At 43.1% G+C, this 112,218-nt stretch overlaps 2 protein-coding genes across 2 annotated transcripts; one reads left to right on the plus strand and one right to left on the minus strand.

Moving 5' to 3' along the window:
* Positions 1-12,783: 12,783 nt before the first annotated feature.
* dtnba (dystrobrevin, beta a) lies at positions 12,784-103,544 on the minus strand. The gene is given in 27 exon segments (XM_034161958.1): positions 12,784-16,563; positions 24,747-24,774; positions 36,293-36,340; positions 36,577-36,666; positions 39,101-39,254; positions 39,465-39,485; positions 39,733-39,829; positions 43,837-43,950; positions 45,045-45,130; positions 47,802-47,889; positions 50,699-50,776; positions 54,084-54,106; positions 54,108-54,156; positions 55,103-55,227; positions 61,133-61,299; positions 62,189-62,292; positions 62,492-62,531; positions 62,534-62,582; positions 62,584-62,631; positions 62,633-62,643; positions 64,505-64,590; positions 65,863-66,076; positions 66,383-66,463; positions 73,230-73,320; positions 73,915-74,028; positions 78,998-79,027; positions 103,232-103,544. Coding segments are annotated over 24 exon segments (1,908 nt in total). The 5' UTR covers positions 73,954-74,028; positions 78,998-79,027; positions 103,232-103,544; the 3' UTR covers positions 12,784-16,563; positions 24,747-24,769.
* A 4,153-nt stretch (positions 103,545-107,697) lies between these two features.
* LOC117503375 (toll-like receptor 5) lies at positions 107,698-110,089 on the plus strand. Its single transcript, XM_034162592.1, has 2 exons — positions 107,698-108,037; positions 108,162-110,089. Exons 1-2 carry the CDS (start codon positions 107,990-107,992, stop codon positions 110,055-110,057), a joined length of 1,944 nt encoding a protein of 647 aa, XP_034018483.1. The 5' UTR covers positions 107,698-107,989; the 3' UTR covers positions 110,058-110,089.
* Positions 110,090-112,218: the final 2,129 nt, after the last annotated feature.

A 112,218-nucleotide genomic window follows, 5' to 3' on the forward strand; every position in this document is an offset into this window, starting at 1 on the left:
CAACACCACCATCTTCACGATAGTGGACCGATTCTCCAAGGCGGCCCACTTCGTGGCCCTCCCGAAGCTCCCAACAGCCCCGGAGACAGCAGACCTCCTGGTCCACCACGTCGTCCGTCTGCATGGGATACCCTCCGACATCGTCTCTGATCGTGGTCCCCAGTTCTCCTCACATGTCTGGAGGAGCTTCTGCAGGAACTGGGGGCCACCGTGAGCCTCTCGTCCGTGGTACCATCCACAGACGACGGACAGATCAGAGCGGGGCCAACCAGTACTTGGAACAGGACCCTCCGCTGCGTCACATCCGCGCACCCGACGGCCTGGAGTAACCATCTGGCCTGGATCGAGTATGCGCATAACAGCCAGGTGTCTTCTGCCACCGGCCTCTCCCCATTTGAGGTGTGTTTGGGGTATCAGCCCCCGTTGTTTCCCGTGGTGGAGGGAGAGGTCGGTGTGCCCTCGGTCCAGGCCCACCTGCGGAAGTGCCGTCGGGTGTGGCGCTCTGCCTGTTCTGCCTTGTGAAGGCCCGGACGAGGGCGAAGACCCATAAGACCGCCGGCGATCCCCGGCCCCTGCTTACCAGCCCGGGCAGGAGGTGTGGCTTTCCACGAAGGACATCCCCCTCCAGGTGGACTCCCCAAAACTTCAGGACAGGTACATTGGCCCCTTCAGGATCCTCAAAGTCCTCAGTCCTGCCGCAGTGAAGCTCCAACTCCCGGCTTCACTGCGGATCCATCCGGTTTTCCACGTGTCCCGCATCAAACCTCACCACACCTCACCCCTCTGTGTTCCCGGACCGGCGCCGCCTCCTGCTCAGATCATCGACGGGGAGCCGGCTTGGACGGTGCGCCGGCTCCTGGACGTCCGTCGGATAGGTCGGGGGTTCCAGTACTTGGTGGACTGGGAGGGGTATGGACCCGAAGAACGCTCCTGGGTGAAGAGGAGCTTCATCCTGGATCCGGCCCTCCTGGCCGACTTCTACTGCCGACACCCCGACAAACCTGGTCGGGCGCCAGGAGGCGCCCGTTGAGGGGGGGGTCCTGTTGTGTGGGCCGCCAGAAGAGGAGGTACTGCTGGCCCACCACCAGAGGGCGCCCTGCCTGAAGTGCGGGCTTCAGGCATGAGAGGGCGCTGCCGCCATGGACACAGCCGTGGGTGACAGCTGTTGCTCATTACCTCTTGACAGCTGTCACCCATACTACTCAACATCATCTCACTCCATAAAGACCAGACGTCATCTCCACCTCGTTGCCGAGATATCATACTTCATAGGAGGTAATACTCTCAACCTTTTTGTGAGATTTGTAACTCTGTTATTGTGAGAATTTGCAGGAGAACCGGTCGTTGTGAGGGAGGCTGTGCAAGACGGCGCTCCTTTTCAGCTGAGACCGCTGCAACATATTGAATGAGAGGTGGAGGTGGCATTCCCACCGTTGTTGTTACTGGGTGTACACACCCCACACTTGACTGTCTTTGTTCTTCGCCAGCAGTACCAGATCCGACAGTCGGGGACGGTGATCACCCTGGGAATTCGGGACTTGGCGGCTCCAGTATTCACCAGGTTCTGGGGTGGCGGAAATCGTGTGGTTCCGCTCTTCTCAGGACAGACGTCTTCTATCCTCGAGCCTGCCCACCGTCACCTCTGTGTATTGACTGTATGATATTCTGTGATTGTATGTTCGTTGTGCACAATTCACAACATTAAATTGTTACTTTTTGGCTCATCTATTGACCGTTCATTTGCGCCCCCTGTTGTGGGTCCGTGTCACTACACTTCTCCCAACAGGAATCCTTGGTTCAAACCAGACAGACAATCACTAAAGGGCCCATTAACCCACAAGTTGCTCACGGCATGTAGTGAACACCTTGCATGGCAGCACCCTGGCATCGCTCTGTGTAAATGGGCAAATGTGAGGCATCATTGTACAGCGCTTTCAGCTTATGATTCAAATGGAAAAGGACTATATAAATGCAGTCCATTTACTTTATTTACAAGCTGGCTGGTTTGTGTTAAATAGAAGTTGCTGGATTGTGGCTAGATAGACTTTTTAAATTGCCGTAGGGAAGGACAAAAAGTCGCTAAATCACTCAACGGGTTGCTCAATTGGCAACGCTGCTGCTTACTGGTTAGTGTAGTAACACAGCAGTACTTCAGCGTTAATGACACAAGTAAGCTCTTTAAAAATTCAAACAAAAATAAGACTCACATATAAATATTATAAGACTTTTTTTAACCTTAAATGGAAAGTAACCTGAAGTCGCCAGAGGCCATGATGTCCAGGTGGCTGTCCAAAATGAGGTTCCACTGTCAAGAAAACACTCATCAGTTAAACAGCACACCTGGTCTGACCCAGGGCAAAACGTTCCCTCTGATGTGGGTCACCGGACTCGTGTTGATCTTTTCATATTGAGTGCTGACCCCGGTTTCTCTGGCATTACCGTGTCTGTGTGAAAGAGCTTTTGACACAACACTGTAATCTGATCTGCCCCTGATCGGTACGTACGTGTGCACACTTGCGTTTCCCACAAGTTGTATCAGACTCTTATTTTCTATCTTTTTTGTTAATATTTATTTGCCGTTTGTGTTCAGCACCGCCTGTTCAGGATGCACTGCCACCTTTCCAGGCTCCGCTCAACCTGCAGATCACATCATCATCCGCAAACATCATTTATTTATGTTTTTCATTATGTTTGCCAGGTAACATGGTATGTATTAATTTTAGGAAAAAGCACCAAATTGCATGTTGAAGTGGCATAAAATTTAGTAATTAACTTTTTGGAATTTCTTGCTGGAGATGCAACCGTTTATTAATTTTCTTTGGCATCGTTTCACAAAAGACGGCAAACTAAAGGCGACAACGTGATCGACATCTCAATACAAAAAATTGGTATATATCAGGATTTTCATGATGTTAAGAGCATTCAACATTGATGTGACATCAGATCCAGGCTGTTAAAAAGGAAGATGATGCAGACCTCGATCTGGCCAATGCTTTTGGATCTATCTCATGTATGTCCTCTGGAAACCTGTCAGGCCCCATTGTGCTCCAACGATTCTGGCAAAACTGGTTAGAAACTATTTTGAAAACTTGCAGCTTTGTCTCATAATCTCACAGTACAGCACACCTGGGCAATCTGTGGAAACAGTAAAAATGCCAGATGCATCTTCTCGCCAAGTCACCATTAACCTTAACCATGGACACAGAAATGATCATCAGATGATCCAAATGGGTGGTGAGAGTGGAATGCTTAAAGTTCAGATAATGACTGCCTCCCATCCTCGCTTGTATAGATTACATGACCATTTTGACAACAACCATCACATGAACAAGTAACTCCAGGAAAAATGTCATTCCAACATAGCACGGGCATGGATGAAACTCAGCAACCCCATGATCATCTCCATCATCAAAACACACCTCAAAGACCAGAGATTCCACATTGATGGAATACTCATAGCAAGACATGCCAGTCAAAGCTCGGGACAGTGGTACAATTCAAGCTTTAAGAACATAGGCCAGAGGAAGCAGGATCAGAATCCTTTTTAACAGAGAAGACCTAACCCTGGTGTCTACAGTTTGGATTGCTTGGAACTGTCGATCACCAGCCTTACTGAAGAATACAAATTTGCCAAGATAAGGCTGGACACAACCTGATAGAAACTAAGGACACCAAAATATTGGCAACAGCACATGACTATCCACGGCATGAAGTAGAACCCAACTGAGGTGGTGCAACAAACACAATCTGCCACCAGAAATGGAGATACTGTGCAGCTTTGGACAGTAGCATACTCAGCAGAGAGCAACACCCGCTGAGAAGAGGTGGCACGTGATAAAGATACTGCAATGGGAGAAGGCAAAACAGATGAGAAAAAGCAATCTCACAGGGCAAAACAGCATCAGTGGAGAGATGAGAAAAACCTTCACCTGGGAAGAGCTTTGGCAAATAGATGTAGACCGACTGAGCGTTATACTCAAGAGGTACCTTTGATGTTCCTGTCAGTCCCATGAACCTGAACTTGTGGAAGATGCATTATGTCCTTTGCCAAACACAGCAACTGATGTAGCACCTGAAGCAAAACAAAAAGGTTGGAGAAACACAGGAGCTGCCAGCGGAGGTCAGCTGCAGGTTTGTTTTTTAATCATGTCAACCACCAGACTCCTGAATGGAGTGGGAGTCCAAGGACAGGCCATCAAGTTACTGGAAGAGCAACTGACTGGCTGAAAATAAAGGACTAGAACATGCTGTCAAGATGACCATCACCTAGCTGGAGGGGTCACAGGTGTCACTGCTGAGCCCTCTGGAGGTGCTGTGAGTCTACCAACAAGGCGCCAAAGAAGAAAGGGTGTCCATCTGATGACCTCAGGGGAGCATGTACCCCAGCACCCACCCAAAGAATTACTCCCCATTACAGTTATGATTGTAAAACCATGTCCTATGAGCTCAGTTGAATCAAAGCATGAATGGACAGTAATGAAATCAGTGAAGTAGCTTTAGAGAAGGGAGAATCTGTGGTCTCTATTCTCTGCAGAGCTGCTGAAGGAAGCTTGCAGCCAGCAGCAGTTTCACTCATTGGGCAGAGCACTGAGAAGGATTCCATGCAGAACAAATTATACTATTAAAAAAATTCTCAATTTTTGCAAAATATCTCAACATTACAACCTTTTTTCTGTAACTACACATGATTTTTTTTTCAGTTCTGATGACATATTCCAGTTACATATAATGCATAACACCTCCAGCCTGTGGTTGGATCTTCGGCATGCCTTCGTGATACTATAACATTTCAATAAACTAACATTGACAGTTCAATTCCTGTGGTTTTCTTTCCATAAATCAAAATGTTTGCTGTGAAGTATTTTATAGTGATTGTGGAATAGAATGTTTGTGGGGCCGCTGAAGAGGAGGTACTGCTGGCCCACCACCAGAGGGCGCCCTGCCTGAAGTGCGGGCTTCAGGCACGAGAGGGCGCTGCCCGGCCTCAGGAACAAGCCGTGGTGACAGCTGTCACCCATCATCCGTGACAGCTGTCACTAATCATCCACATCTGGTATAAAAGCAGGAAGACACCTCCACCACACTGCCGAGATATCATCTTCTATCAGAGGTAATACTCTCAGCCTTTTTGTGAGATTTGTAAATCTGTTATTGTGAGTGTTTGCAGGAGTACCGGTCGTTTTTGTGGAGGCTGTGCAAGACGGCGCTCTTTTTCTTCTGAGACCGCTGCAACGTGCTGAGTGAGAGGTGGAGGTGGAATTCCCTCCAGGATTGTTACTGGGTGTTCACACACCCACCCTTTGACTGTCTTTTGCTTTTTGCCAGCAGTACCAGATCCGACACGCCGTGAAGGTGGCCACCTGGGGACTCCGGGACTTGGCGGCTCCTGTATTCCTCGGGTTCGGTGGCGGTGGAAATCGTGTGGTTCCGGTTCGTTTCCAGACGGGCGTCTCCTATCATCGAGACTGCCCACACGACACCTTTATTGATTGACTGTTGCACATTCTGAATCTGCTGTGTTTGGTTGTGTCTTTCACAACAGTAAAGTGTTATAATTTGACTCCTTCCATTTTCCGTTCATTTACGCCCCCTGTTGTGGGTCCGTGTCACTACACTTTCCCAACAGGATATCTCGGCCAGCGTCATGGACTCCGAGGGGCGTCACCAGGCTGTTGAACAGCCAATGGGAGAGCAAGGAGCGCAGGCGTCTGCAGGAGGCGTGATTGGTGAGCTAGAGCATATTCTCACCGCCTTTACGGCTCGAATGGATCAAATAGCCGAGCAAAACATCCTCCTGAACCGCAGGGTGGAGGCTCTCTCCGCGCAAGTGGCGGCAAGCGCTCAGGGCGCTGCTGCAGCTCCACCTCCTGCCGACCCTGTGCTGGATATAAATATCCCAGTGGTGGTTCAATAACCCCTCCCACCATCCCCTGAAGCTTACATAAGCCCTCCTGAGCTGTACGGAGGTTGTGTGGAGACGTGCGCGGACTTTCTTACGCAGTGTTCGCTCGTCTTCGCACAACGTCCCGTCATGTACGCGTCAGAATAGCTTATGTGATCACTCTGCTTCGGGGAGAGGCACGCACTTGGGCTACGGCGCTTTGGGAGCAAAATTCACGGCTCCTTCACACATACACTGGGTTTGTGAGGGAGTTCAGAACTGTGTTTGATCACCCTAACAGGGGAGAGACCGCTTCAACCGTGCTGCTGACGAAGCGCAGCTGCTTATGCAGTCGACTTCCGCATCGCGGCTGCGAGGTCCGGCTGGAATAACGCTGCGCTCCGCGCCGCCTTTGTAAACGGACTGTCGTCGGTCCTAAAGGAGCACCTAGTGGCCAAGGATGAACCGCGGGAATTAGATGGGCTTATTGATCTCGTTATACGGTTAGACAATCGGTTGGAGGAACGCCGTCGGGAACAAGACGAAGGACGTGGCCGGGCGCGCGCCATCCCTCTTCCTTCCGGGTCCGAGCAAGGTCCGCCCTTCCCACGCTCCCTGGCCTCTACGTCCCGTGGGGCGACAGCTCCCCCTGCTGACGAAGCTATGGACATGAGCAGGGCCACATTTAGACCACCTAATAGACAGAGGAGGCTTCCCCGCGGGGCGTGTTTTGTTTGTGGCTCAATGGAGCATCAATTGAGCAATTGCCCCGAACGGTTAAACACCAACGCCCGCCCCTAGAAACTGGGCTTAGGGTGGGCCAAAAAATTCACGTGGGACACACACATATTGCCACACGACTCCCGGTTACAATCCTTAGTGGGGATTTAACCCTTCAGGCCCCAGCACTGGTAGACACAGGGTCAGAAGGGAATCTGCTAGACAGCAGATGGGCCAGGGAGGTTGGGCTCCCTCTGGTGGCGCTACCTGCACCATTGCAGGTGCGAGCACTAGATGGCACCCTACTCCCTTTAATCACACACAAGACACCACCAGTAACTCTGGTAGTGTCAGGGAATCATAGGGAGGAGATTGAGTTTTTTGTGACTCCTTCTACCTCCCGTGTGATTCTGGGGTTCCCCTGGATGCTGAAACACAATCCCCGGATTGATTGGCCGTCCGGGGTGGTGGTACAGTGGAGCGAAACCTGCCATCGGATGTGTTTGGGATCCTCGGTTCCTCCCGGTTCCCAGGCTAAGGAGCAGGTCCAAGTTCCCCCCAATCTGTCGGCAGTGCCGGTTGAGTACCACGATCTTGCTGACGTTTTTAGCAAGGATCGGGCACTCACTCTTCCCCCGCACCGTCCATATGATTGTGCCATCGATTTGTTGCCAGGCGTGGAGTTCCCGTCCAACAGGCTGTACAACCTCTCCCGACCTGAGCGCGAATCAATGGAGACCTACATCCAGGACTCCTTAGCTGCCGGGCTGATCCGTAACTCCACCTCTCCGATGGGAGCAGGTTTCTTTTTTGTGGGCAAAAAAGATGGCGGTCTTCGTCCATGCATTGATTACCGGGGGCTGAACGAGATCACGGTTCGCAACTGATACCCGTTGCCTTTGTTGGATTCAGTGTTCACCCCCCTGCATGGAGCCAAAATCTTCACAAAGTTGGATCTTAGTAACGCATACCACCTAGTTCGGATCCGGAAGGGAGACGAATGGAAGACGGCATTTAACACCCCGTTAGGTCATTTTGAGTACCTGGTCATGCCGTTCGGCCTCACTAACGCCCCCGCGACGTTCCAAGCTTTGGTCAATGACGTCTTGCGGGACTTCCTGCACCGATTCGTCTTCGTGTATCTGGATGATATACTCATCTTTTCTCCGGACCCTGAGACCCATGTACGGCATGTACGTCAGGTCCTGCAGCGGTTGTTGGAGAACCGGCTGTTTGTGAAGGGCGAGAAGTGTGAGTTCCACCGCACTTCTTTGTCCTTCCTGGGGTTTATCATCTCCTCCAACTCCGTCGCTCCGGATCCCGCCAAGGTCGCAGCGGTGAGAGACTGGCCCCAACCTACAAGCCGTAGGAAGCTGCAACAGTTCCTCGGCTTCGCAAATTTCTACAGGAGGTTCATTAAGGGGTATAGTCAGGTAGTTAGCCCCCTGACGGCCCTGACCTCACCAAAAGTTCCCTTCACCTGGTCGGATCGGTGCGAAGCCGCGTTTAGGGAGTTGAAACGCCGGTTCTCGACTGCACCGGTCTTGGTGCAGCCCGATCCTGGTTGCCAGTTTGTGGTTGAAGTGGACGCCTCTGACTCAGGGATAGGAGCCGTGCTATCCCAGAGCGGAGAAACCGATAAGGTTCTTCACCCGTGTGCCTATTTTTCCCGCAGGTTGACCCCAGCAGAGCGGAATTATGACGTGGGCAATCGAGAGCTCCTTGCGGTGAAAGAGGCTCTTGAGGAGTGGAGACACCTGCTGGAGGGAGCGTCAGTGCCTTTCACGGTTTTCACTGACCACCGGAACCTGGAGTATATCAGGACCGCCAAGCGACTGAACCCCATGCAGGCAAGCCCGCTGGTCACTGTTTTTCGGCCGTTTTGACTTCCGGATCACCTACCGCCCCGGGACCAAAAACCAAAGATCGGATGCCCTGTCCCGGGTGCATGAACAGGAAGTCAAGACCGAGCTGTCGGATCCACCGGAATCGTGGCTGCTCTGACCTGGGACGTGGAGAAGACCGTCCGGGAGGCCCTGGCACGGAGCCCGGATCCCAGAACAGGACCAAAGAACAGACTATACATCCCACCAGAGGCCAGAGCTGCCGTGCTGGACTTCTGTCACGGGTCCAAGCTCTCCTGCCACCCAGGGGTGCGTAGGACCGTGGCAGTAGTCCGGCAGCGCTTCTGGTGGGCGTCCCTGGAGACTGATGTCCGGGCTTACATCCAGGCCTGCACCACCTGCGCCAGGGGCAAGGCGGACCACCAGAAGGCACAGGGACTTCTACAGCCACTTCCTGTGCCTCACCGCCCCTGGTCCCACATCGGTCTGGATTTTGTCATGGGCCTCCCGCCGTCCCGGGGACACACCACCATACTCACGATAGTGGACCGTTTTTCCAAGGCGGCCCACTTCGTGGCCCTCCCGAAGCTCCCGTCGGCCCAGGAGACGGCGGATCTCCTGGTCCACCACGTCGTCCGGCTGCATGGGATACCAACAGACATCGTTTCGGATCGCGGTCCCCAGTTCTCCTCGCAGGTGTGGAGAAGTTTCTGCCGGGAACTGGGGGCCACTGTAAGCCTCTCGTCTGGGTATCACCCGCAAACTAACGGACAGGTCGAACGGGCCAACCAGGAGTTGGAGCAGGCCCTCAGGTGCACGACCTCCGCACACCCGACGGCTTGGAGTGAACATCTGGCCTGGATCGAGTACGCTCATAACAGCCAGGTGTCCTCTGCCACCGGCCTCTCCCCGTTCGAGGTGTGTCTGGGGTACCAACCCCCTTTGTTTCCTTTGGTGGAGGGAGAGGTCGGTGTGCCCTCGGTCCAGGCCCACCTGCGGAGATGCCGTCGGGTGTGGCGCACCGCCCGTTCGGCCTTGTTGAGGGCCCGGACGAGGGCTAAAGCCCATGCAGACCGTCGACGGTCCCCGGCCCCCGCATACCAGCCCGGGCAGGAGGTATGGCTTTCCACCAAGGACATTCCACTCCAGGTCGAGTCCCCCAAATTAAAAGACCGATTCATTGGACCCTTCCCCATCCTCAAGGTCCTCAGTCCTACCGCAGTGAGGCTCCAACTCCCGGCCTCACTGCGGATCCATCCGGTCTTTCATGTCTCCAGGATTAAACCGCATCACACCTCACCCCTCTGTGCACCCGGTCCGGCGCCGCCTCCTGCCCGTATTATCGACAAGGAGCCGGCTTGGACAGTTCGCCGGCTCTTGGACGTCCGTCGAATGGGCCGGGTCTTTCAGTATTTGGTGGACTGGGAGGGATATGGACCTGAAGAACGCTCCTGGGTGAAGAGGAGCTTCATCCTGGACCCGGCCCTCCTGGCCGATTTCTATCGTTGCCACCCGGACAAGCCTGGTCAGGCGCCAGGAGGCACCCGTTGAGGGGGGGGGTCCTGTTGTGTGGGCCGCTGAAGAGGAGGTACTGCTGGCCCACCACCAGAGGGCGCCCTGCCTGAAGTGCGGGCTTCAGGCACGAGAGGGCGCTGCCGCCTCAGGAACAAGCCGTGGTGACAGCTGTCACCCATCATCCGTGACAGCTGTCACTAATCATCCACATCTGGTATAAAAGCAGGAAGACACCTCCACCACACTGCCGAGATATCATCTTCTATCAGAGGTAATACTCTCAGCCTTTTTGTGAGATTTGTAAATCTGTTATTGTGAGTGTTTGCAGGAGTACCGGCCGTTTTTGTGGAGGCTGTGCAAGACGGCGCTCTTTTTCTTCTGAGACCGCTGCAACGTGCTGAGTGAGAGGTGGAGGTGGAATTCCCTCTAGGATTGTTACTGGGTGTTCACACACCCACCCTTTGACTGTCTTTTGCTTTTTGCCAGCAGTACCAGATCCGACACGCCGTGAAGGTGGCCACCTGGGGACTCCGGGACTTGGCGGCTCCAGTATTCCTCGGGTTCGGTGGCGGTGGAAATCGTGTGGTTCCGGTTCGTTTCCAGACGGGCGTCTCCTATCGTCTAGCCTGCCCACACGACACCTTTATTGATTGACTGTTGCACATTCTGAATCTGCTGTGTTTGGTTGTGTCTTTCACAACAGTAAAGTGTTATAATTTGACTCCTTCCATTGTCCATTCATTTACGCCCCCTGTTGTGGGTCCGTGTCACTACACTTTCCCAACATAGAAGGCATAGCTGCACAATGTAATGCAATAAAAATGCCCAATAAACAACAACCAGCAGGTTCTTGTTTTTTGACACATTAACAATTGAGAGTTGTTAACATCTACTTGTCTCCGGACAACTGTTGGTTGTGCTCTCCCTGATGGATGTGAGGTTCCCTGGGGAGCGAAAAAAGGGCCATTCCTTGCGTTCATCTCTAACATTTGTCTTCTTGTCCTCAAAAGTCTATCCCTTGTATTTTTGATGAAGGGGAACTGCAGCATCCTTGATCCTTCTAGGCCGTGTGTTTGTGCCATGGCTCTTTAGCTTCCCCAACATAGAGGTCCAAGATCTCTTCAGCATCACTGCTGTAGTGTGTTAATGGCTTGGAGAAAAAGTTTTGTTGCTTTATCCAAAGATTCTCTTGAGCTTCTCTGACTCTCCAGCCACACAATTACAAAGTTCCTTCTCTTGTCTTGAGCTTATCTCACTGCCGACTTGTCTTTAATGCAGTGAGGGATCGAAGGTCACGGGCATTCAGTGTTGGTTTTCGGCCTTGCCACTTACGTGTTAGAAAGTTCTCCAGATTCTCTGAATCTTCTGATTATATTATGGACTGTAGATGATGGAATCCCGAAATTCCTTGCAATTGAACGTTGAGAAACATTGTTCTTAAACTGTTGGACTATTTTTCATGCAGTTGTTCACAAAGTGGTGATCCTCGCCCCATCTTTGTTTGTGAACGGCTGAGCCTTTTGGGGATGCTCCTTTTATACCCAATCATGACACTCACAATTAGTGTCCTCAGTTCCCAAACACTTATTGAGTGTTGTTAGAAGGAAAGGTGATGTAACACAGTGATAAACATACCACTGTCCCAGCTTTTTTGAAATGTGTTGCAGGCATCCATTTCAAAAATAAGCAAATCTTTGCACAAAAACAATAACGTTTATCAGGTTGAACATTAAATATCTTGTCTTTGTGGTGTATTCAATTGAATCTAGGTTGAAGAGGATTTGCAAATCATTGTATTGTTTTTATTTACATTTCGCACAACGTCCCAACTTAATTGGAATTGGGGTCGTACATTTCACACAGAAAACACAAAAGTTAACCTTTTTTCAACCCTTGTTATATTGAATTGGTCGTCTGCTCACTTCTAACGACTGCTTCATTTGACAGATAACTTTTTGAAATTCTACTTCAGGAAGTTGAGCTGTGAAATTTAGTGGGGCATCTGTGCTGGGAGGTTAAAACCCAAAGTATGTTCAATGTAGAAAAAACTAAACACCCCACTTTTTTAGTGAAATGAAAGATCTAAGATTTCTTCTACGCACACAAAATGCTTGACCTTTGCTAACCCCCCTTACACAGAGATCTTTGTGTGACCATTTAGTGATCAAAAATTGACCCGATCTCTCAACGTCCTAAAGCCTTAAAAAAGCGGTTTCTATGTAAATGTCTGGGAGATACTTGTGCACTCGTTATGTGATCAAAAATGCCACTTTTGGAGCCTCCTGTAAGGACCACTGAGAGTTTGCTGAGCACTTGTGTGTCCAAGAGAGATCACTGGGAGATCGTGGACAGTTCGATGAGAGATCCCTTCCACTGGAGATCATTGAGAGACCGTTTTGGACTGTGTCAAAACTTTGAAGAGACCATGGTGACCGTGAGATCACTGGAAGATCAATACAAGATCTTGGTGATCGCTGGGCACTTATTGAAAGATCGTTGAGGTATCTGGCCATTTCTTTATGTCTCAACGATCCCTGCCCTGTGATATATATATAATCAAGAACAGCGCATGTGACCTGGTTTCTAATGCAAACACTGCGCTAGAAATCTCCTTTTTCTGCTTCATACAGGTCAAATGTGGCATAAAAACAGGCACATAAACACAAAACTATTTGAGTTAGCTGATAACCCAACAATCTGCAGGAAAGTTCAACAAGTTGGCCCATTTTATTTGGTGGGTTTCTTCTACTTTCTTCACCTGCAGCAAGTGACATTTCAGTCGGAAAGTCAAAGCCAGGAACACATTTCACTGGACTCTGATGAGCTGTGTGGGTTTTTATTTTGCTACTTAGAGCTCTAGAAGAAAGGTTAAACTCAGTTTGACCTCTGAGAGGGTAATAATCTACGGAGTCGTCTAATAGCGGGTTATAATCGAGCTGGGTGTTGTGTTTGTGTGCGACTTATTTATGATCAGCAAGGTCGCAAACCACCGACAACCTCAATGAGCTTCATTCAGTTCATTGTTTACAGCCCCACGTACTTATATACTCCGCCCCGCGCATGTACACACACACACACACACACACACACACCTAAGGGAATCTCATGGGAAAAGTGAGAACCGCTCATCCATATAAATGAGGACACTAAATCAGGAGTGGCCCTTTAACTTTTTTGTAGGAGTCCACATGTTGATATTTATGGAAACTGGGTTAGGACCCCAACAGTGTGTCACAGGAAGATGAACATTTCTCATGTTTGCATCAGGCTACAGTTGTATATTGCTGCTGCATTCCTAAAATACTCGGATTTTAATCTTTTAGGTCAGCTGGTTAGTGATGTTTTAAACCTGTCACTCAGGCAGAGAGACGAAGGAATTTTACAACTCTGTCAGTTCGTATCAACAGAGCAGAATGTATTTTACGTCTCATCTGACGTGTTTATTGTAGCTGTTGTGGAAAGCAGACTGTCAGCGATGAGGTAACAGACGGCATTCCACATGGTTATTACAAAATAAGGAATTATTACTATTGTTACATGGCCGCCCGGACGTTTGCGCCCTCAGTGTTAATTTGTGCTGTGACCCGCAGTCAGGGAGGCACTGAGGTCGACATTAAATATTTATTGCAGATGAAATAGAGTCACACGTTTCATTTGCAGTCGGCGTGCTTACAGTTTACAACTTCTTCTCATGACTGATTTCTCGCGCCCTCTTGAGCTCACTGCTTTATTCCATAAATCAGTTAAAATCATTCAGTGTAATGAAAATGTAATTATGTCAGTCCAAAAAAAAACAAACGCTTCATGCTGAAAGTAGGGATGCACCAGTCCAACATTTTCTCTCTGATGTTTTCAAGCCAAAGCAGAGTTACTTTGCTGTTTATATGGCACAATATTCAGACACACTTTACACAGGCAGGTTCACATCCTCTGCTTGCACACACAGGGATGCACACGAGTACACCAGTGTACAACAAAACTAAATTAAAACAAAAATGAGAAATTTATTCAAAGTAATGGAAAAATACAAAACTTGTTGCTTCATCTCAGGGAGTTTTGGTGGCTGCCCCTGTAAATAACACGTTCACCCACTTTGGTGCTTTGTCCGCAATTTTGCCCCAGAAAAAAAAAAAATTACTTGTGAGGAGGATGCTATCTAAATTACAAGGCGCCAGGTTCCACAGCACAAGATCTTAAAGGGAATTAGAGATGACATCGTAATTACTTTAATTCAGGCGCAGTGTTTCCTCTAGAATTTTTTTCACGCCGGGTGGTACTAAAAAAAAAAAAAAAAAAAAACTCAAATTGCGAGGTGCATTGAGTGGAAAAACGCAAAAGGGGCATGCAAAAAAGAAAAACCACCAGCTGAAAACAATGTGCTCTGCTGATTCAAGCACCCCTTGTGTAGGGGTTGTCACGGGCCTGGCAGGCTGCCAGACCAGTACTGTTATAGGGGAAACACTGATGTTACTCCAAAAACACACCGGTGATTAAATGACTAAATACACCTCTTTATTCCCTAGGCCTTACTTTGCATTTAGGTGATGCCTCGTGTAATTACAAAAGTGGGCTCGGACGCGCCCTAACAGTCTCTCTAAACTCCAGCTGCTAAACACTAGCAGCCTTGGCATGCAAGCGAACAAACTGCCCCATCAGTCCACCCTTTTCCTTGTTTGTCACGCATGTGATCTGTTTTGGACTTGCAATGTTTCAAAATGACTTCCTGACAAATGGTGCTGATAACGCTTACGTAAACTTTACAAAGCGCTTTTCTCACACTGACATCTACACATTTGGGTATCAGCAGTGGTTTTATGCAAATTTTTACTCTGTGTCGCTCACCGGAATCGTTCACAGCTTTGCCACTGCTGTGCGAACATGTGTGTGCTGACATTGTTTGTACTGTTGTCACTAGTACTGGTGATAGTACTGCTCAGAGACCATTAGTGGCCCTGGTGCATCCCTATTTAAAACTGGTCAAAAAGAAACAGAACTTCATATGAGCACAAAAATCAAACTGCTAAGAAATGCTGGGAAAAAAAAGCACATTTGCTGATTGAAAAAACAAACACACAAAACAACTACAGTTCATTATACTGAAGTTCGGCATGGATGGACACAAGCTAAAGAAGGTATTTTGATGGTATTTCGAATACGTTACCTACAGATATCAGTCGGTGCTGGTTTGGGAGTCCTCAGTGTCAAAATCTGTGAGCAACACCCAAAGAAAAGTTCTACAATCCAATAAATGCTACAGGAAGCTCAGATTCTCTTGGAGGTATGAGCGTATTGGTTAAAATCAAAATCTTGTTGAGTATTAATCATTTTTAATGTACAGACTGTGAGTTTGATTTACAGTTTATGAAGCACAGACATGAAGTTATATACATACAAAATTTATGAAAGTCATCAAGTAAAACTCCCAAGGAGCACTGTGGCAAGAAATAATCAATCGTCAGCTTAAAAATCTACCTGTACTACTGAAAATATTCTTTTTATCAACATTAGTTTCTGTTAAAATTTCCTGATTGTAACAAATCTTTGATTGGCTTTTACCTTCTGTACCGCCAGCCACTGAAGCTCAGTCATATCTCTAAATTTAGAACCATTTTCCAAAACGGTACATTTACAATAATCATCATAACTGTTTTATGTTAAAAAAAAATCTTATCATTAAATCTTCAAGGCAAAATTAAATAACAATTTCGAGCTACCCCCACTTTTCTACAACGCCTTACCAAGGCAAAAGGTTTCAAATTTTCATCTGTACACACACACACACACACACACACACACACACACACACACACACACACACACACACACACACACACACACACACACACACACACACACACACACACACACACACACCACAGTACCGGGACACACAGAGGGCCTGGACAAACTGAGCCTGAGCCGTGGTACTAAAGCTGATCCAAGTTTATGACACCTGTCCAGTTTTCCCATCTGTGATGCTTCAGTCAGCGGAGTTGTGCAGGTTACATCAATAAAAAGTCCAATTAAAGCTCATAGTCTCAGCAGGGCCTGACCACACACACACACACACACACATACACACACATTTGGAATAAACAATAAAGCAAAGTCAAAGCAAACAATAAATACTGAGCACACAGTGCTGAAACATAAACGCTGCAACTTACATCTTTTCATTTTCAATCTCGACCCTCGTCTTCTTCCTCTGCACCGATATACTTCCACTTCACATTTTTATCTTTAACCCATTCTATAAAAACATCTGCCTCCATCTTTACAGCTTCCGGTTCACTTGCTTGACCTTCTCACCCTTTGAAACACAGAGCGCGTGCATACAGTACAAATCAGCAGGTTTCCGATTCTTCGTTTAGCTGCGTACGATTAAATCAAACATCAACACAAAACCACAGTGATGAGACACACTCAGTCATAGCTATACATCAGTAGGGACCCAGTGGGCATTTGGTGTCCAGCATCCTGATTGGTTTATTGGAAGTGGAGCTCTAATCCCATTTGGTGACAATAAAATAAAATAAAAAGAAACACTAGAAGATTTGGGTGTGTAATCTGAGCAAGGTTGGTCTTCTTCGGACATCGGCGAGCCTGAGGAGAGATTAACAGCTCAGTCATAAAGTGATGTCATGTCATTTTTCCATGTTTAGCTCACATCACACAGAACAGCGTAAATGATTTAAAAAAGAAAAGTCTAGCTGTAAACTACTCAGGAGTTTAGTTCAGTTTCAGCCACAAATACAATCATTATTACAACATCAGTTAACGCATTCAATATTGTAAAAAAAAAAAAAAAAACAAATGTCGGGATTTCCTTCACTCTTAAGTAGTTTCCAAATAACTATTACAATAGTGAGCTCAAATGATACATTTTACCGCACAGTTTCACCTGCTACCGAATAATTATTACAATAGTACTGAATGTTTTTGATTGATTTTTGTGGCATTTAATTCATAAAACTGTATAACAGAGTTTCTAAAAAAAGAATATGACATGAAATAAAATGCAGAGGACAAGACAAGAAAGTCAAACGCTTATTTACACTGTGGTCGTCACAAAGTCTGTTGTGCAATTTCACCGTTATTGTAATGATTCCTAAAATAGTGATAACAGACTGCTGTGTTATTGTGACGGGCAGAAATGCACGGGAAACTCATGGACTATTGTAACAATTATTACAATAGCAGGTGTGGCTGAGATGTTCACTTTTATTCACAACACCCTGTGATTTTTATCAGGATGCCAGTTTACACAGAGGTGCTGCCTCTGTATTAGGAATGTAATTGTCAGGCTTTGGGTCCTGTTTGCTGGTTTTGGTTTGCTTATATTGTTTTGTCTCTTGCTGGGGGGTTTTTCCTGTCTGGATCTATCTGTCGCTTTCTTTGTTGTCTGTCGTGTTTTCTGGTTGTGGGTGTGTCCTTCTCCCTGGCCACTCCTTCTTTCTGGGACGTTCCACACACACCTGCTCTCAATCTGTACCTCATCACCTGGGTGTACATAAGCGCCTTTGTTTGCCTCATTTCTTCACCAGATTGTTGCGCCTTGTGCCTACTCTCTAGCTCTGTATTGTATTCTTGTCCTGCCTGCTTCACGTGTATTACGACTACCTGCCTGTATCCTCGACCACGCCTACTGCCTGATGTTTCTGTTTGTATCACTCTTGTTGGACTGCCTTTCCGTGTACCGAACCTCATTTACTGTTTCAGTAAACTGCTGTGTCTTACAGAGCTTGTTATCAGAGTCCTGCATTTGTGTCCAGCCTATTCCGCCCTTCAGACCTGTCAGAACAATCTGGCCAACAATGGACGCAGCGGACTCTACGACTTTCCAGCTTGCAGTACATCACCACAGTAAGCAACTTGCCCAGCAAGAGGATCAGCTCACCGCTCTTAGCACCGGTCTTGGTGAGTTAGCTCAGCGACAGGATGCTTTCATGACGTCCGTGAGCTCCCAGTTGGAACAGCTCCTGTCAAAACTTCCTATTCAGGCCAGCCAGGACCCAGCAAGAAGCAACACCTGCTCCCCGGTGCCACTTCCGCCCGCCGCCATGACGACCATTGCACCGGAAGCAGCCATCTGTACTCATCTTTCCCGCCCTGAACGATTCTCCGGGGAAACTGGTGACGTCATGCCCTTTATCACGCAATGTGAGTTGCATTTTGAACTGATGCCCTGTATGTTCCTGTCCGATCGGACGAAGATAGCATACTTGATCTCCCATTTGTCGGGCCGGGCTGCGGCGTGGGCTACTGCAGAGTGGAGCCGTCAGTCGCCATCTTGCTCCTCCCTTCAAGCTTTCACCGCGGCGCTCGAGAAGATATTCCAGCACACACCGCCGGGACGCGAGGCGGCGCGCTCCCTACTGAGGCTCAAGCAGGGCACTCGCCGAGTGGCAGATTACGCTGTGGACTTCCGCATCCTGGCCACCAAGAGCGAGTGGAATCCAGCTGCACTTCAGGATGTGTTCTTCCAGGGACTGTCCGCCGAGATTCGTGATAAGATGATCGCCGCCGAATTACCCGAGGAGTTGGACGAGTTGATCGCACTGGCAATCCGGATCGACCGACGTTTGGCAGAACGATCTCACCGCGAGCCGCCTCATCTGCCCCGGCGCGCCTTCGCCTCGCACCCGAATCCCACCACGGCTCTTCACTCCAATGTCAAACGGCCTGGGACTAACGAGCCGACGCAGCACGGCCGCATGCATCTGTCGAAGGAGGAAGGACAGCGGAGACGTGACGAGGGACTGTGTTTCTATTGCGGTAAATCAGGTCATTTGAATGCTTGTTGTCCAGTCAGGGGTGCTTCTGCAAGACCTCAGGCCTTAGTACGGGTGAGTCACAGCTCTGTTTTTTCTTCTAATTCGCAAAACAATATTCCTGCTCAATTGCAATCTGATCACAATTCAGAAATGGTGCATGCCCTCGTAGATTCTGGGTCTGATGCCAATTTAATATTACTCTCCCTCGCCAAGTCCTTGCACCTTAAATTGTTTTCCATCTCACGACCTCTGGCAGTCAGGGCGGTGGACGGACATGAGCTTGGGAGAATCACTCATCGCACTCAGTCCGTCCGACTAATTATCAATGTGAACCATGTGGAAACAATCAGTTTTTTAGTGCTGGATAAAATGACTCACTCCATCATTCTGGGGCATCCCTGGCTGCAACGGCACAGTCCCAATTTCGAGTGGGCTAAGGGTACGATAACTGGATGGGGGCCTTCGTGCCCCGGAAAATGTTTAATCAGCCATAAGCTAATGCCTATGCTCGTTCAGACAGACCTGGCCGGGGTCCCACCTTGTTATCATGACCTTGCAACAGTGTTTAGTAAATCTAACGCTAAATCACTCCCACCTCATCGTATGTACGATTGCGCCATTGACTTGTTGCCTGGGGCCAGTCCGCCCCGAGGGAAATTATACTCGCTGTCCACCCCTGAACGTACCGCCATGCAGGCATACATACAGGAATCGTTGGACGCAGGATTAATACAGCCCTCATCGTCCCCTGCAGGGGCAGGATTTTTCTTTGTGGAGAAAAAGGATAAGACGCTTCGGCCTTGCATAGATTATCGAGGGTTAAACGACATAACTGTGAAGAACCGTTATCCCTTACCGTTGATGTCGTCCGCTTTTGAATCACTGGAGGGGGCTAAAGTATTCACCAAATTAGATCTCCGTAATGCTTATCATTTGGTCAGGATTAGAGAGGGGGACGAATGGAAGACGGCGTTTAACACCCCCTCCGGTCACTACGAGTACTTGGTGATGCCATTTCGGCTTACTAACGCGCCGGCTGTCTTCCAGAACCTAGTTAACGATGTACTACGGGAGTTCTTGAATAAGTTCGTGTTCGTATATCTGGATGATATACTGATTTTCTCCCCTGACCTAGAAACGCACACCCGGCATGTACGGACCGTGTTACAAACCCTTTTAAGGAACGGATTGTATGTCAAAGCGGAGAAATGTGAATTCCATAAGCCTACTGTATCCTTTCTGGGTTTTGTTATTTCAGAGGGCAAGATTCAGATGGATCCTGAAAAGGTGGCTGCAGTACGTGATTTGGCGGTGCCCAGTTGCCGTAAAGAAGTTCAGAGGTTTTTGGGATTTGCAAATTTCTATCGCAAGTTCATCCGAAATTTCAGTTCAGTCGCTGCGCCACTTCATAATGTAACGTCATCGCTATGTGTGTTCAAGTGGACACCGGAATGTGACGAGGCCTTTAAGATCCTAAGGCAACGGTTCACTACCGCCCCAGTGCTACTCCTTCCTGACCCCGCACGGCAGTTCGTTGTTGAGGCTGATGCATCCGATGTAGGCCTGGGAGCAATTCTGTCTCAGATGTGTCCCACAGACAAACGATTACATCCGTGTGCCTTTCTTTCCCTTAAGTTGTCTGCCGCAGAATGTATTTATTGCATCGGCGATGAGGCTGCTTGCGGTCAAGGTGGCCTTGGAGGAGTGGCGACACTGGCTTGAGGGGGCACAGATACCATTCTTAGTCTACACTGATCATAAGAATTTGGCTTATTTACGTTCCGCAAAGCGACTAAACACTCGCCAGGCTCGCTGGGCAATATTTTTCAGCCGATTCAACTTCGTGATCACTTACCGGCCCGGGTCAAAGAATGGTAAACCTGACGCCTTGCCCAGACAGTTTGATGACCCCAATGCTCCAACAGATCCCGGTAATATTTTGCCATCCACATGCTTTGTTTCTGCGATCACTTGGGACATTGAATCACGCATAAAGGCCTCACTTGAGAATGAAACCATACCTACCGAATGTCCTGCCGATCGATTGTTTGTTCCGGTTCCTCTTAGGGGGGCAGTTATCGAGTGGGGCCATAGCAGTCGCTTTTCCTGCCATCCAGGTATTAAAAAGACTATGTTTATTCTCCAACAGCGGTTCTGGTGGCCTTGTATGAGTAGGGATGTTACTGAATTTGTTAATGCCTGTCAGGCTTGTGCCATGCACAAGTCCTCCACTCGTCCTCCTTCTGGGTCATTACTGCCTCTGTCAATTCCTAGACAGCCCTGGACTCATATCTCCCTGGACTTTGTTACTGGACTACCCCCTTCAAGGGGACACACAGTAATTCTCACTGTTGTTGATAGGTTTTCCAAAATGTGTCATTTTGTGCCTTTGCCAAAATTGCCTTCTGCCAAGGAGTTAGCAGAACTAATGCTCCAACATGTTTTTCGTCTCCATGGGTTTCCACAGGACCTAGTCTCCGACCGGGGTCCACAGTTCATCTCGGGATTTTGGAGGGAATTCTGCCGTCTCCTAGGGGCCACCTCTAGTCTCACTTCCGGGTACCATCTGCAGGCAAACGGTCAGTCAGAACGGTGTAATCAGGAATTGGAGAAAGGTCTGCGTATTCTGTGCTCACAACATCCGTCCACTTGGTCCTTACAATTGTCATGGATTGAATTAGCACATAACAGTTTACCGTCGGTTTCTTCTGGGTATTCGCCTTTTCACGTGGTTTTCGGTCATCAACCTTCTTTGTTTACCCCCGCTGATCTGCAATCTCCGGTTCCGTCTGCCCTCAGTTTGATCGTTCGGTGCCAATGGACCTGGGAACGGGCTCGGCGGGTGCTCATCCGTTCTTCGGCTCTTTATAAAGCGGCTGCCGATTGCAGGCGGACAGACGCTCCGGCCTATACTGTTGGTCAGAAGGTGTGGTTGTCGAATGTTCACCTCCCGCTCCGTGGGGTTCCTCGTAAATTAGCGCCCAGGTTCGTTGTTCCCTTCCCCATAACTAAAGTCATCAATCCTGTTTCCGTTCGTCTTCAGTTACCTGCTGCCATGCACATCCACCCCACGTTTCATGTTAGCCAGGTTAAGCCTTATCAGTCCAGTCCGCTGTGCCCTCCGGCCGTTCCCCCTCCTCCCGCCCGGTGGGTGGACGGGGGTCCGGTTTTTACGGTTCGCCGGTTGCTTGCTTCGCACCGCCGGGGTCGCGGTCTCCAGTATTTGGTGGACTGGGAGGGTTACGGTCCCGAGGAGCGGTCCTGGATTCCCTCCCGTTTTGTGTTGGACCCCGGTCTTATTCGTGCCTGTCATGCGGCTCATCCTGCGGCCCCTGGGCCGTCTGGGGTCGGCCCTTGGGTGGGGGGGGGGGGGGGGGGTACTGTCAGGCTTTGGGTCCTGTGTGCTGGCTTTGGTTTGCTTATATTGTTTTGTCTCTTGCTGGGGGGTTTTTCCTGTCTGGATCTATCTGTCGCTTTCTCTGTTGTCTGTCTGTGTTTTCTGGTTGTGGGTGTGTCCTTCTCCCTGGCCACTCCTTCTTTCTGGGGCGTTCCACACACACCTGCTCTCAATCTGTACCTCATCACCTGGGTGTACACAAGCTCCTTTGTTTGCCTCATTTCTTCGCCAGATTGTTGCGCCTTGTGCCTACTCTCCAGCTCTGTATTGTATTCTTGTCCTGCCTGCTTCACGTGTGTTACGACTACCTGCCTGTATCCTCGACCACGCCTACTGCCTGATGTTTCTGTTTGTATCACTCTTGTTGGACTGCCTTTCCGTGTACCGAACCTCGTTTACTGTTTCAGTAAACTGCTGTGTCTTACAGAGCTTGTTGTCAGAGTCCTGCATTTGCGTCCAGCCTATTCCTCCCTTCAGACCTGTCAGTAATAATGTATCACATGTTGTGATAATCATATCGTCAAGTCTGCGGTGAATCATGCTGCATTTTGTAAAGGTTATTGTGATACTGTGGTGGCTTAGTGGTTAGCACTGTTGCCTTATATTAAAATTGCATAATGACTACATGGAAGAAATGATCCCTAAATAAATTCTAAATTGTTTATATTCTTTTAAAAAAAGTGCAAATCGTAAACAGATAATACTGTGTTACAAACTGTAGTTTTTTTTTTTTTTTACAGATTTGTTTGTTGGATTTTCAAATAAATCAGTATTTACAAAACTACTGTAAGAGTAAATTATTTGCTATATACTATACTATACTACTGTAAGTACTATATATAGATATATCTACATAGATATAGCTATCTATCGATCGATCGATCGGACTGAAAGTTATCGGAAATAAATTTATCGGAAGATAATTGGCCCAATAATGGTTTTAAAGCTGATCTTAAAAGCTAATCCGCTAGCAAAACCATTGGCTTTGATAATTATCTACTACTGGATTAGCTGAACTGTCGATCTATCTATCTATCTATCTATCTATTTATCTATCTATCGATCGTCGATCGATCTATCTATCAGCTATATTAGCTGAACTGTCGATCTATAATTGATCAATAGATAGATCGACAGTCTATCTATCTATCTATCTAGCTAGCTAGCTGGCTAGATAGATAGATAGATGTGCGTGTGCATGCATATATAATGAGAAAATTAGAAAAATACACACATGCATAAATGTTTAATGTTACATCTTTGACACAGTTTGTGATATGTACTATATCATGGAAGTAGTGTATCTTTGCAACTCCACTCTGCAGGAACTAAAAGTAGCAGGTGTGTGACAAATTACTCACATAGTTTGTGCACCAGTCACGTGACACAATACAGTGGTCATAAAGCCGGTGCCACTAAAAGATGGCCCACTTAAGGGCCCCTTCACACATAACACAACTGAAGCCAACTGGCGCACAAAGGAGGAATTGCATGCCACTCTTGAAAAATCGGAGCCGCCCCAAACGCTTTGTACAGCTGTCGCCACAACCACTGGCGGGCACAAGCAGCCGAAAGACAGCAAGTGCACATTCGTCCCCCCTCTCAGCAGGTGTCAGCCAAATTCCAGGTGTCACACACGAACGTCCAACACCACTCGCTGGACACATAGAAAAGGGGTGGCTATTCACACTCCCAGCACGAGAGTAGACAGCAGCTGACCACATTTGAGCTGTCTGTGAAAATTCACACTGGGGCTGCTCCCAGTTGCTCCCTGTTGCGTCATGACGATGCAGGAATTTCTGCATCAAGTGCGTGCAGCAGGTGGCAGAGAGGAGGTGAGGACGCAGCCTGCAGGTTCTCTGCACAGAGAAATCAGAGTGCACAGTTTGGCTGCAGACAGACTGTGCACTCTGACTTCTCTTCTAGTTTATATTTGTTCTTGTGCTCAGCACAAGAACACTGCAGCCGAACTGTGCACTCTGATTTCTCTGTGCAGAGAACCTGCAGGCTGCGTCCTCACCTCAGATATCGCTTCAGCTGACCGCCGTGTCAGCGCACTGCAACGCAGCGAGGCGTGTGAATCTGCGGGATTTCCCCACATTGTAATGACGCAGTGTCAGCTGATATGTTCACAACGCGAGAGCCCGGCTCTTCATGAGACGGGAGCCGACTCTTCATGAGACGGGAGCCGACTCTTCATGAGACGAGCGCATCAGGTAATTCATGTAAAACATAAAAGGGAGAACAGCAACCCACGTCATTTCATTACTTCCTGGTGTACGTCTAGGGTGAGGCTAAATCCGCTCTTTATAACAGGAATTATTTTATTTTTTTGCTCCACTGCTGTGTGCGCGACTTTACACGTCCTCGCACTGTGTTCGTGCGCACGAACACGAGCGTGCACAAACCCGTCGCCGCTGTATCGTGCATGCCTGACTGACTGTGTGTCCCTCCCGACAGCAGGTGGAATGTTTTGCAGTCCCCCATTACGTTTTTTGTTTCTATTCTTTCGTCCAACTTCGTGTTATGTGTGAAGGAGCCCTTAAATATGTAATTATTGTGCTTTATAGTAAAGTTAGCTTCTATCGTGACCATAAAACAAAAACATCACTTACTGTTTGTTTGTCCTGTATTTTCTTTAACCTGCTAAAAAGACAAGATTTGTTAGTAGAGTACAACACAGTTTGAAAATTAAAACAAGCTGCATCAAATCTGATTCCTATCTCTCACTGAGCACCTCAAGTCCATTTAATTCAATTTTTTATGCATATCTGATATAGCCATTCTATCCAGACAAAATACAATAAAAGATGGACAGGACATGCAGCACCACAACAGAAATGGTGAAACTTAGTGTTTGGCAACATTTGCTTTGGAGGAAAATCACAATATCTGAAGTAAAACATTGAACAATTGAACAAACAAACATCAATGATGTTTTTCAGGGTTTGCCTGGCATGTGTGCATAACTCCAGGCAGACAAAGGTTTTTTTTTACATCTATATTCTGTGTGTGGCATTAAAACTGGACACTTTGTTGATATCATAAAAACTGTTTCTGCTTTCTGTTAAAACTGATGGTCCTGCTGGGGGATACCGTGGCCACTGGGCCACTCCAAGCCAACAAGCTGGACACAGTACTGATTCACATTCATCTAACCTCCTCAATTCAAGTTGCACATAGTCTATCTCAGCTGTTTCACATCCAAACAAATACTCATTTGAGTGCTCTGTGGCTGACCCACCTTAAAGTAATATTCATCAACACTCAATTTAATCTTTGGTGATATCTCTGGTGCGAACAAATAAATATATATTGACATTATAGTAATGATTATGGAGTTAGTGGTTGTGTGGTAATTTGGTGGTGGCAATGATGTTGGTCAGCCACTGGCAAGACCAACATCCAACTGCCCAATCTGAGCGCAACTGAGACAACCAAATGTAAATTACTGTTCACAATTGCAAGATAGAGGAATAGACAACAAAGTTTAGACCAGAGTCTCAGAGAAACAGAGTGCACAGAGTTAGTGAGTATGTTGATGCCGGTGATTTCCAGGAGCTAACTCGGAACCTGATGGACTTCAAATTAATTTTGACATTTTGCCACTGAGGTAATGAGTTCCTTGATTCCAAAAAAATTCTTGTGTCATCTCAAACAACCAGTATGGGCTGCTAAATATCACGGTCTTCATAAAACCAGTAGAGGGCAGTAAATGCCCACATCAAAATTTAGTCCAATCTTGATAATCTATAGCGCACAGTCTAAGTGCATGTGGGGCCTGTCAATCTCCACTTTGTCATTTACACATCTTATACTCTGAGGGCAAAGTGAGACGTAGATCACAAAGGGAAGGTGTCACTTAATAAATCATGGGTGTGTTTTGACCATAACGCAAAATAATCCACTCAGAATGTGATTCCCTGTTTAGAAGGTGGACTCAGAGGTGAGAGGTTTTCGGGTGAGAACATCATACTGCATACAGTGTGAAAGTGTGCACAGATCTTTTACAGGAGGAACAGTCATTCACCAAAGCTCCCTGCGGTGACGCATTTAAGCGCGTCAATCTACAATACTTCCTCCGACCACCTGATCTCCTCCATATCCCATTCCATCCCCACTGCACCTGGACACTGAAGCTAACTCTGTCTTGGTGCTACACACTAGTCAGCCCCAGGAAAAAGAAAAACAGCGTATACGTAAATATGTTGTTAATTTTTGTTTTCAAATCAGGTTTGGGCTAGTATGATGCATGAATGCACAGCCTTGATTTTGCGGTGCAACAACAGTGCTCAGGCACCATTAGCCATCATTCTACATTAGCACTGACACTTACATTGTGCTGTGTGCTGCTTTTTGACGCCCATCAAGGCAACAATAGGTCCAAACACAGTTCTACACATGAATACAGTTCACCAAGTAATTAGCCAAAGAGATGAAAGTCATAGTTTTATGTCCATAAAATTGATAAAATAGAAGGTATCAAAATGTTGATGTGGTAGGTATTGGGTTTTGTAAAAACATCATATAAAATACGAAGGAAATTCACTGAGTGCTTAGTGAAATCTCGAGAGACTAACACACTTGAGCAGTTTTAATAAACTTCATCTGGGCCTGTTGCCTCATTTACAGCGAACAAGTTTTAAAGTTATCGGCTTCAAACTAATAAGAAGCAGATGAACGTTTAGCACAGTGAACCTAAAACAAGAGTGCAGGCAGAATTATTTCTGAAGGCTCATGAGATGGCTGCTAATAAGCTTTGTGCAGTGCAGATGAGATTATCTGGACAGTGTACTCCCAGATGGTCATGGTGTCTGAAGATCACAGTTGGTTTGATGATGTGTGTAACATTAACCTCGTGGAAATCCACGAGGTTCTTTCCCAAGTCTTACCTTGTGTGTGCTTTTTATATGTGTTCATGTACCGGGCCGGCTTATGTGTGTTGTTTGTGTGTGTCGTCTGTCGTCATGAGGCCGGTCATGGTTTGCTCAGCCCTGCTGTTGTCCTAAGGCAGGACATACATCTGGAGCTGGTCCCCGGGCGCCTAAAGGCGACTTCTGCTCCTAACTGGCAATTAGGATGGGTAAAATGCAGTAAACACATTTTATTGTGCAGGGAACATGTTCCTTTATGCATATGACAATAAAATTCTTTTGAATCCTTTGAATCCTTGTGTAACCTACACAGCACCAATGTAACCTGTGTTGTTTCGTCCCACGCTGAGTTTGAACCTACAGACCCAAAGATGGGAGGCAGGCCCTCTAACCACGAGGCTAACCCATGGGCTCTAGCATCTGTCGCGCCTTTAGGCAGTTTACTTAACTTCTTCTGCACAGCACCACCTGCTGGCCACTGTTGCACTTGCACACCAGTAGTGTCACTTAAGGCTGGGCATACACTGTACGATATTTTCAATCGTTGTACGTGGCTCCAGCTCAAACTGTGCGACAAAACCGCAGGGGTTAAAAGTTCAGAGCGCACGATTCATGTTCTCACACTGTACGGCCCGATGCTCTGATGCGATCTGACTGCTCACATTGTACGTTCAAAAACCACACATCGGAAGCTTTTTTTTCTTTAAAAAAAAAAAGATTTCATGCCAATCAGTGCGCACAGTGAGTGAAATCAGGTGGGGGGAGACTGAACGTATATGCGCGCACGCACACAGCAGACTGCAACATGATTCATGAGAGGACGGTAAAAAGAAAACATAAACATAACAGGTGCTGCTACTTACCTTTGTATAAATAAACTATATTTCATACGGAGTCATACAGCTGTGCAAGGTGTAGCAAGTTACTCCATCTGTCGTAAATCCTGTTGTTGTCTGCTGTGTGTGTGTGTGTGTGTGCGCGCATATACGTTCAGTTTCCCCCCCACCTGATTCCACTCACTGTGCGCGCTGATAGGCATGAACTTTAATATGATATTAGGTTATTGCGAGGGAACGCAAAAAAAAAACAAAAAAAAAAAAACACAAGACTTTACATGAGATCACTGTTTGAATTGTTCTGTGAATTGTTTCTGTAATTTATGTTTGTAGCATGGCCCAAGCGGAGGGTCACCCCTTTGAGTCTGGTCTGCTTGAGGTTTCTTCCTCAGACGGAGTTTTTCCTTACCACTGTTGCTCTGGGGGTTCACTGAAAAAAATGCTACTTTGGATCAACTTAAAAAAATTGATGTAATTTGTTACAGCTAATTTTTTTAGTTTCTCACAATGTATATTTATGATTTTGGCTTGCCTCTACTGGTGGTTGGCTCTCACTGCGGTATTGTATCACTTCCTGTTCCGGAGCACAGCGGTGTTTTTCTGTATCTGTTAGCTGTTTAATCTGCACAGTTAGATTGATCTAGTTATCTAGATTACGATTTGTTTCCCAGTGTAATCTTTACGTGCCTTAACTAAAGCACTCCTTCTGCTGAATCACCTCTAAATTATTTACACATTATTCACTTTGCGTGTTTTTAGGAATCCGCTAGCTTAGCGTAGCTACTAGCTCTTAGCCGATTTAGCATGGCGGCTTCTCCTGTCTCTCCCGCACTTTTCTGCTCTGGGTGTGAAATGTTTAGTTATTCCTCGGCCTCCTTTAACAGTAACGGTACTTGTAATAAGTGTAGCTTATTCGTAGCTTTGGAGGCCAGGCTGGGCGAATTGGAGACTCGGCTCCGCACCGTGGAAAATTCTACAGCTAGCCAGGCCCCTGTAGTCGGTGCGGACCAAGGTAGCTTAGCCGCCGTTAGTTCCCCCCTAGCAGATCCCGAGCAGCCGGGAAAGCAGGCTGACTGGGTGACTGTGAGGAGGAAGCGTAGCCCTAAACAGAAGCCCCGTGTACACCGCCAACCCGTTCACATCTCTAACCGTTTTTCCCCACTCGACGACACACCCGCCGAGGATCAAACTCTGGTTATTGGCGACTCTGTTTTGAGAAATGTGAAGTTAGCGACACCAGCAACCATAGTCAATTGTCTTCCGGGGGCCAGAGCAGGCGACACTGAAGGAAATTTGAAACTGCTGGCTAAGGCTAAGCGTAAATTTGGTAAGATTGTAATTCACGTCGGCAGTAATGACACCCGCTTACGCCAATCGGAGGTCACTAAAATTAACATTAAATCAGTGTGTAACTTTGCAAAAACAATGTCGGACTCTGTTGTTTTCTCTGGGCCCCTCCCCAATCGGACCGGGAGTGACATGTTTAGCCGCATGTTCTCCTTGAATTGCTGGCTGTCTGAGTGGTGTCCAAAAAATGAGGTGGGCTTCATAGATAATTGGCAAAGCTTCTGGGGAAAACCTGGTCTTGTTAGGAGAGACGGCATCCATCCCACTTTGGATGGAGCAGCTCTCATTTCTAGAAATCTGGCCAATTTTCTTAAATCCTCCAAACCGTGACTATCCAGGGTTGGGACCAGGAAGCAGAGTTGTAGTCTTACACACCTCTCTGCAGCTTCTCTCCCCCTGCCATCCCCTCATTACCCCATCCCCGTAGAGACGGTGCCTGCTCCCAGACTACCAATAACCAGCAAAAATCTATTTAAGCATAAAAATTCAAAAAGAAAAAATAATATAGCACCTTCAACTGCACCACAGACTAAAACAGTTAAATGTGGTCTATTAAACATTAGGTCTCTCTCTTCTAAGTCCCTGTTGGTAAATGATATAATAATTGATCAACATATTGATTTATTCTGCCTAACAGAAACCTGGTTACAGCAGGATGAATATGTTAGTTTAAATGAGTCAACACCCCCGAGTCACACTAACTGTCAGAATGCTCGTAGCACGGGCCGGGGCGGAGGATTAGCAGCAATCTTCCATTCCAGCTTATTAATTAATCAAAAACCCAGACAGAGCTTTAATTCATTTGAAAGCTTGTCTCTTAGTCTTGTCCATCCAAATTGGAAGTCCCAAAAACCAGTTTTATTTGTTATTATCTATCGTCCTCCTGGTCGTTACTGTGAGTTTCTCTGTGAATTTTCAGACCTTTTGTCTGACTTAGTGCTTAGCTCAGATAAGATAATTATAGTGGGCGATTTTAACATCCACACAGATGCTGAGAATGACAGCCTCAACACTGCATTTAATCTATTATTAGACTCTATTGGCTTTGCTCAAAAAGTAAATGAGTCCACCCACCACTTTAATCATATCTTAGATCTTGTTCTGACTTATGGTATGGAAATAGAAGACTTAACAGTATTCCCTGAAAACTCCCTTCTGTCTGATCATTTCTTAATAACATTTACATTTACTCTGATGGACTACCCAGCAGTAGGGAATAAGTTTCATTACACAAGTCTTTCAGAAAGCGCTGTAACTAGGTTTAAGGATATGATTCCTTCTTTATGTTCTCTAATGCCATATACCAACACAGTGCAGAGTAGTTACCTAAACTCTGTAAGGGAGATAGAGTATCTCGTCAATAGTTTTACATCCTCATTGAAGACAACTTTGGATGCTGTAGCTCCTCTGAAAAAGAGAGCTTTAAATCAGAGGTGTCTGACTCCGTGGTATAACTCGCAAACTCGTAGCTTAAAGCAGATAACCCGTAAGTTGGAGAGGAAATGGCGTCTCACTAATTTAGAAGATCTTCACTTAGCCTGGAAAAAGAGTCTGTTGCTCTATAAAAAAAGCCCTCCGTAAAGCTAGGACATCTTTCTACTCATCACTAATTGAAGAAAATAAGAACAACCCCAGGTTTCTTTTCAGCACTGTAGCCAGGCTGACAAAGAGTCAGAGCTCTATTGAGCTGAGTATTCCATTAACTTTAACTAGTAATGACTTCATGACTTTCTTTGCTAACAAAATTTTAACTATTAGAGAAAAAATTACTCATAACCATCCCAAAGACGTATCGTTATCTTTGGCTGCTTTCAGTGATGCCGGTATTTGGTTAGACTCTTTCTCTCCGATTGTTCTGTCTGAGTTATTTTCATTAGTTACTTCACACAAACCATCAACATGTTTATTAGACCCCATTCCTACCAGGCTGCTCAAGGAAGCCCTACCATTATTTAATGCTTCGATCTTAAATATGATCAATCTATCTTTGTTAGTTGGCTATGTACCACAGGCTTTTAAGGTGGCAGTAATTAAACCATTACTTAAAAAGCCATCACTTGACCCAGCTATCTTAGCTAATTATAGGCCAATCTCCAACCTTCCTTTTCTCTCAAAAATTCTTGAAAGGGTAGTTGTAAAACAGCTAACTGATCATCTGCAGAGGAATGGTCTATTTGAAGAGTTTCAGTCAGGTTTTAGAATTCATCATAGTACAGAAACAGCATTAGTGAAGGTTACAAATGATCTTCTTATGGCCTCGGACAGTGGACTCATCTCTGTGCTTGTTCTGTTAGACCTCAGTGCTGCTTTTGATACTGTTGACCATAAAATTTTATTACAGAGATTAGAGCATGCCATAGGTATTAAAGGCACTGCGCTGCGGTGGTTTGAATCATATTTGTCTAATAGATTACAATTTGTTCATGTAAATGGGGAATCTTCTTCACAGACTAAAGTTAATTATGGAGTTCCACAAGGTTCTGTGCTAGGACCAATTTTATTCACTTTATACATGCTTCCCTTAGGCAGTATTATTAGACGGTATTGCTTAAATTTTCATTGTTACGCAGATGATACCCAGCTTTATCTATCCATGAAGCCAGAGGACACACACCAATTAGCTAAACTGCAGGATTGTCTTACAGACATAAAGACATGGATGACCTCTAATTTCCTGCTTTTAAACTCAGATAAAACTGAAGTTATTATACTTGGCCCCACAAATCTTAGAAACATGGTGTCTAACCAGATCCTTACTCTGGATGGCATTACCCTGACCTCTAGTAATACTGTGAGAAATCTTGGAGTCATTTTTGATCAGGATATGTCATTCAAAGCGCATATTAAACAAATATGTAGGACTGCTTTTTTGCATTTACGCAATATCTCTAAAATCAGAAAGGTCTTGTCTCAGAGTGATGCTGAAAAACTAATTCATGCATTTATTTCCTCTAGGCTGGACTATTGTAATTCATTATTATCAGGTTGTCCTAAAAGTTCCCTAAAAAGCCTTCAGTTAATTCAAAATGCTGCAGCTAGAGTACTGATGGGGACTAGAAGGAGAGAGCATATCTCACCCATATTGGCCTCTCTTCATTGGCTTCCTGTTAATTCTAGAATAGAATTTAAAATTCTTCTTCTTACTTATAAGGTTTTGAATAATCAGGTCCCATCTTATCTTAGGGACCTCGTAGTACCATATCACCCCAATAGAGCGCTTCGCTCTCAGACTGCAGGCTTACTTGTAGTTCCTAGGGTTTGTAAGAGTAGAATGGGAGGCAGAGCCTTCAGCTTTCAGGCTCCTCTCCTGTGGAACCAGCTCCCAATTCAGATCAGGGAGACAGACACCCTCTCTACTTTTAAGATTAGGCTTAAAACTTTCCTTTTTGCTAAAGCTTATAGTTAGGGCTGGATCAGGTGACCCTGAACCATCCCTTAGTTATGCTGCTATAGACGTAGACTGCTGGGGGGTTCCCATGATGCACTATTTCTTTCTCTTTTTGCTCTGTATGCACCACTCTGCATTTAATCATTAGTGATCGATCTCTGCTCCCCTCCACAGCATGTCTTTTTCCTGGTTCTCTCCCTCAGCCCCAACCAGTCCCAGCAGAAGACTGCCCCTCCCTGAGCCTGGTTCTGCTGGAGGTTTCTTCCTGTTAAAAGGGAGTTTTTCCTTCCCACTGTAGCCAAGTGCTTGCTCACAGGGGGTCGTTTTGACCGTTGGGGTTTTACATAATTATTGTATGGCCTTGCCTTACAATATAAAGCGCCTTGGGGCAACTGTTTGTTGTGATTTGGCGCTATATAAAAAAATTGATTGATTGATTGATTTTGTAAAGTGATTCCAGCAGATTTAAACTGGAAACCACAATTTTCCATTAGACCAATGTAAATAAGTACTTTGAATGAAGTGCACTGTTTCACTTTTTTCAGTGTTGGTAAGGTTAGACCTTACCAGTGTGAAGCGCTTTGAGGCAACTCTGTTGTGATTTGGCGCTATATAAATGAAAATAAATTGAAAAATTGAAAAAAAATTGAACATCTTGATAATCTTGTCACAATGACCACAATGACATAATAGCACAGTTCATCACTGAGACTCTCACAGACCCACTGGGGGTTGACCTAAGTAGGGACAAGGTTTCAAACCGCAGATCAGTTAAAGTGAAAACGGGGTTTTCCAGTGATTCACAAACAGAGAATCGTGAGCAACGACTGTTAGTGAAACCACATTGATGGTCTCGGTTGACACTTCTGAGTGTCTGTTAATCCAGAGCGACTTTCACCGAGTGAAAAAGTGAAATAATATTCAGCGACAGCATCAAAATAAGAACCAGCAAGAGGATTCAAGCAGATTTGACTGACAGAGGATAAAAACAGAATAGAACAGAATGTCTTTACTGCCATTACATTGAAAACAATACAACCAGCCTTTCCACCTGGATACAGACTCCTCTGTGACAAGCAAATCGCTAGGGGGAGGAGTTTGTCTTAATGTCAATAAAAACTGGTGTAACACGGTGACTGTTAGGGAGACACTGTGTACACCCGACACTGAACTCCACGCGGTGTCTCTTCGACCCTTTTATTTACCTCGGGAATTCCCACAGTTATTTGTAACAGTTGTTTACATTCACCCAAGGGATAATGCTGAGACAGCTACCCAGGCTATAGTGAGGGGAGGCGACAGATCCGTCTCTCCAGCCCCGCTCCGCTTGTCAGATCACAATGTTGTGTATTTACTTTCGTCCTATAAACCGGTCCTGAGGAAACACAAACTGGTGCGTTTGGTTCCGGTTTGGTTGGAGGAGGCAATTCTCAGTCTGCAGGACTGTTTTAGTTGCACAAATTGGGATTTATTTAAAGGCGTATGCAGCAATCTAGATGATCTCACAGAGACAGTCACTGCATACATAACGTTTGTGAGGACTTGGTTATCCCCTGTAAATATATCTCCATCTATCCTAATAATAAACCCTGGGTGTCCAAATCTTTTAAAAATATAATTAATCAGCGCAATATCTGTTATAACCAAGTTGACACCACTAGGTACAGAGGGATACACAAACAAGTTAAGAGGGAACTTAAACTTGCTAAACGTAACTATAAAGAGAAAGTGGAGTCATTTCTCTGCAATAATAATTCCTGCCCAGCCTGGGATGGGGTAAAGGCAATGATGGGAAATGCTGTCCAGGAGAGCCCCAATCTCCTTTGGGAATAAGTCCGACTATAAACTATCCAATGAACTGAATGGTTTTTATAATTGTTTTAACATTCGTGATTTTAGTAAAGAACAGTCCCTCTTCAAGGTTGCAGCTCCTGGACAGAACTCCATCCATGTCACTAAGGATGTGGTTCAGAGGTTTTTCAGGACCACAAAGGAGAGGAAAAGTCCAGGCCCCGATGGCATTGGTGGCCGTATTCTTAGGAACTGTGCTGATCAGCTGGCAGAGATCTTCTCTTTCATCTCTGAATGTTCTCTTTATCTCCACAAGGTCCCCAGTTTATGGAAAGACTCCTTAACTGTTCCTGTGCCAAAAATCAGTGCACCTAAGCAGCTTAACAGTTACAGGCCTGTTGCACTTACCTCCTTAGTGATGAAGACATTTGAATAAATTGTGAAAAATGCTCTTTTAGACTTTGTCAAAGATGATTTGGATTCGCTTCAATTTGCATGCAGGTCAGGTAGGGGAACTGATGATGCACTATGCACTTTACTGAATACAGTAATTGCATATTTAGAGGGGGCTAAAACCTTTGTACGTCTTTTATTCATTGATTTTTCTTCTGCTTTTAACTGCATACAGACACACATTCTAGCAGAGAGGTTAAAAATGAGCACAACATTGACCCAGGAATTTTATTTTGGCTTATGGATTTTTTAAATAACAGATCTCAACGGGTTTGAGTCAATGACGTTTTATCTGATGCTCTTATTTCTTCCACTGGTTCACCACAGGGTTGTGTCCTTTCACCTCTTTTATTTGTTCTATATACTAACGTGTGTCAAAGTCAACATCAAGGATGACATATTTTTAAATTTGCTGATGATTCTGTCATTGTGTCTCTTTTAAATTCAGATGATTTGCACAAAAACAATAAAGTTTATCAGTTTGAACATTAAATATCTTGTCTTTGTTATTTATTATTGTCTAAATTCAGATGATTCAGATGAAGCGCCTTGGGGCAACTGTTTGTTGTGATTTGGTGCTATATAAATAAAATTGATTTGATTTGATTTGATGATCAAGATCATGGCCCTGTGGTGTCAGATTTTATCAGCTGGTGTAAATCGTCCTTTTTAGATATCAACATGAACAAAACTAAAGAGATGATCATTGATTTTAGGAAAAAGCAGGATGACATTTCTCCTGTACTTATTAATGGACTGGCTGTGGAAGTTGTACAGAAATATAAATACCTTGGAACCTTTATTGACAGTAGATTAACCTTTGAGCATCAGCTTGACCAGGTATGTAAGAAAGCTCACCAACGCATGCATTTTTACCGTAAACTCAGGCATTTTAATGTGGACAGCACATTTATGAAGATGTTTTATTGAATCTGTTCTTACCTTTTTTTATCTGCTGGTATGGGTTTTTAACTTTGAAAAACAAAAACAGTCTGCATTGTATTGTAAATAAGTGCAACAAGATTTCATTAAACGACCTGCCATCTATATATAAAAACAGATCTATTAAGAAGGCAAAGTCGATCTTGGACAATCCCAGTCACCCCCTGTACCCTGAGTTCACAATGCTCCCCTCTGGTCGTAGATTTATGTCCAATAGATGTAAGACCAATAGGTATAAGAACTCTTTTATTCCCACTGTTACTAGATTTTTAAACACTATCACATGAGTGTTTTTTTTAAACTAGGTTTTCTTATTATTGTGTTATTACGTTTACTGTTTGATGAGTTTTCATGCCATATTTAAGATCATGTTATGTTTATGTATGTATGAATGTGTTCTACTGCTGGCTGCACAACAAATTGCTCCTGAGGGGCTAATAAAGACAACTTGATACAACAACATTTAAAATTTAAATTACTTATCAAAGATCACGTGAGACGCTTATAGAAAGAATTATTGAGATTTTTACCTCTGTCCTTCCCATTCAGTAATCTCTCTTCTTCTTCGTGACCATCATCTACTCAGCAGGAAGAGCAACAACAACAACAAAAAAAAACATGTCAGTACGTGTTCCAAACCAAAACACAGGTTTGGAAAACTGATTTTTTTTTTTCTATTTTATTTACATTCCCAACTAAGCTGGCTATCAAAAACTTTATTTCAACTCATGAGAAGTCACTGTAACTACAAAGACATAAAAATGTGTATGATACTGAAGGAGTCTGTTTGGTGTGTTTGTGTGTCTGTGTGTACCAGAATGGAGCTCTTTGACCAATGATGACACAGTGTTTGTGATGGAGTCAGCTGCAACCAGAAGGTCATTCCTCAGGTTCCTCCTCGAGCCTTAAAACACAAGAGAAAAAAAACCAATATCTATAAAAACAACATTTTACTGATCTCAACATGTTGATCCTAACAAGAACTTTGTGGGTTTTTTCTCCTCAAAATGATGTAAACCATCTGACGGAAATGATCACTTTAAGGTTAATTACATCACATAATTTGAGCAAAAAAATGGCTTTAATTTGGTTAATCATTTAAAAAAACATAAAATAATGTTGGCTCAATTAAATAAAAGTAAAGTATTTTGCACTTGTTTCACTGTTTCTGCACCAGTATTGCACCAGTACTATGCCACGTATTAATTCATTTGGATGTCAATCATTTCAGTGCACCTGCAGTAATATGACTATGGCTTACTGGCAAACCACAATGTTGTGTGGAATAATGCTTTTGGCACTGATTTCACACGGTGTTAATCGGTTTATTTGAATGGAATGGCCCCTCAATACATCACTGACCTCCTACAAATTTACTCTCCGGCACGTGCTCTGAGGTCTGAGGGCCATTTCCAGCTTGTGGTACCCAAGACGAGACTTAAAAACCAGGGGGGACAGGGCTTTCTCTGTGGCTGACTCCAGACTTTGGAACGCTCTGCCCCTCCATGTCCGAACAGCCCCCACAGTGGAGTGTTTTAAGTCTCGTCTGAAGACCCACTTTTATTCTCTGGTTTTTAACACTGCGTGAGTTGTGTGGTCCTCTGTTTTATTGGTTTTGTTTTTATTTTGGTACATTTTATTGGTTTTATCTTTTGTATGCTGTATGTATTTATTTATTTATCTTGCACATTTTAGTTATTGTTAATTTTCTTATTTTTAATTTATTTTTTGACTATTGGAGTTTTATCTATCATGACTCTACTGTATGTGCAGCACTTTGGAACGTTTTTGTTGTTAAATGTGCTATATAAATAAAGTGGATTGGATTTATTATTTTATATTACTGGAGGTGACGCCACATTACAACCTCCTGTCAGCATCAATTAAAGGTAGGATTTATGAATCCCCTATTTAAAAGGGGATTCATAAAATGACACTGTCAATGTCACTGTCAAACCCTCTAAAACAGCTTATTTCTGTAAAAAACTCTAATACATTTCTCATATATTTTGTAAAGGTTAACAACAAATAAACACTTTTAAATATAACAATGCTGTTTTTGATACCAGATTAACACCTCTGAAGGGATTTACAAGACATCTTACAGATGTTAGCGTGCACGCCCAGGGAATGCACATCATGCATGGTCAAAGGTAATTTCCAGTAACTACAACACGCCATACATGCACACGCGTGCCTCCTCCTGCAGGTAGCATTAAAAAGAAGAGAGAACATTTGTTACGAAATTCTCCCCAAATAAATATGTTCTCTTTATTGAAATGAGCTGTAATTTTGCAATATGTTTCAAAAAATAAACCGACATTATACTGCTTGGATTTCAGCAGAACCTAAATTTTGTCAGGTTTGTGAAATTTCAAAGGCTGTACAGCTTTAACAGCAGGGAATACTGAATTTACTCTACATTAAATTCAGTTTGCCATAAAAAACATCGCACTGAGCTGAGTGCTAATGGTTTATTTTATATTTGCAAAAAAAAAAAAAAAAAAAAAGAAAGGAAAAAGATCCAGTAGCGGCCCACTCAGCTAACAGTACATACTTGTGGTATAATTTGTTGGCTTGTGCTGTTTCAAACATTTGATAATCTTTGTTTGACAGTTTAAACAAATTCCTTTGAGCATCTTAAAAATACCCTCAATTTTTTGTTTTCAGACATGACTAATGCTCAGATGCCACCTGTAGTAACTAATTAATTAAAAACATTTACATGCAATAAATAAACAAAATTCAAAATGCATAATAATAACAATAGTAATAATAATAATAATAATAATAATAATAATAAAGGATTATTAACCAAGTAAAAGAGGTTAATAATTCATTTATTATATGGCTATTATATATCTAAACACGCAAACTTAAGGTATCACACGAATATGAAAGCTGCTGACAGCACTGGGCTCGTAATCAGACCCGTTGGGCTCGTAATCAGACCCATTGGCTTTCTTCACCTCCATGAAGAACTTACTAACAGATGGTCCGGTCGTTAGCTGGTAAGCTTCCAGTCGGTGTGTTTTTTCTGATGCTGTTTAGATATTTATGGAGTATGTTTCATGTCCGATTTTTTCTAATCGTGTTTTTAGCTTTCTGGTTGTTTTGTTTTATTTTGCACCGTAAAAATTGTAAACAAGGTCGCAAATCTGTCCCACCCAGGAATATCACCCCCACGTGAACCTGAATTAAGGACAGTTCTTTATTATTTTAGCTAAAGTCGAGTGCTGAACCTAACAGGTCTTCATCAAAGACCAATATTCCAGTGATTTGCTCCAATCAAACCCTTTTTGGGGTTGTGGATTCACCTCAAAGCTCCTCCATCTTACCTTGGGCAAAGGCCTCTTGTACATCGCCGCCCACCCCGGCAAGTGAGTCCTGAGCAGAGTACATGTGTCCCTGTGGAGGACCAGCACTCACAGAGCGAGCGTTTGATGGGCTCGGTCGAGAAGGAGAGGCATGGGACGAGCCAGCCGCCTGCGCCTAAGACAGGGGATTTGTCACTGTCAGTTCTAACCGACACAAACCTCTAAACTAACATTTTTTCTTCTTTTTTTTAACCAATGTCATCATGTCCAAAAATTCAAGCTATGACTGGTCCAAAATATATCCTCATTACTCAGAAACTTATTTTAAGACAACGCTGTATGTCACTGGCTGGATAATGATACCAGCATTGGGGGGGAAACTTACTGCCTGTCGCTGCTCTTCATCCTACAGGTTCACAACACGGACAGATGGAAACAAACGGGAGGAAAAGCATGGAAAAGAAGAGGTCAGACACAGCCGTACTGAGAACATGGTGAAGGAAGAAAGAGCAGACTGGGAGTGCACAGTGGGGAAAAGTCAGTCACTGCAGAGAAAGAGAGAGAGAGAGAGAGAGAGAGAGAGAGAGAGAGAGAGAGAGAGAGAGAGAGGGTTGTGCGGAAAGAGGAAAATTGTAAATTAATTGGAGTGACACCTTGAGGAGCTTCATCAGTCCCTCCAGCTGCACCATCAGTTCCCTCCGGCTCTCTTGTAGAGATGACATCCGCTGTTCCAGCTCATCTTTCCTCTGTCTGCAAAACACATCAACCCTCCATTAGTGTCGTACCACTGAGTGTCGGTGGGGGGAGATCAAGGAATGCAAGAGCAAATCTACACACACAGTACGCGATGAAGTTACAGACAGACACAGTTACATGATCGGCTTCAATCTTCTCTCATGTCTCTCAACGAGCACACATGGACGGACGACATTTGTCTCGTCCACAAATTCCTCGTATCGGCAGGGTGGTGGCACTGATACGACCATGTGACCCTGACAGCAATGTGAGATCTCAAGGTCCAACCCCGTCTCACGGCAAGTCGTGATTCAGCAGCACGAAATATACATTAATCTATTGGTTTGTGATATTGTGACGAAAAGCGCATTTTTGTCACGGCAGCACGAATTCATTCTAATTCATTCCGTGATGGCTGCACAAAATTAAAAGTGAAGCGGGGGGTCGGGGTGGTTATGGTTAGGGTGGGGGGAAGGAGTAGGATTAGGTTATGGTTAAGGTTAGGGTTGGGGGTAGGAGCAGGATTAGTAATAGTGAGTTTAAAAAAACCCCGTCATGAAAATTTGACTCATTTCATCGTGGGAGCATGAAAAAAAAAAAACGGGGCTGCAAGGTAACACAGTCTTGTATTAATTAGGTGCAAGTGGATTGATGGTAGAGGAGTTGAACTTCCAAAAGATAGACCTGGGTTCGATTCCAGGTGTGTGCATCCTGACGTTTTCAGGACGTCTGTTCGGCAGAACCACTGACCTGAATTCATTCAGACCCGTGGGTAGGACAAATGTATTTATCCTCAAAGAGTTATAAATGAAGTTATCACTGTTACCAGACATCTTCATGATTCTGAAAAAGAATCTGAAATAAAAAAATCAGCTTTGCTCCATGTCTTTGATTAAAGCTGTTTTTATTCACTGATATTAGGGAGGGGTGTTATTTCAAAAAAATTGGAAATCTATCAATGTTTGCGTGGAATATGGAAATATACACGGAATAAAGCATAGCAGGATAAATTTTGGGTCATTTGGTTCCAAAAACCCATATGGACGGAGCAAATGAAGATATCGGCTTCAAAAATGGCCAAAAATATCGACGAAAATGTCATATTTTGAGAACTGCTGCACCTACAGACTTAAAATTTGGCTCCAAATGTTGCTTGACGCCACGTTTATATTCAACTTCTATAGTAACAATAAGCCTATCTGGTGTTTTTTAAGAGTAATTAACAAAAAACCTCATTTCAGTACATATGTTACGATCAATTGTAACAAACAAAATCTATGTAGTTTTTATTTCAGGAAAATCAGTTGAGTATAATCATCACATGTAAAGAATGACATGGCCACAATGAACTAATTATAAGCAACAGAGTGGTTTTCTACGTCAACAGCACATATACGACACATGCGTTACTTGACATTTCCAAACGCTCCGTCCATATGGGTTTTTGGAACAAAATGACCCAAAATTATACTGTTATGGTTTATTCCATGTATATTTCTATATTCCATGCAAAACTTTGTAGATTTCAAAAAGTTTTGATATAACACCCCTCCCTACTGATACTGTTCATACTGCAGTTTTAATATAACCATTAATTAATCATTTTAAAATATGTGAAACGTTGGACACCTTGTTTTCATTTAGAAACACGAGTCATGTTACTGAATGCTGCTGAGAGTAAACGTGACGTCTCGCTAACAGGCACCGCGGTCGTCCCCTCCGGTGAGGCCTATTTGGCGAGTTGCGTCCGCTACGTCTCACTCCACCAGTATTATTACGAGTCGTCATCATCATCATCAAAACCGCTTTAACGCCATTGTTTCTAATGGCTCCTCATTAAAATTTTGTTTTTGTGAAGAGGATTAACATGTTGGAATGGATTTTTTTTTTTTTTTAATTCTTTATTTTCAATTTTTGCAGAAAGATAAACATTTTCCAAGTAACATGTAACCTAGAGGGTGTGCCGGTGATATAAACACAAATTTGCCATAAATACAAAAAATGAAATACAAACTCTGAGAAGTTAAATAAAATCTGGTCTAGTGGTTGTAATAAACTCAATCCACCGCTTCCATCGCTCTTCAAACTTATCTCGTTGTAATCTAATATTGAATGTTATTGTCTCTAGTTTAAGAATGTCGTATATGATATCAAACCATTCATTTATTGATGGTATTTGTGGGTTTAACCACTTTCTAGTAATTGCTTTCCTAGCAGCTGCACTTAAAATTTGGAATAAGTATTTACATTTATATGATATATTGTCATCTAGCAAGGAACCTAGGTACAATGATGTAAATTGAAACGGTATGTCCATGTGAAACACTTTTTCAAAGATTTTATGAACATCAGTCCAAAATGGAACAATCAGAGGGCATGTCCAGAAGATGTGGCAGTGATGTGCTTCTTGTTCTCCACACTGCCTCCAACAGGTTGCTGATTTGGTGAAATGTTTTCCTTGTGCCGGTATCTTGAAGAACCTAATCAAGTTTTTCCAACAAAACTCTCTCCAGATTGTTGAGTTGGTAGTTTTCCATTGTACCTCACAGATTGTTGTCCATTCCTCATCAGAGATACATAAATTCCCCTCTTTTCCCATTTTTGTTTCACATGACACTCAAGTCCTTTTGATTGACATAGTCCTTTGTAGAGCCTTGAAATTGTCTTATGATCATTATGTGAAGTGTAGGCATCAACAAGCACTTTGATTAAAAGATTATTTTGGAGTTTTTCTTTAGTATTCTTTAATATTTTTCCAATGTAGTTTCGAATTTGGAGAAATCTAAAAAAATCACTATTGTTTAAACCATAGCTCGTTTTCAATGTGTGGAAATTGTTCACTTTCCCTTGATTTAATAAGGTACAATAAGCAGTTAACCCTTGTGAGGTCCATTCTTTAAATCGTGCATCTAACCTACTGGGTGCAAAATCTTTATCATATCCACACCATTTCAATATTCCCACCACATCATTTAAATTATTGCATTGTACGGTCTTATTCCATAATTTAATGGGTAAGGTAATAAATGGATTTTTCAAATAGTCTAATCTGTCCAATCTAATTTTTTCTCCTATTAGCTCTTGAATTGGATATGCATTTGTTGATGCCTCTTCAATTTCTTTCCATTTAGCAAAGTAGTCAGAATTACATAAGCACACAAGTGGTCTAAGTTGTTCAGCCACACAATAATCTTTAAGGGAAGGGAGCGCCACTCCCCCCCTACTCTTAGATAATTTTAAGTTTTTGTATTTGATTCTTGGTCTTTTACCTTGCCAGACGTAACATGAAATTAGTCTGTCCCACTCCTGGAATTGTTGGTCTTGTATCTCCACAGGAAGGGATTGGAACAAGTAAAGTAGTCTAGGTAGAATATTCATTTGAACTCATTGTACTCTGGATCCAACACCAAGAAGGGGAATGGCGCTCCACCTCTGAACATCATCCTTGAGTTTTTTATTTAATGGTAGGTAGTTATCAGAATATAAATTTGTTAAATCTTTGGACATTTCAACCCTGAGGTATTTCATTTTAGTAGCTCCCCAATTTAGTGGGTATTTTTCAGACATGTTTTTTGTGGGATTATACCTAAAGCACATAACTTGTGTTTTTGATAAATTTAACTTGTAGCCAGAGAATGTTCCATAGTCTTCTAATAGTGTAATTAAATGTATAAAAGAAGTCTCTGGATTGGATGGAAGGGATTTTTAAAGCGGGCCTTCCACTTCTTCCACCATCTGTTGCTGCCATCTGAATTAAGGAACCTCCCTCTGTGCTGCAAAACAACACAGCAAATTTCTCACCAAATATGATACTGTGCCCTGCAAAAACAAACAAACAAACAAAAACAAGCAGTGTGGAGGCTGATGTCATACGAACAAAAAGATTTGTGCAGGTTCATGTTGTGTAAATGTGGTGAAATTGGATGTATTTATCCAGTGAAGGGCCTGAGCCAAAATACCAATAAAACCCTGCTGCTCGTCCTGCTAGTTTGGATATGGACCCCACGCACGAGTCCGATTACCTGAGCAGGCGAAGTTCAGCCAGCAGAGTTGGGTTGGACGTGCCTTTTTCTGGGCTGAACTGGCACGCCGCGTCGTGCTCTGTGCGAAGACGCCTGATCTCTGCCAAGATTTCTCTGGAAAACGAAAAATACGGTGGTCAGCTCTGGTCGACAAACACGGAACACACAGCCACAGGAGCCTGCAGCTATAACTTCAAAGGTGTGTCTTGGTGGCTTCCCTCACGAGTCTACTCTAGTCACTCAGTTTTTGACAACTGCCGACTCCCAACAGATTCACCACACAGGACCTTAACATTTGTACATTGTAAATGAAGTCCAAGATGCATTCAATGACATGAAAATGTTCATGTATCCATCTCCTGGCCTGTCTAAAGAAAACTGGCTGTGAAATATTTACTTGTATTATATTAAAGGGAGTCATTACTTATGCAACTAATTCGTTTCACTTCAATATTTTTATTTAAATTATATCTTGTAGAGATTTGTTTTCAGTTTGAGTTTAATGGGGATATTTTTGAAATTTTAATATAGAGAAACAGATTTTTTTTTTCCCATTATAGCATCAAGAAATTATAATTTGCTAAATCCCAAGGGTGTGTAGGCTTTTCATCACTGTGGGGATTACAGACATTTTTATACACAGATCCTTCATTTTCAGAGTGCATAAGTAACTTGAATACAAGAATCATTTTAAGTACACAGGAGACAAGTGAGGGAAGCTACCAAGATTTAGTTTTGTTATACTAAAGTGTATGCAAATCACACTTGAGCATTATTTTAGTTTTGATATTTGTACACATTTTATGTAATCTTGCAGAGATTTATTTTCACCATGAAATTAAAGGGCACACTTTGACAAATTATCATATAGTAAAGATGAAATGTTTTCTGCCCAATCTGACGTAATTTTTGCTTTTTTTTAATAAAACAGGGGTGCTTAAACTTTTTCATGTCACTCTATAATATGACTACAGTCTTTAAGACTCACAAATCCTCAAAAATTCTGAGTTTATTTTCACTTTAGGGTTTTTATTTATTTATTTATTTATTTGTTATAGAATTATGGATTCCTCAACACATGGAGATCCAGCCAAATTAGTTCCTGGATAAAGTTGAAAGAAAAAAAAAAACCCAGACTCACAATTTCATTCACATTCACATGTGAATAAAATAAAAATTAACAACATCCAGTTTTCATACATTTCTACCTGTTTTTGCTCTCCAGCTGAGCAATGAGTTCCCTCTTCTGCTTGTTCACATCAAAGTTGATGCTCCGAGTTGGTATCACACTGTCCTGAAACATACAAACAGAACCCAGACGTGCACAACGTAAACATCAGAGACACAATTACAAGTGTTCATACTCTGTACTGTACTAGCAGCACACGGAATTAACTAAATGTATTCTGCTGCATAGAAAATAGATGTAATCGTGGATGATGACCTGCACGCGTACATATCGCTCTCTGGAATGTGGCTGCAGCCAGAGAGTCATTTGCCTGCAGGCTGTAAGAGCAGCACAGAAAACTACATGCAAATGGCTGCGTGCAATCCGCACTTTGTTCCCCTCGTTTCTGCTGATTCCCAGCTGCTAGCGTTATGTTTGCACGTTGCTGCGAGGGGGCACACCCCGCATACAGCAAGATGTCATAACGGTTCTACATCAAGGTGTTCATGCATCTGTATTTATTGATTTATAGTATCAGCTTTTTTTTGTCTGAAAAGACAAACTGGGTAGGATAAAGTTAGTCCATGAGCCAAGCAGGTTTTCTGTACCACTTAAGGGGAATAAACAACACTCTGAATCCAGCCTCAGTGTATCACGGCCTACACAAAAATGTATGATAACCATCCCAGGGTGGTAGCTGTAGCCAGGTAGGGGTCAATGAAGAATTACACGGAGGTCAAACTTTAAAAATGCTCCAATCATGTTGAAAAATATATCACATTACTTGTTTGGTCATAACAATTCCAAAAAGGTATAGTTTGGACTATCTGTGATGGAATGTTTTGGAGTTTTGGGGTAAAAACAGCAAAAATGGTGACAAAGGTCAGTTTCAGTTTGTACAGGGGTCAAAAGTTAAAGTTGCTCCAATTTCAGTACCAAATGATGCAAATTATTGGTTGAAATAAAAGGTTTAATAAATGGAATAGTTTTGACTGTGTTGAATGTTTGGTCTCCAAAGTAAAGTTCAAACAAGGTCAACATCTATTGGATTCTATGACATGTGACATATGTTACCCTGTAACATGATAACTAAGCATGACAGATGGTGCAAACTATTCCTTTTTAGAACCATATTAACCCAAACAATAATTTGCATCTTTTTTTTTTTACTTAATTTTAGCAACTTTAACTTTTGACCCTTATACAAACTGAAACTGACCTTTGTCACCATTTTTGCTGTTTTTACCCCATAACTCCAGACCAGTCCATCACAGATAGTCCAAACTATACCTTTTTGGAATTGTTATGATCAGACAAGTAATGTGATATAGTTTTCAACATGATTGGAGCATTTTTAAAGTTTGACCTCTGTGTAATTCTTCACTGACCCCTACCTGGCTACAGCTACCACACTAGGATGGCTATCATGCATTTTTGCGTAGTCCATGACACACTGAGGCGGGATTGGAAGTGTTGTTTATTCCCCTTAAATGGTACCAATTTGGTCAAAACTGATGAGTGGCTCATGGATTAAGTGGGGAAAGACGCCACAGAGCTCGCTCAAGCCGGGATTCAAAAACGAGGATGGTGCAGGTTTGCACAATGCAAAGTAAGAATTTTATTTAACATACAGTCATTTCACACCTTTTCCACCAGATCTCCATAAACACATGACTCTGGCTGAGCTGCTTTACTCCACATGATCCTAAATGTGGAAAACATTCTTGATCAGTAACCAGAAATTTTCTGATTTTTTTCTCAGATTCACATACATTTTCTTGTAAGACCATCTCATAATGAGAATGTTTGGGGTATTTCAAGAATTCAAGGATTCATCATCATCATCATTTTCTGCCATGGTTCCGGGTGCAGTTCGCGGTGGCAGCAGACCAACACCTCAGTCTGCACTTCCAGGGAGGGAAATGGTGGCGTAATGATTTGCATGTTGCACTGGGATGCCAGCGAGCTGAGTTTGCTTCCTGATTGCAGCCAAGCTCCCAACTGGCAATCTGAACAGATTCCAGAAATAAGCTAAGTGCTTTTGTTGGGTACCCATGTCAAATAAGAACCTCTTCTTCTTCCCCATCTTCAGCCAAGTCCTCTAACTCTTCCTTGGGGGATTCTGAGGTATTCCCAAATCAGCTGGGAGATATAATCCCCTTTTTTACGTGCCAGGAAGACCTTCCCAGGTAGATGACCAGGCACCAGACGCCCGAACCACTTCACCTGGTGCCTTTCAATGCAACGAAGGAGCCACTCTTTCCTGAGTCTGTCCTGGATATTTGAGCTTCTCAACCTGTGCCAGAATTTAAGCCCAGATACCCGACGGAGGAATTTTACTTCTGCTGGTTGTTCTTTCAGAATAGAATAGAATCCTTTTATTGTCATTGTACAGGAACAAAGAAACACGAGTACAATGAAACTGCAATGGTTGCTTTGAGGTGCTGGGCAAAAAAATAAAGAAAGATTAAAAAATAAAAGCTTTGGGACATTACCCATTGCCCCAAAATGAATGTACCTTGGACAACTTTGAATTTGAGCATGATGGGGATTCACAGAGACCCTCTAAGGAGCGCCCACTTTACCTAACAGAGTACTGACTACTGTACGTTATCATTCTTCGGATCCATAGGATCCACAGGTTTTTGCTTTTTGTTGTACATTCATTTCTTCCACTGATGGAGGAGAGACACTGGGAACAAAGCTGTCTGTCTGTCTAAAGGACTGTGTGTCACTGTGTGTGTGTATTTATTGACACTGTATCTCTTTAAGGACCAGCCTGAAGCTGTGGACTCACTTCTGCGCCGTCCGTCTCAGCTAGTCGGGAGGCGTAGCGAGCGATCAGTTTGTGCTCCTCGTCTTGTCTGCTGGGACTGTCCACAGCACTGACACACACACACACACACACACACACACACACACACACACACACACACACACACACACACACACACACACACACACACACACACACACACACACACACACACACAAAGCAACAAAATCAAAAATCTAAATAGCTAACATTCATTTCTGTGGCCAAAATCCAACATGAAACACATTGAAAATGATAACATTTAGTTTATAACAAAGTATTCTGTCAAATTTAAGAGCGCAGTCCTTACTTTTTTAGTCTTAACAGTTTGATGTTTTAGGACTATATTTATAAAGTTACTGAATGTGAAACAAAATTCAGGTTCTGACTATTTTTCAAGTTGATGGTTATGTTTGAATTACTGTCTTGTGTTAACCCACAGCTTGTCAGAGGGGTATCTGGGTCCAATTTGTTTTGTGTTGCAGTGGAGGGGGCTTGCATCTGTAGCCAGGAAAATCCATTTAAAAGGAATCAAAAAATACCTTGGAAGATTACAAAATGTCAGTGAAAAAGAAAACTGGGTGACCCATATCTTATCCATCTTATATCTCAATTTTCAAAACATTTTTTGCAGAGCTCTCCAACACTCCTATGTGAATGTTAAACTAAAGCGCTTTGCAAAACCCTACTGCACCCACATTAATGGTAAATGTCCATCAGGTGGAGATATTGCTCCATGTCAAGAACCTTGAGTATGGGCTGCTGTGGGACACCACCAATGATAATCAACCTGTTGCTTATATTAGTAGATGGACACAGCTGTTGGTGACCAGAAGGTGCCACTAAATACTACTGAATGAATGAATAAATAAAATGAACAATTAAAAAAGAAAACCCAAACAAAAATAAATTTACAACACAAGGAGTTTTTTTCCTTTGGCTGCTCATATTTTTGCTCGGGGTCACCAGAGTGGATCTGACATGGATCTGCATGTTGATTTGGCACACGTTTTACTCCAGATGCCCATCCTGACCCAAATTCACATGTAGTAGAATGCAGAGGTGGGACGAAGTCACCATCAAGTCACTCTCAAGTCATGAATCAGCAAGTCCCAAGCCAAGTCTCAAGTCATAATGACCACCAATTGTTTGCAAGCTGACCTGAGACTTGACTTGGGACTTGCAGACTGATGACTTAAGAATGACTTGACAGTGCCTTCGTCCCACGTCTGGTAGAATGGGACATGAGTGACCTTCCCTAATTCTGGTACTTTATGTTTTGGAGGCAAGCGCCCCTTGTGTCTAATTGATTAATTATTATTAATAACTGTCTAATATAAAATATAATTCTGCTGTCATACCATCCTTAAAATGTACCAAATAACCTCAGAATCTAATCAGAGAGATAAAATATTAATGTAAACACTTGATTCAGTGGTATGTTTGATTTATTACACTGCATTACTATATTACATCATTACTATATTTTGGGAATGCCGCTGCCTGAAATGAAGTTTACCACACAAAACATGAAGTATATTTGGTTCAAACTGTCTGCAATGAAATAAAGGTAAATGTAAGGATCACTGCATTTTTATTTATTTCGTTTTTTACTTTCCTGACCTGCTTCATGTCTCCCTTAAGTGCAGTTTGTATAAATACTCCCTGGTGTGACACACAAACGGCCTTTCGTGACGTGATACCTACTATCACTATAAGCAAACTCCCTCCCAAAAACTATTTAAAGCAGAGTCAAGAGCTGTCAGGATGGAGATGATGTTGAAGGTTTTGGGCAGACTATAGCAAAGCTGCACAGCAGTGCAGTCTTGTATGCAGGCAGATAAGTATCTCCCCACCTTCCTAGTTCTACATTACCACTGTGGTGAGTGGGATACATTACCATACAGCACAGTGTAGAAGAACCACAGAGTGTAAACAGATTTCAGCCTTTTGGTATTGTTTAACATCTGATTTCTCCCTGGGAGAAAAAAAAAATACATAAAAAGGAAAAGGATTTCCTCTGTGCAGAAATTCATCTGTGTTTCTTGATGTTTTTTTTACAATCAATTTATTCCATTATTTTGTTGTGGTTTAACTGAGCGAAATGGTAAATTTTTTAATTTTTTTGCTTGCTGTGGGGGAGGCATTCAGTCAAAAAAATCTGATTACGCAGAATTCTTTTCATTGTGTCTGACAAAAGAGCTGTTGGTGTGCAGGACCTTTATCTACTGGCTACTAAACGCAACTGCCCCCCAAGAGCTACCTCTAGAAACCTGCAACAGCTGTTTCTACAATTCTCCCTGTCGAATATAGGGGAAAATGGACCCAGAATGCATTGCGTTGACAACAGCCGGAGTTTTTTTTCCCCTCAGCTGAATGTCTGGTCCCATTCACACAGTGTATGGCAACTGTTTTATTTCCACGTGTCTACGCAGGTTTTTCCAATTTTGCAAGCGTATGACCAGGAAGTGACATCGGGTTAGCAATCTATGATAGTGACACGGTTGTGATGTATTTATTATTTACTACTTAGTTTGTCCCATCTGGTTTACACTTATTGTATATATTTTTAAAGCTTGCTTTATGAAAACTGCACCAGTTACAATGCAACTGGAGGTACGGGTGACTAGTCTAAATACGGCAATAACAATAGTGCGCCCCCTATGGTGGTTCACAGGTCACTATATTCAATAAAGACAATTCAAATATATTTTTGTAGAGAGCACAGCCACCAAACATTTGTTGTATACATCCGCTACGATTAATTAATGATTAATCTACACTCAAATATATACAATGCAGTTGTTTTTACTTAAATTACAATTATTATATATGATTAAAAATATCAAAATGGAAACAAAAAAATTCTTATTTCTCACCGTGGGCTACTTTGAAGGCGATTCACGTAAGCAGCGATCAAAGCGTGTTCTTCATTCATACGCTGAGCAGCTGCCAAACTGAATCACAAACACATAATATAGTTAGTCAGCAGCATCATAAAAACTGTGAATAATGACTTAACAGGCTTAATATGCCTTTTTTCATTTTTCATTTCATTTATTTATTTCATTCATTTAAAAGACAAATGCAACCGCAGCATTCATCATGAATGAAAAGGAGCAGAAAGAAGCAACAGCTTATCATATCTGCCCCCTTTAAGACACAAATTCAACAGCTCCAATTCAGAGCTGCTCACACACACCTCTGATCAGTTTCAGAATATTACAACATAACAAATAAAATGACAAGTAATCATAGCAATAATAACAACAACAACAAAACAATACATAATAATAAGCAACAGTACTACTCTACAGAGTTATAGTTTTGCAACAAAGAAGACTTTCAATTTAAAAAAAAAAAACATAAAAGGACTTGGAAGTTTTAATTTTACAATCGAGACTGTTCCATAAACTGACACCTTTGATTGAAATAATTCATTCCTTTAAAGTTGTTCTAAATCTGGGTTTGGTAAAAACCTCTGTTCCTTTTTAGCTGATATTTACTTTCTCTTTTAACAAATTTATTTTGCAAATTGCCCGGCAATTTTTCTTTACCAGCTTTATACGTAACTTTAAAAGGTTGTATTCAACCAATTCATTAAATTTCAAAGTCTAGTTCTTTAAATAATGAATTTGTTGGGTCTCTAGGTCCACTTCCACTGACAACTCTAATGGCTCTTTTCTGTAAAAGGAAAAGTGGATTAACATAGGTTTTACATGCACGTCCCCACACTCCAATACACTAGGGCAGATATGGAACAATCAATGAGTTATACAATAGAAACAGTGCACTTTTATTTAGAGAATCTTTAACTTTATGTAACACCGCTATAATTTGGGATATCTTTACTTTGACATCATCAATGTGGAGTTTCCATGACAAGTGTTCATTGATCATAACACCTAAAAACTTTATCTCATGTACTCTTTCGATCTCTGATCCTTGAACCAGTAATGATGCATCGATTTCTTTCTTTTTATTACAAAAAAAATCATAAACTTAGTTTTACTAATATTTAAAGACACTCTATTAGCATTAAACCATTTCACAGTTTTCTGAGATTCTTTCTCTACTATTTGCATGTGCCTTCTATCCACCAATTATTAAACTGCAACACAGAGTCGCTGAAAGTAGAGATAATGAGACAAAACAACAGATAATCAGTAAGACGGGTGAAATAAAAATAAGTAGCAGCACGATTAAATATTTTTTGAAGGGTGGACAATGAGATGGAAGGTGCAGGATAATATGGTTGTACATATTATGGAAGGAAGGAAAGTCCTGTACAATTTGAAGAGAAGGTGTGCACGGTGGGTGTGGTCTCCAAGGACTGACAGAAGATCAGAAGAAGTCCCAGAAGAAGGCTCCTCAGAAAGTAGAAGAGCTGGCATACTTTCCTGATGACCATTCATTCATGTGTAATGTTGGATGTAGGAATTTAAAACTGGTGACTCTCTCTGTAGACAAAGTCAGCTCTCACAATCCCCTTTGGTCTTCCATGTGCTGAGGATGAGAATGTTTGTGGATCTCCCAGCTGTTAGGGTAGATGTGCATTTTCCTAACCAGATATTCTGGGAGATGAGACCCCAGGCTGGCAGTGACAGTACTCAAGACAGAACTCAAGTCAACAAAGACCATGTTGACATACCTCTTCGGTTATGTTACCTGTTCCAGGTGCTCCAAAGCTGTGTGGAGAGTGAGGCTGATTTCATCCACAGTCCACTGATGCTGTCCAAACGTAGCAAAACTAAAATTCTCAATACGCGCCAGGACCAGCTGAGTACTGGAAAGCTGCTATTAAGCAGTAGCCCTGAAGACAACTCAGAATTTTCTGGTTGGGGAAGGGTGTAACAACCACTGTGCGGGTAAAACCTGCCAAGTTCCTGAGACACCTTCACCTCTAGTTGCTTTCTGTCTAGGCTGCCGATGTGCGATCAACATCCAGCAATTCAATTAGATTTAAATTAGAATTTCTCTTGACAGTAAAAATAAAAAATTTTCATTGTCAAAGTGGGTAAATAACCTGTTGAAGTCCCTTGCTTGGATTTAGTTGCTGCTCATCAACAGGTGGCCAAGTCTCCAGTCATCTTTGATAGCTTGACAGCCTTCTCCATTATGTTGGAGGGTAATGTTCTTGCTCATGGACTCGTAATGCTTGTACATAATTTTACACCTGATTTTAGCATTGTTGAAAGGCCACACATTATGGATGTGTACATGTGTACACTAAAACAGCACTATTCCATACAAGAAAACAGATCAAACAGAGGACTGAGTCACCCATACTTGTTCCTATGAACTGTAGAAAAATTCACACCTTCTTTTCAAGAAATCTTCTACTATGAAGCTGTATAACTGATACTAAGAGACAAATCTTGGACTGTGCCGTTTCTACAACTGAGTTCAGATGTAAAGCCCAGTAAGTTCTTTTTTTTTTAAATGGAGAAAAATGCTGTTGTAAATGGAGATTTAAAGGAAACCCTATGCGGAAATGCACAGATTTTCATCAATAACATCAAAACAGTTTGTTCAAATTCTTTCATATTTTGCACAGTGATGGTCCCCTTGACAGCCAAGTAGATGTTGGTGTCAACAAATTTTATGGTTTTGGAGATACTGGGTTTTGCATCTGAACTCTTCAATTACAGCCATAGAAGCCTACATTCATTCAGAGTTGCCAAAGGTGTCTTAGTGGCTTCCCTCTATGGTCTCCTTCTTGCAAGGTCACTAGGTTTATGAGAACTGCCTACTCCAGACAGATTCCCAAACAGCATCATAGCATTTTTGTATTTCTTAATGACTTATATAAATCATGAAATCCGGTGAGTTGGAAATGTTCATGTATCCATCTCCTGACTTGTCTTTAACAGTGATGACATGTATCAACTAATCCTTGTATTTATTTTGTCCAATTAATTATGGGCTATGAAAACCGTAGGAACCAATTAAAAAAAAATAGCAATAATTCCTAAAAGATTAATATGATATTTTTGTTGAAGCTCTTGAATTAAAGCTGAGAATTTAATGTAAATGCATTATTATTATTTTTTACATTTCAACATGGGATGTTTTGCGAGATGGGAATATATATATAAATGAGTTTCTGTATATACTTCTGCTGAAAAAAAAAGAGAGACATTTTTATTTATTTTTTTTAAATCCTATTTAACTGCCTCAATTTACAGGAAATAATTTCCAAATCGAAAAACAACCTAAAAAAAAAAAAAAGTAAAAAATCCCACTGTGCATGTTAGACTTTACCTCTGGAGGGACTCTGGAGCTGATCGAGGACAGCAACATGGTCTCACTGGTGCTGCCAACGGGCTGAGAGGGGCTGCACACACACACACACACACACACACACACACACACACACACACCACACCACACACACCCACACACACCACCACACACACACACACACAAACACACACACACACACAAGTGTATAGCAAATATAAAATGAATTGACTCCTCAAACAACCAACGAGTTTAAAAACACTGGATCATTACAACATGAAGGACTGTCAACCAGATATTTCCACAGACATGCCCATGCGTGCACGCGTGCACACACACAGACACACACACACACAGGCATTTGAGTGCATTCATGCAATATTGAATTGTACTGAGCAAACACAGACAGAGCAAAGATCACCGGAGGGAACAAAACAATGAGGCAGACAGATTGAATGCATACCCAGGAGCAAAAAAAGACAAAACTCACAAATGAGCATAAGTGGAAGTAGAATCATCTCACACGGCATCGTGGGAAACAAACATACTCACATGTGCGCTCAGTGCAGTTTCTGTGAGATGGCCAGAGTTTTAGTGTGGTGCCTGTCAGATTGTAAGGACCCAGTCTGCTTTAGTGCGGAAAAATCAAACTGTGTGGTTTGCACCACAGGGGGCGGAGCCAACAAAAATGGTTGGCTGCAGGGCTGGATTTTTTTTTTTTTTTTTGCTCTCATGCTACCTGTGCTTACTGTGCTTGTGTTACCCTACACTGCTGATAAAATGTATAGAACCAGGCACAGATTGTAAATAATTCATAAAGTGTGTAATATTCTGTTGTTTGGAGCACCGCTAACATTTTTCACAGGTAACATTTGATATGAAGTGAGTGTCAGATCACGCCCACATGACCCTTTGCGCTCTCCTAGTGAGAATTCAATCTGAATTATATGCATTTGCACAAACAGTGAGTGGGACATCCAGAATGATGGAAACATCACTGAGCCACTCTCATGGTGTTAGCGTGTGCTGTCCGGTCTTACACTATGTTGGCGAGGTTCAGGGTTCTCTCGGGTTCCTCTGGGTAAATGGGGTGGGGGGGCTCTCGGGATGACACACAGCCCAGAGTCCTGCCCAGGGCTCGGCCCAGCTTCCCTGCTGGAGACTTCTACGCATGGACAAAGACAAACACTGTTACTCTGCAGAAATAGTTTCTGTATTCACACGTGGATAAGACCAGCAATGCATGAGAATAGGTTGAAAACTAGAAGAGCTCATTAGAATGCACGCGTGTATCTAACAGGTCCCTCAAAATCCAACCTTCCTCTGGAAAGAATCTAACAAAAACAGTCTACATATTTTTTGTTGTGCCTATTTTTAGTCCATTAATCAAGTTTTGCAGCAGTGGGTTCAACAAACAGCATGTAGTTTGCAACTTATAAAATGACACTGAGCTTATTATTAACCCCTTAACGCCTGAATTTATATAGCTGTATATAAAAAAATGTTTTGTGTGTGTTTTTGCCTTTAAGTAGATGGTAAATAATGTTGAGATTATTAATTTCCAATTTGTACAAAAAATAATAGTAATTTTGATATTTGGTAATGACTTTATGTTATAATGTTATAATAATAATAATGGTATGTTGCAAATTTGCGACAACAGGCATACTGGTCAATTTGGTATCTTGCATATTTGAGTCAAATATTGTAGCATATATGCGACAATAGGCATTAAGGGGTTAAGCAAAGCATCCCTAAAAATCAATGTGCAAACTGCACCGCAAACGCGACCTTTTCTTCAGGTTTTGTGCAAAAAATTTGGTTTTATCAAAGCACATTACAGTTATTTATAAAGTGTTTTAAAGTTGGGCATTCAATGTTCTTTAAGATTTAAAACACATATTAATGCAGAAGAATAATTAAAACAAATGCAACAGGAACACAACAAAAATATGAACCCATAACTTCAACCAAAAGGTCAGGTTACGTGTGGGAGCGTGCAGGTCGCTCCACCCACCACACTACAGAACTATCTTGGGTTCTGGAGAGAAACCACCCAGGCAGACACCCAGTCCATCTCCACGTCTCAAAAGTAACCATCTATTTGCTGTAGCCAGGTGACATGTGGGCATCCCCTTGGCGTTTTCCAGTTACTGGGGCCCTCTTGACTAAGGATTCTACATGCTGGTTTATGCCCAGTGACGTGCACCGCATACAATCTAAAGAGGCAGATCAAACTGAAATTAAAATTAAACCCCATTTACAATTATATATACTAGAAAGTAAATACAATTTAAGTCTAGATTTAACGGCTTAAATAAAAGGATTTAATAAATTTAATAAAGGCTGCGAGAACTTTGCAACCTTTATTGATTTTCATGAAGCACCTCACAAATTGGGAATTTTTACAGAACATTCAGAGAATTCATGGATAGCATAGTTCCTGGACAGTCTGATGGCTGTGTAGAGTGAAGACAAAGTGTCTACATATGTGCTTTTACACTGCAGGGAAACTACTTTTAGAAAGCAACAGTTTAACATAAGAATTTTTCCACCCAATTATCTTGTCATTAGCAACAATGTCTATTGTGTATTTCCCCTCCAGTCTAATGATTGAGATGTCCTTTTTCAGAAGAAGGTCCACATATGCACCCTGTGGACAGCCACGTTAGATGTGTGCTTGAATGACCAAGTGCATAACAGGTTGTTCGGAAGAGACTCAACAGATAAGTCAGAGTGATGCTGAAAAACTAATTCATGCATTTATTTCCTCTAGGCTGGACTATTGTAATTCATTATTATCAGGTTGTCCTAAAAGTTCCCTAAAAAGCCTTCAGTTAATTCAAAATGCTGCAGCTAGAGTACTGACGGGGACTAGAAGGAGAGAGCATATCTCACCCATATTGGCCTCTCTTCATTGGCTTCCTGTTAATTCTAGAATAGAATTTAAAATTCTTCTTCTTATATAAGGTTTTGAATAATCAGGTCCCCTCTTATCTTAGGGACCTCGTAGTACCATATCACCCCAATAGAGCGCTTCGCTCTCAGACTGCAGGCTACTTGTAGTTCCTAGGGTTTGTAAGAGTAGAATGGGAGGCAGAGCCTTCAGCTTTCAGGCTCCTCTCCTCTGGAACCAGCTCCCAATTCAGATCAGGGCGACAGACACCCTCTCTACTTTTTAGATTAGGCTTTAAAACTTTCCTTTTGCTAAAGCTTATAGTTAGTGTTGTGTGGGCCGCTGAAGAGGAGGTACTGCTGGCCCACCACCACCAGAGGGCGCCCTGCCTGGAGTGCGGGCTCCAGGCACCAGAGGGCGCTGCCGCCTCACAGGAGCAGCCGAGGTGACAGCTGTCACTTATCACCGACGACAGCTCAATCATTCTGATCTTCAGTGGTATATCAGCAAGACGGCCTCTCCACCTCATTGCCCGAGATATCGCTTACGAAGAGGTAATTCTCAGCTGACTGTATGTGGAATAAACTGTGCTTGTGTGACTTGGACAGCATTTACTCTGTTCCTTTTTTTTGACGAGAGGTGGAGGTGATTTCCCACCATACGTGTTGCTGGGTGCACACGCACCCACTTCTAACTGTGTTTGCTCCTCGCCAGCAGCACCAGATCCGACACGCGTAGGCAGTGGCCACCTGGGAGTTCGGGACTTGGCGGCTCCAGTATTCCGGGGTCGGTGGCGGTGGAAATCATGTGGTTCCGGTTCGACTGGACTGCGTCTCCTATCTTCGAGACCTGCCCACATAACACTGTGTATATTGGAGTTCATATGTAATCTGCTGTTGTTGTTGTGCAATTTCACACAGTAAGTGTTGTATTGGCCTATCCATTGTCCGTTCATTGCGCCACCTGTTGTGGGTCCGTGCTCTTACACTTTCACAACAGTTAGGGCTGGCTCAGGTGACCCTGAACCATCCCTTAGTTATGCTGCTATAGACTTAGACTGCTGGGGGTGTCCCATGATGCACTGTTTCTTTCTCTTTTTGCTCTGTATGCCACCACTCTGCATTTAATCATTAGTGATCGATCTCTGCTCCCCTCCACAGCATGTCTTTTTCCTGGTTCTCTCCCTCAGCCCCAACCAGTCCCAGCAGAAGACTGCCCCTCCCTGAGCCTGGTTCTGCTGGAGGTTTCTTCCTGTTAAAGGGAGTTTTTTCCTTCACACTGTAGCCAAGTGCTTGCTCACAGGGGGTCGTTTTGACCGTTGGGGTTGTACATAATTATTGTATGGCCTTGCCTTACAATATAAAGCGCCTTGGGGCAACTGTTTGTTGTAATTTGGCGCTATATAAAAAAATTGATTGATTGATGTAAATATTTTTCTTTTCTTTACTGCTGTACGGCTTTGCTGCTGCCACAAGTGATTACCCACTGTGAGATCAATAAAGTTTGTCTTATCTTATCTTATTTCATCATAATAATAATCCCATTGTACCTTACCTGTGCTATGGGTGCTGAGGCATGTGAAAAAAATTGGGCTATGTAAGGCACAGGGAAAGGGTATAGGCAGATGAGAAGGGCAGCAAGGGTGACTATAAGGTCAAGGATGCTGCCACAATAGTGAGTTTAATTTATGATACCCTGAGTAAGGTGCTACTTATCACAAAGTGCAGTAACAGAATGGTCTGGTGGCATGTTGAGGTCACCTCCAAGAACAAGACGTCCACACAATGCGTAAATGGTGTAAACTTTGTGGCCCTGCACTCGGCCTCTGGAAAACTATTGCGCAGTTTTCCCATATTTTTAAGTTTGTTTTGTTTTTTTGCTGTGACCTCAGAATGTAGGTCAAGATCTTTCATCATCAAACTTGACAAAGACCCTCAAGAGGTGTAAATTTTGTGCCCCTACAATCAACCTGTAGAAAGTTACTGTGAGTACTGCCTATTTCAGGTTTTTTTTGTTCCGTGACTTTGAAAATGAGATCAAGGTCACTCATCACTGAACTCAACAAAGACCCTCAAGAGGTGCATATATGGTGCAAATTTGGGGTCCCTGCACTCAACCTGTGGTAAGTTATTCCAAGCACTTTGTTGGCCTGGATGCATGCACACAAGCACAGACGGATGAATGGGGGGACAAATGAATGGACAAACACTTCTATGGGCAACGGGTGGCAACAACAACAACTTATGTCCATTCATCTGTCAATGAAGACGCTCGACCAGACTTATTTTCCTTCATGCACAGCTTCATATTAGTTTACAACACTGATGGACAGACATACAGAGTGATGGACAGACATATAGAGTGATGGACAGACATGCAGAGTGATGGACAGACATGCAGAGTGATGGCAATACGCCCCACATTCTTGTCAGCAGGACATACAATTATTAAATCCAACAAGGTAGTGAAATATTAGAGAGCTCTGATTTGACACATTAAGTGGATCTTCATATGATTTGTGGAGAATTCCTGAGTGCAGCAAACACTCACAACAGAGACTAATCAGTCGCGTAACCCAGTTTCAGTATGACTCATGCGTTTAACATGGAAACCAAAGGTTAAACTATTCAAGTGGCAGCATGCACAGCAAGTCAGAAAAATGGGAGAAAAACTGAATCTTGGTGGGGAAAAAAATACATCTACGTCATGTGTTCTGCAGAGCAGCAAGTTGTTCCCTAACAAGACATTCTAATGATGAGGCAGGAAGTGAACTGATGAAGTTTAATCCCTGCAAGCGAAGCATCAACAGGAGAAATTATGCAAAGCTTTAAGGATGAATACATCAACCTCAGTTCTGCTTAAACTGAATGCAGTTATGTTAAAAGAAATAAATGTTTAATCTTTTCTTCTACTTCTGTTCGGGCGATGCTGTGATCTTCGTCGAATCGAAACACTGGAGAACCTGAGTGAAGACTCTTGCAACAAACTAAGATCCAGGGTTTCTTTGAGGTTCCTGGAGTCAGCCATGTAAATGTAACTAACGTCTGCGCGACCTTGGGCTTTGATGATTTATACTCCTATTCCGCAGAGCTCAGTTCCTTCCCGTGTCATCCCAAATAGCAAATGGTGGTGAGTTTTCAAGCTCAGAGTAACTCCTGATCCATCTTTTGTCAATCTGAACAAATTCGATATATGCAGTAGTTACGGTCTCCATCGGCACCAGTTTTGAATTGAGGTGAAATTTTCAAGCTGTTTAAAAATTTCATCACGATTCAACAAATTGGCACCATTACGCGGTCACTTCCGGGTGTTCGTAGTCTTAACAGCGTCAATCCTGTTCAAACATCTTAAAACAGGGTAGTCATAGTGAGTACAGCTTGATCCTTGCTTGATTGTGCTCCATCGGGGTAAAATTATGAAGCAAAAGCAGCATTTGTTGCAGTTCTGGCTGAGAACTTAGCCGGGTGCAACTTTACTTTCGTCTTTGAGTGGATTGCCAGTTATGCAGTTTATAAGCCAGCCTCGCGTTGTTGTACTTTTTCTGGATCGTGAGGGATCAAAATAGAACAGTGTCCTGTGGAACAGTGGTGTAAGAGACGCCTGGAAATAAGTAATGAGGTTGTTGTACAGAAATGTTTGATGGAGCCTATATCTTTGCAGGAGAACAATGGTCCAAGTCTTTAGCGGCCTTGTTCTTCCTGTCTCATTGTACTGCTACCAGGTCACTTCGGAAGATTCTTAGTTGCCGCTGGAATGACTTTGTGTCAATCGCATGGTTACTTGGGTAGACTCCAGTGAGGAACATTTTGGACCCGTGCCGCTCTTCCCTGAGCACGATCCAGCACCCAGGTGCCTCAGTGCTGAGAACCCTAGCGACAGGAAACGTCCAAGAGGACAGCAACTTAGTAACTGCCTGGAACAGACAGACTGCTGCTTCCAGGAGATGGGAAAGGACAACTGGGTGGTTGCCCATCAATTGTCGGTTGGTGGAAGTAACAATATATACTTGGACGGACATATGGCTATACCCAACGTGTACAGTTGTGCTTTTCATATACAGTATCTTTAGAATGTCTGTTTACAATTAAAAAAAAACATATCTTCTAAAGAATATCAACAGGAGCACGTCTAAAACACACACTCTGCCCCCTGCTGTGAACGCACGGTGACTCACCCAGGATGAGTGCTCCTTCATCTGATGCTGGTTGCTATGCGAGCCGTTGGTATTCCCACGCCAGAAGCAGTTCTGGCAGAGCTGGTATCCACGGCAACGGAGACACCGATAGCGAAAACCTGACATACCGTTGCTACGACAGTAGGAGCAGGCCACTGGATGACAGACTGAGAGAGAAAGGGAGAGTTGAAAGAAAGATTGTTATCAATGCTTTCCAACTCTGAGGAAACAAACTGGCCAGAGTGAATAAGATCTGGTCTCCGAAAAATTTCCTCACGAATTTAGATATATTAAAGGAGATGTTACTTGTTCTGACTTTTGCTGTTCCACTCTGGAGACTGAATTTTCAACAAGTATTTAATTGTAACTCCTACTGAGTTAGCAGCTCTTGGAAGCTTCCCTCACTAGATTCCATGTGTCAAAGAGTCTGGTTACTTGTACTGACTTTTTCTGCATTGAATTTCTACTTTGGGGTGTGTATTTTCCATATAGTCTTGCAAAAGTACTGTATGTATAACTCCAGAGTTGTCATTGGGCTCTTGTGAGCTTCCATCACTCCTCTACTTCATTTACTATCACAGTGAGCTTGAAGTAAGCAAAATTAAGATACTGATCTGTTTATGACTGGCTGAATTGAATGAACTCCAAGAAATATTCAATGAGTTGGAAATGTTCTTGTATCCACCGTGTCAAAAAAAAGGGTTGTAACTTTAAGTTTCTACTTCGGAGCATGTATTTTAAAAATTTATTTGAAATTTATTATAAATTTATTTTAAATTTTAATTTAAATTTATTTTTTAATTTTTTAAAAATTTAATTTATTTTTAAAAATTCGTTTTTGGTTGTTCCTAAGAAGAAGGTCTACTTATCAACTTAAGACACCATGCAGTTATTGAGAGGTGATCCAAATTTAGAGACTGTACAGTTGTATACATTGAGTGTGTGTGTGTGTGTGTGTGTGTGTGTGTGTGTGTGTGTGTGTGTGTGTGTGTGTGTGTGTGTGTGTGTGTGTGTGTGTGTGTGTGTGTGTGTGTGTGTGTGTGTGTGTAATTATACCGTGTTCCACATTGGCCAGGCGATGCATCAGAGGCAGCCAGACGAGACACTGAGGGGGGGCAGCTATAATATCCAGGAACATGTTTAGCATCACCCTCTTCTGGACAGCAAAAAAAAAAAAGAAGACATCAAATGAAACATTTCACAAACACATATCAGGTCCCAAACAAAAACATGCACACCTGCAATCAAAGTCAGTTCAAATCAAGTTAATGAAAATGACTGGAGAAACAAGTGATAAAAGATGGTAATCATTCAACTGTAAAATAAGGTAGACGGGGGGAGGTAAGGGACGTCCCCCTGTTTTGGAAGCAGGATCGTGCCGAGGTGCAAGTGTAGCCAAGGACGGTCCTTCATGCACAGCTGTGGGCAGTTTGAGAGCTTCCCTCAGAAAAACTGTCAAACTTTGAAAGTACCAGAACTCCACTGGAATCAGATACCTGAGGAAAACACATCTGGAGGACACACACACAGACAAGACACAGGTTTTCTGGTGCTTTCTACAAAGTGGCATAATCTCTTAAACTAAAACTAATAGAAGATATGTGCAGTCTCCTCTGAAAGAACTGCAACAGCAAATCCGACTGTACCTGGTTAAAATACATAAAACACAGAAATGTGGTACAAATTCATTTTAATAATGTCAAAGTGTCTAACTGTACATAAGTCAAATCATAGCTCCTTTTTATGTTATCAGTGGAGGTCCACACTACATGGATGCTCATGTTGCTGTCAGCACTAGACATGGGCCAATAACCAGTTTCACGTATTACTGCGATATCAAAAATCCATTAAAATTTTCCGTTATACCGTCCCTACAGTATAAGCGGGGTTATGAGAATTCTTGACAGGCAGAGCAGAGGCGGCCGCTGCCGCCCTTCCGCCCTGGCGCACACCTCTGTCTCTGTTTACAAACAGGCAGCTAACGTTAGCTAGCTCTGCATCATGGCTGAAGGAGGCGAAGCCTGCACTGAACTTTTCCCTCCGTCTAAAAGGACAAAGTCAGCTTTTTCATTTTATTTTCTGCGGAATAGCCCTTCAAGCCAAAAACGGTGGCAACAAAGCAACGTAGCTATGGCCTGTGTCGGACTCGGAGCGATTCAAGATATCCACAGAGGATTACGTGGAAGGAGTAAATTTTATCCCGTCTTTGAAACCACTGAGTAGTACAAGTGGTGGACTCAAGTCTTGCTTGTGATCAACAAAATTTCTCCCACAAACATGTCAAAAAGGACAAATACATCTGTTCCAAGCACTTTGTTGGTGAAGCTGGGCCAATATTGAGCATCCGGAGTTCCGGACGTCATTCCAGCCATGTTTCTCCCTAAACAAGTAAGTCATGTTTCACACGGGGCAGATGCTACATGTCTAAAAGAGTGACTATCATTTTGGCATTTTTTTCTAAATTTATCAGTGGTATAGTGCTCGTAGCGTAGACATCGTGTCAATTAGTGCGCCTGACTCACGCGCGCTTCATATGCAAATAGCTATAATGTTGTTAAAGCACATTTTAAAGCTATACATAATACCGTGAAACCATAAAAAGCCTGAAAAAAAAGTACTGATTTCACAAAGAATGGAAAAATATGGAAAGGGGACTCCAATTTTAAAAACCTGAGTAGGTGCAGTTACAGGTTGTTCTAGTACAGCTACTAACCTGTACGCTCACACCTTCACCTGGTCATTCATACAGACATCTAATCAGCCGTGGCAGAAACTTATGTAGGTACACAAACACGGTCAACAGGATCTGCTGAGGTTCAGACCAAGAATCCAGAAGCGTGAGCGGCGGTTCTTTGGGTAAAAACGTTTTGTTGTTGGCAGAGTGGAACAACCAGACTGGTTCGAGCTGACAGAAAGGCACCAGTAACTCAAATAACCACCAAGATCTAGAGAAGAGCATCTCTGAACGCGCAAGCAGATGGGTTACATGAGCAGAAGAACACAGTAGGTGCCACTTCCTGTCAGATGACTGTAGCAAACCGAGGCTCGAGTGAGCCTGGCCTCAATAAAACCGTTCCCATGCAAAACTGTAACACCCTGTCTGATCTGACGAGTCTCAATTTCCGCTTGCATCAAGTCAGGCAAACTGTGTGACGTTTTCATGTAAACACTGAGCTTGAAGGGATGCCTCCAGCAACCTGTTGGACCTTTACCACGAAGAATTAATGCAGGAGAAAAGGATCCAACTCGGCACTCACGTGGCGCACCTAATGAAGTTTTTATTTACAATTCTAATCAGATGATGACATGTCTCTGGCAGGCTTAATTTTGAGGAGAACCGCAGCAGTGTTGGCGGTGTGAGTTGGTACTCACAGCGGAGTTTATCGACGAGCTTTCCTCCACACAGTGTGGACAGCATCGCCTTCACAGAGAGCACTGTCAGACGGCTGTCAGCATCACTGGAACACAAACACACCGAGCATCAATCAGCCTCCATCCACAAAAGTCAAGCATGAAAAGTTTGTTTTTGAATTGGGAAACTAATATAATTTCAATGCATAGCACAAAAATTAAATAGAAGGCTAAATTAATTGAATAATGCTCAAAATAGAAGGCTAAATTAATATAATAATGCTCAGACTTCTTTTTAATTTAAAGTGTTTGATTTTTACTGAATCTGTGTTTGAGAACTACACTCAACATTAATACTGCATGTGTTCAAAAAATGTATTATGATTGTGAATATTTTGCATGAAATTGTCATTTATGTTTTGTACTTGTAGAGTACGAAGGAGGCGGAAATAACAAAAACAAAATGACAAAAAATACAGGTGATGAAAATGCATGTAATAATGGTGACTCAAAAATGTATAACAAAAAACTGACAAATTATTAATTAATTCCAAGAATCGTGACATAGTGAAACCGTATCATCATTTTCTCCAACATACTCCACAACAAAAACAGCTATTATCATTACAGGAAAGTGTCTTGAAGGCTGGGATTAAAAAATAATTTGGGAAAATAATGATAGTGAAATGAAAAATGGAGTGATAATTATTGATACATTCATTATTCACAATACACAACTTCCATTTGTCATTTACAGCAAGCAGTGATTGTTGACAAAATGTAAATCAAAAACGATGCTCCCTGCTAACAGAGCGAGTTTTTGGCCCTCAACTTGTGGGCCTGGTTTGCTCGTGAGGAAAGCAAGACTGAATTTTACCGTACAAAATCAGAGATTTCCTACAAACTCAGAGAGTTGACTAAACAATGTGGCAGGTTGACAAAGGCAAAAAAAAAAAAAAAAAGCCAACAACAACACCAACAAAAGCCCGTAAGCTTCTGCTTGCTTACATTTACTGAGGCAAATATGCACACCTTTTTCCTCTGAACAGACTGTTTAGTGTTGACAAAAAGCAGTTTACTCGAGTTCTTTGTGGCTCGTACAAAAACATAAATCAGCCCATGAGCTTCTGCTCACTAATATGGTTTTTGCATGATAAAAAACGCAGAGAGTTTTAAAATGATTGATTACATTTAGTGAGGTAAACAAGTGCACATTTAGCTGTGAAGAGATGTTTTTGTCTCTTCAGCGCTAAATGTGTTTATGTTCTGAAACAGTTGCCACAAACCTACTCTATCCTGAACAAGAAACCCTACACTCAATGAATAAAAGTCTGAACTGTGGGAATTAACTCCAAACATAATCACGTCTCTGTAGTCACCTTTCAATGGCAGCCAGTATGAAGTCAACCAACAAGTTGGTGCTTTCACGAGGCTCAATGATGTGTGTGGTGGGTAGACGCTTGCTGAGCTGGTTAAACAGTGAAGACACCAGGTTCTCCAGCCGAGTTACAGAGATGCCAGCATTCAGGTCCACAGCGTTCAGACCTGCATCCCGCACCGCTTCAATCACATTGTATATGTCTATCAGATGCACTGGAACGAGAAGAGCCATGACTGTGATGAGGAGTGGGTAGATTGATTGCAAAAACAAATATTTACCATTTGTTAAAAAAAAGTCCTTCCATACTAAAATAATGCACTTGACCTCAGTTAACAACAACAAAAAAGCTTTTCTACTGCGCATTCTGCACCGGTACATATAGTTTTAAACATGATGAGCTAATTTCAGATATACTGCTCATACAAAAAAACAGACTACAATTCAATCTATCACATAAATCTTGTAATTGTTGATCATGCAAAGCTCCTGTATAAAGAATAAGAAGTGTAGTTACTCACAGTTGCATCTCTTCTGTATAAATCTCAGCTTGCAGGCTGTCCGATATGTAGAAAGACAAATAGCATCAAGGTCCTGCTCTCCTGTGACAAAAAGGAACATAGTAAGAGCTTCTGTGAGATCATTAAGCTTCAGTAATAAAAAATAAAGAGTCTCATGACATCAATCTCAAACCAGAACCCCTTGAATGGGACGGTAGTCCATCGCAGATTACTTCAAGTAAGTAAGTACTTCATGGGTACGTCATGGGTTTCGTAGTGTAAAGTGCATGAGAGCCTACAACTCTCATGCACATCTGGCATCACATCCTGAGATGTGACGCCAGTCTGGTGCAGACTATTTCCCCAGCCAAGGTCACAAACAGGCAGCATTACCACAAAAAACAACAACAAAAAGCCCAGGTTTACAGCTCCTTATCCCACTAAGCTACCCGCTCTGCACAGGTTGCCAGATTTGGGTGAAGTGAAACGATGTAGATTCAGTGTTTTGTCCAAAAACACAGGTAGCCTGAAGCGCCTGCTTGGACTCAAACCCTGGTCTACAGGCTGTTAATCCAACTCCTATTCCACAGATCCATCACAACTCTTCACTCTGGCTATCCTGCTTTTGTTCCTGGTTTGCTCCTGTGCTGTTATTTTCTCGCTTATCTCCTGCGTTTGATCCCCAGCGGCTCATCTGTGTATTTACTCCTGCGTATCTCTGGACTCAACCATGGTGTGTTCTTGGACTCATCTGCATTCAGCTGGTAAATAAATCACTTGATTATTTCACATCGTGCTTCTCTGTGTCTTTGTGTTCCTGTAAACGGGTTCTGTCCTGATGGACACACACAGGCCGATGCAACCATGACGACATAACATCCTGTAAACTGTGTTCATAGCAGCATGACATAAAACAAATATTTAACTGTACTCTTCAAAAAAAAATCCACAAACTGCAACCAAATACTGTTGATATCTACTGTATGTATTAGGGCTGCTTAATTAATGGCATAATAATAATAATTACTATAGCAGCCTGTGATTTCAATAAATCATCATGGACTGCACCGAGTGTGCACAGCTGTGGTTTGGGTGTGCATCATCATTAAAATGCATATTTTATTACCCCACCCCCAATTCTGCTCTTGCCATGTGCATCTAAATCAAAGCCTGCTTATGTACTTTTCTCAAGCACACACATTGGTATAAACAGGGGTGCACATAACTGGTACTCATGGTGCTCGTGTGTGCTCAACATCATTGATGCACAGCAGAGGGAAACACTTTTCCTACAATCTGTCATTGCTTTCCTCTTATGAAGCTCTTTCCTTGTGTTTTCTCCTGCGCATCATTTATTTTTAGCACGCACAAGCACTATGAGCACCAGTTATGTGCATGCCTGAATAAAAAAGAAAAACAATTTCATGTGGAGCCAAGAGTTAAGTGTGACTGAAATAAAGTCTAAAATGTGATCCTGTTGTGCGAGTTACAGCGTTTTTGTGCTGAAACGGCATGCTAGTTGAAAGTTGTTGACAGTCAGTAAATACAGTCATGTATTTGTTAAAAAATGTAAACTTGATTCACTGACATATTTTGCACATTAAGCTTTGATAACTAGAGAAATCCAAACAGGTCCACTAGTATTTAGACATTGTCTTCATTTTTGTAATTTTGTCTGTCACCACCACAGAGTTGAAATGATGCAATGACAATATTCTTGCGTGTCTAGTGATCATTTACCAATTAGGAATTAGGTTGTACAGCCATTCACAACACAATGCACAGTTTCTCCAGTCATAGGTAAAAAATATTCAGTGACTTAGAAATGTTCATGTTTCCATCTCTTGACTTACCTAAAGAAACATGGCTGTAAAAGATTATTTCTCAGCTCTAAAAAAAAAGGGGGGAGACTGTGTATAAAAGGGACTGCAGTTCCTAAATGGTTAATACAATATTTTTGTTAAACACTGAATTATAGCTAAAAGCACATACATATGTTGTCACTGTCCAAGTACTTGTGTAACTGACTGCAGCACAGGCAGACTGTACATTTACCATATTGCAATACTTCTTACAGTAATTGCAACATGATGTTTCCTTCAAATTGAGCAGCCCTACAAAAGTATATCATGAGGTCACTGGACAAATGTGTTTTGTGACACATATCTTTTTATAACCAGAGTCACAGGACATGACATATACACCCCCCCCCACCCCCCCACCACCCGTCACATCAGATCAGTAATACAAAGTGTCGGGGGGTTCACCCAAATACACACTTATGCTAAATATGAATTAAATTGGTCAACTGGTTCTTGAGATATCGTACTAACAAGGTTGGAAATGAATAAATGAATAGAGCCTTTACTGTCATTGTACAAATACATACATACAATGAAATTTGTCCTTTACATTTAACCCATCCTAGTTACAGTTAGACGCAATCCAACCATGAGGAGCACTGGGCAGCCATAGTCCGAGGCCCGGGGAATGATGACAAAGACAATATCTTGAATATGTCACGGTGACCTTAAAATCGACCTCAAGGCCACCGTAATCAACTGGTATTGGGATCACCCAAGTAGACCCCTAAAACTGGTCAACTGGTTCTTGAGATATCTCACTAACAAGTGAAAACAGACAGATGGACAGATGAACATGCTGACTGCCCCCGTATTTCATACCGGGGGATAAAAATAAAGGTCAGAGTCTGTAGGGTCCCGGGGCCTCATTTATATATATGCATATAGAACCCATACTAAAAGTAGATGTATGAATTAATAGCAAAACAAAAAAAAACTAAAGACATTTGCCACGAAATGCCCCGCGTGCAGTACTATTTTCCATGTAGTGCAGTAATATGTATATGTGTGGAGTAGGTATTTGGTTGAACCCTTATGTGTTTGATGTAAACTGGGATACACAGTGGAAAAATTGGAGATTGACATTATATTTATTTAGAGGATGTGGCAAACAGTGACCATAAAAAGTCGTTAGCCTTCGAGCAAATGCAACTATTGGTAATTTTTTAAAAGTAGGTCAAGGTCACCACCCCTCGAACCCATGCAAAGTACTCCTCCAAGGCATGTACCCATCAAATATGAAGTTTCTGTGAGCAACAGGTGCCAAGCTACGTTGCGGTGAAGAATTAGACAACTGTGACCATTGGTGACCTTGAAAAGTAGGTCTAGGTCAACGGCCTTCGAACCCATGCAAAGTACTCCTCCAGGCATGTACCCACCAAATATGACATTTCTGCGAGCAATAGGTGCCGAGGTACATTGTGGCAAACAAATTTCAGGTGAAGGATTTGACAGCTGTGACCACTGGTGACCTTGAAAAGTAAGTCAAGGTCACCGGTCTTTGAACCCATGCGAAGTACTCCTCCAAGGCATGTACCCACCAAATATGAAGTTTCTGCGAGCAATAGGTGCCGAGCTACGTTGCGGTGAACAAATTTCGGACGGACGGATGGACAACCCGGATGCTATATGCCCCGCCTCACAGCAAAAGTGCCGTGAGGCGGGGCGTAAAAAAAAAAATCATTGTAAAACGATCCGTACGCATACCTGCACGCAAAAGCTTTATTATAAATCTCACACGATGCTGAATTGTCCGCCTTATATCCCACTCTCTACACGCCCACATTCAACCACAAATGGTCAATGCAAAACACCTCATGAATATTCAGACACACATGAAGCCTGAAGTGTGTCATTAGTACGACTACCAAGCGGAAGAGCAGGAAAAAACATTTCTGGAATAGAAATTGAGGCGCTTGTGTGTGATCACAAATGTGACATGACAAAACAACAAATAAAGTAGTAACACTAATTAGCAGCAGCATCATTACACGTGCTTTTAACAGCTTCTTAATGAGTTTTCACCTATGGTGCTATAAGCTAACTTAATTTTGACATTGCAATCACTTGCGGGCATAACTTTAACCAGTTTTAAGAAGCTGAAACAAACTAGAAAAATCTTACAGCAAGAACTAACCTCAGTTCTCCTACAATCCTTTGTGCTGCTGTAATGTTTATCAAAATAAAATCTCTCATAACAATATATAATAATATTGGACCAGTGAAAATAAAGGGGGCCCATTTTATTATAAATTTGCAGGAAGGAAAATATTTGTATTTGTTTCATGCCAGAAGCAGCAGGCAGGACTTTTGTCCAAATGATGTGGACAATCCAGTCATGTCCAATAATATATTTACATTTCAGTGCGTTGATTAATTATTAAACGTGTGATTTAGATCTGAGTCAATTCTTATACTCTGGATGAATTATGGCTCATGATCACATCTAACAACTGCAATTTATTTTTTTATTAATGATAGGACGTATCTGTGTGACACGGGTTATTAAGTGAGTTACGACTCACTTGCACATGGCATCATTATGTGCTTAATGCTGATACTCACATATGAACCCTCAAGAAGACGTTTGCATGCATGGGTCCCAGTTTGCATACATATACAAACATTTTGTCATCTAGTTTGTTTTGATAAATCACAGTGCATTAGTTAAATTTGTCCTGTGCATCTTTGCGGTCCCATTTTTGTGCATGTGCAGTGATTAAAAATGAGGTCTGGTGCTTCCTGTCTTACTGCATCATTGTGATCTGTCTTTTGTGTTTGGTTTCTTGGGAGGATTCTTGGGTACTGTCATAGTGGGACAGCATAGATAAACAATTGTTCATTTTGTGATAAAAGCATGGAATATGGCACACATATTCTAAATTAACTCCTTTATTTTCAGCTATGGAGCAATCCTGGAGCTGACCTCTAATGAGCTACAGGGGTCAATAAAGAATTACACAGAGGTCAAAAATTAAAAATGCTCCAATCATGTTGAAAACTACACCACATTATTTATCTGATCATAACGATTCAAAAAAGGTATAGCTTAGACTATCTGTGACTGAATGTTCTGGAGTTATGGGGTAAAAACAAATGGTGACAAAGTGTTGTGGGCTGGGGTGTTTGGCTGGTTTGGTTTTTGTTTTCTGTTTCTCCCACCAGGTGGTATGCATTCAGGACTGAGTGGCTGAGCATCAGGACTCACAGCTGTGGTTTATTTTGTCTTAATCAGAGATTGCTGCATTTAAATCTTGAATGCACAGTGTGTGATTGCCAGAGACTCGACCTTGTGAGCAGACGTGTGAGATCGACGTCAGGAGAACAATCTCACCATCACGGACGCAGAGACCGCTCCAGGTTTGACGCCACAGTCTGTGAAGGAGGATTGGGTGAGGTCTCACGCTCTTCAGCACACTTCCTGAGGTAATTTGGTTTTGGTGACTTTTGTGAAGTAATGACAGTGGATTTGGTGTCCCTCACACCTTGTGTTAGTGAGCTGTCACGTTATGCTAATTGTCTAATCAGCTTCTGCTGCAGTGGAGATTTGAACTGAGTTGTTCCGTGCCTGCAGGGTAAGAAGCTGATGTATAGATTTAAGCCAGGAAGTGTTTGCTGATTGCGTGCACCTTTGAGTTGTGTCTCTCTGTGTGGAGTTGGACTCACCTCATGTTTTCTTTCTTCACAGACTCGGTTTGTCGCGGCCACCTGCGGGGTGTCGGCGGGGTCCCTGGGTCCGAACTGCTGTGGCTCCGGACCGTTTGCGCTGTTAAGAGCGCGCCGTGTTTCCACCTCACCAGACCGCGGACGTTTTAGTTGTTTGGCACTACTCACTGTTATGTTTATTAAATTCTGTTATCCTTTTGAACCGTGCTCTGCTTATTTTATGCTTGGTCCATCAAACGCTGGGTCGGTGCTCCGACCGCGTCCGAAACATAACACAAAGATCAATTTGCAGTTTGAACAGGGGTCAAAAGTTAAAGTTGCTCCAATTTTGGTTAAAAATAAAAGTGATGCAAATTATTGGTTGAAATAAAAGGATTAATAAATGCAATAGTTTTGACTGTGTTGAATGCTTGGTTTCCAAAGTAAAGGTCAAACAAGGTCGACGTCCATTGAATTCTATGACGTATGAAATATGTTACCTCGTAACATGATAACTAAGCATGACAGATGGTGCAAACCGTTCCATTTTAAATTCCTATTAAATCAACCAATAATTTGCATAATTATTACCCAAAATTTAACTTTTGACCCCTGTAAAACTGAAACTGACCTTTGTCACCATTCTTGCTGTTTTTACCCCATAACTCCATGGAATTCACTCATAGATAGTCCAAACTATACCTTTTTGGAATTATGATCAGATGAATAATGTGGTATAGTTTTCAACATGACTGGAGGTCAGCTCCAGGATGGCTCCATATATGGAGCCATCCTGGAGCTGAGCTTTCAGATATATCTGAAAATAAACATGAGTTAATTTAGAATATGTGTGCCAAATTCTATGCTTTTATCACAAAATGAACAATTCGTATGGAAATTTTAGCTAAGCTGCAACACTATCAGAATTGTGTTAAATGAGCGGTTACTTAGGGAGACGCAGATTTGGAGTACCATTTGCATTGTGAGGGAATGTCAGCTATGACATTTTGAACATGTAGCACGCTCCCCTAGGAGTGAACCGGCATGCAGGTGCTTCAGCACTGAGGACGCCAATTGGTGGAGAAAGTCAAGGAAACATCCATGTTTCATGCGGCTGTGGCAGACAGATGGTTAATTTTGAGAGGTGGGGATCAACTGGTAGTTTGCCTGGATGTTTGCCATCCAGGACCCAAGGTGTTTACCCGGTGTAGCGGATGGAGCAACGCACGGCACCAATGCATGTTCCCAGACTTGACGGATGCCTGTATCCTAATGAACAGAATGACAGCGGAAGTAAAACTCCTTCCTTGGTGCCATCCAGACCACAAGTAAGATTTATTTTAAGGATAAATATTACTCACCAAGCTCCTGGAGGATCTGTCTCCTCTCTCCTCTGGCTGTTACTGGTGCCCCCCTCCATCTGTCTCTGTGGCTGCCTTCCTCCATCACCATCTTGCACAATCATAGAATCAATCAGCACACAATCAGCACTCAAACTAAAGGTCACAGCACATTTCATCAGGGAGCCTGTTTAGCTTTAAATTAATGTACGTTGTAAGTTGCACCTGCTAAAAAATGCCTCTTGAAGAGTACAAAACCATGTATGTTGCACTTTTTTTTTCTTTATGTTAGCGCTTCAATTTGGGATCTTTGTGCACTGTTGGTAGTTGACACCACCAAATGAGACAGTGTAGCTAAATTTCTACACCATAAGATATAAACATCACATGCAAGTGTAACTGCAAGTGAAACACACACAAAAATCAAAATCAAAACTGCTAAAAAATTACAAATGTTTAGCAAATGAACACATTAAAGGGAGCAGCTGATGAAATCTGATCATTATAGTCTCAAATTTAGATAATTAACAAAGGTACAAAAAGGAGGACAGCAGACAAAGAAAGAGGTTATCAAGTTTAATTTGTCAAGAAAGATGAAAAACATTGAAGAAAAAGCAGGAAGTTAAACATTTTCATTCCCAGTGTGTAAAAGTGGTGTCTTCACACACATTATAAAGAAATGTTGTAAAGTTTTACACACACACACATTCCAAAGAGGATTTAATCGCCTCCCTGGAGATTTCATGCTTCATCCAGACAAAAAGATTCCTCCTTTCACTCTCTCCTCCTCTCACAAACTCGGCCCACGCTGCCTGATTATCTGTGTGGCACACAGGAAATAATCCTTGACATCATGGAAGAGAAACACTAAATCAAAGTCAGAGAAAATGCAAAGATTAATGTCAGCAATGCATTGCTGAGGCACTGACGCCATCTCATGTTTCATGTACGTACTGCTTACATAACGTGCAGAAGTCAAGCAGGTGCAGAGTGTGTAACAAAATTATAAACAAGCGGCGTCAAGCAGCAGGCGTTGGCAGAAAGAATACAGTAAAACTCACATATAATGGATTCAGGTGGACCAGCAAATTTTGTCCCGTTAAAATCGAAATGCACTATAAGCATAAAACGGACAAACTCCACTCTATATAAAAAATGGATTAGTTATGTCAGGAGGCGCCAAACGATCTGTGGAGAATCCTCAGCACTAATTAGGCTTACACATTTCCTTGATTAAACCCCTGACCTTGAATCAGGCGGGACCTGCCTCAAAACTACGTCTGACAAAAAAAAACAAAAAAAAAAACGACCCCCTTAAAAAATTATGTGCAATAAAAAGATTACATTTGGTCAAGTCACGCTTTTTTCCAAGTCCACTGCAGAGTGGTACCTTAAAGTTCTCCACACTGGCGGGTGTCTTACTGCGATTTACTGCAGGAACGGTGGCTTTTTCTGGATCAATTTGTCCCTCGACGAGTTCCACTTCTTTATAAAATCATCAACCTCCAAACCAACGTTACTGTACGTGCAATTTCCTTCCATAAATTGCGGGTCATCTGAGCATCTTTGTTCTTTTTAGACTCCTTGTTGTAAAGTTGGTCATATTTGCAGAGTTTTCTGCCAAGTGTTCTTCTTTTTGATCCATGAGTGACATGTCACTGCCGTGCCCACTGCAAAAACTTTTACAATATGACAGGAGAGGAAAGAGTGAAACCATAAAAGTGACCAATCACAGCCCTTACAGTGCCAGTTCTTTTGACCGGGCTACGGAGAGGGTTTACAACCATGCGGAGGGCTCTGATCTAAAGCGGTTGTCTTTGGTTCGTCAAACCCAGAGATATGTGTGAAACTTAACACCATATTACAGTGCCAGCAGCAAGCAGTAGTAAGTAAGTAAGTAAGTACGTCCCTTCGGCTGCTCCCTTGTTTTGTACTCGGGGTCGCCACAGCAAATCCAAGGTGGATCTGCATGTTGAATTGGCACAAATTTTATGGCGGATGCCCTTCCCGACGCAACTCCACATTACATGGAGAAATGTGGTAGTGGTGGGATTCGAACCGGGAGCCTTCCGCACTGAAACCAAGTGCATTATCCACTTGGCCACCACCGCTACACCAGGAGCAAGCAGCATTACGTAAATAATCGCCAGCCTTGAACTATGGCCTGCCTTGTTTAGGCACAGGGTCTGAGCACGGTTTGAAAAAAAATTGACGCAGAGGCTTTCCTTAAATCAGTAAGCATCAGTGCTGAACTTCATTTCTTACCTCTGTTGCAACTAGACACGTCCAGATTGCTCTGTCTGGTACACACAAGGGGTTTTTAATGGAAATACATTGCGATCGGACGGGACGTTTCATCCGATGTGAGTGAAAATCCGTTACACAAAATCCGGTATATACAGTGTTTATTACATGGAAAACCATACAAAAGCATTGGGACTTTTGCTTTTGTCCGGTAAGTGCAAATATCAGGTTTAAATGATGACAATTTAGGTGAGTTTTACCGTACTGGGAAACACGAAGAAACAAATTTAATGTAATACAAGAAGGGGCAATTAGGGAATGCCCCCTTCAAAGCACTTTGTACTTGTATGTATTTGTCAGTGTCATTTCTGCTTCCTTTATACGTTGAACAAGATGCCAACAGAATTTCTTCACAGCCCAAACCCAAAGTCCTATTCTGAGGATTCATTCCAAACAGCCACAGAAAATATTTATGACTCTCATCAGTCTTTACTGGAGAAGGTGCTTCAAACACACGCAACAATCAGCTGTCAAAAGTCAAATACACAGTTACACACATTAACCAATCCCAGCGCTGGACTCCCACGCTGAGCAAACTGTTATTTGCAGCCTGGCCTTGGTGAGAACTGCACCCTGTCTGTCTGTCTGTCTGTCTGTCTGTATCAAGCTGACACGGAGGAATATTTGGCGTGTGAGAGCTGCTTCCCATTTTAACTATGAACATTTCAAACCATCTTAGCTATAATTACCCTTCAAGTAATTGCCCCAGAGGGCCGGGAAGAGCTTCCTAATCATCAAATGTGGATCTCAAGAAACTAGAATTCTTACATTCACTGCACCAAACACCAACAGACACCAGTTAGTTAGTTAGGCAGTAAACCAAGATGTAAACCATTAGTGTTACTTGTAACTTGGTTCCAGCCATCAAAGAAGTAAATCATTACTGTGCCTGTGTAATTCTAACCCTGTACCACCGACACTATTGTAGCTCCGCTGATGATTAGAAAACGCTCAGTTTGACTGACATGTGACGTTTGATGAATAAAGTGTGTTTTTAGTGAAGAAGAGACTGAACAGCAGAGAAGAAGACAACAGAGAGGAAGTGGGGGGTTGACAGTATTTACAGTAGCATGCACGTGTGCTGTTTCTGTTTGTGTGGGTGGAGGTGCACGTCACTGTTGCACCACTATTAAGACTGTCATTTGCAGAGCTTTACAGAAACAGAAACACACACACACACACACACACACACACACTGCTCTGAATACAGTGACACACTTCGGGTTTTCTGTTTTTCCACTAATGGTAGTTTTAGAAAGAACAGGGTGAAATGCTTAATTGTACTAAATAGATGTACTGTGTATGCTTTCAATTAGTACTGTAATTAGCTCCCCATTAAACTGGTGTGTGTGTGTGTGTGTGTGTGAGAAAGAGAGAGAAAACACACTTGTATTCAACATGCTGTGGGGACAAAAATCTTGAGTCACACTAACCTGCTGATCACCACAAGGCTAATCATTAAATTTTGGGGTGACAGTTATGACAAGAGTAAAGGTTATTAGTTAACTCAACAGTTAGTTTAATGGCAGGTCTGGAAAAGTAAGTATAATTATGTCAAGGAATCAAAGTACAGTCAGGTCTGTAAGTATGTGGACAGTGACCATTTTTGTAACTGTCACTGAACACCATCAAAATGCTGTTTCATTTTTTTTTTACCCTAACCCAAAGAACAGACTAAAGTTGCCCTGTTCTCAATTTCCTATGACTCTCGAAACCTCCCCTCACAAGTTGGTTCTGTTTTTAATCAACATTACTATACAGTACTAAACTGTTTGAATTTGTTACAGATTGATTTAAATGAACTTCAACGGATATTCAGTCACACGGGAATGTTCTTGTATCCATTATGATAAACTGTGTCTACCAAAGCGATGCTTTAGATGTGTCGTATTAAAGGATATGCATATTTGAACAAACCTCTGTTACACTGACTTTCCATTTTGCGGCCTGTATTTGTGTCAGGAAGAGCATCCAATGTAAAACAAGCCAAATTAGATATGGAGAGTACAAATCAAATTTCTGTACTGGATCGGTCGAGGCCTGGGTTAGCAACAACCGCCACCAGTGCTGTTGCCCAACAGGGTGCCGGTGGAAATTTGGCTATCTGCTGGGCAAAGAAAAGGAAGAGGAGTAGAATGTGTGCAGAGACAGCAGGAGAACAGGAAAACCAGAAAGGTGTAAATGTGAGTCGGGACTTTGAATGCTGGCAGTATGACTGGTAAAGGGAGAGAGCTGGCTGATATGATGGAGAGGAAAAAGGTAGACATATTGTGTGTGCAAGAAACCAAGTGGAAAGTGAGGAGAGTGTGTTCTGAAGGTGGAGGGAATATTTTGAGGAACTGATGAATGAAGAGAGAGAGAAAAGGCTAGATGATGTGGAGAGAGTAAATCAGGAAGTGCAAGAGATTAGTAAGGATGAAGTGAGGGCAGCTATGAAGAGGATGAAGAGTGGAAAGGCAGTTGGTCCAGATAATATTCCAGTGAAGGCATGGAAATGTCTAGGAGAGTTAGCAGTGGAGCTTCTAACCAGGTTGTTGAATAAAATCTTGGAAAGTGAGAGGATGCCTGAGGAGTAGAGATAAAGTGTGCTGGTTTCTATTTTTAAAAATAAGGGTGATGTGCAGAGCTGCAGTAACTACAGAGGCATTAAGCTGATCAGCCACAGCATGAAGTTATGGGAAAGAATAGTAGAAGCAAGGGTTAGAAAACTGGTGAAGATCTGGGAGCAGCAATATGGTTTCATACTGCGAAAAAGCACTACAGATGCAATGTTTGCACTGACATTACTAATGGGGAAGTACAGTGAAGGCCAGAAGGAGTTACACTGTGTGATTGTGGATCTAGAGAAAGCTTATGACAGGGTGCCAAGAGAAGAGCTGTGGTATTGTCTGGAGTGGCAGACACGTATGTGAGGGTAGTGCAGGACATGTAAGAAAAGTGTGTGACAGTAGGAATGACAGACTTATTCAAGGTGGAGGTGGGATTATTGAAGAAGATGCTGAAGATGTTGCAACTCTCCTTGGGAGTGATGAGGACAGGATTAGGAATGAACATATCAGAGAGACAGCTCAGGTGGGAGGGATTGGAGACAAAGTCAGAGAGGTGAGATTGAGATGGTTTGGACATGTGCAGAAGTGGGACCCAGGGTATATAGGGAGAAGGATGCTGAGGATGGAGCCACCAGGCAGGAGGACAAAAAGGGAGGCCAAAGAGTAGGTTTATGAATGTGATGAGGGAGGACATGCAGGTGGTTGGTGTGACAGAGGAGGATTCAGAGGACAGGGTGAGATGGAAACCATTGATCTGCTGTGCCGACCCCCAACGGGAGCAGCCGAATAAACAAGGAGGAAACAATATGAAACACTGTGTTTGTCAACTTAGACATAATGCAATTATTGCGAGATTATTCAATTTTAATCAATATTAATTACATGAGTGTACATACTCTTGTTTTATGTGTGTATGTGTGTAGTCATACGTCATACCTCTCTCTGTCAGGGGGTCACGCAGGTCGTCTGTAGAGTGAAAAAGAAAAAAGGAACAGAAAAACACACTAAGTCAATAAAAAGTACATTAAACACAATTTAAGTAAGGTCTAACCTTACCAACCTGCAGAGCAAGCACACAGGCGATAGTGGTAAAGAAAAACTCCCTCTGATGATTTGAGGAAGAAACCTCAAGCAGACCAGACTCAAAGGGGTAACCCACTGTTTGGGCCATGCTACAGACACAATTATATTGTGCAACTGTTGAATACCTTCAACAATTGCACATTTTCTGATAAAAGCACCTAATGTTGCACATGTGTAGGCACTTTATAAACCATTTTAAAAAAAGTTTCATTTTCAGTGGAGATGCTGCTCTCTTGGCACTGTAAACAATCTGTTCTGTCTGGGAGACGGGTATCATCTCTATGAACTGGACAAAAGGAGGAGTTGTCCCATTTTGGAATGTAACGTGTGATCACTTGGATTAAAATTACTAGAGGTATTACAATGCTCTGTGTGTCGGGAAAGGTGTGTCTAGCAAATACTCTGAACAGGATTCAGTTCCAGTTACTTGATGCTCAGCGACTGGAACAGTCTGGCTTCATGTCCAAGACATCTACCAGCAACCAATCGATTCAATCAGTTGTTTTGTACCAGCTTGTTGTGGTCTTGTGTAGTTTGGATTCACTCTAGTTATCAGGTTTGTCTCAGATTCTTAGTTGACATGACCGCCCAGCTAAGACAACATAGATAATACAGCTAGAGCAACAGCAAAGGAATGATTTCATGGTGCTAGTACAGTGGAGAAAAGAATACGTTTTACCACCTACAAAGAATGTAGAGGTCTGTAATTTTTATCGTAGGTACACTTCAGCCGTGAGAGACAGAATCTAAAAAAAAAAATAATAATATTAATCCAGAAATCACACTGTATGATTTTTAAATAATTAATTTGCTTTTTATTGCATGAAATATGCATTTGATCACCAACCAATCAGCAAGAATTCTGGCTCACACAGACCTGTTAGCTTTTCTTTAAGAAGCCCTCTTATTCTGCACTCTTTACATGTATTAACTGCATCTGTTTGAACTTGTTACCTTTATAAAAGACACCTGAGCCTACAATACCATGAACTTTATTATAAATAACTATAAATACAACCAACACCCAACCAACAGACATCATGCTGCCTTCACTTGGACTGACAGTCACCATGTTGCATTACTCAGGATTTGCACGAACTAGACTTCTAGACTATTTTGGCTCCGTTTAGCTGGCAGCATAGCGACGACTTGTCTTCTGTCGCTGTAAAACGCTCACTCTGACTGAAAATGAATGACAGCTGGTCGGTATGCCTCTGTTATTTGTAGCTAATGTAGCCAAGGAGTGATGGGGGTCCCAGCCATGCTCACTGTAAACAATGCTTTCAGAGCACCCTCTGCTGAACAAACTACATAATGACACCATTTCCAACAGCCAAAGTGTTTTTTTTTCTGCGTTGTTTACTTGGTAAAGTAAAAGATTTCATATTTGCAAAAATTAAGCTGATACCAACATGTTCGGGAAAAGCTCATATCAGCTGATATTATCGGGCAAATTATATACTGACCAGGCACTAATGTCAAGGTCATTCTCTATGTACACCTGGAGATGCGCCAGAAAAACCATGTGCATAAAGCTTGTGCCAAATTAATATGGGATCCACGCCAGATCCACCATGGCTACTCAAAGCAGACAAACACATATATCTCCGCATTTGCACAATTTCATTTTGTCTTGTTGAATGAGTGGAATCCAGCACCAGGATTTGATGCACAAACTCCATCAAGCCTCATTTACCGCCCACCGTCGTGGACTTGCTGGTGGCCACTCTTCAAACTGGAATCTTCCCTCGACCTTAGCACCATGGTTGATCTCATTATGAGTATATCCTCAAGACAGAATTGCTCTCATAATCACTCAAACACACAAGGTCTCCCCACATGGCAAGATGGCGGCCTATCACCGAGGACTGTTAGACATATGTTGAGCAAATTTGTCGACCATAAAGAGAAACGCAACAAATCTCTTCCATCACTTAAAGGACAAGTTCACTTTTTACAGACTTACTCATATTGAAACATTCTCACTCTTTACAGGTCTCTCACTCACATTCACACGTTACTTTATACTGCTCACAATTTCACAGAGGGTATCTGAAACACATGGAATACGGAAATCCAACACGAAGAATACTCTTGGAAATGTTAAAATGCTAATTTTCCACAAATATAACTCAGCTTTATGTTGAAACGATGCTTTGAACTCTCACTTCTACTCTTTTTTGTGACTTTAGGAAGTTTGTACCATTGACAACCACCCAATCAGAGTAGTACTGCCCACACACCAATGGTTACACTTATTCAGGCCCAACAGCTGGCAAAATGGTCATAAACCAAACTAACCTCACAAAAACTCATTTATTGCCCATTGACTAAAACTAAACTACAATAAATCAAATAGCCGCACATCTAAACACACAATGGACTCACCGTTTGTGATCTGTGGGGGTCTCGAACACCTAAATGTTGGTGGGAAAGACACAAGTGGCAAAGACACCAATACAGAGAGGAGGCGTCAGGCGTTGGGGTACTAAACAGGGGTAAAAGGGTGTTTAACACCCTCTGTACACAACACACACACACACACACCATGTATTCCACATAACCACATTACCACTTGCAGCTGCTCTCTAATCTCACTGTCTGTCCTGACAGGACCTCACTCGTGTTTGTGTGTGTGTGTGAGTGAGTGTGTTATATAAGGTATATACAGTGTGCTGCAACTTTAGACACCGGCGTTGTTAAAATACCAACAGCATGAGCTTCATTTGTCCTCTGAACAGCCCCTTACTGTAACATGCAAAACGGATCTTCTCCAAAACCTTAGTAGTAAATGAATGTTTTTACTTCACACCAGGCTCAAAGTCATTTACTGATTATCTGTTGTTATAGACGTTTTTGTCATGAGTCAAATTTCTCAAGATGGCATCAACAAATTACAATTTGAACACAATGTCGCTGTTTGCGATACTGTAGCAAGGTTAGGGCCCCTTCACACATAGTACAAAGAAGTACAACTCAGGGCGACACAACAGAACAGCTCGTATGAGCGAACCGCAAAAACATTGCGCCATCGGGCAGGTGTGCACGATGCTGCTGCGACGGCTCGTGCACACGGGAACACAATGCGAATAGCTGCTCAACTGATGTGATCGATGTGTAACCACATTGCACAGCTGCTGTGAAAATAAAAAAATTAAAAATACATACCATCCATGGGATTCGAACCTGCACTTTCCAAAAGCTCTGATTGCCAGCCAGAAACTTTACCACTGCGCGACCATCGCTGGCGTGTAATCAGTGTGGAAAAATGCCTGAAATCTAGAAGGACATAGAGGAGGTGTGCTGTGTCCGGCCGCTGCAGCCCGGCGCAAAGGTGAAAGATGTTTTATGTATTTCCACATGAGGACAGCAGTCACAGGCATGCACCTCACGGAGGACTGTTGTAAGTTCATGTCCTTCCAAACACGGAATGTGTCCTCCAGCTGGGACAAGCAGGAGCAGGGATCTTTACAGCCGCAGCTGTGAGCAGACACCCCCCCGATCAGTGCCCAGACCACTCACTCTGTGTGTTATGTGGTCATTCATTTTCGTTATTTGTTATGTAATTGCGTATGTGGGTATTGTCATTATTTATATACTTGTCCTGCCGCTGGATTCTGTGTTTGCAATGTGTGCACTGAGCCATCATCCAGCTGTCAGTGTGTTGCAATCAGCTGACAGGCCCCTCCCCCTGCTGTGTGCGATCAGACCTCACCGTCCAGCCCCAATGTGATCAGATCTGTCATACATATCAGCATTTTCTGCAAGTGTGCCCCCGCAGCACACCAGATCTGTTGGAGGGAGCATGCAAAGCCACACTTAGACAAATTTCACATCCAGCTCAACAGTGACAACATTAAAGTATTCATGATTGCAAGTCTATCCACGCACATGCGTGGATAGACTGGCCGCTGAAGTATTTCATCGCTAATTATCCCTCTTGCTTGGCGAGTCAGCGGGTGCATTTCCAGAAAACGTCTTACTCGGCATTCTTCGCCATTTCTCAGTGTGACGTACATTTTAGCAAATGCAGAAACATCCCGATGAACAACAGAGAGTGAAATGAACACTGCTCGTACGATAACGAAGCTTCATTGCTTTCATTCAAAACTGATGGCTCGGATTTACAGAGGATGTACAGAAAGGAGACAACATACTTCACCCCGAAATGCTTAATTTTTTGAAAGGCTGTAGGATGTTGGATGCTAAAATGTGCTGACTCTACTGTGTTGCAGGACTCTATTTCCAACAGCCAAAGCCAAAAATGAGGTGGGCTTCATAGATAATTGGCAAAGCTTCTGGGGAAAACCTGGTCTTGTTAGGAGAGACGGCATCCATCCGACTTTGGATGGAGCAGCTCTCATTTCTAGAAATCTGGCCAATTTTCTTAAATCCTCCAAACCGTGACTATCCAGGGTTGGGACCAGGAAGCAGAGTTGTAGTCTTACACACCTCTCTGCAGCTTCTCTCCCCCTGCCATCCCCTCATTACCCCATCCCCGTAGAGACGGTGCCTGCTCCCAGACCACCAACAACCAGTAAAAATCTATTTAAGCATAAAAATTCAAAAAGAAAAAATAATATAGCACCTTCAACTGCACCACAGACTAAAACAGTTAAATGTGGTCTATTAAACATTAGATCTCTCTCTTCTAAGTCCCTGTTAGTAAATGATATAATAATGGATCAACATATTGATTTATTCTGCCTTACAGAAACCTGGTTACAGCAGGATGAATAGGTTAGTTTAAATGAGTCAACACCCCCGAGTCACACTAACTGCCAGAATGCTCGTAGCACGGGCCAAGGCGGAGGATTAGCAGCAATCTTCCACTCCAGCTTATTAATTAATCAAAAACCCAGAGAGAGCTTTAATTTATTTGAAAGCTTGACTTTTAGTCTTGTCCATCCAAATTGAAGTCCCAAAAACCAGTTTTATTTGTTGTTATCTATTGTCCTCCTGGTCGTTACTGTGAGTTTCTCTGTGAATTTTTGGACCTTTTGTCTGACTTAGTGCTTAGCTCAGATAAGATAATTATAGTGGGCGATTTTAACATCCACACAGATGCTGAGAATGACAGCCTCAACACTGCATTTAATCTATTGTTAGACTCGATTGGCTTTGCTCAAAATGTAAATGAGTCCACCCATTTAATGCTTCGATCTTAAATATGATCAATCTGTCTTTATTAGTTGGCTATGTACCACAGGCTTTTAAGGTGGCAGTAATTAAACCATTACTTAAAAAGCCATCACTTGACCCAGCTATCTTAGCTAATTATAGGCCAATCTCCAACCTTCCTTTTCTCTCAAAAATTCTTGAAAGGGTAGTTGTAAAACAGCTAACTGATCATCTGCAGAGGAATGGTCTATTTGAAGAGTTTCAGTCAGGGTTTAGAATTCATCATAGTACAGAAACAGCATTAGTGAAGGTTACAAATGATCTTCTTATGGCCTCAAACAGTGGACTCATCTCTGTGCTTGTTCTGTTAGACCTCAGTGCTGCTTTTGATACTGTTGACCATAAAATTTTATTACAGAGATTAGAGCATGCCATATGTATTAAAGGCACTGCACTGCGGTGGTTTGAATCATATTTATCTAATAGATTACAATTTGTTCATGTGAATGGGGAATATTCTTCACAGACTAAGGTTAATTATGGAGTTCCACAAGGTTCTGTGCTAGGACCAATTTTATTCACTTTATACATGCTTCCCTTAGGCAGTATTATTAGACAGCATTGCTTAAATTTTCGTTGTTACGCAGATGATACTCAGCGTTATCTATCCATGAAGCCAGAGGACACACACCAATTAGCTAAACTGCAGGATTGTCTTACAGATATAAAGACATGGATGACCTCTAATTTCCTGCTTTTAAATTCAGATAAAACTGAAGTTATTGTACTTGGCCCCACAAATCTTAGAAACATGGTGTCTAACCAGATCCTTACTCTGGATGGCATTACCCTGACCTCTAGTAATACTAATATTAAACAAATATGTAGGACTGCTTTTTTGCATTTGCGCAATATCTCTAAAATTAGAAAGGTCTTGTCTCAGAGTGATGCTGAAAAACTAATTCATGCATTTATTTCCTCTAGGCTGGACTACTGTAATTCATTATTATCAGGTTGTCCTAAAGTTCCCTGAAAAGCCTTCAGTTAATTCAAAATGCTGCAGCTAGAGTACTGACAGGGACTAGAAGGAGAGAGCATATCTCACCCATATTGGCCTCTCTTCATTGGCTTCCTGTTAATTCTAGAATAGAATTTAAAATTCTTCTTCTTACTTATAAGGTTTTGAATAATCAGGTCCCATCTTATCTTAGGGACCTCGTAGTACCATATCACCCCAATAGAGCGCTTCGCTCTCAGACTGCAGGTTTACGTGTAGTTCCTAGGGTTTGTAAGAGTAGAATGGGAGGCAGAGCCTTCAGCTTTCAGGCTCCTCTCCTCTGGAACCAGCTCCCAATTCGGATCAGGGAGACAGACACCCTCTCTACTTTTAAGATTAGGCTTAAAACTTTCCTTTTTGCTAAAGCTTATAGTTAGGGCTGGATCAGGTGACCCTGAACCATCCCTTAGTTATGCTGCTATAGACTTAGACTGCTGGGGGGTTCCCATGATGCACTGAGTGTTTCTTTCTCTTTTTGCTCTGTATGCACCACTCTGCATTTAATCATTAGTGATTGTTCTCTGCTCCCCTCCACAGCATGTCTTTTTCCTGGTTCTCTCCCTCAGCCCCAACCAGTCCCAGCAGAAGACTGCCCCTCCCTGAGCCTGGTTCTGCTGGAGGTTTCTTCCTGTTAAAAGGGAGTTTTTCCTTCCCACTGTCGCCAAGTGCTTGCTCACAGGGGGTCGTTTTGACAGTTGGGGTTTTCTGTAATTATTGTATGGCTTTGCCTTGCAATATGAAGCGCCTTGGGGCAACTGTTTGTTGTGATTTGGCGCTATATAAATGAAATTGATTTGATTTGATTTATTTAACTGCTGCCGTGAACATGCACGTTACAGGCTGGCTGAACATGCACATGTATTTCTTACACTGGAAAAGTTGGAATATGTTGGAAGTGGCCGAGAGAGTCCAGCAGCCGTGGCTCATGGTCAGTGGTCTGGACACACCTCTCTTTTCTTCTTCTTCTTCTTCTTGTAAATCAGGACCACAATGGGGAAACATCTCATGCAGGTGGCCGTGGTCAGCCATGCACACAGAGGTGGACTTAAACACAGTGGAACCGTGGATGACATCTGCCCACAACAGGATGGTGTGAACCTGGACATCATTCTCGGCTGGCAACTGATCGTGATCCATGCGCGACGACTTCTTTGATGGCGTGGACTTCACATATTTAATCTTGGAAAAAGTGGGTGAGTGCCCTGTTCATTTTGTTTTTACTTTGAGAGGGTCTGTCAGATTTTGGATCTCATTGTGCAGAGTATGCTGACTATACCAGAGCTCCATGCTGTTTTAACTCTGTTATAGCTACTGCCATGGACGTGCACGCAGAACACTCCACTGTTTTTCAGGCTGTCTGATCACACAGTTGTATTCCTTAGATTTTTCACAATAATATTAATGACAACACTTATAAGCTTGCACAAAGCTGAGCCTCTAGCAGACTTTTTTAACAGACTAATGGACGTGCACGCACACTACATCTTCTCACAGTGGAGAGCGGCTGCTGGTTTTACGGTGACTGCATCAAAATTAAGTTAGCACTTTTAAAAACAAGCCACCATAACACAACTGCGGCTCCGTTCTTGACCTTAGTAGCTACATTCCATTCAACAGCATGCTCAAAGCTACGTAAAACCTGTCAGAAATATTTGGAAAAACAAGTACTGGTGAGTACTTTGTTTTCGGTAGTCTCCATAGCTGTTTGTTGCGAATGCCGTATGCTTTGACAACAATCATGGAAGTGCACAAAGTAATCCTGGTGCATCTTTGGATGGTCACTAAGAACCTAAATCTAAATTGTTATGTGCGACATGTCCTTTAGGGCCCCTTCACACATAGTGTGAAGTTTGGACAAAGTGCGTACTTAATGCGCATGATGCAGGAATCATGTGCAAACCATGTGAAATCGTCCCTGCCTCCAACGCCTCATACACCTGTTGTTACAACTATTTGCGCACACCAGTGGCTGAAAGACAAAGTGTGTGCTGTGCGAACACATTGCACCCTCTCCCAGCAGGTGCCAGCCAAATTGCAGGTGACACGTATAAACATCTAACATCGCTCGTTTGACACTTAGAAAATGTGTGGCCAGTTGCACTTTTCACACAACAGCAGACTGAAGGCAACCACAGTCATACTCACAGAGAAATTAGTTTAAGTTCCACACGAGTGTGGCTTTGGCATGTGCACTGAGAACTGACAGGAGGTGTGAGGTGGTGATCTGTCATTCTGGACATCCCAGCTTGACAACACCTACTGTGTTTGGACGGACATGGACTAACACCTGCCCATTGTGAAGCATGTATGTCTGATTGCTGTACTTACGTGGATATAAATCCAATCAATTTCAAATCAATTTTATTTATATAGCGCCAAATCACAACAAACAGTTGCCCCAAGGCGCTTTATATTGTAAGGCAAAAGCTGTACAATAATTACAGAAATACCACAACGATCAAAACGACCCCCTATGAGCAAGCACTTGGCGACAGTGGGAAGGAAAAACTCCATTTTAACAGGAAGAAACCTCCAGCAGAACCAGGCTCAGGGAGGGGCAGTCTTCTGCTGGGACTGGTTGGGGCTAAGGGGAGAGAATCAGGAAAAAGACATGCTGTGGAAGAGAGCAGAGATCAATCACTAATGATTAAATGCAGAGTGGTGCATACAGAGCAAAAAGAGGTGAATAAAAAGAAACAGTGCAGTGAGCGAGCGTGCACACGGAGCAGACAATGACAGCCTGCCAGGTTGAAATGGACCGTCAGATCAGAAAACGTAGCGGCGATCTGACCATCACATCACCCATGTGAGCTCTGTTCCACATGACGTGGTGTTTGTGCTGTGGCGCGCCATCCACAAGACACACGTGTTGGGCAGAAAAACACGCATGCGGCCGACTGGACGCACCTGACCAGTAACTGTGGACATGATCAGAGCACACTGCTTCTCATTCATGTCATTTCATGATTGTATGTATGTGACCATAGGTCATCTACAAAGGAACTTAACGGATCATATTTGTATTGCTTGCTTGATAAATGCGGTGCTTTTATATGGTGTGTAATTTTAATTTTTTTTTGTAACACTTCATGACCTTCCTGATATGAGGCAGATTCCCGCAGCTTTCAAAGGGCAGCTCCGTAGCTCAATGGTAAAGTCTCTGACTGGTAATCAGAGCTTTTGGAAGGCGCGAGTTCACATCCTGGGGTGGTATTTTTTTTCTTGATTTTTTTTTTATTTTTCTATTCCACATGAGCTGCGTGATGTGGTCTCACGGGTACCGGCTGTTTTGTTTTTTTTATTTATTCCACATAAGCGGCGCGATCATGTTGTGCACATCACACTGTCCCTACTCGAAAGAGAACATCACGTGCACGAACTTGCACCGGGCTCGCGCTGTTTCGCCGTTTTTGACCAGACGTCGACCAAAATTCGCATTATGGGTGAAGGGGCATTTAAGGGGCCTCTTCATTCTCTACATCCTCCCTCTCGGAAGTATCATCCGTCATCATGGTCTCCACTTCCACTGTTATGCTGATGACATACAGCTTTACATTTCCACCACATCCATAAACCCTAACATTCACTCCACCCTCACCCACTGCCTGTTTGAGTTAAAAACTTTGATGCAACACAATTTCTTGAAATTAAACACTGACAAAACAGACATCATCATCATCGGCCCTAAAAACATCACAAAATCAACCCATTTTTCACTCTGTTTTGACAACACTACACTCACTCCATCCCCCCTTGTCCGCAATCTTGGAATCCTTCTCGACCCCACCCTCTCATCTGACCCACACATTAAACAAATAACCCGGACTGCATTCTTCCACTTGAAAAATATCGCACGTCTCCGTTCATCCCTCACTTTCTCCGCTGCTGAAACCCTTATACATGCTTTTATCACATCCAGAATCGACTATTGCAATAGCATCCTCTATGGTTTACCTTCCAAAATACTCAATAAACTACAGTATATACAAAACTCACCCACACCCGCACTCGAGAACACATCACCCCCGTCCTACAAAACCTCCACTGGCTCCCCATCACTCAACGCATTCACTTCAAAATCCTCCTGATCACTTTCAAAGCCCTCCATAACCTGGCCCCCACATATCTTACTGACCTCCTCCACCGCCACACTCCATCACGCTCTCTCCGCTCCTCCGACACAAACCTTTTGTCCTTTCCCTGTAGGACCAGGCTCCGAACCTGGGGAGACAGAGCCTTCTCCATCGCTGCCCCTACCCTCTGGAACTCTCTGCCCCAACCACCCCGTGCTTGCCCCGACCTCCCCTCCTGGAGGCTCTCGCCGCACAAGTGGAAGCGCGCCCTCCGGGCGCCGCTGCGGCTCTCCCTCCCGAGGACCCTGCGCGTGAGAGTGACGTTCCACTGGTCGTTCAACGGTCCCTTCCTCCGTCCCCAGAAGCTTACATAAGCCCTCCAGAACCGTACGGAGGCTGTGTGGAGACGTGCGCGGATTTTTTGATGCAATGTTCGCTCGTCTTCGCACAGCGTCCCGTGATGTACGCGAATGACGCTAGCAAAGTAGCTTATGTAATAAACCTGCTTCGCGGGGAGGCACGCGCTTGGGCTACAGCGCTCTGGGAGCAGAACTCACTGCTCCTTCATACATACGATGGGTTTGTGCGGGAGCTCAGAACGGTGTTCGATCATCCCAATAGAGGAGAGACCGCTTCAACCGCGCTACTGTCGATGAGACAGGGGCGTCGGAGCGCAGCTGCCTATGCAGTCGCCTTCCGCATCGCGGCGGCGAGATCCGGCTGGAATAGCACTGCCCTCCGCGCCGCCTTTGTAAACGGACTGTCACTGGTCCTAAAAGAGCACCTGGTGGCGAAGGACGAACCGCGGGACTTAGATGGGCTCATCGATCTAGTTATACGACTCGACAACCGGCTAGAAGAACGCCGTCGGGAACGAGGCGAAGGGCGCGGCCAGGCACGCGTCGTCCCTCTCCCTTCCGGTTCCGACCGAGCTCCGCCCTCCCCACGCTCCTCTGTTCCTGCGCTCCGTGCGCCTACGGCTCCCCCTGCTGACGAAGCTATGGACACGAGCAGGGCAACATTTAGGGCACCTGGAGCACAAAGGAGGCGGGCCTACGGAGCTTGTTTTGTTTGTGGCTCGAGTGAGCATCTTGCAAACAACTGCCCCGAGCGGTTAAACTCCAACGCCCGCCCCTAGAGGACTGGGCAGGGGTGGGCCGAAACATTCACGTGGGACACACCCACATTGCCACACGACTCCCAGTCACGATCCTGTATGAGGATTCAACCCTGAAGGCCCCAGCACTGGTGGACACGGGCTCTGAGGGGAATCTGTTAGATAGCAGATGGGCCAGGGAGATAGGGCTCCCTCTGGTGGCTCTTACCTCGCCTGTACAGGTTCGGGCACTAGATGGCTCCCTACTCCCACCAATCACGCATAAGACACCTCCAGTAACTCTGGTGGTGTCAGGTAACCACCGGGAGGTGATCAAGTTCTTTGTGACTCAGGCCACCTCCCGTGTGGTTCTGGGTTTTCCCTGGATGCTAAAGCACAATCCCCGGATCGATTGGCCGTCCGGGGTAGTGGTTCAGTGGAGCGAAACCTGCCATCGGGAGTGTCTAGGTTCCTCGGTTCTTCCCGGCTCCCATGCTAAGGAGGAGGTCCGAGTCCCGCCCAATCTGAAGGCGGTGCCGGCGGAGTACCATGACCTCGCGGACGTGTTCAGCAAGGATCTGGCTCTCACGCTTCCTCCCCACCACCCGTATGATTGTGCCATTGATTTGGTTCCAGGCAGTGAGTTCCCGTCCAGTAGGCTGTACAACCTCTCACGGCCGGAACGCGAATCAATGGAGACCTACATCCGGGACTCATTAGCTGCCGGGTTGATCCGGAATTCCACCTCTCCGATGGGTGCTGGTTCTTTTTTGTGGGTAAAAAGGATGGCGGCTCGTCCATGCATTGATTATAGGGGGTTGAACGAAATCACGGTTCGCAACCGATACCCATTGCCCTTGTTGGATTCAGTGTTCACCCCCTTGCATGGAGCCAGAATCTTCACCAAGCTTGATCTTAGGAATGCGTATCATTTGGTTCAGATCCGGAAGGGAGACGAATGGAAGACGGCATTTAACACCCCGTTAGGTCATTTTGAGTACCTGGTCATGCCGTTCGGTCTCACTAATGCTCCCGCAACTTTCCAAGCGTTGGTAAACGATGTCTTGCGGGACTTCCTGCACCGGTTCGTCTTCATGTATCTGGACGATATACTCATCTTTTCCCCGGATCCTGAGACTCATGTCCGGCATGTCCGTCAGGTCCTACAGCGGTTGTTGGAGAACCGCCTGTTTGTGAAGGGAGAGAAGTGTGAGTTCCACCGCACTTCTTTGTCCTTCTTGGGGTTCATCATCTCCTCTAACTCCGTCGCCCCTGATCCGGCCAAGGTTGCGGCGGTGAGAGACTGGCCCCAACCCACAAGCCGTAGGAAGCTGCAACAGTTCCTCGGCTTTGCAAATTTCTATAGGAGGTTCATTAAGGGCTACAGTCAGGTAGTTAGCCCCCTGACAGCCCTGACCTCACCAAAAGTCCCCTTCACCTGGTCGGATCGGTGCGAAGCCGCGTTCAAGGAGTTGAAACGGCGCTTCTCGTCTGCACCAGTTCTGGTGCAGCCCGATCCTAGCCGCCAGTTAGTGGTTGAAGTGGACGCCTCGGACCTCAGGGATAGGAGCGGTGCTCTCCCAGAGCGGGAAGACCGATAAGGTCCTTCACCCGTGTGCCTATTTTTCCCGCAGGTTGACCCCCGCTGAACGGAACTATGACGTCGGCAATCGAGAACTCCTTGCGGTGAAAGAGGCCCTCGAAGAGTGGAGACATCTGTTGGAGGGAACAGCCGTGCCATTCACGGTTTTCACTGACCATCGGAACCTGGAGTACATCAGGACCGCCAAGCGGCTGAACCCCAGGCAAGCCCGCTGGTCACTGTTCTTTGGCCGTTTTGACTTCCGGATCACCTACCGTCCCGGGACCAAGAATCAAAGATCGGATGCATTGTCCCGGGTACACGAAGACGAAGTCAAAACGGAACCGTCGGATCCCCCGGATCCCATCATCCCGGAGTCCGCTATCGTGGCCGCCCTCACCTGTGACGTGGAGAAGACCGTCCGGGAGGCCCTGACCCGTGACCCGGACCCCGGAACCGGACCAAAGAACAGACTCTACGTCCCACCGGAAGCCAGAGCTGCAGTACTGGACTTCTGTCACGGTTCTAAGCTCTCCTGTCACCCTGGGGTGCAAAGGACCGTGGCAGTCGTCCGGCAGCGCTTCTGGCGGGCGTCCCTGGAGGCCGACGTCCGGGACTACGTCCAGGCCTGCACCACCTGCGCCAGGGGCAAGGCCGACCACCGAAGGACCTCAGGGTTGCTACAGCCGCTGCCCGTCCCACATCGCCCCTGGACTTTGTCACGGGTCTCCCGCCATCCCAGGGAAACACCGTCGTCTTCACGATAGTGGACTGTTTCTCCAAGGCGGCCCACTTCGTGGCCCTCCCGAAGCTACCAACGGCCCAGGAGACCGCGGACCTCTTGGTCCACCACGTCGTCCGTCTGCATGGGATACCATCAGACATCGTCTCCGATCGCGGGTCCCCAGTTTACCTCACACGTTTGGAGGAGCTTCTGCCGGGAACTGGGGGCCACGGGTCAGCCTCTCGTACCGGGTATCACCCCCAGACCAACGGGCAGGCAGAGCGGGCCAATCAGGAACTGGAGCAGACACTACGCTGTTGTGACAGCCGCGCACCCGACGGCCTGGAGTACCCACCTGGCCTGGATCAAGTACGCCCACAACAGTCAAGTGTCATCAGCCACCGGCCTCTCCCCTTTTGAGGTGTGCTTGGGTTATCAGCCCCCCCTGTTTCCGGTGGTTGAGGGAGAGGTCGGTGTGCCCTCGGTCCAGGCCCACCTACGGAAGTGCCGTCGGGTGTGGCGTGCCGCCCGCTCTGCTTTATTGAAGGCCCGGACGAGGGCGAAGAAACATGCAGACCGGCGGCGGGCCCCGGCCCCCAAGTATCGTCCTGGGCAGGAGGTATGGTTGTTCCACCAAAGACATTCCTCTGCAAGTGGACTCCCCCAAAACTCCAGGACAGATACATCGGACCCTTCAGAATCCTTAAAGTCATCACCCCGCCGCAGTGAGGCTCCAGCTCCCGGCCTCGCTGCGGATCCATCCAGTTTTTCACGTGTCACGGATCAAGCCCATCACACCCTCACCCCCTCTGCACCCCGGGTCCGGCACCACCTCCTGCCCGGATCATCGACGGGGGAACCGGCTTGGACTGTGCGCCGGCTCCTCGACGTCGTCGAATGGCCGGGGTTTTCAGTATCTGGTGGACTGGGAGGGGTACGGTCCGAGGAACGCTCCTGGGTGAAGAAGGCTTCATCCTGGACCCGGCCCTCCTGGCCGACTTCTACCGTCGCCAATCCGGACAAGCCCGGTCGTGCGCCAGGAGGCGCCCCGTGAGGGGGGGGTCCTGTTGTGTGGGCCGCTGAAGAGGAGGTACTGCTGGCCCCACCACCACAAGAGGGCGCCATGCCTGGAGTGCGGGCTCCAGGCACCAGAGGGCGCTGCCACCTTACGGGAGCAGCCAGGGTGACAGCTGCCTCCATCACTGGACACAGCTGTTCCACTCAACACAGAGGTATATCAGCAGAACGGCGTCTCCACCTCAGTGCCGAGATATCGCCTTGAGATTAAGGTACCTTCTCTGCAAGCATATATTGAAGACTCTGATACCTTGTTAAACCTTTTCAGGACAGCTGACTACAGGAAAGCTACTTGCTTGGATAAGTACTCACCTTCCTGTTCATTGTGACAAGAGGGGAGGCGGCTTTCTCCCCTCTCCGTCTACTGGGTGCTGTCGCATCCATACCTGTGTGTTTGTGCTCTTTCCCGCCAGCAGTACCGGATCCGACGAGCGGAGGCAGTGGCCACCTGGGAATTCGGGACGTGGCGGTTCCAGTACTTCTGGGTTTCGGTGGCAGAGGAGATCTGGGTGGTTCCGGTTCGACTAGGACGGACGTCTCCTACCTTCGAGCCTGCCCACACGACACCAGCAGATTTCGGCTTAAACTCCAAATTATTAATTGTGTATTGGTTGTGCTCTTTTCACAACAGTAAAACTTGTTATTCACCTTTCTCCATTGTCCGTTCATTGCGCCCCCTGTTGTGGGTCCGTGTACCTACACTTTCACAACAGTTTTTATCCTTTTCTTTTGGTTTGTAAAGCATCTTTGAGTGTCCAGAAAAGCGCTATACAAATAAAATGTATTATTATTATTATTATTATTATTAAGCACACCATCCATTCAGCAAATACGATCACGCAGTATACAGATATCATACATTAGGGTTGCACAGTATTGGAAAAAATTAAATTGTAATTATTTTTTTTTCTGGAATGAATATGATAATAATGTGATATGCTATAAAACAACAGCAATTATCACCAGATTACTTGAATATGGAAAGAATAAATTATTCTACAATGATTATGTTGACTTTTGTAGGGAAAACCCATCTTCTCTTGAACTTTTTCTCAGCAGTATAACTTGATAAAGTGGCTTTTTCAGACTTTTGAGATCACTTTTGGTGGTGTGCTTGTACCTTTCTTCTGCAGCCCCAAATTCCACTGTCACAACGTGCTCAGGTGTTTTACAACAAATATATCTTATGAAACAGGGAAAAATCTATACAGTCACTCTTCTTTTAATATTAAACCACTGTGCAGCTCAAGATCATTCATCAAGTGGACGACAGTAGACTTGAAGCTTATCTATGCTCAGAGAAATGAATGACACTTGCCTGAAAAACACTTTTTTTTTAAAGAAACTCAAACAAGGCACTGAGGAAAATTAGTACCATTTAATTATTTTCCTAAACTGCCTTTTCATTATGCTGTACTTTTATTGCTGACAGCAACTCGCGCACCTTAGGCTTCCAAATTGTGAAAAGCCAAATGAGTGACTCCTTCTACGGGCCTCTAAATGCTACTATGTTTAAAACGAGGAATGCACAGTGTAATCTCAGAAATGACATAAACAAGAAGCTGGGTAGGAATGAAAGCGCTAATCACAGGTTTCACCCTCGCTGTGCCGTTATCGCCCCATTCTTTTGGGTAGCAAATCTTTTTGTTTTCTCAGCCACCAGGATCTTATGGAGCAGTGGACTACGTTACAACTAACTCACAAAGGAACCTGTGCAGATAACATCTCCACAAGTTACCACTGATTCCATCAAATAGCTTTTTTTTAGAACAAACATTATGTTGGATAAATGTTAAATATGATACCTTTCTAATGCCCCCCCCCCCCCCCCGTAAACAAATTCTCCACTGATGAAATGTCATGTGATCACCAGGATTCCACAGTAAATCTTGATGAAGTAGGTGGGGCAATGACCCAGGAACAACTCATTAAAATTTTGGAGCGGCTCTAAATGAAGGAGCAGATCTTGACCTTTGATACACATTACAGAGCAAATCAGTTCACATTTGATTCAAGACTACCAATCAAAGAACAGGATTTAAAAAAAATCACTGATCAAGATCAAAGATTAGTATTACCGTACCTGTCAACAACTGCCAACAGAAATGCACAGTCCCAATCAAAGTCATGATCAGAACCCAAAGTAGGTTTTCAGGAGCCCATGATATCTAGCCATAAAAGTACTTTGGTCCAGATTCAGATGATGACCAAAATCTGGTGGACAAAAATGTTTTTTAAGAACTGGAACGTGGCTTAAGGTTTAAGTTACCTTAAAAGGAACAGTGGGTTTTGATGGAATTACGCGCATTACTAAGTGCGTATCTAGTTATTGTTATTATTGTATTACTGCTCTGAATAATCCTTGCAAGCACCTTTCCCACAGCAGAGACCAGTGTAATACCAGAATCTAGGTGTTCACTTTTTCCTTTTCATAGTGGGACAAGTCCTTTCTTCCAGTCTGTAGGGATGATGCCAATCTCACAGATCAAAACAATGATTATTTGCAATGCCAAGAGAGTAGCATCTCCACCCGCCTGGAGGAGGTCAGTACCAGTACAACAGATCCCTGGAGCTTTTCTCACTATCAGGTGTTTCACTGTGTTTGTGAGCTCACCAGCATTTGTGGGTCAACTGGAGAATCAGCCACAACAACCCTGGCACTGCAAATGTTGAACGTCCTGGCAGGAGGATCGACCTTATACCACTATTCAAAGTAGCCAGGCTAAAAGACAGTACAAGAGAAACATCTGTCAGGGCCGAGGTATCACCTAACCTGGCCATAATGGGAGGAGGTGTAATTTTGGAGGAACTAAGTGCTTTGATTCCTCTGTAGCCAAGATGAGGGTTACCCGATCCCAGCTGCAAAGAAAATCCTGTGAAACAGCGTGATCTTGCCAAGTGTCGGAAGAATTCATGTTGGACAATATGTGGACAGCAGTCAGCAGAACTTCAACTAAATCCTTGGGGTTAGAGTCCACAACCTCGGCACTTCCATAGATCTTACGTTCTACAGAAGTCGACACCATTTTTCACCAAGATTATGATTAATATCCTTTGCAACAACACCTTATCCAGTGATGCCACACAGCATGCCTTGAAATCAGGATTCAGCAACTCAAAGGTCCTGACTTTTTGTAAAATCAAGCAGCACTGATCCATTTTCATTATTGTTACTCGATCCATGAGGACCAATGCAGTCCGTGCAGGCAGCCCCATCAGTGTCGGTAGTCACACCGAGACTCCCCCCATGACCAGTAGGGCAGTCCACAATCAGTAAAGCTGCAAGAAAAAGTCACCTAGATACTTCTCGGTGAGGTTCTAGCATAGACTACGACAACAGACAAGACACCCAGAGAATGTTTAAGTCTAAGCCTCACAATACAATCATTGATGGGGATAATATCTGACACCATCAGAAGACGCCAGTTCGCCACAGCAACAGCCCCTCAGTATGTCAACTAGACCAACATAGGTTTATGCCAACTGCATCATTTCAACTCCATTGTGGTGGTGGTGTGAAAGGAACAATTACAAACATATATGTTGCAGACTGGGTGGTGGGTTTCAACCCTGGTTGCTTGAGTGTTGGCATTAAAAATTCTGACCGGTGTACTGCCTCGGTAACCATGGTGTACCATGGTGGTGCTAATATATAAACTACATGCTAAAACTTCACTCAATGGAAATACTGGTGCACAAACTTCTTAGATGTCCGTTAGTACAAAATTATCTGCATAGCAAGCTACATTATCTAAGTTATTTGTAACAAAATGCTAAAAAAAAAGGACAAACACAGATGAGTCTACAGCAGCTAGCAACCACCTGCTAGCAGGTCCTGTCTGCACCCAGCACAGTAGCTGTCACTCAAAGCCTAATTATTTATAACTTTATAGCTTAAAATAGCTTCAACTGATGAGATATATCAAATTTACCCCCATACAGTTGTCAATAACAAGGAAAGAAGTGACACAAACCAAAAGCATTTTTTGCAGCATGCTGTAAACATGCTTATGTATTTTGTCTCAAGGATAAATGTAAAAATGAAAAGCACCTGCTTGCAGCAGAAAGCAGAAAAGACAAAAAGCTCTGAATGCGTGCGACTGGGGAGAGCTAACATTTACCGTTTGGTATGCTTATGTATTTTGGGTCAAGGATGAACGGCGCCAAAATGGAACGTTGATGCTACTAATATCTGTGTATTTTTGTTGCTAATTACATTCTGGACTAACATGTCATTACAGCAGGGGGCGGTAAACCAGCTTCATATTAAAAGTGTGAGTGCATGTGTGCATGATTTTATTTAGTAAGTTCAACGTAAGTACATAATATCAATCAATCAATCAATCAATCAATCAATTTTTTTATATAGCCGCCAAATCACAACAAACAGTTGCCCCAAGGCGCTTTATATTGCAAGGCAAGGCCATACAATAATTATGTAAAACCCCAACGGTCAAAACGACCCCCTGTGAGCAAGCACTTGGCTACAGTGGGAAGGAAAAACTCCCTTTAAACAGGAAGAAACCTCCAGCAGAACCAGGCTCAGGGAGGTGCAGTCTTCTGCTGGGACTGGTTGGGGCTGAGGGAGAGAACCAGGAAAAAGACATGCTGTGGAGGGGAGCAGAGATCGATCACTAATGATTAAATGCAGAGTGGTGCATACAGAGCAAAAAGAGAAAGAAACAGTGCATCATGGGAACCCCCCAGCAGTCTACGTCTATAGCAGCATAACTAAGGGATGGTTCAGGGTCACCTGATCAGCCCTAACTATAAGCTTTAGCAAAAAGGAAAGTTTTAAGCCTAATCTTAAAAGTAGAGAGGGTGTCTGTCTCCCTGATCTGAATTGGGAGCTGGTTCCACAGGAGAGGAGCCTGAAAGCTGAAGGCTCTGCCTCCCATTCTACTCTTACAAACCCTAGGAACTACAGTAAGCCTGCAGTCTGAGAGCGAAGCGCTCTATTGGGGTGATATGGTACTACGAGGTCCCTAGATAAGATGGGACCTGATTATTCAAAACCTTATAAGTAAGAAGAAGAATTTTAAATTCTATTCTAGAATTAACAGGAAGCCAATGAAGAGAGGCCAATATGGGTGAGATATGCTCTCTCCTTCTAGTCCCCGTCAGTACTACTAGCTGCAGCATTTTGAATTAACTGAAGGCTTTTTAGGGAACTTTTAGGACAACCTGATAATAATGAATTACAATAGTCCAGCCTAGAGGAAATAAATGCATGAATTAGTTTTTCAGCATCACTCTGAGACAAGACCTTTCTGATTTTAGAGATATTGCGTAAATGCAAAAAGCAGTCCTACATATTTGTTTAATATGCGCTTTGAATGACATATCCTGATCAAAAATGACTCCAAGATTTCTCACAGTATTACTAGAGGTCAGGGTAATGCCATCCAGAGTAAGGATCTGGTTAGACACCATGTTTCTAAGATTTGTGGGGCCAAGTACAATAACTTCAGTTTTATCTGAGTTTAAAAGCAGGAAATTAGAGGTCATCCATGTCTTTATGTCTGTAAGACAATCCTGCAGTTTAGCTAATTGGTGTGTGTCATCTGGCTTCATGGATAGATAAAGTTGGGTATCATCTGCGTAACAATGAAAAATTTAAGCAATACCGTCTAATAATACTGCCTAAGGGAAGCATGTATAAAGTGAATAAAATTGGTCCTAGCACAGAACCTTGTGGAACTCCATAATTAACTTTAGTCTGTGAAGAAGATTCCCCATTTACATGAACAAATTGTAATCTATTAGACAAATATGATTCAAACCACCGCAGCGCAGTGCCTTTAATACCTATGGCATGCTCTAATCTCTGTAATAAAATTTTATGGTCAACTGTATCAAAAGCAGCACTGAGGTCTAACAGAACAAGCACAGAGATGAGTCCACTGTCCGAGGCCATAAGAAGATCATTTGTAACCTTCACTAATGCTGTTTCTGTACTATAATTGTAAATACATTAAAAAACGTATTTTCCGTTGTGGTCCATTTAAAAATAAAATAAAAAAATTGGAAGTAATAATAAAATATAATAATAATAATAATAATAATAACAATCATTAGTATGTGTATATGATAACAAGAACCTAAACAATTTATAAATACTTTAAGACAGTAATTAACATTAAAAAATGACATAATTAACAGGAAATAAAAGGATTGAGTTCCTCTTCTAAAAATTGTTGAGGTCTAAGGTTCTAAAAACATTTTGGAATCACATGCCATTCCAACTCATTATACAAGTTTTACTTAATTTATTACCACCCTTGAAAAATGTCACTTACCTATTTTATATACACTACCCAATCTAGAGCCCATGGATCCCCACTGGCAACATGCTAATTGACAGTAGATTCCTAAACCACGTTAACAACAACAATACAAACAATGCGTACGAATAGACACTTCCATCACCATACATCCATCCATTTTCAATACCTGCTTACGCCAGTTAAGGGTCAAGCGGGGCTGGAGCCTATCCCAGCATTCATAAAGCGCGAGGTAGAGTACACCCTGAACAGGATGCCAGTCTGTCGCAGGGGTCACATATAGACAAACAAACACATTCACACCCCACAGTCAATTAAAACTTTTAATTCACCTAACACAGATGTAGGATTAAGCTGTAGTACTCAGATGGAACCCGCACAAACTCCACACAGAAAGATGGGAATCGAACCCACGACCTTCATGCTGTGAGGCAACAGCGCTAACCACCGTGCTGCCTGTCATAACTACAGGCAAGGTAATTACAAATATTTTGGAACCAGAGAAAGAGTTTAAGTTCATCACTTTAAAAGGTAATTTCAGCCCAACATATATATGGACAGATAAAAGTATGTAACTCATAATCATGTGACCCAAATTGACCAATCAGAAGTACTACCTACATACAAATAGAATACAGCAACATACGCATAGCCACAGCCTACTGTAGCCCAGAATCCTCTGCGCACTGAGGAGGGAGGCTTGATAATGGCTCAGCTTAATGCTAACTTTAATATTGAAAATGCCATAGACATGCTAACATGTTAGCATCTGTCCTGTTTTTAAGTTATAAAATTGTTGTGTGTTGGGGGGTGTGGCTGGACAGTTTGGTGTTCTTTTATTTTCTTTGCTCTCCAGGTGACATGAAAACTGATTTGTCTGTGGAGAAGGTGCTGGCTGAAGAGTCCTTCACCCTCATCAACATCATGTGCAGCACCTGTGAATGGTGCTCACGTGCAGCCTTAAAGACTTTCAGCTGAAGCAGATAATGGATGGCGTTCTGCATTTAAGTCATGTGTGATTCAAGCAGAACTGCCGGGAATACGACCTTGTGATGTTCGTTTGTGAGACGCTGAGGACCGCGCCTGGGTTTGACACATCGAGCCCGTGAAGCAGGAAGGGTGAGGGACACATGCTGTCAGCACACATCGCAGAGAGTCGGTTTGTCGTGTCCACCTGGGGGGTGTTTGGCGGTGGTAGTGGGTCCAGGAGCGCCGGGGCTTCGATCCTTTTGGGCGCTGGAGAGCGTGCCAGCCTTCACTCCACCAGAAGGACGCTATTTTGGTTTTTTTACACTTTGTTGTGCACCAGTGGGTGAAATAAATAAATTGTTTTTGTTATTGGAACCGCTTTCTGGTTATTTTTAGCGCTGGGTTCCGTCTGACGCAGGTCCGCTCCTCAACCCGCGTCGACACATAACAAAAATACATCTATCAACTGTTTCAGAAGACCATAACAGGTTGGTTTAACATTAAAAAGGTAAATATTACTCACAGACATATGCTCTTTAAGGTTTTAGCAGGGAAAAATAAAAAGATGTGAAATAAAACGAACCAACGAAGCAGCAAATCAAAGACTGAAGCACTGCTTCATTGGTTCAAAGCAAAGGCTTGTTTATACAGACTCGCTGCAGGGTCTGTAATCAATATAGAGAGATGATCATTTTCCTGACAAACACCCCCCAAAAACAACGGCCGCTCTGAAGGACCGATGAGGGAATCATTAAGCAAAAAGGCTATTGATATTGATGGATCTAATCATTTCTTAAGGATACCTGAAAAGAACTGGTTCATGACACGCAAATCCTAACAACAACACACTTTTTAAAATAAAACTCACATTAAAGACTCATGATTATCTTAAACACCTAAATACATATTTTGTAGAGCCAGACCGATATATCGGCCAGCTGATATTATCGGCCGATATAAGCCCTTTTCAAAGTACTCACTATCGGCCGAAATTTTGCTGACACAACGCTGATAATTTCTCATAAACATAACAGTTACTGAAATAAAGTTTGTCGGCAATGTAAAATGTCCTTGCACTGTTTGTCCAGTAGATGGAGCTCTGACTCCATTCAACTGAGAGCTGCTTACACCCCTGCTTAAATGTGTTCATCACCGGCCACCGTAGTTCACCGTCACACTGCACTGATCCGCTGACAATCCTGAACCTATATCTAAGTTGCAGCAACAAGAGGGACAAGATCAGATGTATTTCACAACTCTTTTTAAGGATATGTATTTGCTAATTTCACAAAGGTTTAATTCTTGATTGCATTTTTGGAACTTGAAAATTCTTCTGTGTTATAAAGTTAATCAATATGCGGACAAAGCTTCAGCTTTTAGCCCATACCTTTTTGTTAAGGGTCCAAAACAGAACATTTTATTCTTTTAAAAATAATAATAATAATATCGGCTGATTTATCGGCTATCGGCAAATCAGCCGATTTATCGATTACCAGCATTTTTTCATCCAAATATCGTTATCGGCATCGGCCTCAAAAAATCCATATCGGTTGGGCTCTAATATTTTGGTTGAACTCACCTCCATAGCGATGCAATGTTGCGAACAAACTGCTTGTTGCTTGTCCACTGACAATGAAATCTCGGCCTTCCCAGCGAGAACGTGATTACGTGCGAGATTTGACACCGTAAAGACATCAATGAGTTAAGACCGTTATGACGTTCACTGATAATTTCAAATCAATAAAAACAATAAATGTGAAGAGTGGGTTTGGTTATACGTTATGGGGACGAGCATTAAAACAAATAAAAAAACGCGGAGGTTTTTTTATTTGGCACTCTGAAGCTTCCATAATTTTCAACTAATCTTTAAAAAAAAATCTACAGTCCGTTAAAAAAAAAAGAGAAAGTTGTGCCCACCGAAGCTGCGGTGACACTTGAGCGGCGCCATGTTGCAGAAAAGTTTAACTCCATGTTCACCTTCTTCCCCCGAATAAATGTGCAATGAGTCCTGACCACAACTCGCGAGTTTTCTCTTAAAGTCAGGCTGAAATGTGAAATGTGGTTATTAACGAGAGTTATAACGGTTCTAGGCGGATAAACTCACCGGCAGGTACTTAATGAGACCGCACACCGACAACATCAACGCCGCCGCCGACTTTTACTGACACAACCTGCTTTTCTTCATCTTCTTATCTTGTCGTCGCCGTGGTTCGAAGCTCCGCTTTGGCTCCACGGACCGTCCTGTTATTCATTTCCGTACGGATCCATGTTTCACAGCCGTACCGGCTGCAAAAGTCCACTCGTTTTTGAAAGAAAGTCACTCCTCTCGTCCGTCCTCCTCCCTCCTCTTCTTCAGTGGAAACTGACACCCAACCAACTCTTTTTTACACCATTCATATAACTCATATATTCATCAGTTTTAACACAGGAAAATCACTTATTTCTCACACAGGCATCGGGTTTTATTTCTTTTTCTTCTGCAGTGATTGTGTTGTTGCCAAGTCCGCTTCTTATCAGCACGGGCGTAGGAACTGGGGGGGGATGCAGGGGAATTGCCCCCCTCGACTTTTTTTTTTTTTTTTTTTTTTTTTTTTAGAAATTTTAGCTTACGAGTTGAGCATTTTAAAGCAGTCTTTTAAATCTATTTTTACATGATTTCTAGCTGTGCATTTGCAGAAGGAAAATTTTGAATTTCAGTACAGTGGTCCCTCATTTATCGCGGGAGTTACGTTCTAAAAATAACCCGCGATAAGCAAAATCTGCGAAGTACTCAACGCTATTTTTTGCAATTATTCTAGATGTTTTAAGGCTGTAAAACCCCTCACTACACACTTTATACACTTTTCTCAAACAGGCATTAACATTTTCTCACTTTTCTCTCTTGTGTAAACACACAACACACTTTTTCGTCTGTGTGAGAAGATTATAAGCAGACACACGCAGAACACAGTGCGCGTACTCTCCCTTCACTCACTGCCTCCGGAGGTACGGATGTGAGACCCGCAAAGAATCCAAGTCCTCTCTCGGTGGCCACGGAGCTCTGCGGCTGCGGTCAACATTCGCATCAAAAGAGCAAGCGTAGTCTCTGGACCTGTTGCCAGATTTGGCGCAGCTCCGCACAGCAGACAGTGGGGCAGTGTGAGTGGCCCGCTGCTGCGTTTACCAAGCCCACAGGCTCAGTAAGTGCATCGGAGGCAGTGAGAGCAATCGCAGTGATGCCAACCGGTGCCGCGACTGGTGCCGCGACCGGCCCGCCTGATAAGGACACAGAACACTGTTAAAAAAAAAAAAGCATGCAAAATTGCACAAAAAAAAAAAATCCGCGAAACTGCAAAGCCGCGAAAGGTGAACCGTGTTATAGCGAGGGACCACTGTATTTTCGAAACAAGTCCTAGTGCACGTTCTGCACAGTGTACAAAGCAATGGCATTGTTCAAACTGCAGATGTTTCTATGCATTTCAAAAAATTTAATCATAACCATAACCCTTAACTTAAAGGGGACGTTTGACATTTTTGAACCTGAGTTGTATTTATAGATGTTTTGTTGGGGGGAAAAAATTACATTAGTTAGAATGTAAACACCATTAGAAACAAGCTAAAAACACTCAGTAAGCCACTTTTTGTCACCACTGAACAGGCATAAATGTTATTAGAAGTTTCTGGAAGCACTTGGACCTGGGAGGTGGGAAAAAATAATCAATTTGTAGGCAATGGATGATTCTGAATCAATTCACAAATGACAAACATTAATTGCAGGGGTAGGAGCAGGGGCGCTAGCCACCTTTAATGAGCACATGTCACATGTAAGCCTGTATTTCTAATTTTACTTGAGTAATTAATTTTTTATTATTATTATTTTATTTTTTTGAGCCGGTAATGTCCTTTTTATTTAAGTGCAATTGCTGTATGGCTTTGTTATAGCCAGTATGCTCCAAAATCTTGCAGACCACAGAGCTGTGAGTGAGATAATAGAGAAAACACCTGTTTTTGGACTACGATAAAATAAATGCGACACACCTCAGAAGAAAAAGCACAGAGTGACAAGTTGTGGCTACATCTGAGTACAGTTTTTAACTTCAAAATCTAAAAAAATAAAACATAAATAAAGTGACAGAGTGCTTGTTTGAACTACTAAAGAAAATCACCACTTTTATCTTCACCTTTCTGTCATTTATGTTGCGCACAGTTTGTTCTGCTGAACCCAAAGTGCAATTAAAAGGAAATACGCCTGCACGAGACGAGAACAGATGTCACACCCATCTTCTGCAGTTTAGCGTGTTCCTCTTAATGATTCTTGCGCAAGTTCAAAGTGCATTAGTGCAGCACAGCGAGTGTGCACGTGCAGGTGCACATGCATCATGATGAGGTGCACATATGTGCATGCACTTCATAGTGCTGTACGTGCACCTGCACATGCATGTGCAGGTATGCTAAAACCTAAGCACACGCATGCACACATGCACAAATACATGCACACACACACACACATACTTGTATTTTGTGGCGTTCATAATTGGATGTAATCAAACATAATGAGGTTATATGATGTTATGTTAATACTACTACTAATAATAATAACAATGAGTTGACATTATAAATTAGTCTGGTTTGATTATCAGCTCATGGTTGCCAACTGTGTTCTGAAAATGGAGAAATTCTGTAGTTTCCACACGATCTGTCATCAGTGGATCCAGTGATTGCTGCATATTCAGCATGTTGAAAATATTTTAAAATACATTATAAATTTTGAAATTCATGACCACGTCACTGAGGGATTTCCCCTTTGAAATCAGAAGTATAGCCACAGGTATTAGTCCCAACGTTAACCTGAGTGCCACGTTTGGTGGCACCAGCTTGATTTGCAGGCAGGTACACTTTAAAGGGGTCACATGGTGCAAAATTAGCGCCCCCCCCCCCCCCCCCCCAATATGTTGGAAGATTAAATATGGTTTGAGTTTCAGGTCAAAAGCTATAAGTCTCAGAATCATAAATGTCAGACTTTTAAGACATGGTGACTAAGAATAAATTATCTGACTTCATTTCCATAAAATTTGCCATTTTCCAAAATATTATCATGAATCAAGAAATTTCACCTTGATCTCTGACCTTGATTGTTGACCAATCCTAACCCAAATGAATTCACTTCTTCCCATCCACTGGCCCAGTGTACCTGTCAGATTTGGTCAAAATGCGATTAGACCTTCTTTAGATATCTTGCTAACAAACACACAAACATCGTTACATAGAAATCAAGGTGATCACAGCAACACACACTTGGGCGGCGTTGGTAGAAATTCATCATAAAGAATGCATTAAAACTAAACAAGCGAAATACTGCGTCTGGCAACTCTGCCTGTACAACATTTGGAGGACATTACTATATGTGCATCATGTCAGTTTTCTCATTATTCTTTGATATTATCCTGTTATCTTTGTGATACTATATAATGGCCTGGAAACCTACAACTATAAGGAATCAAAATCTTATTTTTTTAAATAAAATACTCTGTTTAATCAAATTGATAAAATCCTCAGGGCCATTTTTGAAAAGTAAAATTTAGAAATTTGAGTTCTGATGTTTTGCTGACATAACTATGAAGAAAAGGCATCAGAAGTTCAAACAGTGGCACTGATCTTCACTTCATGTTGTTTCTTTCGTGGATGGACATGAGCAACAGTGACAACTGGATCACAGTGATGAAGAAAATGCTGATGTCAACTGGGAGTATGTTCAAACAGGACTAACATCTAGTCTGTGTTTGATGCTCCTCTTTGAAAATGTCCAGCACATGTTTTTGTCAGTTTAAAAATCAGTGACTGGTTACACAAGATGTACACAAGATGATGCCCTCATCACTTCACAGCTGATAAATGTGCTTGGATTCAGACCATCTTATTAATGTGTGGCTATAACCCTGAGAGCCCTGATGATGCTTCCCTGCATCCTGGTCAACTTTTTTTTAATCATATTTCTATTAATAGCTCTACAAAGTGTTCTAGACACACATCTGTCTCACATTTAGAAAGCTGAAAGTGTTCTGAACATTTTGATATGCAACATGTGGTCATACTAAAAGAAGGATTTTCTTAAGTTGTGGTAAAAACAAGAAAAGCATCCTCGGGGCTCTAAGGGTTAAATAGAGGGGCTCCCCTAGACCCCCCTCTCCCTGCCCACCTTCAGAGGGGGGCGTGGCAGCTCATTTCCATTTAAAGAAACACAAACTGGTAGGACATTTTTTAAGAGATATGAATACATGTATTTGTTAATTGATTTATTTTGAGAATACATCAGTTTGGTGGGTACGCGACATTTTTTACTATAACTTTCGCAGTTGTTTGAACATATCCAGTGATCTTTATTAGAGCCCGACCGATATATTGGCCGGCCGATATTATGGGCCGATATAAGCCCTTTTCAAAGTACTCACTATTGGCCAAAATTTTTTTCTTTGAACCTTGTTATTAACTTTCATTAACATCAACAAAGCCATGTAAAAATCAACTTACATTAAATATCAGCAATATTAAAGTATGGAGAAACTTTTTTAACATGTACTAGAACACGTGTGGTACCCATTTAGAACTTCCCTTGTTTCACGTTAAGGTAATCACTCAAACCCAGAGCCGCACTAACGACGGGCTACAAACGCACACGTGTACTTCCCCCCTTTCTTGCAAATGTGGAGTTTTCATAAATGGGAAGTTCCACTCAGCGTCATATGTACACTGCAGGGTCAGTGCTCAACATATGTGACGCAAGTGCTTACAGATAAAAACGGTGCCAACACAAATCTCCGCTCAGATTCACACTGCACAGGCTGGACGGTTGTCCGTTGGACTTACTGTGGAAGACGGCGCAAGGATGTGGATCCTGATTCTTCAGGCGGTTGTCATTTGTGTTTTCCTGCAGGTACGAAAGCATATATGTGAATTAAATGTGGAATAAAATGTAATAACATTGAAATAAAGTCTATAAATACAAAATACTTGAGCAATTTTACTTTTGCAATACCTTCATGACTGTCCTCTTGTAGGTGCCGGGGTGCTTTCCATCATGTCTTATATTTGGCCCTGTAGCCAACTGTGGTATGCAGAACCTCAGATGGGTTCCCTCACTGCCGCCCAGGATCACCCACCTGTATCTGGAGATGAACCGCATCAGTGAGGTCAATGCTTCGTCCCTGTCAGGCCTTGAAGAGCTGCAGGTGTTGGACATTGGAAAGCAACACGTACCACTTGTGATCAGAAACAACGCCTTCAGCAGACAGCAACGTTTGACGAAGCTGGTGCTCGGATTTAACATCGGTCTTCGGCTGGAGCCGCAGGCATTTCTGGGGCTGTCGAATTTACAGGAGCTTCATCTGAATTACTGCTCGCTACGGGAGTCCATATTAAAAGACAACTATCTGGAGCCACTGGCCTCCTTGGAGACTCTTGACCTGTTTGGTAATCACATAAAGAGGGTCCAGCCTTCAGTGTTCTTTGCAAATCTGACAAAGTTAAAGGATGTGAACTTGAAGCTGAACAAGATTGATATGATATGTGAACCAGATCTTCTTGGTTTCTGTGGGAAACACTTCCAAATGCTGAATCTGAACTCCATCCAACTTACAGACATGTCAAGTCGAAGTTTTGACTGGAAGGAATGTGGGAATCCTTTTAGGGGGATGTCCTTTCAGACACTAGACTTGTCCTACAATATGTTCAGCACAGGCAAATCGAAGCAGTTCTTCAGAGCCATAGAGGGTACTAAGATTTCCCATCTCAAACTGTCAGGACCCATGGGGAAAGGATTTTCGCACAACAATCTTCCTGATCCAGACAACGGTACATTTGAAGGCCTGAGGAACAGCGAAGTCCGCATTTTGGATCTGTCAAAAAACAGAATATTTGCACTGCATCCAAGGGTTTTTCATCCACTCAAAGAGGTTGCGGTCATTGATGTCTCCAAAAATAACATCAACCAGATCCTCAGAAATGCTTTTGAAGGTCTTCAGGGTCATTTAAAATCACTGAACCTATCATACAACCTGCTCGGTGAGATCTACAGTTACACTTTTCAATCTCTGACGAATTTGGAAATATTAGATTTGTCTTACAATCACATTGGGGTGCTGGGATATGGCTCATTTACCGGCCTTCCCAAATTAAAAGCCTTATCTCTAACAGGAAACTCCCTCAGAGAGCTAGGCTTTCCCGCGTCTTTGCCCAGTTTGGGTTATCTCTTCTTGAACGATAATAAATTGACACCTTTGTCCGTGAACAGCCTCAAACGTTTTGCCAGTAATGTAAGCTATCTGAATGTCAACGACAACAGATTCACCAATCTGGGGAATGTTTACATCTATTTATCTCAGTTCAAACACCTTCAGTATCTGGCTTATGGGGGAAACACCATTAGGACCTGCAGCATCACGATAAACCATTCTCCACTCAGGAGTTTCCAAACCCTGGATCTTCACAGCAGCTCCATGCAGGCTGTTTGGACTCAGGGCAGATGCCTTAATCTCTTTGACAATCTCGGCAGTCTGCTGAGACTCAATCTGAGCTTCAATGCGCTGAGATCTCTACCTGAGGGCATTTTCAAGGGTCTCACCTCAGTCGTGGAGATTGACCTCTCATCCAACGCTATCACATATCTGCAAGCAGACGTCTTCCCCCGAAGCCTGAAAACACTTAGTCTCGCCAACAACTTCATCGCCTCCCCCGACCCCGTCGCTTTCTGCTCCCTCAGCACGCTGGACCTAACCTCAAATCGGTTCCACTGCGACTGTAATCTGAAGAGCTTCCTGACGTGGCTCAACAAGACCAATGTGACATTCGTGAGCCCCGTCAACACACTTAAATGTGAATTTCCTTTAAATTTAAATCAAGTTCCTCTGGTAGATTACTTTCTTCAGCTAACACAGGAACAAAAACAAAATGACTAAAGTTCAAATTCATTTGGACGTAACTAAAATGACTGTCACGTCAAGTGGCCTTGAATTGAATTAAATCTATCCACTTATTCCAGTTAAGGGTCATGGTGGGGGGGGGAGCTGGAACCGATCACAGTGGTAATTTAATAAAATGTGTACTTGAAATAATACTGTACAAAGAAGGCATTTTAACCTGATTATGTGATTCATGATTCACTGGACGAATGTAGGTTCTTCAAAGTACTGTAGCATGAATGAAAGACACCAGAGGGCTGAGCCATACAAACACTACAAAACCACAACATGAATGTACAAGTAAATATACACACTTCTGTAATGGTGTTTCTGATTATGTATGACGCCATCATATGTTTTCTGTGTGAGTTAATTTTTGAAGTATTTCATACCAATCAGTCACAAATATTTTTGTTGATCAATATATGCTGCTTTAGATTATCTATCTTGTCCTCTTGGTTGTTGATATATATATATATATATATATTCTCCTTGCACACTTAGTCACTTAGTTTTTGAAAACTTCTTATTCAAGATAGATTTACCATGCAGTGCTATACCATTTGTATTTTTTCATAACTTCTGTAAATAAAATCCAAAACATATTCAGTGACTTGAAAATGTTTATGAAATGTTCATGTATCCATCCCCTGACTTGTCTCAAGAAAAATGGCAATAAAACTAATTATTTACAGGTATTATACCAAAGTGTCCCATTACTTATGCAACCCATCATCTTGGCTTTTATATATATATATATTTTAATTAATTTATATAAAATTGTGGAGATTTGCTTTTAGTTTGAGTTTAACGGAGATAATTTTTCAAATTATAAGGTAAGAAGCCTGAATAACTATTTTTGTTTGAAATGGCAAAAATAAATTAAAATGTGTAAAGGTCCAAGAGGGTGAATACGTTTGCAAGACCCTGTAGTACGCTGCTGTCTATCGCATATCACTATACAAAACAATTTTACAGGAAAACCTCTTAACAGGCCAATATTTTAGCTTGGTATCAGTCACATGTTAGTTAAAATTACTGGATCATATACTAGAAAAGAAATAAAAAACTAAACCTAAAAATCTGAGTCATATTTTCTTTGGGGTGAACAGAATATTTGAGTTAATGTTTTGTTGGGTGACTAGGTTAGCAAAATACATTCAGAGAAATTTATTTCTGAACAGATTAGTCGTTGTAAGAAAAGGAAAATGGTGTTGGATTGCTGTTGGTATGAACAGATGCTGAATGTTGCAGTGCCCTCCCTATTTAGGAAGTTAAAATGTGGCTCTCCACAGTCCTAAAGAGCCTTTGTTTTTGTCATTGTCCATCTTTGTCTAAATTATTAGCGGATTTTGTTAGGTATATTGACCCCATTGGCTCAGAATCTTGCCCATGGAGGATGCTGATAGACTCACCATTGGCCAATCGTGCCATCTCCAGTGTTTGAAAGGAGCTGAAATCACAGGACCTTTCACTCCAACCTGCTACAGACACTCAGCGGAGCTTCAACTTGTGTAGTTTGTTCAGTGTAACAGTGCCTACTTCTTTGGTTATGACGTAGCCACTATTTTTGATAGTGCTTCGAGGCGATTGTACAAATGTGACGTCTGCCTGTCACGTGTCACACCACCACTGCATGACCTTAGTGACCCCTGCCTTCAGTGTTTGGCACAATAACAAATAATGATGTTACATACATCTTATGTCATTATAATGTTTCAGAACTTCAAACACTGAAAGAACTGATATTGTTGGAAAAATAAAACAGGAGGAAACACACTGAATCTAGATTTATTTACACAATCTTCAAAATAAATTCTAATCAGAAGCATCTTTCTGATTCAGATAAGTGCTCATGAAATATTTTATGCCGAAAAGCCAAACGTTTCAATAAATATTTAATCTAAATACATGTCAGTCATGTAGTTATGATGGGAAGGCCAACTACATCCACTGAGGACGTTACATTTTTGTAGCTGTCAGCTGGATATCTGAAAAACAATATCAGAGAATTTCAACTAACTTAGGTGGAGACGTGGAACTTGGGTTTAGGAAGAACCTGATGAATTTTGATTGAATCAGTTCCTGCCTTTGATCATTAAACTTGGATCCTAATTCCTTTGATCTTGATCCTGACTTTGTTCTTATCTATGAAAAT

The sequence above is a fragment of the Thalassophryne amazonica genome, chromosome 21, assembly GCF_902500255.1.
Source record: "Thalassophryne amazonica chromosome 21, fThaAma1.1, whole genome shotgun sequence".
Taxonomy (NCBI): domain Eukaryota; kingdom Metazoa; phylum Chordata; class Actinopteri; order Batrachoidiformes; family Batrachoididae; genus Thalassophryne; species Thalassophryne amazonica.

Bases quoted from the DNA above. Each gene is read 5' to 3' on its own strand.
- LOC117503375 (XM_034162592.1), top strand. From the start codon at position 107,990: ATGTGGATCCTGATTCTTCAGGCGGTTGTCATTTGTGTTTTCCTGCAG. The intron at 108,038-108,161 runs GTACGAAAGCAT...GTCCTCTTGTAG, and splicing joins TCATTTGTGTTTTCCTGCAG to GTGCCGGGGTGCTTTCCATC.